General features: G+C 47.1%; 1 protein-coding gene and 1 long non-coding RNA gene across 2 annotated transcripts; one reads left to right on the forward strand and one right to left on the reverse strand.

Annotated features, from left to right (window-relative positions):
- The first annotated feature begins 3309 nt into the window (after window positions 1–3309).
- Window positions 3310–106701, forward strand: LOC149325452 (uncharacterized). Its single transcript, XM_089563121.1, has 8 exons — window positions 3310–3360; window positions 18614–18778; window positions 23102–23316; window positions 42209–42339; window positions 60699–60825; window positions 63246–63422; window positions 99148–99285; window positions 106552–106701. Exons 2-8 carry the CDS (start codon window positions 18640–18642, stop codon window positions 106699–106701), a joined length of 1077 nt encoding a protein of 358 aa, XP_089419247.1. The 5' UTR covers window positions 3310–3360; window positions 18614–18639.
- Window positions 106702–121198: 14497 nt separating this feature from the next.
- On the reverse strand, window positions 121199–123230 carry LOC149325453 (uncharacterized). The gene is made up of 2 exons (XR_016286212.1): window positions 123161–123230; window positions 121199–121381 (listed from the first exon to the last, which is right to left on the reverse strand). It is a non-coding gene; the product is annotated as an uncharacterized LOC149325453 (long non-coding RNA).
- Between the last annotated feature and the right edge of the window lie 14068 nt (window positions 123231–137298).

The raw sequence follows: 137298 nt of genomic DNA on the forward strand, positions 1-137298 counted from the left end.
ATTTTCAAGTAATTACATGAGCATGGGAAAAAAAAAACACAGATAACAGAAAATAAAACACATAACGAGAGAATATTTTTCACAGAAAAGGGTGCAATTTTATACATTGTAAGTAATATGTTCATAAAGATGCTGTTACATGCAGTGATACGAGTGGTCTGTTGTACTTGAATAATTATGATTTAATTATCTATTTAATTATCGCTCAACTGTTCTTCTACCAAAGTTACAAATTTCTGCAAAGATGTATTAGTAGTAATAGAGGGGTTCAAACTATTCCATTCTTTTATGGCAAGCGGGAAAAATGAATATCTGAAACAGTCGGTTCGGAATGCGTACTCTTTAAGGGTTAATGGGTGCTTATGCCGGGATGGTCTGGATTCATCTACAGATATATATAACGAAGTATCTATGTTTAATGTGTTATGAACTAATTGGAACAATAATTTTAGTCGTGCTAGTCTGGCGCGTTTCTGTAAAGTAAGAATACATGCTTGATTTAGTAGTTGGGATGGTGAATCACTGCTCCTGTATTTGTTAAAGATAAATCTAATTGCCTTTCTCTGCACTCCTTCTAGTTTGTTAATGAGTTGTTGTGTGTAGGGAAACCAAATCGTATTTCCATATTCGAGAACTGATCGTATAAATGTGTTATATGCTAACAGTTTGGTCTCCGGTGGCGCTTCTCGAAGCCGTCTTCTAAGGAAGAACAATCGTTTTAAAGCAGATGATACTATGCTGTTAATATGTGATTCCCACCTTAGATCATGTGAAATGATTAATCCAAGGTATTTGTGTTCGTGAACTCGGGTGAGCGGTATGTTATTGATGCTGTACACATATTCGGACCTTTGTTTTTTACGGGTTACAGATAAGAAGGCTGTTTTTTTAATGTTCAGTTCCATTTGCCATTTGTGACACCATATTACCACTTCTTGAAGGGCGCTGTTTAAATCATCGTGGTCATTTATAGAGTTAATTTCGTTGTAAAGGATGCAGTCATCGGCAAAAAGTTTAATTTTAACATGTATGTTAGAGGGCAGATCATTAATGAAGATGAGAAATAAAAGTGGAGCAAGGACGCACCCTTGGGGTACTCCCGACGTAACGAGCGCAATAGAAGAAATATCATTGTTAACTACAACATACTGAGATCGGTTAGTTAAGTAGTCCTCGATCCAGTTGATAATAGGGCCGTCACCTAAAGTTGATGTAAGTTTGCTAATTAGTTTTTTATGGCTTACTCTGTCAAATGCCTTAGAGAAATCAAGTGCAATCAAGTCAACTTGCTTTTGGTTATCAATGCTCTGGAATAAATCATGTGTTAGTTCGAGTAATTGGGTGATAGTTGAAAGTCCCCTTCGAAATCCATGTTGAACAGGCGATAAAATGTTTTGTTGCTCAACATAACTGGTGATATGCTTTAGTATAATGTGTTCGAATAATTTTCCTACCGTGCACGTTAGTGATATTGGTCTGTAATTTGAAACGTCATCTTTGCCTCCTGTTTTGTGTATAGGAATAACTTTCGCGATTTTCCATTCATTAGCTAGACTACAGGTTGATAAAGATTTATTGAACATTAAATGTAAATATTTCGCGTTGACTTCGGCATATCTTTGCAAAAAAGTGTTTGGAATATTATCAGGACCATTTGCTTTTTTTGTATCTATTGATAAAAGTAGGTTCAGAACGCCTGTCTCGGTTATTGTTGGCATGTCTAGCGGTGTTTGATTGCGGTGAATACTCTCCGGTGTGCGGCCATCGTCATCTGTGAACACAGATTGGAAGTATGTATTTAAGGAATTTGCGAAGTTTTGATTTTGTCCTTGGCAACTGAAGGTGTCTTTTTGTGTTTTGGGGCTGAGGTATTTCCAAAATTTTCCAGGGGAGTGTTTTAAAAAATTAGGAAGCGTAACTGAGAAGTAGTTTGTTTTCGCTGCCTTAATTTTTGCTTTCATTTCACGGATGGCGTTCGTGAGCTTATGTTTTACCTGAGAGTCATTTTTTGATTTTAGTGATTTCCTTAGTCGTTTTACTTTGCGTTTCCCATGAATGATATCACGTGTTATCCAGGGATTACGTGTATTTGTTCGTTTGGTCTTCAATGGTACAAAGTTTTTGATGCAGTGCGATACAATGGCCTTGAAGCTTTCCCACAGCGTATCTATATTTGTACCTTGATAATTAGCGAGTTCTTCAAATGATTCGTACTCCGAAATTAGGTAATTAAGTATGCTTGAATCATCAGCGTTTGTGAAGTCTGGGTAAGTAGTTTTCGAGATAGTACGAGCTGCTGTTGCTTGAATGGGTGTGGTGCACAATGTTAGCTTATGATCTGATATGCCATCAAGGACTGCTACGTTGGTTTGATCGATCGCGAAGTGATTGCTGAGGAAGATGAGGTCAAGAATGTTAGATGCACTACCTTGAACACGTGTGGGCTCGTTGATAACTTGGAACAGGTCAAAACTAAGCATAATATCAAAAAGGGTTTCAGAACACGGGGAGCGATACGACATGCTTTGCCAATCTATATCTGGTAGGTTGAAGTCCCCAAGAAGGATCAGTCTGGATTTTTGAACATGTTGATGCATATATTCATATAGTGAGACCAATGCAGGCTGATCTGCCGAAGGACTGTGGTAAACACAACCTACAGTGACAGTGTTCGTTCCAAATATCAACTTACAAAAGAGTGCCTCGGCACCCTCAACTTCTGGTAACATTGCGAAGGGAATTTTTTTGTTTATTAGTATAGCCACACCTCCTCCACGTGTTAACCTGTCTTTTCGGACGATAGCATAGTTTGGTGGGGCAATTTCTTTGTCATTGATATCGTTAGTAAGCCAAGTTTCTGTGATCGCTATGAAGTCAGGTTCGAGGCCGATAAGAAGAGATTCTAGAAGATGATTGGGTAAAACGTAAAAATATTAGAGTATAGTACTTTAGCAGGTTATGTTTCTCGAGAAAGAGCTGATCATCGTTCATTATAGATTTTGTGCACTACTTTTGTACTACTTTCGCCCATATTGTTTACCATTTCGTCTTTACTTAGTAGCGCACACAGCACGGAGCGGTTTGGCGCTCAGAAAAGCTTGTTTAAAGTTCCCCTTTTGATGGGTTTATTGTTTTCCATTCTGCTTCTTCCCAAAATATCAGAGCGGAACGAGACATCAAGCCCCACCATCATGACGGAAACAACCACGACCGCGACAGCCACCACCACCGTGAGCATAACAGAAAGCTCGACCACCACGACAAGCACAACCACCACGACAACCACGACAACCACAACCACTACTACGACAACTACAAGCACTACAACTACAACTTCTTCAACGACAACCACCACAACAAGTAAGCGTTCATTAGAGCACAATAGGGCTGTTGTTGAAGCAAATACTGATTGAACCCAGCAATAACGATTTTCACAATAGCTATCTTCGTTTTGATGCATGCGAAAAATTGCGCAGGGAATTGGCTAAACTCGCCTCCGAGAAACCAACTTGGAATTTTAAACATGCTGGGCTAACTGCCTAGTGACCGATATACCTCTTTTGTGGCCCTTTCCTCTACAGGGGTTTCGACTATCAGCAAGAAGTCTATATCAGACACGTGATACTTGACTAAAATGAGTTAAGTCGAGGAGTTCCGCACTGATATTCTTCATCGAGGCCTTCGCGTGTTTCACGAAAGCTTTCGCATGCTTTTAAAGAAGTGAAAAATCATGTACGGCCCAAAGAAGATAGTGAAATGCTTACGTTGTAGATTTTTCATCTACACAAGTAGCTAGCTTCGAGTGCCCTACCAGCTGGGCATTCAGCTTCTGACGCGCTAACCCAACACAACTTTTGAAAGTCCTCAATGTCCCGTGAGTTTCTTCCGTGTTTAACATTGTATACATGTCAGACAGGGTTATGGACCTTTCATTGCAATGGCATTTGATTGCATTGACCTTTCATTGCATTGCAAGGGTGTGACAAGCACACTTGAACCCTTTTAGCTAGTCAGAAAAAAGGCGGCCACTGTAACGATCCCAGTCTTACTATGGGTACGAGGAGCATAGTTTGCACCCTTTTGGGAGGATGCAAGGGTGTGAGTTAGACACAGAATTGCACCTTTAAGGGTGCAAATTTTTTTACAGTGTACCACTGGCCACAACTGTGTCCATAACGCGTTTTTCGGCTTCTTGGCGACGTCTTTTTGCGAGTAGTTCCTCGCGTTGTTCCGGCGTTTCAGATGCACATTTCGCCTTGGCTCGATCTTGCCTCCGTTGTTGGGCGGCAAGAAGAACTCGGTAGAAGGCGGTAGGAAGAACTAAATTTATCTGCTCTTCTGCGTCGTTTAGCAGCCGCCTCACTCTCCTTGGCTTCCATGTCGAACGCGCCCGCCAGTTCTCCTTCAAGAGCATTATATACACGCAGCGCACTCTCCTCGCGCATGCGCAGTAGCACGCGGCGCACCTGTCGTAAACACGCGGACCGGTTAAGGTCAGGCGGCGGTGGCGGCCGTGGCAAGGAAGCGACGCGCATGCGCAGTAACGCGCGGCGCATCTGTGGGTCAGGCGGCGGAGTCGGCGACGGCTGCGGTGAGGAGGCGACGCAGCTGCGCCTCTCACGACGTCACTTGGTTTTCGCACATGCGCAGAATTGGCGGCTCCCGCACACGCGAAACTCCGCTCTGACCCGCGTAGTGTAGCTTTTCGCTACCAAAACTAGAGAAACCGGCTGTGTCGAGACGTGTGGAACTGCATGCGAATGTCACAAATGGCAGGCTAATATCCCAGTCACGGTGATGGTCTCAGACGTACAAGGAAGTCATGTCAGTGAGGCTACGGTTGAGACGTTCGTCTGTGGGTGGCGAATTGATGACGGACTGAGCAGGAGCGGAGAAGTTGGGCGACCACTTTGGAAAGAAAGCAGCGACCGCGATCGGTAAACAGGTGATGGGGAGCACCGTGGTGGAGTATGACTTCGTCCAGGAGAAAGTCTTGCGACATCAGTGGCGCAGCAGGTTGGGATCACTCGTGTGATAGCGTAGCGCGTCGAGCACTCCGTCGTGACGGCGGTCCATTTCTTCCCCATGGCAGACACCGGATAAGGGCAGAGCAGGTCTAAGCCGACACTAGAAAACGGGTGTATCGGGATTGGAATCGGCTGAAGGTGTCCGGGAGGCAAAACTGAGGGCGTCTTCCGGCGTTGGCAGGGCTCTCAAGCGGGCACATAACGGCGAACACAGCAGTAGAGACCTGGCCAAAATAAGCGGCGGCGCACGCTGTCGTGCCTGAGGTGTACGCCAAAGTGACCTGCCGTGGGAACGTCATGGAGCTGCTCAAGGACGCTACAACGCAGGTGTTGAGGAACCACGAACAAGAGCTCAGTGTGGCCAGGCCGCATATTGCACCGGCAGAGGATATTCTCGTGGAGCACGAACGCGGCGAGGGAAGCATCACAGTTGGTTGGCGGAGAGGCGGTCGATGAAGGAGCGTAGAGAGGAATCCAAGCGCTGTTCTTCAGTAATGTTGCGGAACTCATACATGGACCAAACGCTGGCGCCAGCCTCATATTTGCTGGAGGAAGGCGGATCGACCGGGTGACCGTAGAAGCAATCTGCGCTCTGGTGCAAGCGGCCGGACTTGTGGACGACAGACAATGTATATTCTTGAAGGCGAAGAGTCCGGCGGCCCAGCCGGCGAGTATGGTCTTTGAGCGAAGAAAGTCAGCTTAAGGCATGATGATTCGTTATAACAGATAAGGGGGGCCCAAACAAATAAGGGCGTAATTTTACAATGGCCAAAGCTAGGGCGAGGCATTCCCGCTCGGTGATAGTATAGTTGCCGTCTGAAACAGAAAGGAGACGGCTGGCGTACGCAATAACGCAAAGCTGATTGCGTTGCCGCTGAGAAAGTATAGGGCAACAATGCCATGGCTGCTCACGCCGGTCTAAAGTTCCGTAGAGGCTGAAGGATCAAAGAGAGCGAAGACAGTAGGAGTGGTGAGGGCACTAATAAGGGTTCTAAAGGCGGCAGCTTGGGCGGGCCCCCAAAAGAACCGGACGTCCTTCTTGAGGAGCGTGGTAAGAGAGTGGGCTATTTCCGTAAAGTTCTCGATGAATTGGCGTCGATTCAAGGCAGAGGGCAGACGTATTTTTTTTTGGTGATGGTACTCAGGTGGCGGTAATAGGCGCAGAATCGCCAGATTTCAATTCTTTTTTTAAGAAGCATGAGAGGGGGCGCCCAAACACTACTCGAAGGTTCGATAACGTTGCGAGGCAACATCTTGTTTACCTCCGCCTTGATGGCACGGTTCTCTGAGAGAGAGAGAGAGAGACCCCATAGGGCCGACTGTGTATAGGGTGGCCTCGCCAGTCTCAGTGCCTCAAGCGAAAACAGAGGTTTGACGCAATGGACGGTCCTCAAAGTCCTCAAGGACACAGATCCTCCGTGATCATCCTAGAAATAGGATCCACACGAAAAGGCTGAGATGGAGGGCCGTTGGAGAAGTCAGTCGGTGGGTCAGGAGCTAGGGCACTGTGCAATTGGTCAGTGGGAACAGGTCAGCAAGTGAAATGCCTGCGGAAAGTGCCTTAGGTGACAGGCTGATGTTGAGGACAGGGAGGTAGGTGCAGTTTATGGTGATATGGACAAATACGTAGAAAAATATGACGTTACAAAACAGAATGACAGCTGTGATAGGGCAAGTGATGGAGTCTTCATCCGGGACAGGAGGAGGAGGCGACATAGGGATGTAGACGGCAGCTTGTGGCGGGATACGAGCAAACTCAATAGTGCAAAGGCGAGGTGAGCTGGAGGAGTCGTCATAGCAGGAAGCAGATCCAATTGAAGACGTCCTGAGGAAGAGCAATTGAGAGCTCAATGGACGGTTAAAAAGCCAAGGCCAAGGATTACATATGGTGGTGCGAACTGTAGTCGTGGTGGCGGGTGTTCTGTAGTCGTGGTGGCCAGTATCAATGAGGGAAATTACCGGGACACCATCCACGAGAACATTCACGAGATTACGTTGGACAGCGGGCGTCAAGAGAGTATTTGCAGACGGCGTCAATGATGCAGCGTTACTTCAAGGGGCTGCATCAGCTAGTTTTCCGAGATGTGGGGAAGGAGAACAGTTGGGGCGAGTGGTGGGAGAACGGGAGCGGCGGCATTGTGGGGAAGCTGAGTGGCTGGACCCATGAGCTGGCTGGGCGGATTAGTCAGGGAGTGGATCAAGACGCCGGTAGTAGCGCCGCGGGAGGTAGTCGCTTCGGGGGTCGACGAAAAAGAATGGATGTGGTGGCGGGGTCCAACAGCTGCGGCAGTGACGGGAGATGTGTCCGAAGAGTCTGCAGGTAAAACACTTTGGCCGATCAAACGGAGTACGTTATTCGTCAGGGTTGCGGTACCGGAACCGAGGCGAGAAGCTGTGACTGGAAAAGGCCGGCGAGATAACTGGAGGGTCCGGGCTGTTATTAACGTTGTCCACGACGCAAGCAGAAGGTACGGCCATGTTGGCTACCTCCTGGAGAACAACAGCCTGGATGAGTGCTAGGATGTTGTTCGGCAGTTGCAAGGTGGAAATAGCGGGTATCATCGCCTCCAATTCGCAGCGCACGATGCGCGTTAAGTTAGCTAGGTCGGGAGGATGCCACAGTGTTGGCAGATCATCACATGAGGAGCTTTAATCACACTCGCACGCTGCCGGTCTGATAAAACATTATATTTGTGAACATCAGCGTCGCGTCCCATCTGTTATGCATGCTGACGAGTTCATAAAGCGAGAGCCAGTCGATGACATATATGTCGTCTGTCCTGCAGAATCTGCCTGGTTTGCGGTGGTGGGCCACGACGATGGCTGGCGTTGCTGGTAGAGATGTAGTGGATTCATTATACATGGTCTCGAGATGGCAGCCACTGCGGAGGTCCAGACAGATTGGGGTGCGGGATAGAATTTGCAACCTCCAGCAAATGTTACGTGCTGGCTATAAGCAGCAGAGATAGTCTGCTAGGCAGAGGATCGGCGGCTTGGGACAGTCGCACAGCACACAAGCGCGCAGCGCAGCGTCGTCTTCATTCCAAACACTTCGTCATCCTCCCAGTGTCCGTAGCAATCTGTTGTTCTTTTGTCTGTTCTACATGCATTGTCCCAGCGCTGCGGTTGCCATTGTTCAAGCAGCACAAGCAATTTTAGCATTCTGCAACAGCAAAGAAACGGTATGCAAGAAATTGCCGATTATTAATTCTTAATGAGTAATTCGAGCGCAAATCATCAGCGGTTCCAGCTTTTCGATAGACTGAGGCAAAGAATTCGAGCAAGACATGTATTTACAATTACAGACGTCATTTTTCACACATATTCCTTCTTCAAGAAACACTTCACTAACTGTTCTTGATTGTCATGAAGAAAGCTTTGGGGTCGGAGAAATAGGTGGATAGATGCTCGACTTGCTGCACAAATGCCTGGTTCTCAAACCCGAGGTCCATGCAAGTACTTCGCGAGGTTGTCACGGAGGAGTTCCGCAGGTGGCCTCAGTGATGGCTGATAAAGAACTGGCAGAGAATAAACTATTTCTAAAGGCGAGCGGTACGCAGTGGCGAACAGCTGCGGCTATGAGTTTCGGCTTGGGCGTGTGGGGGATGCGCCAGGAGCACGCGCAGCTATAGCAGCGCGCTGCCCCGACCGCGGAGCTGGTTACGAGGGACAACGGCGACGCCACGAAACGCATGAACGGGCGCCAAAGAGCTGCGCTCTAAAAAAAAAAAAGCAAAGCGCGGGATGCGGCCGCGCGCAGCGGGTGGACAACGATACATCAGCCCCCCTCCCCTAGCACGCCCAATCTTGGACGAGTCCCCGCGTGCAGCAGATGCCATGCGAACACCCCCCGCACCCACGTGTTTCGATCAACCATTGTCATGAAGATAACTCGTACTCCATGCGCTATAAATGTAACTGGTTTAGTTATTGGGGTTTAACGTCCCAAAGCGACTCGGGCTATGAGAGACGCCTATAAACGTAATTGAAGGAGGAATAGGCGTTATCACCTATAATTCGCGGCCAGCGCAATATAAAAGATTTAACACGCTCTGTGGTGTACAGCGCACGTTTTAAACACTGCATTTTCATCTATCGCTTATCAGCCACGCAAACAGTCCTCGGCAGATCACATGTCCATCGCCCTATATAAAGGCACTGTATAAATAAACGTTGTTCACTTCCAGCCTGGCGTCCGACATACACAACAGTTGGCAACGAGGCAGCGACGGCGATGGCCGTCGGCAGGATCTGCGAGTCACGAACGCGTCATGGGACGAATACGTCGAGCGCCTGGAAATGTTCTGCGAAGTGAACCAGATAACGAAAAAAGAGCAGAAAAGAGCAGTCCTGTTGAGCAGCTGCGGCGAATACGGGCTCATTGTAACTTTGGTGAAGCCAGAAAGACCGACAGCAGGAATCTACGAAGAAATCAAGACTGCTGTTCGCAAGCACCTGCATCCAAAGCCTTCGGAGCTGTATGCAAGGTTTTTGTTCTACAGGCGAAACCAGGCTGCCGAGGAATCGGTTGCGGACTACGTCACGGCGCTTCAGAAACTAGCCGAAGACTGCGGTTTTGGCAGCGCCCAGCTCCCGTTGGACGTCATGATGCGGAATTGTTTAGTATGCTGACTCCAGAACGAAGGGGTTCAACAGCGACTGCTCGCAGAACACAGCCTTACATTTAAGGTTGCGTATGACTTGGCCACAACTGCAGAAGCAACCGCTAAGCAACAGAGCTACATACTCCAGCACGGTCGATACGAGACGGACTGCCAGGACATGGTACAAGCAACCCGTGCGAAGCAAGATACCTCAGCGGAGGGGTCCAGCTGTTACCGGTGCAGCAGTAAGCACGCTCCACATTTGTGCCGTTTTCGAAAGGCGACATGCTTTAACTGCAAAAGGGTTGGACATACGCGTATTGCTAAGGCTTGTCGGTCGAAAGACGATAGTAGAACTGCTCGGGAGACAGCGTATGAGCAAAAGAAGAAAGAAGATAAGAGCAAGGGCGTGTAAGTTCATGGTTCAAGTGGTGATTGAAGAGGAGGAAGTTCCGATGGAGGTTGATTCTGGCGCATCGTGCTCAATTGTGAGTGAAGATGCGTTCAGGGTTATTGAAGCGAATCACGGTAAAATACCACTGCAAGATTCTGGAACAACTATCGTAACCTGGTCAAAGTAGGCGTTACCCGTGCTGGGTCAAGCAACTGTCTTGGTGGAATTCAAAGGCAGGATGGCAAAGCTTCCTTTGCTCGTAGTACAGAAGCAAGGCAACAGCCTAATTGGGCGAAACTGGTTTAACCCGTTAGGTATTGGCTTGCGGGAAATACAGCAGGTAAACGTGGAGGACGTGCCTTCGCGATTTCCCGAGGTGTTTCGCAGGGACCTTCCTGGTTTCAACGGACCGCCAGTTCACATCGAACTAAAAGATGACGCCCAACCGGTGTTCCTCAAAAGTCGACCAGTTCCACTGGCCCTCAAGGACGACGTGGCCAACGAAGTGGACCGCTTTGTGCAACAAGGGGTATGGGAGCCCGTCAGCTACTCCAACTGGGCAACACCACTGGTAGTGGTAAGAAAAAAAGACGGAACTTTACGTCTTTGCGGCGACTATCGCAGCACCGTAAACAAAGCTATTAAGAGCAGTGGATACCCTTTGCCCACTACAGCTGAAATGCTTCCAGCTCTAGGTTCAAGCAAGTTTTTTCTAAGTTGGATCTAGCCCAAGCGATAAAGGGTCTGTACAAGGTAAAGCGGCTGCCGTTTGGAATTTCGGTCCCACCTTGGGTGTTTCAACGAGTCATCGACACGGTGTTAGCGGGCATTCCCGGAATGAAAGCTTGTCTGGATGACATATGAATTTCTGGATGTGACGCCGAAGAGCATGCCGAGAGAGAGATTAGAAACTGTGCTATCGCGTCTGCAGAAGGCACAGTTACGAGTAAACAAGGAGAAGTGCGAATTTAACCAGACGAGCATCGAATTCTTGGGACACAGGATTGATGACGCAGGAGTACATCAGAGCCGAAGCAAGACGGATGCCATCCACCAAGCTCCTGCGCCCGCAAGCAAAAAAGAGCTGCAAGCTATTTTGGGATTGCTGAATTTTTACAGCAGTTTCCTCAAGGGCCGGACTGAAGCGGCAGAACCGCTTTATCGACTGCTAGACCGTGACCACGAATGGAAGTGGACAGGTGGGCATCAGCGGGCTTTTGAGAGACTGAAAAAATTACTCTGCTCAGACTCCGTACTTGTGCTCTACGATTGCAAGCATCCTTTAATTTTGTGCTGTGACGCATCGCCTGTGGGGGTGGGAGCAGTGCTAGCCCATCGTGCGGATGACGGGAAGCAGCAGCCCATAGCTTATGCTTCTCGCACTCTTGGCGTCAGTGAACGCAATATGCTCAGATTGATAGAGAGGGTTTGGCTGTTGTCTTTGGCGTAAAAAGGTTCCACCAGTACCTAGCTGGGCGAGAATTTACAGTGATAACAGACCACAAGCCGTTACTCTGCCTGTTAAACACGGACAAGCGAGTGACCGAAGTTGTGACGCCCAGAATGCTTCGTTGGATTTTACTGTTGTCTGCGTATAACTACCACCTTGAGTACATACGAGGCTAAGGCAACTCGAACGCCCATGCACTCAGTCGTCTACCAGCCCCGGGAGACGAGGACGAGCCAAGACAGCCTGAGGACGAGGTCTTGTTGAAAGCGGTCGACTGCGCACCGCTGCAAGCGGCGGACATTGCTGCGCTGATCAAAAAGGACTCAGTTCTCTCCCGGGTAAAGGAATGGCTACTCAGTGGCTGGCCGTCAACACAAGTGGACAGCAAGTTTGCGCCTTATGAGGTGAGACGGTCGGAGTTGTCATTGCATCGTGATTGCATACTGGGGGGGAATTGCGTCATAATTCCAACCGCAGCAAGAGAGAAGGTGCTTCAACTCCTGCATGCAAATCATCCAGGGATGAGTGCCATGAAACATCAGCTAGAGGCCTCATGTGGTGGCCGAAGATGGACCACGAAATTGAAGGGTTTGTTCGTCACTCTCATCCATGCCAGATTAACCGGCAAAGCGATCCCAGGCTCCTGTGCATTTTTGGATCAAGCCAGATCAGCCTTGGAGTAGGCTGCACATTGGTTTCGCTGGCCCAGGTAAAGAGTCGTGGTAGACGCGTACAGCAACTGGGCTGAAGTCGAAATCATGCCATCCATGAAAGCTACGGCTGTCCTCAACAGCTTAAGGAAGATGTTTGCGACACATGGTGTACCAGACATTATCGTTTCATATAACGACACAGCTTTCACTAGCACGGAGTTGCAAATGTTTTTGAAGTGTAATGGCGTGCGTGCTATTTTCACTGCACCTTATCATCCAGGCAGCAATGGTAGGGCGGAGAGGATGGTAAGATAAGTTAAAGAAGCATTGAAGAAGCAGCAGGAAGGTTCGACGCAGTGCAAGATTTCCCGGTTTCTGTTTAAGCTACACACGACACCACATTCGTTCACGGGCAAATCGCCAGCAGAGTTAATGTTCGGACGAAGACTGAGGTCAGCATTGGACAGACTCCATCCGGACCGGCAACACGCGCCTGAGCTACAACGACCGGAGACTAAGAGGTTTCGTGTCGATGACGGGGTCTGCGCTAAAAGCTTTTGTCCAGGTCCAAGGTGGAAGGCTGCCAGGGTTGTAGCAGTCAGAGGTCCGGTGTCGTACGTGGTACAGCTAAACAACGGCGAGCGTCATCACAGTCACCGCAACCAGTTGAGGAGCGCCTGGACGCGGCTCGAAGTTGACCCAGTCACAAGTGAGGACTACCACGTCAGGCTTCCTCCTACAGCTAGGCAGCCGCTGTCTGCTAGCCCAGAAGCAAACCCTGGGGTGAGTCCAGGCGAAGCCACCCAAGTACCGGTCGAGCCGTGAAGATCAACGCGTGTTCGACGACCTGTCGTGCGTTATGGCATTGATGTCTAGCTAGTCAGTTTTGGATTGTGCAAATAATCTTAGGAGAAAGGAGTGTGGTGTACTGATAGCGCATGCGCACGTTTTAAACCATGCATTTTCATGTATCGCTTACCAGCCACGCAAGCAGTCGTCGGCAGATCACATGTCCATCACCCTATAAAAAGGCACTGTATCAAACGTTGTTCAGTTCCAGCCTGGCGTCCAACTGATACACAACACGCTCATAGCGCGTTCTCACACTCTTTCTGTCACATTCGAATTTGATAGGATAGGAAACTTTCAATGTTCAGCAGAAAAAGAGTAGCTGGAGGGCTACCCGTCTAGGCGACGGCCGAGAGGTCTTAGCTCTCGGCGGTGGCTTCGGTTTGGTTTGGTTTGGTTTGGTTTGGTTTATTGGGGTTTAACGTCCCAAAGCGACTCAGGCTATGAGGGACGCCGTAGTGAAGGGCTCCGCAAATTTCGACCACCTGGGGTTCTTTAACGTGCACTGACATCGCACAGCACACGGGCCTCTAGAATTTCGCCTTCAAGAAATTCAGCCGCCGTGACCGGGATCGAACCCGCGTCTTTCGGGTCAGCAGCCGAGCGCCGTAACCACTGAGTCACCGCTGCTGGGCGGTGGCTTCGGCCAGTCGGACAAGTTGTAACTGAGTCTCCGGGTCGGAGCTCAGTAGTAAGGCTTCCCATTGGTCTCTCGACTTCGTGTCTTCTCTCCACGCGGGCATGAGGACATTCGCATAATATATGGTCCAAGGTGGCCCTAAGCTTGTAGTTTGTGCGTTTTTCAGAAACTTTTCCTGTGTACATAACACTCCAGAGGGCCAGGTTTAAAAGTGCGTAAGGTTGTAACCGGCGCCAGCTGATGGCTTAGCATCCGCTTAAGAATTTATCCATGCTGTGTAAATTCTCTGTATCCCGCCATGCGATCTTTGTCTGTGGAGACCAACTCGCTCGGGTCCGCCCGGGAGAGCTCCTGGGCTTTCTCATTACCAGACATGGATGTATCTGCTGGCGTACACACTAGCATAAGTTTTTGGTCATTACATGACGGCTTCGAATTGTATTCCTCAGGGGGAAGAGGCTAAAACGAAGGCTTTCGAATGGAGTACAATAAATAAAACAGCACCCCGCAACACGCCGCTTATGGCAGCATCATGATAATAGAACACTAGGTTTTTTACGACATCATCTCCGCCATTCCCCCCACCATTTAAAATTGCTAGCATACAAAACACTTGTCAGATCAAAATTAGAATATGCCTCACCTATATGGAGCCCGCATCATGCTTGCCTCATGAACGCACTTGAAGCAGTACAAAACAGAGCAGCCAGATTCCTTCATTCTTCATATTCCTACAACATCAGTGTGTCAGCGTTGAAAGATAAATCAGGGTTATCACTCCTCTCAGTTCGTCGTGCGACCGCCAGCCTTTGCTTATTCTACAAACTTTACCACAGTTCACTTTCCTGCGCGGCCTATATCATCCCGCCAACCCGCATATCTCATCGCACTGTCATCCTTTCCAAGTTTCTCGACCACGTGTCGGCACGGTCACTTTTGCAGCCTTAATTTTCCCCCGTACCATTGTGGACGGGAACGACCTTCGCAGAGATATTGGAGCCATTATGTGCTCCGCCATCTTCGCTGATAATCTTCATGCTCATTTGTTATCGTGTTAACACTTTGCGCCTACGAATATTGTACCCACCCCTTATGCAATGCCCCTTACCAGGCCTTTAAGGAAAATAAATGAAATGAAAAGATCAAAGTAGGCCGTCATGGCGTGTGCTGATTGCCAAGGCCCCACGCGCCAGTTGCCAACCAGCTTCAAATGGCGCAAACCGCACTTCGAACCTATCGCAGCAAGCATCAAATAAATGCCTTGTGTTGCAACTTAAAAGCGACATACACCCGTTCGAATCGCCGAAACTGATCGCCGGACTTACGAGATATCGAAGGCTTGCGTTACAAACCACTGCGACATATCTTTCCACGCGGTCGCGCCTTCCATTTACTTCTCGCAGAACCTGTACAGTGATGAACAGTCTGCGCAGAAAAGTTGTAAACAACGGGTGGAAAAATTCTACGAGGGAGCTGGCCCTTCACGTTAACAAGCTCCGTCCGTATCTTACCCGCTGGGACATGCGTGATAGCGACGCCAACGCTTGCGGAAAATACGCGCAAGCACCTCGCTGATCCCTGCAACGTGCGATACAGAGGCTAGTTTCGTTTGGTCATCACTTCCCCTTTACGTGGAAGCCGGCTGCTTCGGTAGAGCTAATCTTCTTTCCGTATTCCGGATGATCGAAAAGGAATTGCTGCTTATTTGCAATTTGTTTCCGATTATTTCCATCTCGTGGTTTGGAACGACGACTTCCTCTGCCAGAACACAGCTGCTTAGTGTCTCGTAGGAGCGGCCAGCGAGGCCCACCGAGTACACCGCGCCACCGGTGATTACGAAACTTCGATTCTGCGCCGCCGCGGCGGCCGTGGTGCTGGCTATCGGTGAAGGGCGAAGGGATGCCGGGATAATGAAACATAGGGCATTATGGGTGTACATCAGATATGAAGTACTAAGAGGTATATGGAAAAGAATAATGGTGCCGGGCCTTACTCTCGGGAATGCGGTTCTGTGCTTAAGGGCAGATGTTCAGCCGAGATTCGAAGTAATTCAGAGAGCTGTTGAAAGATTAGCACTAGGTTCCCATGGCCAAACCACATACGACGCAGTACATGGGGATATGGGCTGGGCATCTTTCGAAGCACGGGAAGCTTAAGTGAAATACTGTATGAAGAACGCCTGAGGAAACTGGACGATAACAGGTGGGCAGCTAAGGTATTTAAATACCTATACAGATAGATCGTTGACTCAGAGTGGCGTGGAAAATAACTAGGAAACTAACCAGGTAAGTATGCCGTACACGAAGACGGAGAAAGAAGGTTAAAAACGACGGGTGAAAAACGCGAAAGTTAAAAACTGTATTAATTCAATGAAAGAAGAGCATACTGTAGAATTATACCTACTACTGGAAAAGGCAGATCAGGAAGGAATTGTTCTATGATAACTCAAGAAGCTGTGCCCTACTATTGGAGCTAGGTCAGGATGTCTTAGTATGCGCAGCTACAAAAAAAAATTAACGATGATGATGACCCATGTGCTGTGTGTGGTAGATCTGCAGAAACAGTTGAACACCTCATACTGAAATCTGATGGCATCCATCAGGATGTCGATGCAGGCACAGTCACTCTTCCTGAGGTCCTAGGGTTTAGAGATAACAAAGGTCAAGTAAAGAAATCTGCGGCGGATGTTAGCAAATAGCGATTCGAGGATTGGTGGCTGAAAAGCAGAGGTGGGTCATACAGTTAGAAGTGTAGGAAACCGTAGTGAAAGAAAGTGGCGAATTTTGTTGACAGTTTACGACACAATTAAACAAAAATAAAGACGAAAAAGCCAAGCATGATTGCAACTGCCACCACCCCGTTTCGAAGGGGGCGCCGGTATGTTCCATCCATCCATCGGAGCCGACGCGCTGGCTTGGCAGCAGCCCCATATGTCGCCGAATTATCGTCTTTATTTGTCCGTATGCACTGCGCTTCCTAACATTGTTTGTGCTAGCGTAGTAAACGTCTTCTGAAACCCTGAATCCTTGTGGTTAAGCTAGTTTATGAGATACGACGAAAGCACAGTTTTGTGTGTAACCCACTAGCTTGCGTCAGTCGTCTTGTGTCCTGCGATTTTGGAAATAAAAAAGCATTTGTCGTTTAAATGTCTTCTTGTTTATTGTAGTGCAGCAGCCGCTCTCGCTGACTGTGGTGAAATGTGGTGGTGAAAGACGATGGCGATCATTAGGCGTGAAGCTCGGTCACAGCCCGAACGCGTGGCCCGAACCTTTGCTGAACGTTACAAAGCGACCTAGGTTCTGTTGAGCCACAACCCCCTCCTACAGTATTAAATACCTGCAATGACTCAGAAAAGGGAACTTGCCAAGTAATTTCTGTAAGCGAAACAATAAAAATGTACATGAATTCGCACAAAGATATTATTCGCATGGGCAGTTAATTTTTACATCACATGAAGCTCTACTGAAGACGTAATTTAACGTGTTGTATTATCTACTGACGCTGCTTAGAGTATGCTCACTAATAGTCTTTGTCTATTTTTGCAGGGAGCTTACTTAATTGTTTTTGTGTGGGCAAAAGTACGTTATCAAATAATGGAGCTATAAATTTTTGAGTATTGCGGACGTCTCTAAAAGATGGCGAGTAGTAATTTAGCTTTCTGGAAGTAATTTCGGCCCAGTAAGCGCCTAATTTGGGAACCAATTGCCAAGCTCGTGTTGTTCATGAGCGCAGGAGTCTTCTTTTCCTTCTCTTTTGTCCTTATCTTCAGTCTTTTAGACGACATACCTCGATAACGAGACACTAATCCGCAGCATGGCTTTACGCTACATGCGGCAGCATGCTGGGATGTTCTCTTTCCCCGTTTCCACAGTAACAGCCGTATGTCTGCATTTCTTCTCAGCCTTCAATGTTTTCTGCATGTCTTTTTCTGATGCACCGCTCGCACGAGAGGACAGAGCGCCAGATCAGCCTTCTCTGGTTCTGGGAAAGCAGGGGTCATTTGTATGTCGAGTACAAATCAAAATTGTCAGAACATCTGTTGGCTTCAGCACCTTGTGCTTCATTCCTTTCCTGTAGTTTTCCGCTTTGAAACGCAGCGTGCACACAAGAGCACTTGAGCGTTACAAAGCCAATTTATACAAAGATACAAAGCCAATTTATGGCCTTGTATCTGCGCCTTGCCGCGAAATTTTGCGCGGCCCACATTCTGAACGTTTACGTTCGATCCCAGTTCATGGTAAGACACTTCGGGATTTCTTGGAGCATTAGATTTGCAGCATGTGCGGCACGCAATGGTGTGAGGGCATTCTCGAAAAGCCCGTGGAGCATATGGCAGAAATATAACTTACGTGACAACGGATGTATACTATAGAACTTATTGCATTGGAGTTTTTTCGTTTGATGGAAATCTAGAACAGCACAGCACAAGTCCGGCTCTTCGGAAGCGTGCTGCATGACAGCACGTAGCAGCAGCATGGAATACCACCACACGTGCGATAAAATTCTTTTTAAGTGCAGTTTAGCTGCGTTTTGTACGTGGACATTAAAGAGTAGATATAAAAAAGATAACAGAAATGTAACTATAGTCGGATAGAACACAAGAACGAAGCAACAGGTGTTCTTCCAAGGAGGCCGCGAAGCCATTGGCGTCAACAATTTTTATGAAATCGTAGTTAATCCGTTTGAGCCGTGGTTAATCCTCTTTCAACTGCCTCCGCCTGACGCAGAGTGAGATTGAATTGTTGACAAGCAGCGCGATGGGAAGCGGTGGTACATGGGTTTCGGTTTATGAATGGCACTTCCCATCTTGTTGGGTTCCTTAGTTGTTTTGTACATTTGTTCTTTGTTATGTGCATCCAAATAGGGGTCGCATCTCTACTAATAAACACTCGAAAGTTCGCGCACGTTACATGTCTCGTCTTTCTGTTGTTTGTTGGAAGGCCTCGTGGTTAATTACAACAAGCCAACAACTTAAAGCTGCTCTTGTTCTTTTCAGAAGCGCCGCCGCTGCTGTGCCATTTAATGAGCGGGGAGCATTTTTTTCTGACGCAACAGCGTGACAGAAGGCAAAGGTTACGAACCCAGCAGCTGCCGCCGACGGGTATTTGTGATATCTTTATCCTTTTTGCACCTCAGGAAGAAAGCAGTGGCGGCTTCCCAGGTAAGAGCTCTTGCTTGTCATTGTGCATGCGGCTTTCATATCGTCGCAAGTAAATGGTTACCATTTTGCGGCGACGCAGCCACGAAGCCGGGGCACAGCCGTTGTAGGAATTTATATTATGGGGCAGCCTGTACTGTTTGGGGTTTTATTTTATCAGCCCAAAAGAATCTGAAAGAGCTCTGTGACGCAGGAGTCGTGCTTATTTCGTAGGCAGGCAGTTCATGCAGTCTTTTCTGTTCGTGAGTAGTCCGTCATCCTGGCGGGACGACTTGCGGAGGCAGTACAGTCATAATTTTATTCACACGCTACGAATTACTCTTCTTCGGGCAACAATGAAAAAATTAGCGCGCTACGCGCTATACACAATAGCACGTAACGCCGCAGCTAGGCTCGGCCAGTGGCACTGCTGTGACGTCAGCCGGCGCAAAACAGACGAAGCCTGTAGCGCACAGTACGAATATCAAACACGCGATCCAACCATGATCATACTTTCCACAGATCGCAAATTGCGCAGCGCGACTTTGCTGGCAGGAGCGGCTGTAGCCCACGCTGGTGTAGCGACCGCGCTTAATTCCCTTTACTCGTAGAAACTTTCCAGCCGTTGTTTCAAAACTTTTCTGCGCCGACTGTTGATCACTGTACAGGTTCTGCGAGAAGTAAATGGAAGGCGCGACCGCGTGGAAAGATATGTCGCAGTGGTTTGTAACGCAGGCCTTCGCTATCTCGTAAGTCCGGCGATCAGTTTCGGCGATTCCAACGGGTGTTTGTCGCTTTTTGGTTGCAACACAAGGCATTTATTTGATGCTTGCTCCGATAGGTTCGTAGTGCGGTTTGCGCCATTTGAAGCTGGTTGGCAGCTGGCGCGTGGGGCCTTGGCAATCAGCACACGCCATGACGGCCTACTTTGATCTTTTCATTTCATTTATTTTCCTTAAAGGCCCGGTAAGAGGCATTGCATAAGGGGTGGGTATAATATGCGTAGGCGGAAAGTGTTAACACGATAACAACTGAGCATGAAGATTGTCAGCGAAGGTGGCGGAGCACATAATGGCTCCAATATCTCTGGGAAAGTCGTTCCCGTCCACAATGGTACGGGTGAAAATTAAGGCTGCAAAAGTGACCGTGTAGACACGTGGTCGAGAAACTTGGAAAAGATGACAGTGCGATGAGATATGCGGGTGGCGGGACGATATAGGGCACGCAGGAAAGTGAACTGTGGTAAAGTTTGTAGAATAAGCAAAGGCTGGCGATGCCGCGACGAACTGAGAGGAGTGCTGTAGGTGTTTGCAGCGCACACGAAACACGGACGGACAGTGCTGTGTTTCGTTCCCTTTTCTGTCCGTCCGTGTTTCGTGTGCGCTGCAAACACCTACAGCATGAAAAACCAACTAGCCCAAGAAAAGACGATTCTGAGAGGAGTGATAACCCTGATTTATCTTTCAACGCTGACACACTGATGTTGTAGCTTTCATTCTGCTTCTATCATCGCCCGGTTATCAGCGTCTGGTTGTGATGCGAACAGGAAAAACAAAGAACTGATCGGGTTGCGGTCGGTATCTAACGTGGCCATTTCCGAACCTCTCGATTCTGGCATTGAGCAGAACATTGTTCCTCTCCCACCAGCAGAAATATGCCGTTCCAGTGGCAAAGCGAGAAAAACGAACGTCAAAGGAAAGACAGGCAAAGCTGTCGCTAAGCGTGAGAGTACGCCTATCTCTGATGGCTACAGGCAGATGAAGTAAAATAGTTCTTGGGCCACGCGTCCCGCTGTTCCCATTTTATTTTACGCTGATATGCGTTCACCGTCTTGGGCTTGCTGTCACCAACAACTTTAGCTGTACCAATAATAGAAAAAGGGGAAAAGTTTGACGTAGGTAAACAATGTTCTGCGCAGTTGTTTGTGAAAGACGTCATGATAGAGCTGTAGCGGCGCCGCTCTCTTCCCGCATGCAAACAGGTTGCCGCATTTATACCTTGCTTCGTAAGCTAGGCTGGCTGCCGGGTATACAAGACTGAGGAATGGCACGAGAAACGACTTGAAATATAGGAACTATATCAGTTTCATACATAGCAGTCAAGGCTGCCAAAGCTAGCCCACCCGTTCGCGCAAACTACGTCACACCCGAAAGGTAGTTCGCCATTACATCAAAGTAGAACCAGGCATATTTTGTTGCCACAAATATCAAGCACCGTGATTATCAACTTTGTTCCGGCACCTTGTTGCATCGCTTGCCATATTTTCATGTTGCGACTGATCTAGATTTCGTGAAGAAAACGGCCATCTGGTGGTGTGATACCAGGCTGGTAGGGCGAATCGCTCGGGCTCCATCCATATCTGAAAAGTAGTACACACTCAGTGAAAACTATGGCCAGAAGGCCCGAACACTGAGCGCCTTACCGATTCGAACGTTATTCCCAACGCTAGCTATTTGTTTACCGCTCCTTGTTTTCGTCCAAGCACTCACCATTGCTTCGAGAGGAACGAATCATACGTGGGGGAGCAATATGATTTTGCGGGCGCACTATTTCCGCAGCGATCGCTGCGTTGCCTGCCACGAAGAAACGGTTCATACAAGCACTCATGACGCGTCTCTTTTTAAGCTAAAGGAATGAACTGCTTCCAGTTGTGCACATGGTAGTAATGTTTTACCGTTCTATTTTCTACTGCAAAATATATTTCTCTGGTAAGTGCTGTGGCACCACGTTCTAGGAGTGTTTTCAACTAAACGTTGAAACTGATGTCGCATTTGGTGCCTTGTAGGCGACCATGAAGAACATATATGGACTTTGGAATCATTGCTACTCTTGGGCACGCTCATTTTGAAGCCGGCAAAATGCTTTCAGGGAAAGGCACGGCAATCACCCACTGCAATATCAGAAGCAGCTGCGCAGTGCTGAATTTCCAGATAAATCTGGTTCGATCTCGCGTCACAAAGCGATGAAGCCGTTTGCCGGCGGTTCTCAGCGCAGGCAAATAAACATTACAAAGCTTCCATTTATATATATTATGGCATCATCGCTTCGCCATCTATTTCAAGAAAAGTTGCTGTGCTGGAAACAGTATGCGGCTGGTGTTCTTGTTCGGCTTTGAAGCACTCTTGTAGTGGTCGGGCGTTATAGAAGGTGACGTGGCGCGGTTGGCTAGTCGGTTTTGAGCAATTCTGAGTAGAGACTAGTTGACGTTCCTGATGATGCGACTGAACTGATGAACGCGGAGGGCACTGCGACGAAGACAGCGCCTTGATTCAGAGAAAAGCCGCTCTCCCGAAGACGGTATAACCGCGGACAGGTAGTCTCGTTGCATCCGGTGCATCCGGCGCAAGGTAAGAGGAAAACCATTACTACCTGACTGGCTTGAAGGTGTTGGTCATGGCTGGTTTAGATAAATGGATGTAAATATATTTTTATTCCAATAATTTTAATCTCCAATCTAATCTCGTTACGCCGGCTCTTACCTTTTGGTCCGAATATGGCTACGACAGCCTAGAATTAAGGTGTACTGGTGTTCAGCGGCATGATTTGACAGGCACTCAGTTACTGCTCCACTTTGCACGTGCGGAAACCTTTTTTATTTTAGAAGGAGGAGGAAAACCTTTTATTAGAAAACTATACTGGGCTCGTCTCTTTGAGCGGAGCCCTCAGTTCAGGGCTCTACGTGCCGCCGCGATCCTGAAGGCCCAAAAGAGCAGCTGTCTCTGGCCTTGTGGATTCGTGCCTGTCAGATCAGTCTCATGAAGGGCTCTCAGTCAAGGGCTCACAGTCCATGACTCCGCTTTCCACCGCTATTTTGTCGGCACGCTCGATGAGCCGGCGGTGGTCACTCGCCTCCGTGCTTGTCAGGACACCTTCCCAAGAGGAAGGGGTGGGGAGGTTTATAGGCGGGACGCCACTGGGAGGTATTGTGCAGGCCCAAACGGAATGATACAGTGTAGGTCAGCATCCTTGGCAAATCGGGCAGAGGGTGAGGAAGAACAAGTGTTTTGGAAATTTTGAAATCTTACATGAGGGCATTGTTACATGAGGGCCTTACATCTTACATGAGGGCCTTACATGAGGGCATTGTTAATCTGACATATGAACTGCTACAATCCACGAAGCAACCTACGTTTGTCGCCATCCAAAATCCGTAGCGTAAATTAAGTGCCACCATCTGTATGATGGACGGAGGGGAGACGTTTTGTTTAGCCACATAATTTCAGTACTACTATAGCGTATACTACTATACGAAAGGCGACACAATCTACTTTCTTCATAATGCTGACACTTTGCTTAATTTTTTCATTCCTTCTACCCCCCCCCCCCCCCCCCCCCCCCCGCCCCCAGAATCAGGCTACCAATATTTTACAGGCCTTGGAAAAACTACACCATTTCTTTTCTACTTGGACTACGGCCCTTCCACGGCGGGCAAGTTAAGATGGCCCGCCTTCATCAATGATGCCAAGACTCTCTACAGTACGATGACATGTCGAGGATTCGGCATACTCCTTCGATCCTACGCAACCGACGTCTATGCTGACAAGCTCAGAGAGCTTTTTACGGTGAGAACATCGCCTTGGCGACGTGTTTGTCGAAGTTACTGCTTTAATGAACACATTGCCAGTGAGGCTTATTCTTCAAAGCATTTTGCAACATGTTTCGTGTTCATCGCTTTTTCTGCGGAGAGAAGTCTTTCTCATATTTTCATCATTCACGCAACTGCTTTGCATCTTATGCAGTGAAACGTTTTCTCCGCTACTTTACGCATTTGAGTCTACAGCATGATTGCAGAAAACTATGTGAGATTAACCATCAAATAAGAATATGAAGTCGAGCAAAAGAAAAGAAAATGCCTTCCAATGCCCAGTTGATGGGAAAACACTGCACCTTTCTTCTGCTCTGGTGAGTCTGGAGGGAGAAGGGAATGCGACAGCTATTTCTTCTTGAATTAATGGAAAAATCTGCCACGAAATATTAACCTAGCAGAGACCCCACGCAGCAAGTCAAGAAGGCGATGCAAATTATGATCAAAATTACAACGCAGTTTCCTACAATACGTGTAAGCCACCGTAAGCGACAAATATCGAGTCAGAAAACTGCATGTGAAAACTGTGAAATTGATGTGAAAACTAGATAATAGTTTTTTTATTCGGATGCAATTTCTCCTAATACAGGCGTGAATGCATGACCTCAAATGCAATTAAAATATGCACAGCAGCCCTGGATTTATAAAGAAGCTGAAAGCACACCCGATAGAGTCTGCTTTCAAAGGAAATAACCAAGTGAAAAAACTGCCTTAGCATGCGGGTAATACTTTTCCTAGATATGAAGCTTGCCTACCTGTGTTACTCTAGAGGAATAGCTTAGCCTTGGTGAAGGCGGCAGACCTGCGTGTCGCGGTTTTTCCTAGGAGGAGCTTATCATTTGCTGATCTTTAACAGTGGACTCAGAGCTGTAATTTTTAAGGCAAGAACATACTCCATTCGTAATATACCATATCAACACTTTTTGTCATCAAACGTAGCAGCAAAGTGCAGAAAAGGGAAGGAAAAACCGTCACTTACAGCATAAATAGGTTTAATTACGCCAGCAGGCATATGTCTGAATCCATGTGCGCAAGAATAATCAGATACGAATAGTGGAAGCGAGAAGCAAGAAAATAAACAGCACGGAAAATAACTATAGGCAAAAAAAAATCTGAAAACCGTACAACATTGCTTAAATACTTATCTTAGTCAGGCAGAAACTGCCTTTTCTTAACTTTTATGACCCCTGACTGAAAGCCACTGCTCAGCATCAGCGGAAGTCTGACAGAGAGAGCGAAAAAGCTTTATTGTATGAAAGGAATTCGGGGCACTCAACTGGGTTCCTACAAAACCGCACTACTCTCATGGGTTCATGTTTCTAAGGTCCATGAAACTGGCATAAAGAATGCATGAAGGTAACGTGCAAGTGAATTTAAAGCTTATCGAGATGTCCAGTGCCTTTTAAATATGTGAATAGAAAGTTCATTGCAAGTCTCTGTTGCCTAAGGCAGGCTAAGGGACCTAAAACTTTGTCCATTGTTAGGGGCACTGGGCAGAGCTTCTCCACGCAATGTTCATAGTACGCACGCTCGTTAGCATACGCAGGGAACTCATCCAAGATATGCTCCACAGTTTCTATCGAGGCACAGTTGTCACAGTGCGGACTGTGAACTTCGTCAGCCCATTTGACGGACTATGCACTCCATCATTCCATAGGTGACATCAATACTCGCCATTGCATCCTTAGTACCCATTTCATGGCCGCATTTTGTCTTCGTTTTTTTTTACCTGTTCCACACTGCTCTCCTTCTGGTTTTATCTCCCAAATTCGCCTCCCTACGCAGAGTAGCATGCCAGAGATTTTTAAACGCCGGCTAAATTCTATGCTCTTCATTAAAGAGTCTCTCTCTCTCATGAAACTGGCAGCCCGGTCGGTGGCGATTGTTTGCACGGCCGCGTCCTCCGAGCGCAGCCGGTTCTTCCAGTTCTCCCAGGTCTTGAGGTTCTCTAGGTCCCGAAGTGCAGGGTCCGCAGGGAAGAGGGAGAGTTTGTGGAGGAAAGAGGCGAAGGACTCTGGGCATAGGACGCAAGCAATAGGGGGTAAGGAGGAATGAGAGTGAGCCAGGGTAAGGGGTGAGCAGAGAGCGTGTGTCGGTAGTCTGCGCCAGAGTGTTGCGCGTTTGTTATCTAGGGAGGTGTGGGGTTTAGCTGGCGCGAGCCTCTGTAGGCATATGTCATCTAGCTGAATGCGTGCGTGCGCTGCGTGATTGATTCCCCGATCAGATGCCTCCTGAGCCCGGTTTAAAGAACCTCGGGCTAAAAGGTTGGCGGCCTGGTTTCCGGGATTCCAGGACAGCGCAGGCACCCATATCAGCTACACTTGGCGTGGGGGGGGGGAAGGGGGGAGGGGGCGGAAGGAGTGCATTGGGCCAGCCCAGTATGCCAACAGCAGGAACATGGACTGTGCCTCGAGCAAAATTTAGAATCGCAGGTTTGGAGTAACATAAACTGTACCGGGCTTCCGTGCGTGTGATGACAATTGCAGTAACGGCTTGCTCTGCAGCCTCTAGGAAGAAGTAGTGTGAGGAGGGTGGATCTGAACGTCAGTATTGTCAGTTCTCTTCCTCCCTGCGCACCACAGCTGCTGTCGCTGTGGTGCGCAGGGAAGTAGGAAACTGACAATATCGACGTGCAGATGGCTGAAGCGGGCGTCCAAGGACGGGACTGTGTCAAGAGGAGATCTCAGTGTGTCCAAGCACCTTGCTCTACTGACAGCTGGGACACGGGCGCGACCAGCAGGGAATGTCGACGCAGATGCAAGGCCGCTCGTAACGAGATGTGACAAGGCGCTGGGTGACGTAAATGCGAGGATGGGCGAAATAATGGAGGGTTATCGATATGCAGCGGGTTTTACTGTGTTTGTCTGGCTACACTGGCTGGAGCAACGGGATATAACTGGAAGCGCAACGCAATATCTGTTCTTGGTGGAGGGGGTTGGGGCCCAGGGTATCTGTTACAGCCGGCGTCATTGCTTCGGGCGGACGCGGTTGTTGTGATGCAAGTCTGTTCTTTCAATCTTTCCTCACATTTTTCATCTTCCTTGGTCTGCACGTGTCAGTGACTGTGGCTCAGCTCGAACCAGTGCGCAGGCCTGTGTACTTTCCTTTTCATCTTTCCTTCATTCGCAACAACAAAATAAATTAAAGGTGGGGAGACAACGGGGGGATAGCCATCTGCTTTTAAAACCGGCGTCGTCGCTAAGGCGGACGCGCTTGTGTTACGTGCTTCTCCGGATCTTTCCTCTCACGCCTCTTTCAATTCCCCCCTGTCTGCATATGGCAGTGATTAAGGCCTTGCAAGAGCCAGTGGGCAAGCCCGTGCATTATTCCTTCAGGTGCTGCAACAGCACATAAAGGTTTTAAAGCGAAAGCCTTTAATGCCTCATCGTTGTCGACAGAAGGTTGTCAGCAGAAGGTAGTCAGACCAGAAAAAAATCTTTGTACACGATGGGAATCGAGCCACCATCCTTCCGTTCCGCAGCTGAGCGTGCAATAATGGCTACGCTACTTCCTGCCAACGCATATGTAGTTCTCCTTGTCTAGGACGCTGGAGAGTGTTTGAAAACCGTCGAATGAGACGGATGTCTCCCAAACGCCCTCCAGCGTCTCGTGCATTTAAGATTCAGAAACAATTGTGTACTTAACATCTTAACCACACATCAGGACACAAGCAGCAACACCGCGCTAAAGGGTTTCGCCTCACCGCACTTTAGGTCAGCAAAGTGCCCCCTGAATTTTTTTCCATTTTCAGTCGCAGCGTCAGAGTCTTGTTATTTGAAACATGGCGTGAGAAATGGGGTGCAGCCTGAGGTAGACGCAGTGACCCAATCATGCCGCAACTTGTGAATGGTGCGTCATAGCCGCAACGCTGGAACAACGCACGATCGACACCATTCTGCATCCTGGTCCGCTCATCCTATCGGACAACGCAGCGGATCATTGGAAGAAATTCAAGCTGCGCAACGGCCTACATTTCAAGGCAACAGGCAAAGAATGCATGGGTGCGGGAAAGGCTGCCTTATTTCTGCACACAGCCGGTCAAGGGGCCATCGGCGTATTCAGCACTTTCACCTCACGTCAACGCAGCACGAGGATTACGCAGTGATCGTTAATCGTTCAGAAATTCTAAGACTACTGCACACCGCAGCGGACCAGGCCTTTGAGAGGTACAGTTTTCGCTCCCGAATTCAGTAAGAGGGTGAACCGTTTGAACAATTTTCCTGCGAGATCCACAGATAAAAGCGGAAAAGCGGCAGTTTTGGAAGCCTAAGAGATTCGCTGATACGAGACCAGCTAGTGTGTGGAACAAAGAATGAGAAGGTGGACTTCTCGGAGAAAAAAATTCTGCCTTTTACAGGCAATAGACTTTCCAAAGCAGCCGAGCTGGAAACTAGTTAGACGCTCGTCTGGAAAAGAAGAGCAAGCAGTAAAAGTGTGCGGTGTCTAGAAACGCGTTCGAGGCGCGGGAGTGGCGTGCGGTAAAGGCACGTTCGAGCAATGCGTTAAAGAACGCCCTGCTCGTCGTTGCACTGTGGGAACAAAATTCGCGCACCAAGTTGTCCGGCGTGTACAAACTGCCGAAAGTAGATTCATTTTGCGTGTGTTTCAAGGTGAAATACACAGGCGGAGTTGACCGTTTTAGTGAAGCGTACAAGGAAGAAGCGCGCTCGAGAAGTTAGTCGAGAATCAATGACGTTGAATGAGATACGGCACATGACTGGTTAACCGACGCTACGGTGGTAGGACGAAAAGTTACATTCAAGAATGACACTGGAGGTCAAGCAAATTTACTGCGACATTCTCTACTAGAGAAAATACGCTGTCCGGCGAATATAAGCCCACGCAAGATGCTCTCGACCAGCTACGAAGGAAATGACATTCAACACTTCGGCACTGTTTCTTTACCAATCTCATTTGGCGACATACTTTACAGGCAAACTTTTTTGTTGTGAGAAAGGGCAAGCAGACACTACTGAGACTCTCGACGTGTGCGTCTCGGTCTTGTCTCTCGCAATGACGTGATTCGAAGGGAGGTAAGTCTCAAGAATCAGATCGCCGCAGAATTTCCGGACTTAAATGTTTTAGGAACTTGGATGTGTCAAGCGTCTGTACTTCATCAAGATCAAGGAAACCGCGAAGCCTGTAGCTGCGCCTTCTAGACGTGTGCCACACTCAAGACAAGCTGTCCTGCGTGAGAAACAGCAAGACTTAGAAACAGTGCGCATCATTGTGAAAATTGCGGAGCCCGGGGACTTGGCAATACCACTTGTTATTCTTGAAAAGTAAAGCGATGGCATTCGGTTCTTCGTGGACCCGCTATGTATCAACGAAAACATCAGCCGCGACAGGTATGAACTTCCTAGAAGAGAGGATTCCAAGTAGAGTTGGCTCATGCAACTTATTTCAGCAAACTTGACGAAAATCTCGGTTTGGTTTGGTTTATTGGCGTTTAACGTCCCAAAGTGACTGAGGCAATGAGGTTTGGTTTGGTTTATGGGGTTTAACGTCCCAAAGCGACTAAAGCTATGAGAGACGCCGTAGTGGAGGGCTCCGAAAATTTTGACCACCTGGGGTTCTTTAACGTGCACTGATATCGCACAGTACACTGGCCTCTAGAATTTCTCCTCCAAAGAAATTCAACCGCCGCAGCCAGGATCGAACCCACGTCTTTAGGGTCAGAAGCCATGAAGCCATGTCGTCATGAAGCCGCGCCCTTCATGACGACAAGATCGCAGAGTCAGTCATCACCACTGACGCAGTCGCTTTTTGGATGTTGCTACCTCCCTAGCCGGCACGACACCGTCATGAGCTGTGAAACCCAGCGCCTGTGCGAGGGTGGTGCCCTATGGGTGTGTAGGCGACAGGTGGCAGCGGCGCGGCGCCATCTGTAGGAGCGCAGCTGAAGTGGTTGCTAGGTGACGGCGACTCAAGGTCGTTTTGTAGCCGCACCACCACGAGCATACCCAACGGGCTGAGCGGGGTTCTAGTAGTGTTGCTTTCGAAACAAAAACGAAAAGGTGGGCTGTATTGAATCCTGCAAGACAAGTGCTTCGAGTGAAAAAAGGCTCATGTAAAAGAGTGGAAGAGCCTGCGTCCCTTGATGACGCCTGTTCTACGCGGTATTTCACCGCGAAAGCCAATCAAGATTAGCACCAATGCATCGAGGAGAGCTTTGACAGCCGCACTATCACAAAAACATGATAAGGACTGGTGACCGGTGGCATATGCTTCACGTGCGCTCACTGAGGCCGAAACAAGATACACCCAGATAGAAATAGAGGCACTTGGATGTGGAATAGAGGCACCTTTGGATGTGAATGATTTTCACAGTTTATACTAAGATAATTGCAAAACTGATCTACCATTGTTGGCGATTCGAATAAAGAAACATCGCCGAAATACCGCCTCGTTCGTAGCAATTTTTTTGCGACTGATGTGATTTCAATATTACTTCCAGCTCATGCCTGAAAAACAGCTGCTACTAGACGATGCTTTATACTGTATACCTGCCCCCCCCCCCCCCCCTCAGTGTTTCTCCTAACGAAGGGGAAGAACGTATTAGACATGTGACAAAAATACTGGCAAGCATCGAAGCAAAGCAAAGATTGCAGAAAATAACGCAGAACGATACAGAAGTGAAGGAAGTAATAAGCGGTTTACACCTAGGTTAACTCGCCCGTACACCATTCTCTGATCAGAATTATCCCACATTTATGGACTATTGATAATAGGCATCAAGGTGTTAATCCCAAGACCCATGCGCAGGCAGATGCGGGAACGCCTTCATGAAGGGCATCGCCGCATAAATAACAAAAACAAGGTCAAGGCTGGCCCGGATACAGAAAAAGAGAGGACATGACTTCGAAATGTCATGACTTCGAGGACATGACTTCGAGAGAGGGCACGGCATCTGGCCTGCGGACAGCATGGCTCACCCGCTGCTGCTGCTTGTGCAGGTTCTGCCGTGGATTTTGCATGCGACGCCCACCCCGGTATCAACGACCAACATCACCGTGATACAACCCCTGATGCTTTGCGCGTGCCACGTCACAAGCAACAACACAATCAAGGGATATCGACCACGAGATGTGACGTCACCAGCAGCCGATCTACTTAAGGAACGACGCGACACCGACCAGATCAGAGGGCACGGCATCTGGCCTGCGGACAGCATGGCTCACCCGCTGCTGCTGTTTGTGCAGGTTCTGCCGTGGATTTTGCATGCGACGCCCACCCCGGTATCAACGACCAACATCACCGTGATACAACCCCTGATGCTTTGCGCGTGCCACGTCACAAGCAACAACACAATCAAGGGATATCGACCACGAGATGTGACTTCACCAGCAGCCGATCTACTTAAGGAACGACGCGACACCGACCAGATCAGAGGGCACGGCATCTGGCCTGCGGACAGCATGGCGCACCCGCTGCTGCTGTTTGTGCAGGTTGGTTCCCCATCCACAGACTGCTGTTACCGTAGTGACAATAGATTTTAGTCGTCCTGCCGTGCCGTGGTAGGCTTCATTGCATGGTTATTGACTGTTGGTCCGTGCTGTTGCTGCTGATGTCGGGAGACATAGAAGAAAACCCCGGACCTAAGACAGCTGAGCTGTTACAGACGATTATAGATAATCAAGCCGCGTCTGACTGCCGGTTGACTAATATCAGCAAGGATATTGGTCAGCTGAATGAAAAGACTGATAGACTGACTGATTCTCTGGCAGTGATACAAGAATTGAACAAAAGAATTGAATATCTTGAGGTAACAGTTCAGCAACAGGCCAGAAAACTGATTGAGTATGAAAACTATAGTCGTCGTAACAATCTGCTGGTTCTTGGTGTTTCTGAAAAAATCGGCGATTCAGAGAAGGAGTTAAAGGCAGCTGTCATAGATACAATTTTTCATGATACGCTGGGAGTTGAAGTAAAAACCGTCGAAAAAATCCATCGCATAGGGAAAAAGAACAAAGAACGGCCTAGGCCAATTATTATGAAATTTTATGACAGCAGAGAAAAGCAACAAGTGCTGAACTGTAGCAAACTGAAAGGACAATCGGTTAGTGTGAGCAATGACTATGCAAAGGAAACGGTAGCGGTGCGAAGGAAGTTGTGGGAAAGTGCCTCTGCTGAAAGGGCGCAGGGCGAGAAGGTCTTTTTGATCGACGACAAGCTCAAAATAAATGACAAGTTATACACATGGGACAACGAGAAGGACGCACGCTCGCTCCTGAACTCCCGAGATAAGTTCAAGCAACGCACTCGAAAAGCAGGCAACTCGCATGATGGCTCTTACACCTCGGATAATTCCGCCGATTCAACACCTGAACTCACCCCGTCATAGCTACGAATCTTATCATTGAATGCTCGTAGCCTTTTTAACAAAGTAACCGAGTTAGAATATGTATTAATGACAGAAAGTCCACACGTGCTCGTCGTAACCGAAACATGGCTAAACAACGGTGTGCCTAGTCACTGTATAGTGCCCCCAAACTACCAGATGTTCAGATGGGACAGGGATACTCGTGGTGGGGGTGTTGCAATCATTGTCAAAAGATCTATAGATGCAGTAATGGTCGAGTGCACTTTGCCTGAAACAGTTTGGTGCAAAATTACTTATGCGAGTGTTGCTTACCTTGTTGGCGCAGTGTATAGGCCGCCTGCCACTTCACCAGAGTTTTTGGATGACCTTAATATGTTCTTATGCACTCACTTGAACCGTACCACCAGACTAATAATGACCGGAGATTTTAATTTGCCTAGCATTAACTGGGACAGACTCCTACCTGGGAACGCTGAAATTTCTAGTTCCGAAGCACTGCTGCAAATAATGCTTTCGCACAATCTTAAACAAATCGTGGAAGAAGACACGAGGGTAACACTCGAATCCCGGTCACTTTTGGACTTGGTGTTTCTTTCGGGCAGAGTGGGTGAATGTACTGTGTCTGTTAAAGACGGGATATCTGACCATAGAATGGTTTCTGTGCACATTCCGATCAGAACAAACACTCGTGGCCAACCCTTTGTATCTGTACAATTTAAGGCTTATAGGCAGGCAGACGACACATCCATTCAAGATTTTTTAGAAATGTCATATAATGAATTCGAACATGCCTGCGATTGTGAACCAGTTGAAGACCTATGGCTACGTTTCAAGAATATCATAAAAAATTGCGTTGACAGATTCATTCCAACTCGAGAAAAGAAAATAAAACCCCGTAACCCTTGGATTAATCGACCTATTATACACATTAAGCGCAAGATAAAGAGGCTGCGCAGGAGAAAAGACAGCTCAGCTGAGGTATCGAAATTGCGAAGGAGTTTAAAAACGGCTCTGGTGGAATCAAAAGAGCATTTTTTTAATAAAAAATTAAGTAGCTTCGTTAAAACGGCACCTCGGAAGTTTTGGCTTTACCTTAGTGGCAATAAAGAAGAAATCAATAGAATTCAAATTGGTGAGAACATAGTAACAGAAAAAATAAAAATAGCAGATCATTTCAATAACTTTTTCCAGTCTGTATTTTCTAAACCAAGCAATGATGACTGTGACGCGTACCCGCCTTCCTCCCTTTCATGTTCGATGGAAGACCTGGTCGTGACTCAGGCCGGCGTGTTTAATCAATTGTTACTTTTGGATTCTAAAAAGGCTAGCGGGCCGGATGGGATTCCAACCCAGTTTTTAAAGCGATACGCTGAGTGGATATCATTTTTCTTGACAATAATCTTTACAAAGTCCCTACACACTAACTCCTTGCCACAAGATTGGCGGTGCGCAGTCGTAACACCTGTTTTTAAAAACGGCGACCGACTACTTGCAAATAATTATCGCCCAATTTCCCTGACAAGTATCAGCTGTAAACTATTGGAACACATCATAAGTAAACATACTAACTTTCCTCGAGGATAACGCGTTCTTTTATCAGCATCAGCACGGGTTCCGAAGAGGGCTATCTACCATAACACAGCTTATAGAAACGATACATGATTTTAGTTCAGCCATAGATGCCCAAGAGCAAATAGATGTCATTTGCGTAGATTTTGCAAAAGCATTTGACAAGGTTCCACACAGTAAATTACTTTTCAAGTTACACAAAGCAGGAATTAGCGAAACCATTCTTAAGTGGATTAAAGCCTATTTGAACAATCGCAGGCAGGTTGTGCATGTGGATGATTGTTTTTCTTCTACATTAGAAGTATTTTCTGGCGTTCCTCAAGGGTCGGTTTTAGCTCCATTACTGTTTCTAATTTATATTAATGATATTAACGAGGTTACCGAGTCTCCCGTAGAATTGAAGCTTTTTGCAGACGACTGTTTAATTTATTCTCGAATAACACAAGCTGCCAACCAAATTAGAATAAACCGTGTCCTTAATTCCTTGCATCTTTGGTGCGAAAAATGGGGCATGGAAATTAATTACACAAAATCAACTTTTATGCATATAACTAATAAGAAGACTGTGCAGTTATTTTCTTATAATGTTGGAAAAAATAATCTAAAAAATGTTGATACCTTCAAGTATTTAGGCGTCACAATTGCACATAATCTGCAGTGGCATAAACATATTAATAACGTGTGCTCGACAGCTTCCCAAAAACTTTACTTTCTGAGGAAGAAATTGGAACATGCAACAAAAGATGTCAAACTGATAGCTTACAAAACATTCATCCGCCCATCCTTGGAGTACGCTTGTGTCGTCTGGAGCCCGCACCAAAAAGTTCTAAAAGATAAACTGGAACGAATTCAAAGAATGGCTGCTCGGTTTATTTCGTCAAGATACAGAAGAAGGGACTCAGTGACGGAAATGCTGAACTCATGTGGGCTCGAGTCACTTCAAAATCGGAGAAAAAAATCAAGACTAAAGCTTTTCTTTCAGATAATTCAAGGACACTTCAAGATAAAATCAGATAGGTATGTTGAGCCTCCGGGAAGACGCAGCGCGAGAACAAGCCACAATCGATCAATCAAGCCTTACGACTCACGTGTTGATGTTTTTAGGTACTCTTTTTTTCCTGATGTCATCGAAATGTGGAATGCTTTGCCAGTTGAAGTTGTTGAGCAATCGGATGTGCACAAGTTCGAACGTTCTATCGATATTTTGTGTCGGGGCCACCCAACTTGATGTTATGAGACATGAATTTTTTCTGTTGTACATTGCATTTGTATTCCCTCCCTGTAACGACCCTCAAGCGAGGGTCAACAGTATCAATAAAAAAAAATGCAGAACATGCCTCCGTTTTGCCTACCGTGAACCAAGAGAGCCTGTCATCAGAAGCCCTGAAGCGCTTTTCCCAAGGGAAATAATTGGAATCGATCTCTGTTACCATGCAGGAGCTTCGTACTTATTCGTCTATGATGCGTATTCAGTTTACCCCGAGGAGGAACGTCTAGTGCAGAACTCTAGAGAAAGCGTAGTAAAGAAGCTCGAAATGATTTTTCTCGATACGACATTCCGCAAGATGTGCGTAGTGATGGCGGCCCGCAGTTAACTTGACTGCCTTTCGCGACTTTGCCCGGTTACTAGATTTCAAGCACATTGTCTCCAGCACAAAATTTCCCCAAGCTCTTGCCTAGAAAGGAGCTCAGATCGTCAAGCTTCTGCTTAAGAAGACTAAAGATGCTCGAGGACTGTTTTGAATAAGCGTTCTGAACTATTGTTTGTTTACCGCCTTTGTAAGATGGTCGAAGCCCAGCTGATCTATTTATTTGAGGACGACTGCGGCGCCGCCTCCCTGATATTGGGTCCAGCCAGCAGTGGAGGTCAAAAAACACACACCAAACCTAGGCCAGCCACTTCACTTCTAGTCCTCTCAAGAGGAGACGCGGAACGAATTCTGGACCACTGTGGATGGACAAAAAAGGCAACGGTTCAAGATAAGCAGCTGCGCGATCCTATCTGCTTAGGACAGAAGACGGAAACACCGTACGAAATAACCGGCAAGACATCCGGAAAACAAGAGAAGAATATCTGCCAAGAGACGCGAGTGTAGAGTATGAAGACCGGAATCAAGTGCGAGGTATTACTCGCACACTACACCCAAGTTCGACAGAGCAATGACGTAGTGGTGAAGACGACAAAACTGCTTCAGCACGGCGCCCATCTTCAGCGCACAACTCACCAAATGGCAGCATTTCACATTAGCCGATGACACCGCCCAAATCAGACGAGTATGATGACGAGAACCATTCATGTCAACATGCACTCGATACTGCTGATGGTTTCGGTAATCTTCGCCGGTGTGTTTATGTGTGTGTTTGTCTGTACTCTCCCCTGTCGTTTGTTTTTCTTGCAGAAGGCAAGATGTATCGGTATGTGGCGGGTTACGCTGTAGTCTTCTGGCCACACTGTCCAGACCCACGGCGTATGAGGAAGCGCAACGCAATAAATGTGGTTCTTCTCAGTCACAGTGCAGTGTCTTGTTATTCGAAGCAGATGGCATTAAAGCCGGTTCGGCGGTATGGCCGAGGCACGTACAGGCGAGGGCGAACGCTCGACATCACGAATGAGGGGAGAGGCGCAGTCAGGGAGCAAGATTTTGTCCAGCACCAGACAGATGTCGCGCGTGCCAAGCCACTGTACCTCGTCTTCGGCTCCCTGACCAGCGGCCATAGCCGTGAATTCTATGACTGGACGGCCTTGGTCTGTTGCATTGCCTTCAGCACGAGAAAGAGCGTAGGCAAATGCGTTCGACTTGCAGCGGACGTGACGAATGTGGCTGGTAAATTCGGAAATGTAGACGAGCTGTCTGATTTCCCCAGGATTACAGGAGGTACTGCTGGGATCAAGCGAGGACGTCAATCCTTTGTGGTCAGTAAGGATTTGGAAATGTGCGTCCCTCGTGGAAACGGCGGAAGTGGTTCACGGTCAAATGTATTGATCATTCTGTAACGGCGTTCAGAGGCCGCAAGTTTCTTGGGAAAGCACCCGATTGGCTGCCATGTTCCAGCGACGAAATGCTGCAAGGCTGCGCCGACAGGAGTGTCCTATGCAGCAACCATGACGGGCGAAGGTGCGTCACAGTTGAGATGTACCAAGACCTCCGCGCTGGCAGTGCTGTCTTCAATGCTGCTGAACGCGTGATCAGTTATATCGGCCCATGCGATCAGAGCGGTTGCTTTGGCGTGGCCCGAGAGGAGGTTCTTAGGGAGGCTGCAATATGGCGGCGCGGTTAATAATTGGCGAGGCCAAGAAATTCGTACAGTTGCCAGGTGGCGGTGGGCCGAGCAAACTGAATGATGGCGCAGACACGGGCCGTTACCAGACAAATTCCATGAAGCTGACGCGATGGCCGAGGAAATCTAATTCTGCTACGCCGAACTCGCTTTTAGAATCGTTGACGACCAGACCAAAGCGGCTGAGCCTTGCGAGCACTTGACGCAGGTCAAGTGCTTTGGGCCTCTACCGTGGGGCTCAAAACGAGGTGTAAAGATAAGCGATGAAACCCGTCATACCTTGCCCAACAAAGCGCTTAAATGTGCCCCGCATTGCGAACACCGTAAGTAATCCTCAGACATTCAAACAAGCCAAAAGGCGTTATAATGGCGGTATTCGCAGTTTCCGAGAGATCCACAAAATTTGGTGATACACTTTCACAAGATCGACCTTGCTGGTGCAGCTATGAAGGGCCGGTATCAAATCTTGTATGTGGAGCATCAGGTAGCGGTCAGGGACTCTAGCTTTTTTAAGAGAATGGTCATTAGCGCACGGGCACCAGTTGCCAATATTTTTGGGCACCATATGGAGGGGACGATGCCCAAGCACTGGAGGAGTGATGGATGATGGCAAAGTCCCGAATACGCTCAAATTCTTGTTTGGTGATAGTGAGGCGATCCGGTGTGAGGCGACGAGCGCGAGTAAACACGAGAAGCCCAGTGGTCAGTGTGATTGGTCACGCTGTTAGCGACCGGCACTTGAAAGGACGGTGCTCAGAAGACATCCGGAAAGTCTGCAAGTACTTCGGAGTAAGGGTCGGGATCGGTGCTGTGCGCCTGGAGGAGACATAGGGGTAGAGCGCGGCAGGAAACACCTTGGTCTGCCAACGTCGTTTTAGAATCCAGGATGCGGTTTTGACACATGTCAGCTACGAGCCTGTAGTGCCATAGGAAGTCGGCGCCAATGATTGGGAGCACACGTCTGCGATGACAAATACCCAGCTAAAGGTACGTCGGAGCTAGGTGTCAAAAGTCACTGACTTCTGACCATATGTGCACCGGATCGACCATTTGTTCATACGGACGACCCGTTGATTGGGTCAGAGGAGGGTAGTCTGAGGTACAGCGTTCCTCGGCCACCGCCGGGGCAAGGACAGATCTCGGCGCAAGCGCCTATGATGTAGTGGACCTTAGTAACACGGTCGGTGACGTGGAAGAGGCGACTGTATTTGGGCCGAGAACATCAGTCGCATTGAGTATGCGGCCGGACCGCTTTCCGCATAGACGCACAGCTGGCGACACTGCCGTGCGCGAGAGCTGAAACGACGGTGTTACCAGAAAAGGGTCCCGGAGGGCAGAGAACGGGTGGCTGGAGGACTTGGACTTGGTCGGCGGGGTGGAGACGCGGAACGCGGCCGGTGCGTCCAAAGGGCAGCAAGGTCACCTGTAAGCTGCGCTACTTTCCCGGTGAGTTCCTCGTTAGCAGCGGTGAGAGACGCACAAAAATCGTCAGCAGCTGCGCTGGGCATTTGAGGGGTAGGAGGGCGGTGAATTGCGGCAACGGAGGGGAGACGACGTCCATAATCTTACCGGCCATATGAGCCGGAGATTCCAGGGTCTGTGACGAAGGCGCACTAGGGATCATGCGCACCTGCGGAGGCAGGCGCCGCAGGAAGAGTTCCCACAGGAGAGCGCTGTCATGGGAAATATCCAGATCTCCAGCAAAGGAGGTCATGCGACACAACAGCTTCTAAAGCTTGCGGTCTCCGAGCTCCACCAAGGTGAGAAGCTTCTGCAGACGACATGACTCTTTTTCAGAACTGCGCTGGATGAGGGTCGCCAAAGATTTTCATGAAGGGATCGGCAGGTGGAGAGCTTAGGACGTCGCGAACAACCGCGGCAGCAGTAGGTGTGAGCGCACCCACGACGTGGTCGAACATGGTCACCAGACAAGTAAAGCGGTGCCGCCGCTACAAGGCCTCGATTCTGAGGAACCAAAGTTTTAAGTACGATGGCCAGATGTCGGGAAGCTTGATGGCGAAAACGTACAACTCTCGAGGTGGTGGCGTAAGAGAAGACGGGGACAGTACCTGGGGGAAGGATCTACGGAGAAGGCTGACACGATGGACAGGCAGACGGAGGTAGCCGCTACTGGTAGCTCTTGGGGGAAGTACGCCCTGCGAAGCAGCTGAAGTAAGAACTGGTCAGGAGCAGAGGGGGAAGACGCGATGTCCAGAGTTAACAATTTGTGGAGAACAACCACTGACACAGGTCGTTTTCGGGTCTCAGCAAATATACTTAGCCCTAAGGAGGTGAGGGTGAATGAGTACGCATAGTGAATGCTAGCCCTCTACAGATAGGCAATGGTTGTTTTCAGCACCTGAAGGAGAATATAAATAAATCTGTAGATTTAGTAGCAAACCACACGAGAGCGCGTGGAGGCTCCACTAATCTCACGAGTCAAGAACGGGAATTGGGTTGCTTAGAATGGTTGGGTAATTTGGCTCGGAACGGTTACAGGAATGTTTCGAAGATTCATCCTGAGGGAGTCGGATGCGTTTACAGGTTTGCATTTAGGGTGTGCATTCGCTATTCCTAAACTTGCGGCCCTAGTACTTCCCTGCACTATCTACAATGAGCGTTCGGCCGACTCTCTGGTCAAGACACGGTACCACAACAGGAGTCACGGGCTGGCGTTCCTTTCTTGAAGCCAGGTTCGGGGCTCTAACACCATGAAAGGGTTTCAATGGCGGCACCAGAAGCTTGGAGTAAGCGCTGTTGCGGCCTCAGGGTCATCACGGTAGTCCGGCTGAGCTTTATAGCACAATGTACGGCTTCCGAGCAGGACCAGGGCCAGCCAGAAACACAACGGCTAGGTGAACGAGAACAGATCGACATACACTAGTTACATTTGCATAGTAGAAAGGTTCGGCATGAGGGCTAGCACCATAATAGCTTCTGGAGACAGTGCTGGCTCACAAACAATCGGTTAATACCTTCTTTGCTGCGTGCCTTCCGGTCGCCCTCTTTTGCTCTCCGCTTTTATACCCGCTGTGGGGTCTAGCAGCGAATCTAGCACCCTGCAACTTGCTTAATACTTTGGGCACAACGTAGCACAAACGATTCACGTAATGATTACTTAGGAGCTATTTCTTTATGTCGTTCCTTTTGGTGTTCGATGCTTTCGTTTGATTATGCAAGGCTTATAATACTACTATCAGTAGATTTGAAAAACTAATTATAAGCTTTGACGATCCAATACCCAGAGAAGGAGAACACAGTGCATTGCGCTCACAAACTATAAGAATGGCAGTAACCCACTCTCTTACTGTCTTAGCTGTATCTTACCGGTAGTCACCTATGGGTCACTAACATGGAGGCTAACAAAAAAGGTTCAGCTTAAGTTAAGGACAACGCAGCGAGCTATGGAAAGAAAAAATGATAGGGGTGACGTTAAGATATCGGAAGCGGGCGGAGTGGGTGAGAGAACAAACGCGCGTTAATGATATCCTAGTTGAAATCAAGAGGAGGAAGTGGGCTCCGGCAGGGCATGTAATGCGAAGGAAAGATAGCCGCTGGTCCTTAACGGTAACGGAGTGGATTCCAAGAGAAGGCAAGCGTAGCAGGGGGCGGAAAAAAGTTCGGTGGGCGGATAAAATTAAGAAATTTACGGGAATACAGTGGCCGCAACTGGCGAAGGACAGGGTTAATTGGAGAGACATGGGAGAGGCCTTCGCCCTGCCGTGGGCGTAATGAGGCTGATGATGATGAACGCACTCTCGCAACATGCCGTAATGTTCTTTTCTGCCTTAAGTGTGATTTGAGCAGGTTAGCCCCTTTGTCCTCCATACAAACCCTTAGCAAAAAACAGGATGTGCTAAAAATGCATTTCAAACACATTGTATTAATTTCATATTTATTTCGCATTTTTGGTCCCTATGCTTAAACGGTAATACGAATGCTTTCTAAGTATACTAGGAATAATAATGTTGCAGCGCTAATACCCTTTCTGTCTCAACATTATAAGCATTATAAGGTCACATGACGGAATAGGAACGACAAAGACACAAAAACAGCAAATCATGACGAAAGTGCCGCAGCAAACAAGTACTCCGACAGGTGCCGTACTTGGCTTGCCATGTGAATACCCTCCGAGAGCGACGCACTTTCTTGCCCGGTCAGGCGCTTTTTGCGCAAAGACTGTGCGCCACTAAAATATTGCAGTAGTGCTCTACTGGTCGCATTCAAATCAGGGAGCGATCTAAACCGAATTGCTAGTTGAAACTTGCGTCAGGCATAGGTCAGGAGTCTAACTGTAAACCAACAGATATGCGTCTAAGGGAGCCGGTCGCCCTTGACAGTCGGGGTCCTTTTCGCTGGCATATTTGGACCCGGAAGTACCCAAAGCGCCTTTGCCGGTAAAATGCTAACAGTTTCACCGCACTTAGAGTAAATAAGTGGTGACTATATCCCTGCTAGAAGATACCATAAACGAAAGGACGACAGGGAAGGGAGAATTTTCACTGTTCCCTGAAACGTCATTTCGAGCCTTAGATTGTTCCACGGTAGCCTGAAGTGTAATGCAAATATCTTTACGTGGACTGCCCATTTGTTAGAATTTAAGCATACTTTGGACTGATTAATTGCGTATTTACAAAAGTATTCAAAAACATTGCCGACACCAAAATGTGATTTCGCGAAACTCGATTTCGAGCATTAGATTGTTCAACAGCAGCTTGAAGTGCGCTGCAAATATGCTAATGCGGACTGCCAATTTGCTAGAATTTATGTATTCTTTGGACGAATTAGTTGCGTATTTACGGAAGTACACTTCAAATACATTGACAGCAAACAACTGCCATTTCCCGAAACGTGATTTCGAGCACTGGACGGTTCAACGGCAGCTTGAAGTGTACTGAAAATACGATGAAAAGGACTGCCCGTTTGTTAGAATTAAAGTATACTTTGAATGAAATAATTTATGAAAGTACACTTTTAATACATTGACAAGATGCCAAAACTACATACATATTTTTTCACGTATTTAAAAATTGCTCCAAGTAAGCTTTAAGTGAGGTATTTCTGGCATATTTTAAGAAGATATTTCGAATACCGAGCATGAAATTTCAGGAACGTATTTCCTCCATATTTTTAGTGCGTTCGTGGGTACAAAATATGTTTAAAATAAAATTTAAATAGCCCACCGTATATTCCAAACGTATTAGTTTTCGTTAAGGGAAGCTGCAGTACTACAAAAGCTGTTCTGTACTTTAATAGAATAACACGGTTCATGAACGGGGTGAGTCTGCCTGGTGTCGCCGTTGGTTGTCATGCCGAGAATTTCACTGTCATCTATTGTTAGGAAACGCGGTATGGTCATAAATCGCCACCAGCTCATGATAAATGGTGGCAAGCTGTTTGAGCGTAATGACTGGTTGCTTCCCGAACTCGTCGATTGTGGCAGTACCCTGTAAGTTATCTGACTCTTGCTCTTGCACTGTAGCTACTGGTTCTCTGAAAATAAATAAATAAACTTTCGCGCTCGCTTACCCGCATTCAGTCATTTCATGAAGTGCGCTGATACCGGTAGCAGCACCGCTAGTATGCTTTTTATTTCCGAAATAAACTCCACTGTATACTTTAAATTCGCATACCACATTATTCCCTATTGCCTTAACCAGAATGAATTTCCTTTTATTTCTTTCCCACATTTGTGCAGACTCTTCCCCAAGTTCTCGAGAACGATGCGAATTATCCGAAAAATGAGATAATAACATTCTTTCAAAGCCGCCCAAGTAACTGGAAATACTTTGGACAAGACTCGTACGACATCTACCAAGAGCTCAGCAAGTAAGGAAGAGATATTTCGGAATACTACTGGATATTTTTGGTCGCTGTCTGATATTGTCTCATATTTTAAAATATGGCGATTGAAGCCTTACTCTGCAATTCCTGCAACGTGAAGTTTGACACAATGCTCAGTGAACAACCGCGCAGTTGCAAACACCGTTCCTAAGTATAGCTCGAATGGCAGAATGAAAATTCCACCGGACACACTACTCCAATCCCGCAGAGGTAGCGGAAATGTGGACACCAAGTAAAGTTTAAATGAAATGCATAAATGCAAAGGCGGTGACGCTAAAAGAGCACAAGGAGAAAAACCAAGCCCATGGGAGGAAGTAGGAAGCATAAAAATTGTATTAACTTTGTTTCGCCAAGAAAGAGCAAGTATATTAAAATTAGGTCCATTCCTTTTTATTTACCCAGGCACTCAAATGAAGATATCTCAAAATAGAATTTTTCTTTTTTGAAATAATTCTCTCGAAAAATTTATTTCCCCACAGTCGCTGCGAAAGAGCTGTTAAGAGTGGATAAAGACAGGCTCTCTCAAGAAAGCCTTGGTAGGGTAAAGTAAGACCCGTTCGGGAGTGTTTTGTGCCGTTGTTCTGAAATATGTAATTATACAATACTTGTTCATTTCTTATAGTTTCATTTTTACAGGCAGAGAATTAAGACGATGAAATCTGAACACACAGCAAAATGAAAGACGGGTAAAGGGGAATCTCCGCTCGTCCTTCACTCAGCCTGATCCTCAGACACCGCATGAAATGGTCAGAAAATGCCAAACAGAGTTCTTCGACAGCCTGTATGTCCAGTGGGGAATTAAATGTGAATTTGAACAGCCCCGAATTTTGATAATTGCCCATAGGCCGCTTATAATTACGTTTATAGCATTGGAGACAACATAGTGCTTCGATTACTTTTGACCGCATTAAGACTTTTTGGGAAACATTTGTCCTTGCGGCTGCAGACGCCCGTGGAGCCGTTAAACTTTTCTTGTTTGTCGCTTCCGTTCAAAACGAATTCGTTTCGCTCCGTCACATATTTGTGGGCCATGTGTATTTGCCCTTGCATGAGTAAGCTGGCTCCGTTTATAACACGAAGTGTCCCTCGTAATCTCATTTGTAAAACCGGGAATAACACCTCGGACCTGATCCTACCTTGATGCCAATAGTTAGATTTCGTATAATTGCTATATGATCACTCCTGTTGGTCTTTTACGTTCTGAAGGTCCCGGCAGCTTAAAAGCGCTACCCAAGCATCACAAAAAGGTTGCGCCGACAGTGGCAAAATAGTGGCGGAAATTGGTTGGTTTGGTTTATTGGGGTGTAACGTCCCAAAGCGACTCAGGCTATGAGGGTCGCCGTAGTGAAGGGCTCCGGAAGTTTCGACAACCTGGGGTTCTTTAACGTGCACTGACATCGCACAGTACACGGGCCTCTAGGATTTCGCCTTCATCGAAATTCAGCAGCCGCCGCCGGGATCGAACCCGCGTCTTTCGGGTCAGCAGCCAAGTGCCGTGACCACTGAGCTACCGCTGCGGGGCAGTGGCGAAAATTGGCACGAATATGCGTCGTACATCGGCATTTGGGGAATCCGAGACTTTTTCCAACAATGGCCCCTCATTCATGCCAAGACAGGGCCTATGCTCAGCCAGTCTAACTATCGGCGTTGGCCCATCGTCTACGCCCGAGCAGGGCCTATGTGCAGCCAGTCTGTTAACAGCGGCCCGACGTTCGAGTGCGGACTATGCCCATGATCAGCCAGCCTCATAATAATGGCCCATCATTCTCACTGACCCTATGTCCATATTCAGCTCGTCTATAAATACTGGCCTGAAGTTTGTGGCAGGAATATGCCCATGCTCTACCAGTCTGTGAATAATGCCGCTGCCTTCGTGCCAGCACTAGGCCCATGTCCAGTTTTTCCTCCCTGGTTCAAGATTCATCCCTAATTTCTTTATTCTTTATTCAGAGGTTACCCCACAGCGCCCATAGGCGTTACAGCAGGGGGGTCACCGCATTGAAAAAAATACATCCTCGTGAGTACAGCACACCTGCATTTCACTGAGTCGATTCCATTCGCCTATTGTTTTAACAAAAAAGAGTTTGCGTAAGTGCCAGTCTTTGAGTGATACTCACGAATTTCTAGACTATGGTCTGTGCGCCTGGAAACATAGTGAAGCTCTTTCAGATAGGTTTCTCTATTAATGCCGGTTTTATTATGAAGTGTTGTGTATAAGAGTTTGGGTCTTAGTTTTCTTCGGCGAGAGGCAAGTAGTTCCCAGTGCTCAGTGAGTTCAGTGAGCGTCTTGTTCGAAGGGTCCCAAACCTCACAGCCATACTCCAAAATAGGTCTGACGCAACTCAGATAAGCAGTGTTTTTTAAATTGACATGCAGACATCGCACATTGCGTTGAATAAAATTCAGTGCTCTACTTGCCCTGCGCACCAAGTCATCAATGTGCGCATTCCAGGAACAATCAGATGCCAGCGTTATGCCTAAATCCTTATTTGCTGCCTCTTTACGTATTAGTTCGTTGTTAATCATGTGTCGAGAATCAGTTCGTTTTTTCTTTCTAGTAAAGCAAAGATGAATGCACTTTTTGACATTTAAATTCATTTTCCAATTGGAACACCATGATTCAATTCTTGTTAGGTCTGTTTATAAGCATTAAATATCGTTGTCTGTAACAATTTTTCTGTACGCCACGCAGTCATCGGGAAATAACCGCACAGAAGATGAAATTCCATCAGAAGTGTCGTTTACATAAACCAAGAACAAGAGTGGTCCCAAAACCGAGCATTGCGGAACGCCCGATGTAACATTTACGTAGCCTGAACGCTTCCCATTAAAAACAACACATTGTCGCCGCTGAAACAAATAATGTTGAATCCATTTAAGTACAGAAGAGTGAATATTTAATAAATGAAGCTTGTTAACAAAGAGTGAGTGTGACACTATCAAAAGCCTTGTGAAAATCTAAAAAAGCAAACCCAAATTATCCTGTCAACGCCTGATGCTAAGTCGTGATAAAACTCAACCAACTGGGTCGTGCAAGACAAGCCCTTGCGAAACCCATGCTGTTCTTCAATTAACAATTTGTTTTGAGCTATGTGTATTATTACCTCTGTATATAGGATATGTTCAAGAATCTTACATGCTATTGCTGTTAGTGATATGGGTCTATAATTACCAAGTTCTTTTTTTGGACCACCCTTGTGAACAGGAACCACGTGAGAGATTTTCCAGTCATCCGGTAAATTGCCTGTTGCCAAAGATTTGTTGTAAATCAAATAGAGATAACGTGAAATCGATACCGACCACCTTTTAAGAATACGTGGCGAAATATCATCAGGACCAATAGCTTTACCTTCGTCAACATTTGCTAACAGCCTCTGAATACCACCTACACTAATTTCTACTGACTGCATTGGAGGGACATTGCTCACAGGCGGTACACTGTTTAAGTCGTGTGTCGGTAAATATCAGATTTAAAGTAGTCACTAAGACACGTTGCCTTCTCTTCACCGTCGGAGAGGACCTGACCATTATAAACTAATTCAGTGATGTACTGCGAATATCATTTAGAGGTGGGCTATCAATTGGAAGGCGAATTGGAAAGTGCATATGATGGCGGGTCCCGACCCCTTGCTATGTATTCTGTAATTTGTTTTTCTCCACAAGAGCCAAGCTTTCATCCACGACTGCAAGCAACCTTTTGATACATGTAGATTGGCCAACAACAATGCAGACTTAAGTAACACTTGTTGCTGGGCTAGTTGGTGCATTATTCTTCGTACAAAAGTTAGCGCAAAACACGACACTCACAAGAAAGGTGGACAGGACAACGCGCTACTGACAACTGATCCTTTATTGGAAAGAAACACGTAATATATAGGCACACCGTCACACCACCTATCAGCTGCAGCAAACGTCAGAATGATGTAAAGGGTCAAAAAAGCGATAAAAGACACAGACTGAAAACACGACATAGCTAAAAACTATAAAAAGCGGCGAAAGAACATTAAAAGCATGACACGTGGTGTATAAGGCCAAAGAAACATGACTGAATGGAATCCAACAGGGTGATAACAAAACGATATTGTATAAAAAACGTAACAAACGCGTAAAAGAAAACACGTGAAACAAGAAAAACCTGATAAAAAAGCCTGTGCGCTGAACACCTGTGCGCTGAAGCCTGTGCACTTAGTAAGAGCATGTGTACAGGTGTTTTTTTCCCCCCAATGTAATATCAAGTGTTCAGCGCACAGGCTTTTTTATCAGGTTTTTCTTGTTTCACGTGTTTTCTTTTACTGCATTTGTTACGTTTTTTATACGATATCGTTTTGTTATCACCCTGTTGGATTCCATTCAGTCATGTTTCTTTGGCCTTATACACCACGTGTCATGCTTTTAATGTTCTTTCGCCGCTTTTTATCGTTTTTAGCTATGTCGTGTTTTCAGTATTTGTGTCTTTTATCGCTTTTTTGACCCTTTACATCATTCTGACGTTTGCTGCAGCTGATAGGTGGTGTGACGGTGTGCCTATATATTACGTGTTTCTTTCCAATAAAGGATCAGTTGTCAGTAGCGCGTTGTCCTGTCCACCTTTCTTGTGAGTGTCGTGTTTTGCGCTGACTTTTGTACGAAGAATAATGCAGACTTATTGTGCTTGTTTTCTACCAGCTAGAGCTTGTATATGTAACATTTTATAAATAAGCAGCCAGCGGACATGCATAAAAGAATTGAAGGAAGAAGGGAAGAAAGGAAGAAAGAAAGACAGAAAGAAGGAAAGAAGCAAAGAAGGAAAGAAAGGATGAAAGGAATAAAAAAAAGAAAGGAAGAAAGAAAGGAAGAAAGGATTCAAGGAATAAAATTTATTCCATCTACGGTGCCACTACATCGTGAGATGCACTCTGGCCGGAGCCGCTGAACCGATGAGTCTTACCGGCACTAATCGTTGCATTCCTCTTGTAAGATAACTTTTGCACTGTCCGGAACGAAATTCTTCGCCGAGCTCTTGCGCGATGACCTCACTGTACATCGAAGCTGCAAAGAGATGCATGATGCGATCATCAGTGCAAGCGCAACCATCGCACAAAAAAGACAAGAACTAAAATAACACATTCAATTTTATGGCGCACAGTGTGCGAGATGGTGCTAGCAACAGATTTTTAAAGAATAATTTCTAAATGAGGCTTAATATAAATACCCACATTGCAAAATGTGGAATCGAATTTACCAAATTCCTCTTCCACTGTACGGCTAATTTATAACCCTAATTTGCTGTGTCGCACCCTGAAATACAACCATATTAGAAGCTAAAAACAAGGTTAATATAGTGTTTAATACAAAAGAATATATTTTTATATTTACTATCAAAATTACGTGTCTATATTGCGAGCTGGTTGTTTGCCTTTTTTTTCCAGCAAAGTATGGCACAGGTGGGAGCATCTCCCCATTGAACAGCTTTGAGCAATTTTTTTTTCTGCATGGAATAAAATATGCCTTCCAAAGATGGCTTGCACAGTTTTGCTAAATGCGGTGATGAAAACAGGAGACTGAGTACACTTTTTTTTTTTAAGCAAGCAGATTATTGATGTCGCTTCGCATGCATGCAACATGGGAGACGGAACTCTTATTGAAAACCACACGAAAGCACTGTTCTGATAGTCTATGGGTGATTAATTCACAGACGTGGAGTAAAATTCGCTGGGACCAGGAATTCCGCATTTTCTTGCATGCCTGCAAGTGACCAAGACAAAGGGACACGGCACGGAAATATTACATGTGTCCTGAGAGGCCCGCTGCTGTGGAAGAATAAGCGCTTCTAATACTAATCTTGCACAAGCAATAGACGACCGATGTCGTAGTGAACGCAATATGAATCGGACAACACAACATTCCACCACGCTGATTGAAGAGGTAGTCAACGTTTGGCAAATCTATTTCGTCGAAGCTGAAAAATGAAGTTGTCACCATTCTGTACACTCCTCTGCGCTAGACATTTCGCTGTGAGAGTTGGCATTCAGAAGTCGTCCCAGTGCTTTGTCGCTTTTCCTGCGGGAGAAAAAAAAGGTCGGCGAGAGTCAAAGCCGCAAGAACCATATTAGTTTCCGAACACATTTCAAGGTGAAAGTATGCTGTTGTGAGCCGAAACAGGTTTTGGTAGGGCGCCGAGATGTGTGCGCCCCCCCCCCCCCCTTCCCCTGCGCATCCAGGCGCCCTGGCTTTCCCGGCATGCCTCCTTCTCCCTAGGCGCCTACACAGTACCCCCTCAGACGGATAACAAAGCATGCAGAACATGCTCAAGAAGTGAGCGGCTGCGTTCCCGCAGCGTGCCCTGGACAAGAGGCCACTATTCTCGCTTGACTTGATGTGGTGCACGCAAGCATGGCGTGTCCCCTCCGCGTGATACACTAGGAAATACGATGTGCTACTGTGGTATTCATGCCGGGGGGAAATCAGACTGTGCAACCTGCCCGTGCCCCCCCCCCCCCCCCCCCCCCCCCGCCACCAAATACGGACCGGTGCGGTTTCGGCTGTTAGGTTTTGTTTTCGTGCAACGCACAGCGGTGAGTGGAGCCGCCGGAACCCACTCTTGGGGTTGCGAATCCCCAGGAAAGGTTCAGCAGACTTTCCGCGACATTGTGAGCGTGTCGCGCCCACGATGCCCGTTGCCTAAGTGGGAGGGCAGGTCCGAGAAGGGAGACGGACTGGGCACGTGGAATCCGGCTCAAAAGCAGAACTGGTGACCAGAACGACTTGTTTGCTTTTGGCGTGGCCGCCTCGGTACACGCGGTCGGGACTTAGTCGTTTTGCCGTTGGTGTTCGCGCCTCGGTAGACGCGGTTCTGACTTAGTCGTTTTGCCGAGCGACGAGATCGCCCGGGTAGACGAGGTCGTTCCAAAATTCTCAAAATCGAAAGTCACACGGTTCCCTCTCGGTACGAGGGCGTACCACCGAGCCGCGGACGCGTTGGTTTCCGATCACGAAGAGCTCGGTGCCTCGCGGGGGCATGCGGCTGGGCGAACCAAGCTTTGTTTATTTATTATTTATTTATTTAGGACATACTGCAGGCCCAGTGAAGGGCCCTGGCAGGAGGGGCACAATAAACACAATACAAAAAAGCACAAAAAAAGTACAAGGGAAGCCGCCTTTGGCCCGAAAACATGAAAGTGATGGAGTAAGTAACACGCCCGGGAAGCCAGTAAGCTCCGAAACGCGGGAAAGCCCGGCGGTTGTCTGAGTAACGGTTAGTAGACCTGGCGAAATCGCAGAGAGACAACATGCTACCTTGGGGTAGCATGTGATGATAACTGCGGACATCAATTGAGACTTCAACCATGGAAGCGTGGGAGAATGGATTGGAGTTTCACATACTATGCCAGGGGCGATCGTCTGTGGGCACGAACGCCGCGAAAACCGTGAAAGGATAACTGTTGCGTGTGCGAGTACCAGTGGAGTAAGAGCCGAAGCACCGAACGAGTGGTGTGAAAAATCCGTCATCTTAGTACTGTGGGACGGTCGGGGTGGCGGAACCTGGCTTGGGGGAGGGGATCCTAGTCGAGCCCCTGTAGGTTTTCCCTGTCTCAGACGGTCGGAGATTGCCCACAAAACGTTCTCTGTGGTGTGGGCGTACGCTCGACGCCGTGGGCCCACTATTGGTGGACTGAGTGCTCGCCCTTGAAGGAGGCCTGAAAAGGAACTCAGGATCAAAGCAAACCAAATCTGGTTTAAATCCCTGCTGTACCCAATCGCAGCCAATTCCGACAACCCAAACCAATTTCCAATTTCCCATCCATTTGCCCATACCTTCCGCTACTTCCCAGGGAAGATCAGCGAAGTCTCCCCGGGCCCGCTCCCCCGGTTGTTGGTCGCTACAGTAGCATTTTTCCCTTTTATTTTATTTTTCCACCCACGGGTAGCGGAAGTACAATTTGCCTACGGGCCTATTCTTTTATTTTCCAATTGGGTTAAGCCTGTTGTACGTACGTGGTGCAGGCAGGGGCTTATTATTTTTATTTCTTTTTGGTTGCCCCAACCCATGAATGTGGTATTCATGTAAACAAAGAGCCCGTGTTAACGTGTCTTCGTCGTCGCCCACCTAATTCTCTTATAGCTACAGCAGTGCTAATGTTCTTAATCTACTTATTTCGGGAAACCTTGAAAAACAGCTTCGCTTCTTGAGAACGGGGATAAATAATTTTTATTTTTGTTTATGTAACACATTCTTTTTCCACTCCTAGACTGCTCTCAGTGCAGTAGGCAGCGTCACTCGCCCTTGCACGCAACAAATGCACATCAAGTAAGGAAATTGGTTGTCTCCGCTTGTTTGTGGTAAAACTATATACCCACTTCGATCACACCGTGTCATTTATAGTTATAGGGAAGCGCTGAGCTTGCATGAAGAAGAAAAAAGAACGAAACACAGTGATGCGCAGCTTCCAGGCACACGCAAAAGATCGTTTCGGTGTTTTTTCCTCAGCCATGTGGGATGAAGATTGATAGCAACAAAGTTTCTTTACCCTCTACACCACATACCATAATGACAAAAGACGCCGCTTTTCCAAAATTGTTGCCTTGGGGAATGAATATTAACTAAGAGCATAAGTAGCGCCATCATTTTAGGTGTAAAGAGGCGGCACTGCCAATATGGGGATAAGAGCAGACAAGTAGGGCCATCGTTGAAGGTCTAGTGAAGTTGCATTGCTATTATTGGGGCTACAGTTGACAAGTACGGCCATCAATAAAGGTGTAATGAAGCGGCATTGCCAATATAGAGACAGCCGCGCGCATTTAGGGCCAATGTTTGAGATCATGTAACAGAGCATAGCCAATATGGGGAAAAGAGCGGATGAGTAGGGCCATTGTTGGATATGATACTGAATGGTTATGCCAATATGGCGTCAAAGAAGTCAGTACTGGTCCTATATGTAAGGCGAGAATAGTCAGCTCTCTCCCAATATTGGGCCGACAGTTTGTGCTGCCTGATGGCTTGTTGTTCTTAGTTTATTTATTGCTTTGATAGTGTATTAGAGAACGCCAAGGCTAAGAAATAAAAACCCTGAGGTTGCCTAACGTTCTCGGACTGCAGTACTACAAATATCAAGAAGAATAGATTGGCAACAAACATGAAATGCGAAAATTGTGTCTTTCTGTACAGAGCTGACGTACGCAGGCGATGCAAAGACGTAATCGCTCAGCAAAATGAAACAGCAGTTAGCACTTTGCAGGCCAGTGTGCAAAGAGCACAGGGAAGAATCATCAAGAAGTGCGCCATCAATATGCATAACCGTAAATTTAAACCAATACACCTGCAGTGCAAAACCCATGCTAGACAAAGCCGCAGTTATACAGTGGCAAGCGCAAGCTATGCCGGCCATGCAAAAACCTTGTAAACAATCAGTTTTAGTGGTAAAACATTTGATACTACAATTCTTAAATATATAAGTAACACAGCATTCACCAAAAGTTTCTTCATTCGCAAGATCTGTTTCATGGTTTAGTAGGCAGATAAATTAAAACTTGGCAGAAATAATTTGGTAACCGCCTCATCAGATTGCGGCTTAGCTATGTGCTAAAGTATTTTTGCATAAGTTTGGTTTATTGGAGTTTAACGTCCCAAAGCAACTCAGGCTATAAGGGACGCCGTAGTGAAGGGCTCCGGAGATATCGACCACCTGTGGTTCTTTAACGTGCACTGACATCGTACAGTACATGGGCCTCTAGAATTTTGCCTCCATCGAAATTCGGTTGCCGCGGCCGGGACCCCCGTCTTTCAGGTCAGCAGCCGAGTGCCGTAACCACTGAGCCACCGCGGCGGGGCTTTTTGCTTAAGTACACGCAGTCTGCTTTCTTAGATCTACTGCAGCAGTTTGTACCGAAAAACCTGGTTCGCGTTTAGCATATCTCATTTTGTGCATTTAGGCTTCGTAGGTTACGTGTATCACCTTTGTAGTTGTCAAATATGCACAGTGCTTCTTTATTTATGCATAAATTTTTATTATTGTCTTCCCAAAGTTATGGTTTGGTGCATATACTTTGGTAGTATAATTTTACATTGTAGCCTGTAGTAAATAACATAATTTTAAAGGAACTGCTTTAATCAGTCAGCAATGGAATTCCGGAAATTACAAATGGTATAGTCAGCTTTCACTTTACCAACATGCTTGGTGCATGAAAGTTCTTCACAGAGTGACGTGTAAATAATTTTCCCGTTTTACCTGTTCTATCAAAATCTGGTCGCAACCTTTGTTGTGGCGCAATCTCCTGTGACTATTGGGTTGAACACTATTTTTGTACAGCTTGTATTTTAGCTCAGTTAGTTACCGAATAGCCTCTACAGCAGTTTGAGCAGTTGCGCGTCAGCAATTGATTCTAAGTATTGCCACGTATCATTGTAGTGTTTGTTCGACGAAAGCATTTGTTGGGCGAGTTGGGGTTTTCGATGATCCATAACTACAGCGCAAACTACAGGACAGAGATGAAGAAGGGACACCATACAGCGGTGACTCACAACTAAAGTTTTATTGGATGCCAGCAGCTATATATACCTCCCTGGCGGCCAGAAAGAATGCAGTCCACATTTACATGCGTGACTGACATACTAGTATACCAGTCACGTGCCACCAAGCAAATCACATGCACGAGAATAAAATATAATCAGTGAGCAAGCACTTGTCAGTATTCGCAATCAAGGTATCGTCTTTCTTTTTCTGACAACGCGACACATGAAGCACTGATGCATTCTTCCGAGAGCCTAGCTATTAAGTGAGCTTCAATGATCTCCCTTGCTAACGAGTCACGGTTCTTTTCTAACACTGCACTTTCCTGATAGTTTGGAGCTCAGAGTAGGTATCATCATCTTCATTACCTGCAATGTTTCGCCACGTGGCCAGAGATAGCGACACGGGAGACATTATACTCATGCTCTTTGAGTCTTTCGTTTAAACATCGGCCGGTTTGGTCGATGTATCGCTTACCACAAGACAGTGGCAGCGAATATAGCACCCCTTCCTGGCAAGGCACAGGAGGGGTGGTATATGTAAAAACAGTTTGTGCCTTGCCAGGAAGGGGTGGTATATTCGCTGCCACTGTCTTGTGGTAAGCGATACATCGGCCAAACCGGCCGATGTTTAAATGAAAGACTCAAAGAGGATGAGTATAATGTCTCCCGTGTCGCTATCTCTGGCCACGTGGCGAAACATTGCAGGCACTGCAAAGGCAATGAAGATGACGATGATACCTATGTCTGTGCGCCAAACTATCAGGAAAGTGCAGTGTTAGAAAAGAACCGTGACTCGTTAGCAAGGGAGATCATTGAAGCTCACTTAATAGCTAGGCTCTCGGAAGAATGCATCAGTGCTTCATCTGTCGCGTTGTCAGAAAAAGAAAGACGATACCTTGATTGCGAATATTGACAAGTGCTTGCTCACTGATTATATTGTATTCTCGCGCATGTGATTTGCTTCGTAGCACGTGACTGGTATACTAGTATGTCAGTCACGCATGTAAATGTGGACTGCATTCTTTCTGGCTGCCAGGGAGGTATTTATACCTGCTGGCATCCAATAAATCTCTAGTTGTGAGTCAGGGCTGTGTGGTGTCCCTTCTTCATCTCTGTCCTGTCGTTTGCGCTGTAGTTACGGATCATAGTGTTTGTTCGTTCACGCTCAAGGCTGCAGTAAAGGGCTGTTATCATTTTTGTTCGTGACGCGCGAAGCGACCAGTCTAATCTCGATTGATCGCAGCCATGAAAGGCTGCATCTAGGTTTTTCCAGATTACTGTAGATGATCTTGTCCTGATATCTGGAAGTTTCCTTGCCGGCTTTAAACTGAGCGATGCCGCGAGCGGCGGACATTCGTAGTTCGACGACTGACGAGCACGTTTGTTGCTCACGTCTTACTGCCTTACTGACGTGCTCAGTGTTGCGTCACAGCCCATGTGCTTGGCTGATCAGAGCAATGAGTTCAGCAGTTTTGCTTTGCATTTTTGTTGACATTAGAAAAAAATAAACTTCTTTTTCTACGCCGCCGCCAAGCTATTCCGTTCTTTTGCGGGCGCAAGTCAGCCCAAATAAAGAGCTTCGTTTTCAAGTCTTGTTGGTGTTTTCGTGACCGCTGGACTACCGTCACTACAACGTGACATCTGGGGGAGGTGCTGGGTAGCCTCCCATGTTCCGGACACCCCGTACAAGTCGTGACGCCAGCCCTCTGAGTTATTTACTGCAGGACCTGAGTCCAGTCCACCGCCCAAGCCGACGTCTGCAAGGCGACGCACCTGAGTTCGTGATTCTGCCGGACCCTACCCGGAAGCGAAAGCCAGTAGCAACGTCCACCATGAGCTTGCCCCAGACGACGACTCCAATCGTTCTTCAGCAGCCCCGGGTGCCACCAACCTTTCACGCTTCGCCTGGCGCTGACCCCGAAGAATGGCTGGAACAGTTCGACCGTGTGGCTCTCTTTAACAACTGGGACGACGCCATGAAAATTAGATACGTTTTCTTCGCCTTGGAGGGACCAGCAAGAGTCTGGTTTGAGAATGAGGAAGCCAGCCTCGCGAATTGGGAAACCTTCAAGGAGCAGCTTCTCAAGACTTTCGCGAACGTCGTGAGAAAGGAGAAAGCCCAGCAGCTGCTACAGTCTCGCATACAACGCCCAAACGAGACCGTTGCAGTGTACACTGAGGAGATGAAGCGTCTCTTCCGGCGTGCCGACTCGAGCATGAAGGAAGAAGAAAAGGTCAAGCTGCTTATCCGAGAAGTTAAAGAGCAACTCTTTGCGGGCCTCGTACGGAACCCACCGAAAACCGTTGCGGAATTCGTCAAAGAGGCATCCACCATGGAAAACACACTTGATGCCAGAGCCCGCCATATGACCGCCAGCAGCGCGTTTTCTCATCAAGATGCCTGGACACCGTTAACAACGATAACCTGCGGGAGGTTATCCGTCAGGTTGTGCGAGAAGAGCTCCGACGATTGCTGCCAACGGGAACGCAGCCGCAGCTTTCATTGCTCACTGACGTCGTCCGGGACGAGGTTCAACAGGCCTTGGCTGTGACGCTGACACTCACTCAGCCTCTGCAGCCCCCAGCCATGACTTACGCCGCAGCTGTGCGCCGTCGTGCACCTCGACGACGGGACCCAAGCAATAATAGCCCTCAGCCAGCTGCGTTGAACCACCGCCCTCTCGCCCCAACCCGCCCGTCCTACAAGCGTCGCACACAGCCAAGGAAATGCGACGAGTGGAGAACTCTCGACCAGCGCCGCCCACTATGCTTCCACTGCGGCGAAGCCGGTCACGTCCTCCGGCACTGCCCATACAGAAGACTGGGCATCCGAGGGTTCTCTTACGACGCTCCACGACCCCGACCCGGCCAGCGACCATCCGAAATCGAAGAGTTTTTGCGTCGGGAAGAATGCCCATCGCCGAGCCGCCTATCACGTTCCCCGTCGCCATCGTCACCACGCTTTGTATCTCCTAACCGAGGTTACGCCGTGCGTGGACGCTCGCCCATCCCCCAAAGGTTATAATGAATAAAGCAGCCTCTGGAGGTGAGGTTGCTTCTAAGCGCAAGGACAAAGATCCTCCACCGACGACAACTCCGACGACACCTACGACGACAACTTCGACGTCAACACGAACGGCGACGACGACGCGGCCAGACTTGACGCCTTTACCGCTTCCCATAGAAGTAACGTCGGAGTAAGCCCACAGCAACCTCAATACCCGACGAAGCCGAGATCGGACACCATAGACAACGTGCAATAAAAAACGCGAACAAGTGACCTTGAAGTTACGGTCGACGGTCACGCGGTTACTTCCTTGATCGACACGGGAGGTGACTACTCCGTCATGAGCGGGCCATTCGCTGTTCGACTGAAGAAAGTGACAAAAACTTGGTATGGTCCGCTGATCCGCACCGCAGGTGGCTGCACCGCGAGCGTTACTGTAAATGGGAGAACCTATGCTACAACCTTCCTGGTCCTACAGCAATGCCCGCGAGACGTGATTTTGTGAATGGACTTCCTGAATGAACATCGGACGATCATCGACCTTCGATCTAAGTCGATCAAGCTTTCCACGGAGAACGCCATACCTGCTGCGACGAGCGCAACTCATCACGTTGCCTTAAACGTCCTCGACGAAGCATTGAGCGTGCCGCCCCGATCGAGTGTCCTCGCCTGCATAGGTACTGGAGACATCGAAACTGCAGAAGGTGTCATCGAGGGGAACACCCAGCTACTCCTGGATCGAGGACTGGCCGTCGCAAGGGGAGTCGCCCAAATCCGAAATGGCCAAGCCCAGGAGTTGCTAACCAACTTCACCGAAGAATACCGGCATCTAAACAAAGGTAGAACGATGGCTTTCCTCGACGAGCTGGCAGACATCAGAGACATATTTTCCCTGCCCGACCAACCTGTAGAACCATCTGACCAACGCCATCAACCAACGTTGGATATCAACCCAGCATTACCACGGAGCAGACAAGACCAAATACGCAGTCTTCTTCAAAAGTACAGCGATTGCTTCTCATCAGCATCGAATGTGCGACGAACCCGGCTTGCCAAGTACCGCATTGTCACAGACGAACACGCCCGACCACTGTGACAGAGCCCCTACCGCGTATCGCCGCTAGAACGCCAAGCTATCCGCAAGCAAGTTGAGGAAATGCTTCGCGACGACGTCATCCAGCCGTCGAGGAGCCCCTGGGCAGCACCAGTCGTCCTAGGGAAAAAGAAAGACGGCACCCTTCCCTTTTGCGTCGATTACCGCCGCCTGAACAGCATTACGAAGAAGAATGTGTACCCCCTCCCCCGCATGGACGATACATTGAACCGGCTGTGCGAAGCAAAGTACTTCTCATCGATGGACCTAAGGAGCGGCTACTGGCAAATTGAAGTCGACGAAAGAGATCGCGAAAAGACTGCGTTCATCACACCAGACGGACTCTCCGAGTTCAAGGTGATGCCATTCGGCCTCTGCTCTGCCCCAGCGACGCTCCAGCGAGTAATGGATACGGTGCTCTCAGGCTTGAAGTAGCAAGTTTGTCTAGTCTACTTAGATGACGTTGTTGTCTTCTCCACAAGCTTTGAAGACCACCTCACAAGGCTTCGGACAGTGCTGGAAACAATCAAGTCTTCAGGCCTAACACTGAAACCAGAGAAGTGCCACTTCGCCTACGAGGAGCTGCTTTTCCTTGGTCACCTCGTAAGCAAGGATGGAGTTCGCCCAGACCCTCAGAAGACGGCTGCGATCGCAGAGTTTCCACAGCCTAATGAGAAGAAAGCTATACGGAGATTTCTTGGATTGTGCGCTTATTACCGGCGATTCGTCAAGAACTTTTCGCGCATCGCTGAGCCTTTGATCCAACTTACCAAGGCGGACGTGCCTTTTAAATGGGAAATGCCGCAAGAGGAAGCTTTCAAAGATCTAAAGCGCCGCTTACAGTCCCCTCCTGTGCCCGGGCACTTTGATGAAAACGCCGAAACCGAAATCCATACCGATGCAAACAGTGTGGGCTTAGGAGCGGTGCTCGTTCAGAAAAATGGTGGAGAGGAAAAAGTTATCTCGTACGCTAGCCGTTCACTGTCGAAAGCCGAAGCTAACTATTCGACGACCGAGAAAGAACGTCTCGCCATTATTTGGGCCACGTCGAAATTTCGCCCCTACCTGTACGGACGACCATTCAAGGTTGTGAGCGATCACCATGCTCTGTGCTGGCTAGCCAATTTGAAAGATCCCTCCGCCTGCGTCTTCAAGAATTCGACATAACTGTACTCTGTAGTCTACAAATCTGGCCGAAAGCATTCCGACGCTGACTGCTTGTCGCGAGCCCCCGTCGACGCAGCAAACGAAGAAGACGACGATGCTTTCTTAGGACCGGTAAGCGCCAGCAGTTTCGCGCAGCATTAGCGCTCCGATCCTGAGTTGCAAAGCATAGTTGATTACCTGAAAGGCAAGACTGCATCGCCTCCTCGAGGATTCAAGCGCCAACTGTTGTCCTTCGTCATTCACAATAATGTCCTCCTGAAGAACTTCGCGTCCAACTGGACAGTACATGTTGTCGTGCCCAAGAATCTTAGGCAAGACATTATGCAGGCATGTCATGATGAGCCGACTGCGGGGCATCTCGGGATTGCTCGCACGTTGCACCGCATCCAGGAGAAGTACTATTGACCGCGGCTAGCTGCCGACGTTTCCCATTATGTGAAAACGTGCCGTGAGTGTCTGCGACGCAAAACGCCTCCGATTAGACCAGCCGGACTCCTGAACCCCATACCACCTCCAACTAAGCCCTTTCAGCAAATGGGGATGGACTTCCTCGGCCCTTTTCCGACTTCATCATCAGGCAACAAGTGGATCATCGTGGCCACCGACTACATGACCCTATACGCCGAAGCAAAAGATTTGCCTAATGGTACCGCAACAGAGGCAAAATTTTTTGTCGAACAAATTCTCCTGCGACACAGCACCCCGGAAGTGCCCATCACAGACAGGGGGACGGCATTTACAGCGGAGCTGACGCAAACCATTTTAAAGTACAGCCAGACAAGCCATCGCAGGACAACTGCCTATCATCCGCAAACCAACGGACTCACAGAGCGTCTGAACAAGACCATCGCAGACATGCTCTCCATGTACATCGACGCCGAACAAAAGACGTGGGACTCTATTCTGCCCTACGTGATCTTCGCCTATACTACTGCTGCCCAGGAGACAACCAGGTTTACTCCATTCCAGCTGGTATACGGCAGGAAGCTCACGACCAGACTCGACGCAATGCTCCCGCACGTTTCCGAAGAAGACAACCTCGACGTGGCCGCCTACTTTCATCGCGCCGAGGAAGCCCGAAGACTTGCGCGGCTTAGCATTCAAGACCAGCAGCACAGCGACGCCCGACGCTACAATCTGCGCCGACGAGAAACGCATACAAGCCAGGTGATCGGGTTTGGATATGGACGCCAGTTCGCCGCCGTGGATTGAGCGAAAAGTTCTGCGACGCTACTTTGGCCCGTACAGGGTTCTCCGTCGCATCGGTGACCTCAACTATGAAGTCATCCCCGATGACACGACAGCATCTCAGCGACGCCGCCCACGCCCGGAAGTCGTACATGTCGTACGCCTGAAGCCATATTATGAACGCTAAAGGACTCGAAGTTTTCATTTTCCGTGTTTATTTTCATTTTAAAGCATCGAGACGATGCCTCTTTGTAAGGGGGGTAATGCCGCGTATCATTGTATTGTGTGTTCGTTCACGCTCAAGGCTGCAGGAAAGGGCTGTTATTTTTGTTCGTGACGTGAAAAGCGACCAGTCTAATCTCGATTGATCGCAGCCATGAAAGGCTGCATCTAGGTTTTTCCAGATTACTGTAGATGATCTTGTCCTGCTATCTGGAAGTTTCCTTGCCGACTTTAAATTGATCGATGCCGCGAGCGGCGGACATTAGCAGTTCGACGACTGACGAGCACGTTTGTTGCTTACGCCGCCGCCAAGTGATTCAGTTCTTTAGCGGGCGCAAGTCAGCCCAAATAAAGAGCTTCGTTTCCAAGTCTTGTTGGTGTTTTCGTGACCGCTGGACTGCCATCACTACAACGTGACAGTATTTATCCCTTAAGCCATTAAAAGTGATATTGTTGTCAGCATATAATACTCTTTATGCGTTACTAGGTACTAAAGTATTATCATTAATGCAGACTAGAAGTAAGTATGGCCCTAAATTAGAGCCGTGTGAGACGGCGTATAAGATTTTTGACTAGATGATATGCCGCTAGCTTTAACACAGTGATACCAATCACTGAAAATTTTTACTTAAAATCAATGCTATTCCACGTGCGCCGTTTATGTCCAGCTATTTTCGCAAGATATGTTGAAGAGCGTTAAATGCTTTCTATCATGCCAAAAATGGCAGTTTAAAGCTTGCTCTGTTTTGTACTCTTTTCTTTATTTCTCCTCCAAAGAAATTCAACCGCCGCAGCCGGGTTCGATCCCGGCTGCGGCGGTTGAATTTCTTTGGAGGAGAAATTCTAGAGGCCCGTGTACTGTACGATGTCAGTGCACGTTAAAGAACCCCAGGTGGTCGAAATTTCCGGAGCCCTCCACTACGGCGTCTCTCATAGCTTTAGTCGCTTTGGGACGTTAAACACCATAAACCAAACCAAACCAAACCAAACCAATCTTTTCTTTATTAGGTATCAGTGTCATTTCTATAGATTTTTTCCTTTGGGAGACCTAATGCGTGGTTATAATCTGATTGTGTGACAAAAGTAAACCAGTCTGGTATTTGTAACTATGAAATTCCTCAGAAAAATGGAAGTGTGTAATTTGCCTGATAGCCATCAATGTTGAATGTTCTTCACAGGATGGTGACATTTATGATTTTGACCACTTCTATAGCCGAGCGGGGCAGATATGCCGGAGATTGTCATGTGGAACCCATCAGCTCCTGGGATGATTCGTGCTTCATTGACAGCTACCAAACCAGCGTGGTGAGCGACGGCATACTGCTATAGAACGACTCTGGAGATAGAGAGATAGTAGATTTTAATTTACCTCCTGTTTTAAGGCTCACGAAAAAGATCTTCAAGCACAAACCACGCCATGATATCGGAAACTTCTGACTAGGTCGATATTAAAGTCCACAAGGCAGTCTTACGCACGCAATGAGCACCATCCGAAAACTCTTGAGATATATCTGTAGGCACTGGCGAAAATGGCGGCCCTAACAAGCGTTCAGTACACTGGTCGTAAATGACGTGTGAACCTCTGGTCATTGCTTACGACGACATTATGCAACTATGGCCATTGCTATACTGGGATGCAGGTGTCCTAAACGTTTCACCTATCCGACTAATGAAAGCTTGGTCAAGGGATACCTACATCAAATTGAGAAGTGCAGTAATTCTCCCGCATAAATGGCAGTTGATGGGTGCTGTACTGCGGTATCCCGAAGCATCCTCTGTCCTCTGTTCTACGCTTTATGTGCTTTCACTACCTTGTCATAGGCATACGGCCTACAGTAATTTTATGGTTATTGTCTATTGCTCCTCTACCATTACGTTTTGGTCTTACCTCTGTTTTTTATCCTCAAGTTGTGCGAATACAGGTGTTATTATCGATGGACACATAACTGAGCTGGTTGGTGATAAGGTAAGTTTAGGCAGCACACAAATAGACAAGAGCATCAAAACTCTAACCGAACAGTAGAAGTTACGTTAATCACTCTCAGATTTAGCGGCTTCCCAGCATTATTCGTCTTGGTTTTGAGCTTTGTCACCACCTGATGCACAGTCCTCCTAGCTGCCGCCGGAGCTGTAGTTGTCCACTCGAAGTGATGTTGGTGCTGTGATAATGCGGTCCCTCATTGTCATCTACACTATTTTGACGTTTTATTAAAGTAAAGTGTATGCTTAATGCCCTAATTTCTTGTTATTTTCTGGCTCAGGAGGCCACAAAGTGTCCCGCTATGGACAGGCATGCGTTTTCTTTTAAAGCCTTTGAGCTCACTTTGGCTGGGGGCTGTAGGCGTGAACGCCTGAGTGGGCCAGCTTGTCTCATCTTTACTGCAGGAATGCTCAAAGAGAGGCTATAGAGAGAAGAGCGCAAGCGCTCCGTTCCTGTGCGCGGCATTTGGCTGAGCACTACACGGCGCGATCACAAGCAGTGAAAGTCGGACCTCCCCATTGGTTAGCGTCATGTCCGCCTGTGTGCTACTTCCACACACCATCCTGGCGATATGCTATGGCAGGACGTCCCTGATTAATCGGTGGCTACGCCAATGTTTCGACTGAAAGCCCTAAAATAAGTAGCATGATTGACCTGCCCTATTCGTGCGCTGAAAGCTGTACAGTTTACCGCGTATTGTAACATATTGCGACATTTTTGGCGACTGCTCAGTTTTAAATTTCTTCTCGGTATTACATAGCACACCCTTCTCAGTAAAGATGAGGTTGCAGCATTTCTTGAAGGTTTTGGCGACAGGTTTCCCTCACTGCATAAAACGTCCACGTCAAGGCAAGGCCTTGTAGTTAAATTTAAGGGAAGGCAGTGAGTTGGTCATGTTATGAAATGTACAGAAAGGAGCACTTGTTGTTTGTGCAAACAAGGCGGCGAATGTGAGTCAGAGAAGTATACCGAATTAGTGTTTACAGCTGTTAGCGAAGGCGGTAAAAATTTTAAATCATTGGCGGTTTCAGGCGCGCGCTGTAGATAGGACAGGGTAAGTGAACAATGAGAGCCACTCCATACAGCAGTGAAATTGACGTGACTGCTGCTATTGGTCAGTATGATGACAACAATGGTAATGTCGGTAATTAACAGCTGACACACTCGGGGAAATGCAAAGTTGCAATGATCATTACACAGGTAAAGGGGCGCTGACTCTTTATACCTCAGCAAATACCTAAACAGCTTCTTGACTGAAGGCAGGAAAACGTCACTGCAGTCGCAGGCTTCTTGCGCGGCTCATGCTGGGTGTGAGCTGTGCCGGCTGCGCGCTTGCACTGGACGCTAAATTCTCAGCTTCCAATCACTGGCCACACAGCGCATAATACACAGAGCATTCTGACCCGGAAGAAGATCGTCAGCCAGGCCGTATATGTAGTGGACCACACGAACGTTTAAACTGTGACTGGTGTCGTGCGGAAAACCTGGGGCTTGCGGCCCTCTAATTTCCTTGCCAAATAAAATTTTGCTACCACCATTCTGGACTGAACGTGATAGAACTTTCTTTGCCCGAAAGTCTGTTGAAACGTGAAGCTATTGCATAAAATCTGCTGAATGGTGTACAGACGTGTTTGGTTTTCGCTTTTTTCTCCTTGGTATTTACTGTTTCGCTGGTTCTTATTGCAGTTCTAAAACAATGTACAAGATGTTTCTGCTTATGCTGTCATCTCTTCTCTCTTGACAGATGAGAATGCTGAAGTTTATAACAAATATGACCAGTCCGACTGCAAAATATTTCCTTACGGTAGATCTGAATGTTCGGTACTTCACGAACGTTGCCACATCTCCTCTGCTTGAAGTGCACGTGCAATCTCCAGCGAAGAAAACGTGCAGGGATTACGACAGATTTATATATCCCACTGTAAGTTGAAAAAAAAATCTTGATTGACACAAAATGTTTTATAATTCGTTATTCATCACCGGTTTAGAACTTCTAGTTGGCAGAACCGCTGCCCGAATAGCTGTAGCCTCTGGTTACTAAGGCTAGAATTTGCTCTGCGCCTTCCTCGATCGAGCAGAAGGACGTACACAATGTGAAAACAAACAGAATAATAAGAATACAATGAATTATAAACATTATTTATTGAATATGTGACGGAGCAACGATGTGTATCGGTCTTATTGCGTTGAATGGCTTAATTTCTGGATACGCTTAGTCGTTTAGGTGTATCGCTAGAAAGATCTATAACAGGTAAGTAACACATGATTATAAACTAACATTCTTACAAAGGGCCTTGAGAAAAAATGATTTCATCATAGTCAGGACACAGAGCAATAACGTTGATAGGGTACTTTTAATGACAAAGGCGAAAAAAATTCAGGGGGGCACTTTGGTGACCTAAAGTGCGGTGAGGCGAAAGCCTTAAGCGCAGTGTTGCTGCTTGTGTCAGCGATGCGTTGTTAAGATGTTAGGCTTCGCCTCTAAAAGTGAAACACGTCAGCGTCTTGCAACGCTGCCAGGGAGTCCATAGAACGCCATCGCCCGTTCGGTTCCACGCCTTGCTCGTCGGTAAATTGGTTTTTGAGGAAACGAAATGTATCTGTCTCTCATATCTCTGTGGAAACCTAAACCTCGCCGTAACGGAAAGGGAGGAAGATGGAAGTGAACGCAAAGACCGTATTCAGTAGACGCGCCTTTGTTCATTCCAAACCGTCGAGCTGGCATGGCGGAGTGGTAGCATGCTCATCTCGTACTCCGGAGACCGGGGTTCGATTCCCAAACCCGACCAATTTCCTACTCGGTTTTATTTATATATCTGGTCTGACTAGAAACGTTAACTAGGATAAGCGGACAATAAAGCAATTAAGTAAACTCAGTCCCACTTACTTAGAGCACGACTATACGATCCCTTTAATTGCTTCCATGGTTGCTGGCCAAAGTACAATTGGCCCCGTTAGAAATTCGCGCCCTCAAACGTCACGACCGTTTATTTATTTATTTATTTATTTATTTATTTATTATTCCTCAAAGGTCCCTTTCGGGACATTACATGAGGGGTGGGGATAACACGGCAAAACAAAAATATTATACATTAATAAGAAATGGACAAATATTACATTGATGAATGGGCTTCCTCGATGGTGGTCTTGAAAAGTCGGTGAATCATGATGGTGGCCACTTCAGCAGGGAGGTTATTCCAGTCACGGGCCGTCTTTAAGAAAAATGATTGCTGGAATGTGGTGGTATGGGCACGTTCAGGGTAAACAGCATTCGGGTGGTTATGGCGGGAAATGCGATGGACACGTGGAATTAATTGGTTGGCTTCTGTAAAGTTGTGGAAGAATTTATGAAATAAGCAGAGACGTGCTGTGTTCCGACGGGTGACTAGTGTAGGCAATTGCAATCGTGATTTCAGACCTGAGATGCTGGTATGATAGGAGTAGTCAGATGAGATGAACCTCGCGGCACGATTCTGAACAGACTCAATGGTGTTAATTAGGTTAGTCTGATGGGGATTCCAGACAGAGTTAGCATATTCAAGTTTAGGTCTGACGAAAGTCTTGTAAGCGAGCGATTTGAGAGAACTTGGTGCTAGAGCAAAGTTGCGCCGAAGATACCCAAGGACACTGTTTGCGGAGTTAGTTATGTTGGTTGTATGGAGAGTCCAAGTTAGATCACGAGAGATATGGACGCCTAAGTATTTGTAATGACTGACGGAAGAAATTGGGCAGTTATTAATAGTGTACACTGGCGCGATGAAGTTGGGGCGACGGTGAAAAGAAATCAGCGAGGTCTTTGAAATATTAAGAGACATGAGCCACGTGTTACACCAATGTTGCACTTTTGAAAGGTCTTCTTGAAGAGTGACGATATCTGAAGAATTTGTTATGGGGCGATATATGACACAATCATCAGCAAACAGTCGGACGTTGGAAGAAAGACTAAGTGGAAGATCATTAATATATATTAGGAAAAGAAGGGGACCTAGTACACTTCCCTGTGGGACGCCAGACTTCACAGGTGAAAGAGATGATGAGTGACTATTAGCATATACGAACTGATGACGGTCAGTTAAAAAGGCACGAATCCAATTAACGATGAAGGGGTGCAGATTCAGACGGGAGAGTTTGTGTATTAAGCGACCATGAGAAACTTTATCGAACGCCTTTTCTAAATCAAGGAACTCAGCGTCACAATGAATATTACGGTCTAAGTACGAGTGTAAATTGTGTAGGAAAAGGGCAAGCTGTGTCTCACATGAGCGACCTTTAAGGAATCCATGTTGATTAGGATGGAAGAAATTTACAGAAGTTAAAAAGGCAGCAACATGCGAGTACAAAATATGCTCCATGATTTTGCAGCAAACGCAGGTGAGTGAAATCGGGCGATAATTTAACGGGGATAAACGGTTACCTTTTTTGAACACTGGAATGATTTTGCCGATACGCCAGTCACGTGGTAAAGATCCTGATGATAGCGATTGCTGAAAAATGAGCGACAAGATCACACTGCTAATATCTTTAGTATTCTTCAGAACTTTTGAATTTATGGCGTCGATACCTGAGGACGAAGTATTGGTTAGGGAGTCAATAATTTTTGCAATGCCTTGAGGTTCAAATGATATGCTTTCCATGACTGGATGATCCAAAAATGGGATATCGGGAAGGTTATCGGCAGGTTCATTGGTGAACACAGAAGAAAACGCAGAGTTAAGGACACTCGCCACATCAGAATCATTAATCGGAAATCCGGAATTATCACAGAGCGTAATGACAGAAGGTTCATGAGGCATAATGGTTTTCCAAAATCTCTTGGGGTTATTTTGTAGCATTGATGGTAAAGTGTTGGAGAAGAAGGTACGTTTTGCTTGCGCTGTTTGAGTGTTGTAGTGTTTTTCGGCGCTGTAATACTTCGTCCATGCTAGGGGAGAGTTAGTGAGCTTAGCCTTTCGAAATAAGCGTTTTTTCTTGTTATTTAGTCGTTTTAGCGATACGTTAAACCATGGGGAACCAGCCCGCTCGGTTATTTCTATGGTTGGTATATATAGCTTTAAGAGACGCTGAAATTCCGATTTGAAAAGTATCCAGTTTGATTCGACGGAGCGAGAAGGAAACCCAGGTGTAAACTTATCTAAGAAGGCTGTTAAGTCGCGATTTATGCTTACGTAATTGCCTTTATCATAAAGTGTAATTGTCTTTTTAATTCTTTTGTGATTATTCATGCTGCAAGAGAAGGTAGTGTGAACTGCCAAATGATCACTCAGGCCATGCATACAAGTTATGGAGGAAAAATTCTCTGGATGAGTCGTTAGAACAAGGTCCAAAATGTTGGCGGAGTGATCTGTTACACGCGTAGGAGTGGTAACTAACTGTGTTAAACCGAACGTAAGGCACGTGTTTAGGAATTCGCTTGGTAGTGTACATTTGGTTAGCATGGACGCTGTATCAGACCAGTTTATTGACGGAAAGTTGAAATCGCCAAAGAGCATGATAGGAGTGTTTTGGTGTGTGGTGGTGATGGTGCTCAGCGCGTCATGGAAGAGAGGTACAAAGGAATTATCATAACTGGGCGGGCGGTAGCAGACACCAAAGATGACGTTTGGAAAAATTTCAGTGCAAATGAGCCAAATCATTTCAAGCGGGGATGAGATAGCTAAGCGGGAACAACGCAGTTCCGATTTCGTGGCTATAAGGACACCACCACCGCGCATGCTGTCATCTCTGTCTTTGCGAAAAACGTCAAAACCTGATAGTGAAGGCAGAATCTCAGAGTCACGAATGTTTGAACTAAGCCACGTTTCTGTTAGTAAAACGATATTGGAAGAAGACGAAGAAATTAGGCTGCATAAGCGATCTCGTTTAGGGATGACACTTCGAATATTGGCTAACAAAATTGATAAAGGATATGGGTCATGATGGCTGGTTTTGCGCTTTGTTGTGACTGGTTGCTATTTTGTTAGTTCAATAACTTTGTCGGAATCATGGTCAAACACGTAAATCTTGTTTCCCACGAGCAGCCCGTCGTATCGCAGTTTAAATTTTGTGCTGAGATTTAGACTAAGGCCGAATTCGACGAGGCGTTTACGAGCAAGTCGTGTTCGGGGCGAGAAATCCTCAGCAATACTGAAGCCACTGTTTTTCAGCTTGCCACTTGCAGAGATTATGCGCTGCTTATCCTTGAAATGAGCAAACTTAACAATTATTGGCCTAGTCTTGCCGTTTTGAAAAGCCTATTGAAAAGCGTGACATTTCTGCCGACAACTCCTGCTTACAACGATGACGTATTAAAGGCTTCGGCCTTAATATTGGTAATTGTCGGCTTTTTCCTGCTTTGGATAGGGGTCGTAGTTGAGCTTTCAATCGTGGGATTCATACTGGTTATTCATACCTTCCGAATGTCACACAGTCCTTTCAATTGCAGAAATACGCGTCTAGTGACTTTTAACAAACCTGCTTCTCACTTGCCCCGTATGTACGAATTTTCGATGCGGATCCCACTGGATGTCGCGTGGCCGGGGTGTAGAAAGCTTATATTGGGCATTCACTTACTCGGACATGTGTAACCATTGTTAGTTGACGACATCAGAAAGCAGAAAGTTTGACAGCGGTCCCCGTAGCTCAGCGGTAGAGCACCGGACGCGTAATTTGGAGGTCGTGGGTTCGGATCCCACCGGCGGCATGAGGTTGTTTTTCTTCTCCTTTTCTAGTCAATTAGCTTTAAGCGGTAACATATTCAGTAATATAAATTCATCAACACCAAAAAATAAATAAATTAATTAAAAATCTTCTGTGCCCCTTGGTTTCTGTGGCTGTTGGCTTCTCTCATATTTATAACGAGCCCCTCATTCCCCTTTCCTTGTCTGCTTAATTGCTTAACGAGGGCCTCGGTTCTCGCAGCCTTGATGGCTTAGGAAGCATAAGAGGGTTCTCACACAGCTTCCACCCTTGCCGTTCGATGACGCTCTACATCACATCAGCGGTAACTCAGGACGTGCTACGTCCGCCGCTTAAGAACGTGGGTGGCGCTGGTGAACACTCCCAAGGTTAGGTAATTTGTAAACATAAATACCCCAGAAAGCAGGAAGTTTGACAGCCGTCGCCGTAGCTCAGCGGTAGAGCACCGGACGCGTAATTCAGAGGTATGGGTTCGGATCTCACCGGCTGCATGTGGTTGTTTTTTCTTCTGCTTTTCTAATCAATTAGCTTTAAGCGGTAACATAGTCAGCAATATAAATTGATCAACACCACAACATAAATAAACCAATTAAAAATCCCCTGTGCCCCTTGGTTTCTGTGGCTGTTGGCTTCTCATATTTATAACGAGCCCCTGATTACCCTTTCCTTGTCTGCTATATATATATATATATATATATATATGTATATATATGAGAGAAGCCAACAACCAGAGAAACCAAGGGGCACAGGGGATTTCTTTGTGGTTGTGGCATGTGGTTCTTTTTTCTTCTGCTTTTACAATCAATTATCTTTAAGCAAAAACGTATTCAATAATATTTTAAATTGATCAAAACAGCAAAATAAATAAATTTAAAAATCCCATATATATATATATATATATATATATATATATATATATATATATATATATATATATATATATATATATATATATATATATATATATATATATATTACGATGAAAAAACTTGCTCGACTGCTGATAAGATAAGGAAAGAGTTGAAGTACACTTCTTAGAGAAACATTTATTTACCGACGGTTTCGGACGGTGGACCGTCCTTCATCAGGGTAAGGTTGTTTGTGAACAAAAACGATCCACTTGCTCACGGCACCGCACACAGATGGAGAGGGAAAGACGCTCTCCTTTGAGGAAACAAAACAAAACACGAAAAGCAAGACAGTGGCGGACAAGGGTGTTCCTGCCGATTAAGGGGAAAATGAGGGCTGCAAAGCGAGCAGACAAAAAAGAAAAGAACGAATTCAAGAAAGGGGAAAAGATGGGGTGGGGGAAAGGGATGGAGGCAAAAGGTTGTAGCGGAAGTGGAGAGGGGTGAGCTGTCTGCGAGGAAAACCGTTGAGAAGAAATATTGTGGGTGGAGGCTTCCTTCGGCGGGAGCGGGACGTTCGAACACGCGGGAAGAAAACATTATCGCGCCCGTTGCATCACAGTGCCAACCGCCCGACAGGAATGTGGTTACTGAGTGTTTGAATGTGAGTTACGGCGGCGGCGCGATCACATAGACGGAGAGTTAACCGGCCAGACGCCGGACGGAAACCTGATCCCGTGGCTGGGCCCCACGGAGACCCAGCGCCAGCCCCCGGCCACCACTCGTCAGCCGCGCGCCCCCTCGCAAATTCACTGCGTCGCCGACGAGGTGCCCTTTCCAAGGAGCGAAGTGGGGCGCAGAGCAACGAAAAAAACGAGAGAAAGAGGGGGCGTACGCAAAGCAGGAAAAAAAAGAAGAAAAAAAGAAGAAAACAAAAGAAGACAAAAGAAAAAAAAGGAAAGAAAAGGACGCATGAGAACTTGCAAAAAAGTGAAAAAGGGGGGGGGGGGAAGGGTGGCTTGCTAAGTACCTCCCTCATCTACTTCACCTTTTTGAAAAACACGAGGTAGCCCAAATTCACTTACGGGCCCTTGTTAGCGCCCTGCGCGCTCGTAAGGCAGGCAAGTAGAAAATTGGGCTATCTAGCTGGACGACCGACGAACGGGATTCACAGTGATCCACAACCATATTAGTGTATAGCAACACTCCTAATCCTCGTTCGCAAACCAATGTAATGTATTGAGTATCATTCTTTTCGTTCTATTTGAAATGGCATTTAAAAAAGGGCGGGGGAGGGGGGGTGGAAGGCCCCCTTATGGTTTACTGCAGAAGTCGTTTCAGCAGCAATGTTTGGACATAAGGAAGAAAAGGAAGGTTGGGGTAGGAGACAGGAGGCATGTAGACGCAAACACTCAAAATGGTATGACCTCAGGCGATTCAGTCGAGGAGGCGGTGAATCTCACTGGGCCTCTGATTTCTGAAGTGCGGAGAGAGCTCCGGGGTTCTCATTTATACCGGCCTGCACCGTATTAAATTTGAAAATAAAGTATGACTCCCGTTGTTCCCGCTCACGGGTATTTTTGAAACCGCTCTGTAGCAGAGTGACTTTAATTTTGTCGAAATCATGATTTTCTTGACGGACGTGTTTCGACAGGGGGAGGAGAGGAAGTGATTTGGCATGCGCACGGTGATTATTGAATCGAATTCGGAAGGGATTCTCGGTCTGGCTAATGTATTGCATTTGACAGTTGCCGCACTCGAGCATGTACAGTACGTTACTACTGTCACAATTCAAGTTCTCTCGAATGGAGTGTTTGAAATTAGAGTGTGTGCTCTGAGCCAACGTCGTTTTCTGCATGTGCTTGCAAACTTGACACCGGTTCTTCCCGCAAGGCACGCAACCTACAGGCTCTTGTTTACTTATAGTAGAGTGAACTACATAATTTTGCAAATTTTTTGGTCGTCGGTAGGTGACCCGTGGAGCCGTTGGGAAAATCTTTGAGAGTCGGTCGCTTTGTTCGATGATGTTAAAATGTTTTCTTAGAATTTTGTTTACATTCGGAAGGTTGTTCGCAAAGGTTAAGACTAGATTAGAGCGGTGTTCATTGGGAGCTGCTGACGCGGGGTCCCCAAACAGTTCGTTACGATTTCTCTCTTCCGCTTTCCTAATTGCATCGTCGACAATAGAGAGCGGATAGCGCTGATGATTCAAAACCTCCCGCATACGATTAGAATTATCCTTAAAATGTTCTGAGCGTGAGCACACACGTTTGAATCTGATGGCCTGAGAGTATGGAATAGAGGTTTTGCAGTGGCGTGGGTGGCAGCTCTTGTAATGGAGGTACTGTTGTCTATCAGTGGGCTTCCTGTAGACACTGGTGATTAAGATGCCCTGTTCTGTTCGAATCAAGACGTCCAAAAAGTTAATTTGATTGGTCGAATAGGTGTGCGTAAAAGAGAGGTTTGGATGTATGTTGTTAAATGATGAGATAAACTGGAAGAGTTGGTCCTCAGTGCCGGTCCATACCATGAATATATCGTCTAGGAAGCGTCTGTAGAAAGCCGGTTTTGTTGGATATGGCCGAAGAAAGTCCGATTCAATGCTGTTCATGAATATGTTGGCATAGTTTGGCGCCATCTTTGTGCCCATAGCGGTGCCACTCGTTTGCAGGTAGAAAGAGGTGTTGAATTCGAAGGAGTTGAGTTTGAGAACCAGATTAGTCAGTTCTGCGAGGGTACCTTTGCTGGGAGAATCCAGGCTTTTGTATTTCTCATACGGTGTGATCAGAGCGCGGATGCCGTCATCATGCGGTATATTAGTGTACAGGGATACCACGTCCAGGGTTACCAGAAAAGCTCCTTCTGGAGCAGTAAATTGACTTAATTCTTTTAGAAAATGAGTAGTGTCACGAATGTGAGATGTGTGTTTAGGAGGGATATGCCTGATCAGAGAATCAATGTAGCTGGAGATCGGTTCCGTGAGTGTGCCAATGCCGGAAACGATCGGTCGACCCGGATGATTTTCTTTATGTATTTTTGGGAGCATGTAAAAGCGCCCTGGAGACGCATTTAATGGTGTCAGCGCCTTACTTACTCGTGGCGGTAATTCACCTTCATCGGTGAGTTTTTTCAAGGTTTTTTCTATAATTTTGCTGTGCTCTGTGGTGGGGTCTGATGAAAGCAAGCGATAGAAATTGGAGTTATTTAGTTGGCGGTATCCCTCCTGGATATACTTTTCTTTATCTAAACTTACTATGCCACCTCCTTTGTCAGCGGGTTTAATAACAATGTCCGTTCGCTTGCCGAGTGATTCCAAGGCGTCACGCTCTTCCCTGGAAAGATTCGGTGGTCCCGGTTTGTGTGCCTCGAAGGCCTGAATGATGTCTCGTAGAATCGCTTTTAGATACATGTCCAGATGTTTATCCCTACCCGATCTCGGTGTCCACTGTTCCTGAGAGGGAGGGAATGAGTTACAATTTTGGTTCGGCTTATCAGAAAAGTACTCCTGGAGTCTCAGATTTCGAGAAAAATTGTCGAGATCCTTTAGTAATTTGTATTCGTCATATCGGCCAGTATTTGGACAGAATTTCAGTCCACGTGACAATACCGATTTTTCCTCTTTGCTAAGGGGTGCGTTTGAGAGATTAATAATGTTCTCCTCTACATCCGAACCCTCCAATGTTTGATTAAATGGGGTTGCATGATCGCTTGCAGGCATGCGGGTGTATATAGGTTCTAATTTGTCCTCTCTTTGTTGCGATGCCACGGCGCTCTCTCTTCCTTCCTCAAGCTGGATGTTATCTCGCGAGTATTTTTTGCATTTGTTATTCCAGATTTGCTTAGTCTTGCTCGACTGAAAGAACTCAAGCTCTTGAGTCTCCATATCCGAAAGGGCCACGTCGTGACGAGCTCGCCTCTGACAACCCGCTGACAAAGGAGGCGGCATAATAATTTTAGATAAAGAAAAGTATATCCAGGAGGGATACGGCCAACTCAATAACTCCAATTTCTATCGCTTGCTTTCATCAGACCCCACCACTGAGCACAGCAAAATTATAGAAGAAACCTTGAAAAAACTCACCGATGAAGGTGAATTACCGCCACGAGTAAGTAAGGCGCTGACACCATCAAATGCGTCTCCAGGGCACTTTTACATGCTCCCAAAAATACATAAAGAAAATCATCCGGGTCGACCGATCGTTTCCGGCATTGGCACACTCACGGAACCGATCTCCAGCTACATTGATTCTCTGATCAGGCATATCCCTCCTAAACACACATCTTACATTCGTGACACTACTCATTTTCTATAAGAATTAAGTCAATTTACTGCTCCAGAAGGAGCTTTTCTGGTAACCCTGGACGTGGTATCCCTGTACACTAATATACCGCATGATGACGGCATCCGCGCTCTGATCACATCGTATGAGAAATACAAAAGCCTGGATTCTCCCAGCAAAGGTACCCTCGCAGAACTGACTAATCTGGTTCTCAAACTCAACTCCTTCGAATTCAACACCTCTTTCTACCTGCAAACGAGTGGCACCGCTATGGGCACAAAGATGGCGCCAAACTATGCCAACATATTCATGAACAGCATTGAATCGGACTTTCTTCGGTCATATCCACCAAAACCGGCTTTCTACAGACGCTTCCTAGACGATATATTCATGGTATGGACCGGCACTGAGGACCAACTCATCCAGTTTATCTCATCATTTAACAACATACATCCAAACCACTCTTTTACGCACACCTATTCGACCAATCAAATTAACTTTTTGGACGTCTTGATTCGAATAGAACAGGGCATCTTAATCACCAGTGTCTACAGGAAGCCCACTGATAGACAACAGTACCTCCATTACAAGAGCTGCTACCCACGCCACTGCAAAACCTCTATTCCATACTCTCAGGCCATCAGATTCAAACGTGTGTGCTCACGCTCAGAACATTTTAAGGATAATTCTAATCGTATGCGGGAGGTTTTGAATCATCAGCGCTATCCGCTCTCTATTGTCGACGATGCAATTAGGAAAGCGGAAGAGAGAAATCGTAACGAACTGTTTGGGGATCCCGCGTCAGCAGCTCCCAATGACACCGCTCTAATCTAGTCTTAACCTTTGCGAACAACCTTCCGAATGTAAACGAAATTCTAAGAAAACATCTTAACATCATCGAACAAAGCGACCGACTCAAAGATTTTCCCAACGGCTCCACGGGTCACCTACCGACGACCAAAAAATTTGCAAAATTATGTGGTTCACTCTACTATAAGTAAACAAGAGCCTGTAGGTTGCGGGCCTTGCGGGAAGAATCGGTGTCAAGTTTGCAAGCACATGCAGAAAACGACGTTGGCTCAGAGCACACACTCTAATTTCAAACACTCCATTCGAGAGAACTTGAATTGTGACAGTAGTAACGTACTGTACATGCTCGAGTGCGGCAACTGTCAAATGCAATACATTGGCCAGACCGAGAATCCCTTCCGAATTCGATTCAATAATCACCGTGCGCATGCCAAATCACTTCCTCTCCTCCCCCTGTCGAAACACGTCCGTCAAGAAAATCATGATTTCGACAAAATTAAAGTCACTCTGCTACAGAGCGGTTTCAAAAATACCCGTGAGCGGGAACAACGGAAGTCATACTTTATTTTCAAATTTAATACGGTGCAGGCCGGTATAAATGAGAACCCCGGAGCTCTCTCCGCACTTCAGAAATCAGAGGCCCAGTGAGATTCACCGCCTCCTCGACTGAATCGCCTGAGGTCATACCATTTTGAGTGTTTGCGTCTACATGCCGCCTGTCTCCTACCCCAACCTTCCTTTTCTCCCTTATGTCCAAACATTGCTGCTGAAACGACTTCTGCAGTAAACCATAAGGGGGCCTTCCACACCCCCCCCCCCCCCGCCCTTTTTTAAATGCCATTTCAAATAGAACGAAAAGAATGATACTCAATACATTACATTGGTTTGCGAACGAGGATTAGGAGTGTTGCTATACACTAACATGGTTGTGGATCACTGTGAATCCCGTTCGTCAGTCGTCCAGCTAGATAGCCCAATTTTCTACTTGCCTGCCTTACGAGGGCGCAGGGCGCTAACAAGGGCCCGTAAGTGAATTTGGGCTACCTCGTGTTTTTCAAAAAGGTGAGGTAGATGAGGGAGGTACTTAGAAAGCCACCCTTCCCCCCCCCCCCCCCCGTTTTTCACTTTTTTGCAAGTTCTCATGCCTCCTTTTCTTTCCTTTTTTTTCTTTTGTCTTCTTTCGTTTTCTTCTTTTTTCTTCTTTTTTTTCCTGCTTTGCGTACGCCCCCTCTTTCGTTTTTTTCGTTGCTCTGCGCCCCACTTCGCTCCTTGGAAAGGGCACCTCGTCGGCGACGCAGTGTCTTTGCGAGGGGGCGCGCGGCTGACGAGTGGTGGCCGGGGGCTGGCGCTGGGTCTCCGCGGGGCCCAGCCACGGGATCAGGTTTCCGTCCGGCATCTGGCCGGTTAACTCTCCGTCTATGTGATCGCGCCGCCGCCGTAACTCACATTCAAACACTCAGTAACCACACTCCTGTCGGGCGGTTGGCACTGTGATGCAACGGGCGCGATAATGTTTTCTTCCCGCGTGTTCGAACGTCCCGCTCCCGCCGAAGGAAACCTCCACCCACAATATTTCTTCTCAACGGTTTTCCTCGCAGACAGCTCACCCCTCTCCACTTCCGCTACAACCTTTTGCCTCCATCTCTTCCCCCCACCCCATCTTTTCCCCTTTCTTGAATTCGTTCTTTTCTTTTTTGTCTGCTCGCTTTGCAGCCCTCATTTTCCCCTTAATCGGCAGGAACACCCTTGTCCGCCACTGTCTTGCTTTTCGTGTTTTGTTTTGTTTCCTCAAAGGAGAGCGTCTTTCCCTCTCCATCTGTGTGCGGTGCCGTGAGCAAGTGGATCGTTTTTGTTCACAAACAACCTTACCCTGATGAAGGACGGTCCACCGTCCGAAACCGTCGGTAAATAAATGTTTCTCTAAGAAGTGTACTTCAACTCTTTCCTTATATATATATATATATATATATATATATATATATATATATATATATATATAATTAAGCAAACAAGAGAAGGGGAATGAGGGGCTCGTTATATATATGAGGGAAGCCAACAGCCACAGAAACCAAGGGACGCAGGGTATTTTTAATTTACTTATTTATTTTGTGCTGTTGTTCGATTTTGAGTATTACTGAATATGTTATCGTTTAAAGCTAATTGATTAGAAAAGCAGAAGAAAAAACAACGACATGCCGCCGGTGGGATCCGCACCCACGACCCCCGAATTACGCGTCCGGTGCTCTACCGCTGAACTACGGCGACGGCTGTCAAATCTTCTGCTTTCGAGGGTATTTATGTTTACAAATAACCTAACCGTGAGAGTGTTCATCTGCGCCACTTACGTTCTTAAGCGGCGGACGTAGCACGTCCTGTGTTACCTCTGATGTGACGTAGAACGTCATCGAACGGCGAGGGTGGAGGCTGTGTGAGAACGCTCTTATGCTTCCTATGGCGTCAAGGCCGCCAGAACCGAGGCCCTCGCTAAGCAATTAAGCAAACAAGGGAAGGGGATGAGGGGCTCGTTATAAATATGAGGGAAGCCAACAGCCGCAGAAACCAAGGAACGCAGGGGTTTTTTAATTTACTTATTTATTTTGAGCTGTTGTTCGATTTTGAATATTACTGAATATGTTATCGTTTAAAGCTAACACCACATGCCGCCGGTGGGATCCGAACCCACGACCTCCGAATTACGTTCAAGCCCTACCGAACTTACCGCTATCAAGGCATGTCCAACTCACCGGCCACTCATTTGATCAGATTTCTGCTACCATTCTGGAATCAGGCTTTAAAACTAATCATGACCGGGAAATTAGGGAGTCTTACCTTATCTATAAGTTCAGTACAGTGTCTTCCGGTTTAAATGAAAGCACAGGAAAACTGAGTTCCATACCCTCTTAATGCCCAAATATTTCTCTTTTAGGTCAGTGCATTCTGTTTCGTCATCAGTTTCTTTTCTAGATTTAGTAATAGGTATTCTTTGTACTGATTATGCTGTTCATTGCCTCCATGTGTTTCATTGATCATGTGTAACTTCTTCCTTCTTCAATCTCGCTGTTCAAGATGGTCACTTCTCATCTTAGGACTGATTATAAGCAAAGTACATTGCCATGTTTATTATATATAGCTAACACAGCAGATAGACTAATTTTCTCAGAGTAACTGTTGTGTATTGTGGTTCATTTATCGTCTTGTGATTGACATTGTGATTCATTTATCGTTCTGTAGACATGCGCCTGATGCTTTTTATCGAATTTTTTGGCTCTGTTATCCTGTGCGTTGTTCTTCCCTACATACATTGTGCCATCCCTCTCGATCCAGACATTCTGACGAAGGCCGTTCCACGGTCAAAACGTCTATAAATTGTTTCAAGCGTTTCGAACGTTGGTCTACGTTCTTACTACTACATACCGTGCCAAGATTTTCCCCCTTTTTTTTTGGCTGCGTTATTGCATACCAATGGATCACGGGAAGACAACGTTTAAACGCATCTTTTGGAAGTTCCCAAAGAACGAAGCCTCAACAACCATTCTAGGTGATTCACAGACGAAACATCTTTTCCACCACTTTGACCCACACGTCAGTGGAACCCCAGCCTTCGTTACGCAATGCGGGGCTGTCATCGACGATGTAAGTGCACTCTTGGGCTTTGTACCCCGGACGTCAACGACATTGATCCTTCATGTCGGCACAAACGACATCACTTCAAGTTCCGGAAAAGCATCTTTTGCAAAATACAGTTCCCTGCTGGATTACATTTCTAAAGAACACCCGGATATCACCAGAATATATGCAAGTCTCATCTTGCCAAGGACGCCAAACCGCCGTCGAAGGGACAACAATGGTGCGTTCGTGCACCGCTTTAACCAAGAGGCCAGCCACTTCAACCATATTCTGCAGCACTACTGCCGACATTCAAAGCAAGTCCGCTTTCTACAACATGGTTTCGATTGGCTACCAACAGCCCGTTTCCTCGCGGCTGATGGCCTGCATCCCAGTTTTGAGGGCGTCCAGGAATGATTGCGCACCTTCCAGTGAGCCCCAACTTTCCACTGAGATTACCAGTACTGATACCCAACTTCATCCTATCGCTCCACGATCCTGCGAAGATGAATGGCCTTCATTAACGTCCAGGACGTCCGCGACTTTCTCCCGTGCTCAACCGCCTTGTGAAAATAACGGTTCTTCTGCCACTACGAATGCTTCCGTGGCTGTTTGTGACAGAAATAGCGACACAGCGAGCCACCCCAGCACCCAACCGTCGTCAAGAAATGAGCAACCACCTCTGCCACCCGTTCAAGTCGGAACAGCTCCTACAGCAAAAGGCCACCGCTCTTCAGCGAACTTCACGCCCAACGCATCGTTGTCAAGGAATGCGCCTTCTCCTCAACATCTGGGTGAAAAGACAAGGCCTGCTTCAGCGTCGTCAGGGGCTGTGCCTTCGCCTCATCAACTGTGCGGGAAAACAAGACCTGCATCAGTCCCGGGTAGTTCATCTAGTGCCTCCAAGTCTCAACCACGCAGACAAAATGGTCGCCCTACGAAAAATGACAAATCTGTCGTAGCCTCTGAGCGTGACGAATACAAGCTCCGCAGCACCAACTCCAAAGCCTCCCGGTCCGAGCGACAGCGATGACTAGCCACGTCATTTTCCGGTAACAGTGCTCCTACACACTACTCTGTCGGATTTCTAAAGCTCAGAAAAATAGCCGATAAGTGCATTCGCCATGAGTTGCATTTTGCCGCCCTAAGGACCTACTTAGCCTCGTCCATAGCCCCGAAAGGCCTTCGCATAACCGGACAACCAGCTATATCTGAAATGTAAGAAAAGAATATATCACGATGGAATACGATGCTATCAACCGCTTCGCTTGAACTTACCCGTGTTGTTTTAGAACACTATGTATCTTCCGGGAATACAATACGTAATACCGCAAACCAACTGTGCTCTCGCTATAAACTAATCTCTTCTGAAACGTTCGCGTTGGAAGAGTACAAAACCAAAAAGCGAGACGAGCTTTGCGCCATTAAAACAAAAAAGCTGTTACGAGACAACGTAGGCTATTCTTCCAACGTAGTTAGCAATGACCGTGAATTCATGCATAATTCAACTGACAAAGAATGCCCGTCTTCTTTCACGGCGGCACTAGCGGTTAAAAAAGAACGCTGTCCTCCCGATTTTTCGAATATAATTAATATCTCAGATCATGAATTAAGCTTCGAAGAAAATAAAGTGCTGTCCCGGGGCCTCATCTTTTGTCCTGCCACAGGCGGTTTTGGCGTGTTTCAGTTGATGAGAGATCTGGATAATTTTGCTCTGAATCTTCGCCTTCGAGAATTTTTCATAATAACCCTAATTCAAATGCATCGCGCAATACATTGCCGTCTTACAAACACTGGGTTCCTCCAACACAGCGTGACAAGTGTCTAGAATTGTACATTAGTGCTGTACAAAAAGATGTGCTACAACTGTATAAGAAACAGATCCCTTTTAATCGGAACCTTTCAGTTCGCGAGACAACAGCGATGGCGACTATAAAAGGGATGGCTACTATAATCCATCGATTCCCGGCGGTCGTGAAGGGGAGCGGCCCATATAGGTCGATCCCCACACGATCGAAAGGGCGAGCCGGGCACGATAAGGGCTGTAACGGGGCAGTCGAGGGTCGAGGAGGCGACTTCCGCTGCTGACAGGCTGTGCAGGAGCGAACGTAGCGACGAACGAAATTGTACATGCACGCCAGTAGTTCCTCTGGCGTAGTCGCTCGTAGGTTTTTAGCGATCCAGCGTGAGCGCTTTGAGGGTCGCCATGGTAGTGCGCACAGATCTCAGATCGAAGATGTCGGGGAACCACGAGGAGACACTTTCGGCCGTCCGGACGATTGTTGCGGCGGTAGAGGAGATCGTCGCGGATGGCGAAATGGGAAGCTTGGCGACGAAGTGCCCGAGGGAAGGAGGACGTAGAGTGTGCACGAAGGGCATCGAGCAAGGAAGAAATCCATGGATCCTGGCGTTGTTGATTGGGCATGTCCATAGTAGTGAGCGCTGCGAGTAGGGAATCAGATACGAGGGAAGAGGGCGCAGGAGAGGGCAGTGGCGAGCGTGACAAGGCGTCGGCGTCGGAATCCTTGCGGCCCGACTGGTAGACTACGGTAATATCGAATTCTTGAAGACGGAGTGCCCAGCGGCCAAGGCGTCCTGGGCGATCTTTGAGGGAGGCCAACCAACACAAGGCGTGGTGATCAGTAACGACGGTGAACGGGCGGCCATATAAGTATGGGCGGAATTTCGTGAGAGCCCACACTACGGCCAGACACTCCTTTTCAGTCACGGTGTAGTTCGGCTCTGCTTTGGTGAGAGCACGGCTGGCGTACGCAACAACGTATTCAGAAAATTCGGGCTTGCGCTGTGCCAGGACAGCACCGAGATCGATTCCGCTTGCATCGGTGTGCATCTCAGTAGGAGCACTGGGGTCATAGTGCCGAAGAATAGGGGGTGAAGTAAGAAGACGACGGAGGCAGCAAAAGCTTCATCGCAGGCAGAGTCCCACGTAGACAGGTTGGCGGGACCATTGAGGAGTTTCGTAAGGGGCGCGACGATAGAGGCGAAATTAGGGACAAAGCGCCGAAAATAGGAGCAGAGGCCCACAAATCGGCGCACCTGTCTCGTAGAAGTCGGTTTAGGGAAGTCAGCCACAGCACGGAGTTTGTCAGGATCGGGTAGGACGCCATCTTTGGATACCAGGTGGCCGAGGATTGTCAGTTGCCGGGCGCCAAAGTGACATTTTTTGAGGTTAAGTTGAAGGCCAGCACGGGTGAGGCAGCTCAATATCTGGCGCAAGCGCTGGAGATGCGTCGGAAAATCGGGCGAAAACACAACAACATCATCCAAGTAGCAGAGACAAATGTTCCACTTGAGGCCGCGCAAGATGTCCATCATTCGTTCGAACGTGGCGGGAGCGTTACAAAGACCGAACGGCATTACGGTGAATTCATACAGACCGTCAGGGGTAACGAATGCCGTTTTAGGACGGTCGGAGTCAGACATCGGGACTTGCCAATAGCCGGAACGGAGATCCAGAGAGGAGAAGAATTCGGCGCCTTGCAAGCAGTCAAGGGCGTCGTCAATACGGGGTAGCGAGTAGACGTCTTTGCGCGTAATTTTGTTGAGCCGGCGATAGTCCACGCAAAATCGTATCGAGCCATCCTTCTTCTTCACCAGGACAACGGGGGATGACCAAGGACTGGCAGATGGCTGAATAATGCCGCGTTGTAGCACATCGTCCACTTGCTGAGCGATGAGGCGGCACTCGAGAAGTGACACACGGTATGGGCGCTGGCGGAGAGGAGTATGGGTACCGGTTTTAATGTGGTGCTGGACAGTGGTCGCACAGCCCAAAGAAGAGGACTGGTGGTCAAACAATGAGCGAAACTGGTGGAGCAGGGCAAGAAGCTGCGCGTCGTGAGCCGTGTCGATGGCGGGGTCAATAGAGCGGTCGAAAATGTCCGAAGGCAGTGGGTGATTGGGAGTAGCGCCACGTGGGGTGAGGGCAGCGATGTCGGGACTGGAGGAGGTAACATCGGTGTCCAAGGAAGTGATCAAGTGAGCGGTTTCAACATGGCCAAGGCACTCGCCACGGAGCAGGGAGAACGCAGAGAAGGAGGTGTTAGAAACGACGATGGCGGCAGCACCGTGTTGAATGTCGATGACGGCGAAGGGAACAGAGAGGCGTCGGCGAGAAGCAAGGATGGGGGAAGGCGTGAAGAGAACGGTGGCGTCAGAAACAAAGGCGGCGCAAACAGGGACAAGCAGAGCACTGTCAGGGGGAATGTGTCTTCGGCGACAACAAGCTTAGCATCACGGCGAATCGAAGGCTCGTCGAAGGGCGCATCACATAGCGTAGAAAAGACAACATGCGCATGGGCGCAGTCAATGACGGCGCTGCGGCGGGATAGAAAATCCCAGCCAAGGATGACGTCATGGGAGCTTGCACGGAGAACTAAAAATTCGACAACATATAAAACATCGGCGATGACTACGCGCGCTGTGCAAGCGGCAGAAGGATGAACGGGCTCGGCGCTAGCTGTACGGAGGGAGAGTCAAGAAGATGGGGTGGTAACTTTTCGAAGCGAACGGCAGAAGTTTTCGTTAATTACAGAAACGGTTGCCCCAGTGTCCACAAGCGCAAGTGTCTTGACGCCGTCTACAAACACATAAGAAGATTCGGCGGTGAAAGGCGAGGACTTAAGCAGGGCGATGATAGCGCAGTTCGTGCCCCAGGAACTGCGGCTGCTAGTTTTCCGAATCGGCGGGGACAGGGCGACGCCTCATGGGCGACAAGGAGCGGCGTCGAGGGGAAGGCGAGTGGTGGTAAACGTAGGGCTGGAGGCCAAGCGCGAGGTCAGGTGAGGTCCCCTGAAGGGGTGGTTCGAAAGGAGGGCGAAAGGTGCGGTCCGCATCGCGGTAGTCCGGCAGGGGGTGGCGAGGCGCCGGCAGAGTACGTCGACAGAGGCGAGCGACGTGGCCTGGAAAACCGCAGGCGTAGCAGATCGGTTTGTTGTCTGTAGTGCGCCAAGGATTGTAGGCAGCGGGCGCGAAACGCTGTCGGGAAACAACAAGCGCAGGCACCGCAGGAGGAACATATGCGTAGGCCTGCGGCCGCGGTGGTCTTCTGACAGCCACCGTGAGAGGCACGGGTGCGGGCGCAGGCGGCACGCTTACTTGAGGGTCGTAGCTTAAAGGGGAGGCAACTGGAGTGGGCTGGATCGGGAGAAGACCGGCCTCGGGAGCCAAGGGTGCCGGTTGACGAAGACTAGGAAGTGCATCGGCGACCTCCTGCGTGATGGCATTCCGGATCTCAGGGCTGAGGACGGGCGGTGACAGGTGTGAGTTAGATATGAGCGAGAGCTGCCGGGCGACCTCCTCCCGCACTAAGTCTTTGATGGGGGCGAGTACCCCGCGAGTACCCCGCACCTCCACCAAATGTAGAGTGGTTTATTGGCACGTTGAAGTGCTGGCGACGAAGACCCGGGCGCTAGTCGTCTAGGAACCAGCGTGGCGAGAGCCCGGCACACAAGCGGCAGTTCTCCAGCACGAGTTCTCCACCGGTGGCGCTAGCGCTTCGTCGTCGTTGGTGGCGGTGCTGAGTCATCTTCTGCATTCCAATATATATATATATATATATACATGGTCTGTTCTGAAAGTAGTAGGACTCATTTTTTTAAACAAAATTTATTCAAGAGAATAGTACAAACAATTACAATTTTTCAAGGAGCACCCTTCCACACCTACACGCTGCTGCCAATGAGTTTTACAGTTTTCGTACGCCTCAAGGAACGCCTGGACTGGAATGCTGTTTAGCTCCCTCGTCACGGCCTGCTGAACCATCTCTACCGATTCGTGATATTTCCCCTCGAGCGTCGATTTTATTCTCGGAAATAGAAAAAAGTCTGGCGGGGCCAAGTCGAGGCTGTAGGGGTGCTGAGACAGCGCTGCCGCCTTGTGCTGGGCAAAAAATCGGTGTCCTCATTCGCATGATGAAGAAGATTCTATCGGTTGGACTTTTCCTCCTCTGACAACACTGCCGGCACCAACTTCGCGCACGCTTTCCTCATGGATAAGTTTTCTCTGACGATCTCAAAAACTTGGGTTTGAGGAATGCTCAAGTCATCAGCAATCATTCTGATACTCATTCTACGATCACTGTTAAGTAAATGTTTCACTCACTACACATTTTCGTTGGTCTTGCTGGTCGAAGGGCGTCTGGAGCGGTCGTCTTCCTCCACTCTTTCCTTACCTTCTCGGAAAAGCTTGTGCCACTCAAAAAACACCTGATCTACCCATGGAAGCGTCACCGTAGGCCTCCTTAATCATGTTGTGAGTCTCTTTGCCCGTTTTACCAAGATTTACTCAAAATTTGATCGCGTATCGCTGATCCAGTAAATGCTCGACGATTCTGCGTGACGAGACGTTTCGACAGGGGTTCGCAGTACAAGCGACCTCCTCTCTTCAACGGCTGAGAGCCTTCTGCCGATTTTCCCCAGCATTCCCAATATCCCCCTTCAACGATCCTGCACGCGCAGACAGCCTCTCGTCCGCCCGTTCGCCCAGGAAAAAACCAGTCCTACTACTTTCAGAACAGACCCCGTATATATATCGACACGAGGATCGGAAGTAGAAGAAGAGATCGCAGCCGGTACAAGTAGACGACGCTGAAGTATAGGTCCGTTTTCTCTGGTGCCCTCGTTCAGCCGCTGCATTTCCTTTTCAGTGTAACAACTGTTACACATCTGGTGGAGGTGCTGGGTACGCTTCTTGACCTGCGTAGGCCTACGAGATAAAGACGGAACTCACACCGGTACATTAGCGCCCAAGCCGCCGCCTCCGTGGTGAGTCACCTCAATTCGGGCCTCTTGCCAACCCGACGAGGATGACGCAGCCTAGACCGACGGTCCCACCGGAAATGGCCACAGATAGTAGGTCCCCGGCGCCCATCCTCTACCACACACCGGGAATACCGCCATCCTTTCACGGCGACGTGTACGAAGATCCGGAAGACTGGCTAGACACCTTCGAGCGGATCGCCCGCTACAACGGCTGGAGCGACGACCGTAAGCTCCATAACGTGTATTTTGCGCTCGAGGACTTCGCTACGACATGGTACGTGAACTACGAGAGCAACCTGTCCACCTGGGAGACATTTCACCAAAATTTCCTAGCTACATTCCCCAACGCAGACCGCCGGGAGAAAGCTGAAGCTGCGCTTCGCTCCCGTAACCAGCGGACTAACGAAAGCGTCAGCATGTTTGTGGAGGACATGACGCGCCTCTTCAAGCGTGCTGACCCATCCATGGCGGAGGAGACGAAGCTTCGCGATCTCATGCGCGGGGTCAAGCAGGAGCTTTTCGCCAGTCTTGTGCGCAGTCCACCGCGTACTGTTGCCGAATTCCTCACGGAAGCGACTACCATGGAGACGACGCTCCTGCAACGAGCCCGGCAATACAATCAAGATGTAAGCACGCTTGGGCCCGCTGTTTCTTCGATGCCGCTAGGGAGTGATGCGACCGTTTTACGTGACCTAATTAGTTCGATCGTTAGGGAGGAATTACAAGCCCTCCAGCTGCCTCCCAGCGCGCCGCCTGTTACATCGTTGTCTGAAGTCGTCCGGGACGAGGTGTGCCTAGCAGCGCAGCAGCAACAACTCTCTGAGATCCCAAGACAGACTGAGGTCAGACCTACCTATGCATCTGTCCTCTGCCGGGCCCCGACGTCAGACTACGACGTGAATACCGCGACTCAAGCAGCGCAGCAGTCTGGTCATTCCCGTGTGCCTGTTCGACCAGCTTATCAGCGGGCACGGAAGTGGGATATGTGTGACGTGCATCGGACCGGCGGCCCCTTTGCTACCGCTGTGGGGAGGCGGGACAACTTTATAGGGCCTGCCCGTACCGCCGAGTGGGTCTGCATGGTTTCGCGTTCGACGACCCTTGCCCCCGGAATGGGGAACAACCAGTCGAAATTGAAGCTCATCTGTCGGCCTGTCAGAGGCCTGGGACATGCGGTCGCTATAATTCTAGGTCGTCATCTCCGCTGCGTTACCGTTCCCCAAGCCCTCGCCGAGACGTCGGCTATCCTGAGCGGCGTTCTCCCAGTCCACGTCCGGAAAACTAATTCCAGCGGTCTCCGGAGGCAAGGCCGCTGCTGTCGGAAAAACTGAAGACCCTCCGCCGCCGACATACCGATACGCTGATTCCTCACAGGAGCTGGGTAGCGACAGCGTCCGACGTGGTACTTCTGATTTGTGTGTGACAATTGACAGAACTGACACCATCGCTTTACTTGATACTGGTGCAGACTATTCAGTGATGAGCCACGCCCTCGCCCAGGAATTGAGCAAAGTTTTGGCACCATAGTTGGGCCCTAGCATTCGAACGGCTGGAGGTCACTTCATTAGCCCGGCCGGAAGGTGCACAGATCGAGTCGGCATCCGCGGTTACGTCTACGTAGGTGAATTCGTCGTCTTTCACGAGTGTTCGATACATTTTATCCTGGACCTCGTCTTTCTACATGAAAACGGTGCTGTGATGGACCTACACGAGGCGCGACGCCACTGACGCGAGCAATGTCGGACTCGGAGCGATCCTCGTACAGTGGCAGGACGGCGCAGAGCGAGTAATCGCCTACGCGAGCCGCACACTTTCTCGATCGGAACGGAACTATTCGACGTCAGAAAAAGAGTGCCTTGCCGTCATCTGGGCTCTGAGTAAGTTCAGACCATACATCTACGGCCGACCGTTTCGTGTTGTCAGCGATCATCACTCGCTATGCTGGCTAGCCAGCATTCAAGACCCTTCTGGCCGGTTCGCCAGATGGAGCCTCCGTTTGCAGGAGTACGATGTTACAGTCGTCTATAAATCGGGTCAGCAGCACTAAAACGTGGACTGTTTATCACGAGCGCCCGTGGAACCGGCTACGCAAGACTTCACCGAAGATTGCCCTATTCTTTGGGCCATTAGCATCTCCCGTATGGCGGAGCTTCAACGAGCAGATTCTGAGTTGGCGCCACTCATTAAGTATCTGGAGGGTTTTAATGCTCGTGTACCTCGTGTGTTTTGCCGTGGACTACAGTCCTTCATTCTGTGGCGTGGAGCCCTCTACAAGCGCAACTTTGACAGCAGCAAGGAGACGTTTCTGCTTGTTGTTCCATCCCAGTTACGCTCCGAAATCTTAAGCGCTTGTCATGATGAACCATCCGCCGGCCACTTGGGGGTCAGTCGCACACTAGCAAAGATTCGGCTTAAGTATTACTGGCCCAGTTTACTACCATCAGTGCGTAAATACGTAACAACATGCCGGGATTGCCAACGGCGCAAATCTCCTCTGAAGCCAGCCGGCTTTCTTCAGCCCGTAGCACCCCCAAAGACCCCTTTTCAGCAAATTGGCATAGACCTCATCGGCCCTTTTCCGAATTCGTCCAGAGGAAAACGGTGGATTGCGGTCGCGACAGATTTTTTGACCCAATACGCTGAGACGACGTCACTTGCAAACGGTACTGCTGCTGAAGTCGGCTACTTCTTCGTCCACAACATCGTCCTACGTCATGGCCCTCCTGCAGCTATCATTACTGACCGTGGACCTGCATTTACGGTCCGCTTCACTCAATCTGTGCTCAAGCTCACGCACACCAGCCATAGATGTACAACGGCCTACCACCCGCAGACAAATGCCTTGGTGGAACGCCTCAACAGGACCTTGACCGACATGCTTTCGATGTGTGTTGATATCGAGCACAAAATATGGGACCAAATTCTTCCATACGCAACATTCGCGTATAATACCGCGCAGCAAGAGACGAAGCAGTTCACTCCGTTCGAATAAGTCTTCGGTCGACAGGTTACCATCCCCCTGGATGCTATGCTAGCCGTGGACCCCCCTGACAGTGAGAGTGAACTTGATGTCGACGTCGGCACTTATATTCAGCGCGCGGAAGAAGCGCGGCAACTGGCCAGACACCGCATTCACCGTCACCAGCAGGTCGATGCTGACCGCTACAACCTTGGACGCCACTACGTTACCTACAATCCAGACGACTATGTGTGGGTCTGGACGCCCGTTCGTCGCCGCGGGCTGTCCGAAAAGTTACTGCGCCGCTACTTCGGCCCTTACCTTGGTGTCCGCCGCCACAGCGATGTAACGTACGAAGTTGCACCAGCCTCGCCAGCTCGTTCATCGCACAACGACAAGAGCAGCGATGTTGTGCATGTGGTGAGAATGAAGCACTACGAGCGACCCCCCTTTCCTGCATTTCCTTTCATAGGGGTGGGCACAGAGGAGGTAAGTGAGAAACACAAAGCACATAGCAGAGAAATACACATAAAAAATATAGAGGGAGTGCGACCCACATGAAAAAAAAAAAGTGCGATGAACAGGTACTCAGTAAGAAAATACAGCGTCCAGATGCGGCCTCTGCTTTGTTAAGCACCACAGGCTTGCTTATTGGCAGGCGTGTCCAGCTCCGAAAGGCTCGACAGGGTGCGTGGCCGCGCAGCAACTTTCGTGGAAAAATGCGGGAACTTGTCCATTCACCTGGCCGCGAGGGCAGGAAAAAAAACAGAAGAAAAAAAAATCTTACTCCCAACAGAGAGCAGGGAAGAGAAAACGAAAAGAGCAGGGAAAGGACCTAGGGAAAAAAAAAACCTTTAAAGCAGTGCTTTTTGTTCGCACTCCGCAAAAATGCACCCACCGCTGGTTGAGTGGAAGTATCGGAAGGAATGCCAAAAATGTAAGCTTACAAAGTGAAATTAAAAAGGAAAAAAGAAAAAAGAAAAATTATGTGGCATTCGCGGGACCACAAGGTCAGCACATCCGCGGGGGAATGCAACTGCACAGGTGTGGCATGCAGAAGACAGGTGAGGGTGCCGCAGGTTTCATTAATGCCATTTTGCACTGTGTTAAATTTAAAAGTAAAATATGATTCTCGTTGCTCGCGCTCACGAGTGTTTTTGAAGCCACTCTGTAGTGTTGTTACTTTAAGTTTTTCAAACTCGTGGCCTTTCTCGCGGAGGCGCTTCGAAAAGGGAAGGTTGGGGAGGGATTGAGTATGTGAACGGTGGTTATTGAACCTGAATCGGAAAGAATTGTCTGTTTGACCTATGTATTGCATTCCACAGTTGCCACACTCGAGTATGTAAAACACGTTGCTGGAATCGCAATTTAGGTTTTCCCGGATAGAATGCTTGAAATTTGAATCGGTGCTTTTAGCCAGTGCCGTGGTTTCCATGTGTTTGCAGACTTGGCATCGGCTTTTCCCGCGTGGTGTGCAACCTATAGCTCTCGGTTTATTGACTGTCGAATGGACAACATGGGTTTGTAGATTTTTTGCTCTTCTATATGTTACCTGCGGGACCGTTGTGAAAATTTCTGAAAGCCGGTAACTCTTTTCTATGATATTAAATCGTTTTTTTAGTTTTTTGTTAATGTTCGGGAGGTTACTAGTGAAGGTTAGTATGAGATTCCTTAATGACGTGATTAATATTAATTACTTCCGCCTTTTTAATGGCATCGTTGATTATAGAGGACGGGGAAGGTTGTTTGTTTAGAGTGTCCCGCATGCGATTAGCATTTTCGAGAAAATCTTCCGATCGTGAACAAATTCGTGTGAATCTGGTGGCCTGTGAGTATGGAATTGAAGTTTTGCAGTGGCGTGGGTGGCAGCTGTTGAAATGGAGATACTAATGTCTGTCCGTGGGTTTCTTATAGACACTAGTGATTAATGTACTTCCTTCTACTCGAACCAGAACATCCAGGAAGTTAATTTCATTGGTTGAGTAGGTGTGTGTGAAAGAGATATTGGGATGGATTTTGTTGAATGAGGAGATAAACTGGATGAGTTCGTCCTAGGCTTCTGTCCAAACTATGAATATGTCATCCAGAAAGCGTTTGTAAACAGCTGGTTTTGTTGGATATCAAGAGAGAAAGTCTGATTCAATTTTGTTCATAAATATGTTGGCGTAATTTGGAGCCATTTTCGTGCCCATAGCTGTACCGCTAGTTTGAAGATAATATGAGTTGTTGAATTCAAAGGTGTTAAGTTTAAGGACCAAATTTACAAGTGTCTCGACGGCACTTGGACTAGGGGTGTCTAGAATTTTGTATTCTTAATATGATCCGACCATTTCCTGAATTCCGCCGTCATGTGGGATGTTAGTGTAAAGCGATACCACGTCCAGGGTAACTAGGAAAGCGCCTTGAGGGAAGGTGACATTGGATAATTCTTTCAGGAAGTGATTAGTGTCGCGTGTGTAAGATGGATGTATCGGAGGTATATGTTTGATCACAGAATCGATATACTCTGAGATCAGTTCTGTTATTGTGCCAATACCAGAAAAAATCGGTCTCCCTGGATGATTCTGTTTGTGTGTTTTCGGGAGCATGTAGAAGCGCCCCACGGAGGCATTTCTTGGCGTAAGCGCCTTACCTACTCGCGGTGGTAATTCACCTCCATCTGTTAGTTTTTTGATAGTTTTCGTTACGATGTTCTTTTGCTCAGTGGTAGGGTCTGATGGGAGTTTAGTATAGAATTTTGGGTTGTTGAGCTGGCGGTTGCCCTCCTGAATATTGTTATCTGTGTATAAAATAACTATGCCTCCACCTTTGTCGGCGGGCTTAATGATGATGTCAGTTCCTTTGCTAAGTGAGCCTAAAGCGTTACGCTCTTTTTTTCTGAGGTTAGGTGGCCCGGATTTTCGTGTCCCAAGAGCTTGAAGAATCTCCTTTTGTACCTCTTTTATATATAGGTCTAGATGTCTATCCCTACCAGTTTTGGGTGTCCACTGTTCCTGAGGTTGGGGGTACTGGCTATTATTTTTGTTGGGTTTGTCGAAGAAATATTCCCGTTATCTGAGAGTTCGGGAAAAGATATCTAGATTCTGGAGTAACTTGTACTCGTTATACTTGCCATGGCTTGGGCAGAATTTGCAGCATGGCTTGAGCAAAAGAACATCGTAACGAAAACTGTTAAAAAACTAACAAATGAAGGGGAATTACCACCGTGAGTACGTAAGGCGCTTACGCCAAGAAATACCTTCGCGCGACGCTTCTACATGCTCCTGAAAATACACAAACAGAATCATCCAGGGAGACCGTTTGTTTCTGGTAGTGGCACAATAACAAATCCGATCTCAGAGTATATCGATTCTCTCATCAAACATATACCTCCGAAACATCCATCTTACATACGTACACTAATCACTTCCTGAAAGAATTATCCAATGTCACCTTCCCTCAAGGCGCTTTCCTGGTTACCCTGGACGTGGTATCACTTTACACTAACATCCCAAACATCCCACATGACGACGGAATTCAGGCAATAATCGGATCATATAAAGAATACAAAATTCTAGACACCCCTAGTCCAAGTGGCGTCGAGATGCTTGCAAATTTGGTCATTAATTAACACCTTTTAATTCAACAACTCATATTATCTTCAAACTAGCGGTTCTGCTGTGGGCACAAAAAGGCTCCAAATTACTCCAACATATTTATGAACAAAATTGAATCAGACTTTCTCTCTTCATATCCAACAAAACCAGCTTTTTACAAACGCTTGCTGGGTGACATATTCATATTTTGGACAGAAACCGAGGACGAACTCATCCAGTTTATCTCCTCATTCAACAAAATCCATCCCAATATCTCTTTCACACACACCTACCCAACCAATGAAATTAACTCCCTGGATGTTCTGGTTCGAGTAGAGGGAGTACATTTATCAGTAGTGTCTATAAGAAACCCACGGACAGACGACAGTATCTTCATTTCAACAGCTGCCAACCCCGCCACTGCAAAACTTCAATAACATACTCACAGGCCACGAGATTCAAACGAATTTGCTCACGATTGGAGGATTTTCACGAAAATGCTAATCGCATGCGGGACACACTAAACAAACAACATTACCCGTCCTCTATATTCAACGATGCCATTAAAAAGGCGGAAGCAAGTAATATTAATCACGTCATTAAGGAATCTCAACCAACATCACAGCGCTTTAATCTTTAACCTTCACTATTAACCTCCCAAATATTAACAAAATCCTAAAAAAAACACTTTAATATCATAGAACAGAGTGACCGGCTTTCAAAAATTTTCCCAACGGTCCCCTAGACAACATATAGAAGACCAAAAAATCTACAGAACCATGTTGTCCATTCGACAGTCAATGAACCGAGAGCTGTAGGTTCCACACCATGCCGGAAAAGCCGATGCTAAGTCTGCAAACACACGGAAACCACGGCACTGGCTAAAAGCACCCGTTTCAAATTTCAAGCTTTCTATCCGGGAAGACCTAAATTGCGATTCCAGCAACGTGGTTTACATGCTCGAGTGTGGCGACTGTAGAATGCAATACATAGGTCAAAATGACAATTCCTTCCGATTCAGATTCAATAACCACCGTTCACATACTCAATCACTCCCACACCTCCCTCTTTCGAAACACCTCCGCGAGGAAGGCCACGAGTTTGACAAACTTAAAGTAACAATACTACAGAGTGGTTTCAAAAACACTAGAGACCGCGAGCAACGAGAATCATATTTTAGTTTTAAATTTAACACAGTGCAAAATGGCCTTAATGAAACCTACGGCACCCTCACCTGTCTTCCGTGGTCAGAGGCCTACGAAATTAAACAAAGCGCCACTGACTATGTCGTATGAGGTCATACCCCTTTCTGCATGCCACATCTGTACCGTTCCTTTCCCCCCCCAGGTGTGCTCACCTTGCGGTCCCGCGAATGCCACATAATTTTTCTTTTCTCTTTTTTCCTTTTTTAATTTTATGTAAGCTTACATTTTTGAAATTCCTTCCGATACTTCCGCTCAACCAGGGGTGGGTGCATTATTGCGGAGTGCGAAGAAAAAGCACCGCTTGAAAGGTTTTTTTTTCCCGACGTCCTTTCCCTGCGCTTTTCGTTTTCTCGTTTTCTTTTTTCTCTTCCATGCGCTCTCAGTTGGCAGCCAGATATATTTTTTTTTCCTACCCTCGCGGCCAGGTAAAGGGACAAGTTCCCGCATTTTTCCGCGAAAGTTGCTGCACGGCCACGCACCCTGTCGAGCCTCTCGGAGCTGGACACGCCTGTCAATAAGCAAGCCTGTGGTGCTTAAGGTATATATATATATATATATATATATATATATATATATATATATATATATATATATATATATATATATATATATATAGTGGTGCTGATCAATGAACAATATTACTGAATATGTTATCACTTCAAGATAATTGATTAGAAAAGCAGAAGAAAAAACAACCACATGCCGCTGGTGGGAATCGGACCAACCGGGCCTCGGTTCTGGGAGGCTTGATCCCATAGGAAGCATAAGAGGGTTCTCACACATCTTCCACTGTCGTCGTTCGATGACGTTCCACGTCACACCAGCGGTAACTCAGGACGTATTACGTCCGCCGTTTGTGAGCGTGGGTGCCGCTGATGAACACTGTGAAGTTTAGGTCACTTGTAAACATAAATACCTCCGAAGGCAGAACATCTGACAGCCGTCGCCGTAGCTCACTTGGTAGAGCACCGGACGCGTAATTCGGAGGTCGTGGGTTCGGTTCCCACCGGCGGCATGTGGTTGTTTTTTCTTCTGCTTTTCTAATCAGTTGTCTTTAAGCGATAACATATTGAGTGTAGCTGTGCGTTTATTGGGCGTCCTCAAGAGACCGCACCGCTGTGTAGGATCTGGCAGCCTAGACAGGGGTAGCCAGCACCAAGGGAGCGGCGCAACTTCATCTTCGTCAGGCTCAGCGTAGTGTCGGCACATGGCGGTAGCGGATCTCGTCACAGCTTCCACACAACAGTTTCCCCCGGGTGAAAAGGAGCTAACCTGGCGTCTTAAGGGGAAGGAAGGACAAAGAGGTCGTAGTACGGCTTCTGTCGGTGGTCGTGGACGGTTTCGCGGCCACGGTGACGCAAGTCCTCAGAGGGTGCAACGGGCTCAAAATGTAATTGACCGGAGAGGTTTGCTTGAGAACCCGCTAGGAACCATGATACCGAGCCAGCAGTTTCCGCGAAAGGCCGGGAGTTGTGGGAGCCACCCAGAGCCACACAAGGGAGTCGACAGGATAGAAGGTAGAGCCCTCGCAAGTGTCGCGGTCATGCTTTTGCTGCCACTGGGTCTGTGTGGTAAACGAGCGAGCAGGCTGACAACATTCTTCGGCGTACCTGGCAGTGTCGGAGAGTGGCTTGAACTCGGAAAATTCGGGCTGGTAGCGAAGAAGAGTGTCCATCGTGCAGGGGGCCTTGCGGCCGTACAGAAGAACGAAAGGAGAGAATCCAGTGGTGGTTTTCGTCGCAGTGTTATATGCGTAGGTGACGAAGGGAAGAACCTGGTCCCAGTTGGAGAGGTTGGCGTCGACGTACATGGCCAGCATGCCCCTGAGGGTTCGGTTGAAGCGCTTAGTCAGGCCGTTGGTCTGAGGGTGGTAAGACGAAGCGGCTCGATGGATAATGCGGCATTCCTTGAGGAGGGCCTCAAAAGAGACAGGCAGGAATGCGCATCCACGGTCGCAAAGCAGTTCTTGAAGAGAGGAGCCCCGTGGCGAAGAATCAGGCAATACACTACATGAGTGATATTCTTTATTGATTAACACCACTAAATATATAAATATATAGATACGAGGTCTGTTAGAAAAGTATCCGACCTTTGGCCGAAGAAAAAAAACTGGCATAACTGGAGCGTTAGAAACCAGATAACCTTCAAAGTAATCTCCTTGGGACTCCACACACTTCTCCCAGCGGTGCTGCCATTGTTGGAAGTATTCCGAAAAGGCCTCTTTCGGAATGGAGTTTAGCTCAGCTGTCGTTGCAGCCATAATGACCTCTATTGTCTGAAATCGCGCTCCTTTCAATGTTCTCTTGACTTTGAGAAACAGCCATAAGTCGCAGGGCGCCATATCAGAAGAGTAACTAGTCTGTTGAACTACAGGAGCCTGGTTTTTTGCCAAAAAAGTCTGAATCAAGTGCGAGGAATGTGCAGGAGCATTGTCGTGATGGATGCTCCAATTTCTTGTTGACCTTAATTCCGGTCTCTTGCGCCGCACAGTACCACGTAGGCGATGGAGGACATCCCTGTAGTACTGTTTAGTCATTCTTTGACCCTGTGGGGTGCGTACTCGTGGTGTGCCACACAGAGGGAGTCAAAAAAGCAGTCAGCATCACTTTGACATTGCTGCGCACTTGTCGGGCCTTCTTTGGTCTTGGTGACAAGAATGCGTCCTCTGTGACGACTGGGATTTGGTTTCCGGGTCGTACCCGTACACCCAAGACTCGTCACTAGTGATTACGGCGTCGGTGAAGTCAGGGTAACTGTTTGTGGAATCCAGCATCTCCTGTGAGACTTCAACACGAAGCTTCTTTTTCTCCACCGTCAGCAGCTTCGGCACGAATTTCGCCGCAACTCTCTCCATGGCCAAACCTTCGGTGATAATGGAATGTGCAGAAAAATTGCTGATGTCCACCTCTTCCACAATTTCTCGGATAGTCACACGACGGTCCCGCATCACCACAGCGTTCACTTCGGCAATGACCTAGTCATTTCGGCATGTTGATGGCCGACCGGAGCGTGGCTCGCTCTCCGCCGATGTGCGGCCATCTTTAAACCAATTCTACCACTGTTTAATTTGTGTGCTGCTAATAGCACCTTCACCGAAAGCCGCACTGTATATCCCGAACAGTTTCCACTTGGTTGTCATCCCGTTTCTGGCAAAATTTGATGCAGTAGCGATGCTCCTGTCGCTCCGCTATTTTCCTTGTTATAAAAAACCGACGAGATCACTGCGCACTGCCTCACTCAAACGCTGCGCCCCAGCGACTGACGCTATCGGCAGGCCGGAAAATATTCGTACATGCGCACGAAGGTTCAAGGTCGGCTGGTGCAAGCGCGCTTGTTTCATATCCATCAGGTGTTCGCAAAAAAAGATGAAGTCGGATACTTTTCTAACAGACCTCGTATATATTAAATCCACTGTTTCTTGGTTTCTGTGGCTGTTGGTTTCTTTAATATATATATAATCAGGCCGGAGAGTGTAAAATGCAGCTAACAAAAGAAAGCTTAAAAATACATTAGCAGAATATATGCTACAGTGATTACACACAATTGGTAGCATACCTCCGCTCAGCGCTGGCGTAAATGCTCCCTACGCACACTGGAAAACGCACTACTTTTTGCTCGTGCCGCTCTCCAGCTCTGGGCTACAAAAATCATCAATCGGTTTGTGTCAAAGCCGACACCCGCGGATTTAGAACATTTAAAAGCCAGAAATACTTGCACGAAAATGCTGCGCTCGAAAGGCCGTTATGCGATCGTTTTTCCGCTGTTCCGCACGGCATGAGAACGAAGGACCGCACTGGCCAAACAGTAGACGTACGTCGAAACGAAAAAGAAACTTCAAATTCTGTTCGGGCGTGGTGGGTCCGGACGACGACCGGAGCTGTTGGCTTCTCTTTTGTGTGATGTCTCAGTCCGCTTCTCGGTTTCACTAGGGCAGAGATTGCCGAGCGTGGATAGATCGAACTGGGGATCGAGGTCTAGATTTTTTCATCTACGCCGGGAAAACTTATTGTTTTAACCACGAGTTGCTATTACAAATGTTTAGAGTGAATGCGAAATTTTCCGCGGGCAGCAGCGGGTGATCGACGCTTCCTCCCAAGTTGAATTGTGGAATCATCTGCTTGGTTGGTTGGTTTATGGGGTTTAACGTCCCAAAGCAACTAAGGCTATGAGAGACGCCGTAGTGGAGGGCTCCGGAAATTTCGGCCACCTGGGGTCCTTTAACGTGCACTGACATCGCACAGTAGACGGGCCTCTAGAATTTCTCCTCCAAAGAAATTCAACCGCCGCGGCCGGGATCGAACCCACGTCTTTCAGACAAGCAGCCTAGCACCATAACTACTGAGCCACAGTGGCGGCTTGGTGATCATCTGCGCTGCTCGACTTGGGAGAGGAGTCATCAATCCGACGCAAGACCTATGCGGTGGCGGCATCAAGAAGAGCGCATTTGAAGTCGTTTTTCGTTTGTCGCAAGCGTTCCTAATTCCTGCGACAATCGTCATGGACAGCGGCAGTAACAGCTGCAGACGGTGAATTTACTGGTCGTGAATAAGCATCGCACAACAAGCTTCCGCGTAGAAAAAGTGATAAATATAGGCGCGAGTGTTATTTTGTCAAGCTAGTGAAATGTATATGCCAAAAGGCCACTACACACGCCGTCTTTTCCTAATGTTAAAATGAACTTGGTGTTGTGCGGCTGGTGGCACTCTTTACGATTGTTGCAGTTGTAGCCACACGAAGTTGTTTCGGCCACGCATCCATTATCGATTTCGTTCGGGGTTGGTATGTGTACTGTGCTTGAAAACTGTCTTGCGTGCAACACGATCTAGGCCGCACGGTCGTCTGGCTATTTTCTGCCGCACCAACCACACCGTCGCGACTCTTCAGTGCGTTGGTGCTCCATATTGTGCATTTTGTGATTGGTTCTCGGGTTACGACATTGTACTGAAGGCCCGTGTAACCTGTGAGAAGACACTCGATCGTCTGCAGTGCTGCTGCCACATCGAGAGCGTCATCTTTCTTTTTCCTGCCGGCTATGCGGACCTCGGTGATTAAACACGGTGACTAAACACAAGTTCCTGTTCGCGATGATGAGCTGAGCCAAAGGAGTAGATCTCGGTTTAGGATGTAACGTGTAATCACCCAATGATGAACTCTTTCTATGAACAATAGTCATTGCCGAAATTAAATCTCGACTGTGTCACAGTGTAGACATCGCTGATATGTAGTAACGCATGTGTCTCTTTTTCATGAGCATTTCACTTGATGGGATACCAAAGAAAGAGGTATGGAAGAAGATTAAGCCTCTCAAAGCGAGCGGCTCACGTACAATCGTGCCCCTTTGGCTGCCTAAAAAAACTGCCCAGAGCAAGTCATGCAAAACCAGTCGTAATGAAAAACTAATAAAAAGAAGAATTTCTGAAAACCTTTGTCATTTGCTTAGTACAGCGGTGTTAAGCCGATATTAGACAAATGCTTGGCAGTATGAAGGTTATCTTGAAGTGAAATTGGGCTCTTTGTTTCCAAAGCAATAAAAAATACATTTATCTTGAAGCGCCTATGACATATCACGTGGTTTCTAGTGGTCAAGCTTTTAGCCACGAAACCGCAATTTAGTTAGGGTGTGATCCCGTATGTGTTGTTCATGTTGACATTGCTGGCGGCCCCCTTGGCTAGAATTTCTTTGGAGGAGAAATTCTAGAGGCCCGTGTACTGTGCGATGTCAGCGCACGTTAAAGAACCCCAGGTGGTCGAAATTTCCGGAGCCCTCCACTACGGCGTCTCTCATAGCCTTAGTCGCTTTGGGACGTTAAACCCCATAAAACCAAAACCAAACCAAACCCTTGACTGGCGGCCTTGACTGACATTGCTGGCGGCCCCCCTTGAACAATTGTTCAAAATATCATTGTTGCAGAGTTGCTCACCAACGTTACTTTATCGGTGTTAAGCAGTTGTTTAGCACCACGTCTTGCGTCAATTTCATCAGTTTGATTCGTAAAGCATTCCAAAAGCCTAGAGAGCAGCGCTATTTTTCAACTGCCGCCCGTACCCACAAGCGCTTATCTTGGAACGAAGCACAACGCGAAGAGCTTTCTTGGGCAGCACGAAAGGTGCGAAACGAGTGATGTTTTTTACAAAGCATGGTTGAAAGCGCTGTAATCGCGGCGCATTTGTGCACACGGTGCGCGCTGTCACGTGGTATTTTTTAAAATCCGCAGGCTTTCTTTTTTGCCGCATAAAAACGGCCACGCTATGAGTCTATCTCGATGGAAGTGCGTGGGCCGGACAATATTTGTGGACCTACAAAACATTTTTATTGATGCCTGAACATTTCACGCTATATTTAAAAAGTTAGTTTATATATCTCGACTAATTATTCAAATAGGACAAGCGAAAAAAATGGTACAGTAACTTTATATAAATCCTAACAACATCCACGTGATTCAAGTTCAGAAGGTTCAGAAGAAGGTCAATTTGGTGGTGGTGCATTATTTGAGACAGAAAAGCGCATCTCCTGTGTCAGTCTTTCTTGTGTACGTCTTATTGCAGCGCTATTACCATTTATGTCTCAAGTTGAGAAGAACGTGTAGATTTTTTATAAATCTTGGTCGAAGGTAGCCGGGACACCCTGTATATGCGCCCCCCCCCCCCCCGAGCTGCAAAACGCGCCACATGAGAAGAGGGTTACCGCTGACATGACGCGCACAGAGCAACGCACGGGAAATCGGGGTAGTCGAATAGAAAATAGAAAATAGAAAAGAGCGCTCTAGGACATTACAGATAAGTTTCTATCATATTCTCTACCTCAACATATCGTAAACTATTGATATTTATAATTCGTCACTGAGGCAGGCGCCGCGCACTGATGCGGTCAATTTTTGCTTAACAAATAAATGTGCCTCCTTTCAGAACTGTACAGTTTTTTATCCGGCCGGAAACCCAAGTCTGCAACTATTCTACGATCACCAGTGTGCGGCAAACTTTTTCTACGACGCTACGCTTAATGTTGTGTATAGTTTTGAAACAGACCTATCAATTCAAGGCAAGGTAAGTTTCTCCAAACCTTTATTAGAGCTTCCAACTGCAAGAAGGTTGCTTTTGTTCGTCTTTTATGCGTTTGTGTGTCGCGAAACCTTTTACTTCTTACTGCTAGTTGTGCTTTATTTTTATGTCAAAATTTGAAATGTTTTACAGCTAATTTTTCCTCAGAATGGCGGAAAAGTGTTATTAGAAATCGCATTTTAGTGGCACTGCTTCTCAAACTATACCTGAGCAAATTATCAGCTGCTGATCAATGTGTTATAAAGTTGTAAACGGTGGTCTCATATGTCACGTTTCCATGCCATCAATATATTACTACTGCGTGGCGGTCAAGCGTCCAGCAATTGGGAATTTCTGAAATTTCAATACTCTCAAAAATTGAGAAAATCTTCATGCACAAAATAATTGACTGACTTTATTCCCATGCACGCATCAAAATGTTCTCGAGCACAGAACATTAAAGCACTTTGTGAAATGCATCGGAGAGAATTGGCTGTTTAGCAATGGCGACCTGCAGCCACCGGCTGATAACAGAGCTCTATTCTTCGGCTGTCAATCGCGTGAGCTGGGCGCTCTTGTCCCCGATAGTACGTGCGTAAAAAGAAAGAAATGAAATAAATATCCACGACTGGGAGTCGCGGTGGCCGCTTCACGACTGCACTAAGGCTGTCTTTGCAACCGAGCACGCCTTGCGTTAAACTGCAATACACTCTCGCGCTGTGCATTGCATCTCGTCCTCTTTATCATCTAATATTACTGTCGATGTAATGTAAAACTGTAAAACACTACCACTTTAAATGCGAAAGCATTTCTTACCTCATGAGTGGTGCGTACAGGACATGTCAGCAGAGCGTTCGATCACAGCGTGTCCGCACGAAAATGATTATTGGAAAAAACAAATCCACAGGCATTGCGGTTCGAACCCAGGCCCTCTCTATGCCAGACGGGCACGAAACGCGTACGCCATGAAGCATGTTCTTTTTTTATTGCATGGAAATCAAACCCGCTGAGCTACCAAATGCTCTGTGTACACACGTACAATTTTGTAATGCAGGTACACAATCTCATGATTTCGTACACTGCATTCCACCAGCACCTCAAAATTGCGGGAGACGTACACATGCGTCAAGAATCGGCACCCATTCAGGTGGCCGCTCCTGCACAGCATGAACCTCCCGCACCAAGGCGCACTGTTCAGTGAACAGAGACTTAAATGAACGAGGTGGTTCTGTGTGTCGATCTATCATGCGCCTCTTCCACGGGCTGTAAAGTCCAATTAGCATTAACATATTGCATGGAACATCGGAGTCTCTCAGACAGGCAATAACCTTATACTGTAAGTGTAGATCTCAATGGCCTTTTTGTTTGTCCACTGTACTATGTGCCAGAAAAACACTGAATCACGCACTACACAAAGCATTGATAGATCGACTCATGGTTGGACGCACAGACGACAGTTCACCGCAGAAAAGATTAGTACCGCGAGAACGAGGAACACAGACGACAACACAGGCGCACACTTCCAAGTCTGCGCCTGTGTTTCAAGTCTGCACCGCCGCACAAAAGTACCCTTGGCGTGAAGGCAGGCTTTGACGTTTAGAGTAAGTGCTGTGTTTCAAAAATAAGAATTTTGCTGTGAAAATAGGTTTGCTGAACTCGCTTGAATACACTAGAATCCATTAAAGCAAGGTCAGGCGGCCGACACACGTACACAGGGAATAAAGATTCTGTTAGTAGTTTGGTCATCTGCATTCTGGATAGGTGGAATAAATATTTCAGCGAAGAGCACAGTCAGGTATTAGAGGCCTCCTTCACGAAATTCCACAAAGCATCCTCTCGGCCATGATCAGTCGAAGCAATTATATAAGGCAGACGCCCACTCAGTTGCCTTCGAAGCACAGCTAGCAGACACGAGTGGCTTGCAGCATTGAAGGAGAAAACCGGAAAACGAGGTGTTCAAAAACAAGTGAAGAAGGCCAACTCCTCCAGACTAGAGAGAAATATGCAAATTGTCTCGACGCATAGGCTCCCATTGAGAGCGTCAAACAAAAGTCGCAAATAATTTGTGCAGCCCTTCTACGTTCTTCCTCGCACGATGCACGACTTGCAGTGCATAGAGGAGCTTTGCAACTCAGATGATCTTGCAAACTTACGCCTTAGCAAATATTGAGAGCTCCCTATCTATCCACGCCGCCGTTTGGCGCTTCACAGAGAGAATTTGGGATTCGCAATAAGATTCATTGTTCCGGACCTGCCCCAAGGTTTCATACCCCAGTAACCCGACCAGAAGCTTTAGATTTTTCCAAATTTAGAGCTGCGCCATAGACGTTATAGGACTGCACTGTTACAGTCCCGTGACCCAGTTTCCTTTTATGCTTTATACTTCCCTAACAATAAACCTTATGATTTCAGGTATAGTCATTTTCAATTGCCTCTGATGAGAACGAATTATGGTATGCAGCATATTGATTACTTAATTCCTGATTTACTTAATAAACACCCACGTATTATGGAACTTCTGCAGCAGCCTCGTTCCCCCCGTAACTTTAAGAACAATGTTAAAATGTACCTTCTGTTTCTGTCTCCTCCATAAAGTGTGCAGTTTCTAGTTTTTTGTGTTTTTTTTTTTTACTCGCTGAGTGTATGTCCAGGTTCGCTATTTTTGGTTTTGTTGTCCTAAAGACGTAGGAGGCATGCGATGCGGTTTTCATTGTTTTTGGTTTGCGTGCTATTTATCCCCTTGCCTGTATGTTAATTCTGTGTATCTCATTGTTTGCTATTTTAATTTTTTTGTTTTGTCCTAGAGACATGCGTTGTTGTTTCCTTCATTTTTCATTGCATCTGTGTTACTTATGTGTAACTCATTGATCTTTACATATAATTCATGTAGTACGTATGCGATGTTGTTACTTTTCTTGTTTTTCCTTTCTGTACTTTACTCTGTAATTTGCCACCCCCCTGAGCAATGTAACGAGTGACGGGGCCACGTCAGGCAAAAAATGAATTGCCTTTTGTCCCGTCACCTCTGACAAATCGATGTCAAAATAAACTTCACTTCACTTCACTTCACTTCACATGCAGAGCTTCAAGCACACTCTCTTTTTATCTGAACAGAAAAGGGCAACTTCACCAGAATAGCTAAAATTTTAATTTCCGACTGATCAAGTGAAAATCCTCGATTAGATTGGGATCTGATGATACTAAGACACAAGATTTCAAGATATAAAACAAATAACAGAGGTGACAGTGGGCAACATTGCCGGAAAAACGAGATTTGTGGAATTTTCTAAAGTTCATGATGTAAGTTCATGATTTACGGTAAACCTTGTACAGAGCTGTTTGTAGCATAGTCTAATGCCCTTAAGCAATACGTCCCAAATATTTGCATGTTCCAAGACGGCAAACAAGAACTCATGACGCACCTTATCAATGCCTTTCGCAAGATAGATCTGAATTAGAGAAACCTTTCCGGCCTCATCTGTCACTGACACCCACAGCGAACTTGCAATATGTATATGAGCTTGGATACGGCGGCCTGGAATGCCACATGATGAATGTGAACCATTTTAATCAAGCGCCATAAGGTGCAGTCTGGAAAAACATATTTTTAAAAATAATTTCTAGTCTACATTACACAAAAAATTACACGGTACCCATCGATACTCCTCAAGAGGCTCTTATCTGTGCTTTTCGAAATAAGTCTTGTATGACCACAATGAAAAGTGGAGGGTAAAAAAGCCCTCTGATGGCTTCCAGTAACACATGCAAGTGCCAAGAATGGCGAAAACCTTTTGCAGAGGAGGAATAGCCGCGAACTTGAACGAGTCTGAAGAAGGAGAAGAGGACAGGACGAGCGGTAACATGTCCAACATGTCAGACCAACTGGCCCAAAGCTTCCTCTTGTTGAACTTTTTGTAGAATTCGCTACTCAAGCCGTCCGGGCTAGGAGATTTCTGCCCCTGCAGAGTGAAAATTGCCTATTCGACTTTGTCCAAGCTAAGAGGGCCCTCGATTATACCTCGCTGCTCCACACCAAGTCGAGAAAACTCATTATATAAGCTACTCAAGTCTGACCCACAAGTCTGACTTCAAGCACTCCAAACAAACGCCCTTAATATTCATAAAATTGGCGAGATTCCCCGGGGTGTGACTGTAAATATTTCCGTTGTATTGAATTGCTAATACCTCTTTTACAAGAGCAGCCTGCCTTTCATCACTTAATGTGCATTCAGACGGCTGGGCTTCAAGGAACATGCGCGTCCGAGATCTAACTAAGCCCCCCTAAATATTTTCTGCCTTAAACTGTTGCAACTGCGCTTTAATATTGTTTGTCATCAACGTAAGCCTCAGGATTAATTCTTTCTAGCTCATGAAGGTCGTTTAATGTACGTCCAAGCTCACGATGGTTATGACGCTTCAGAAATGTGATTCTTGCTGAGGCTTAGATTGCAAAATCTTATCCTCTTGTTTGAATAGATCCCACTTCTGAAAGACTGAAATATAACCACGGGCCCATGTGCCTTAAATTTCATCTTTCAGCAGAGTTACTGAGCTTCCAGAACACCCACCGAGGCTATAGAACACGACAGCAACACCTTCGAATCTTAGCAGACACCTTACAATGATCACTAAAGAAAACCTTTTGTACCGAGTAGCTATGCACATTATATAACAGTCTAGCAGAAACAGAGATACTGTGCAACCAATCGTTTGAGGGAGATTGGAAATGTGTGCATTGCCTACTATCCTATTTTTGTCGCCCTGTGTCAGCAAAGTTATGTTCACAGAACAAATGAGTTAAAATAGCTTAACTAGGGCCCTTACGCACAGGTAGCACTGATTGGTCCTCATTATTGCTAACACAATTCAAATCACCAAGGAATATTATTTGGCAATCCGTGCACAAAGCGTTGCCCAGCAGCATAGAGAAAAACCCTCTTTCTCGGTGCATACAAACAAATCAGCCTCCACTGTTCAGCACGCCGCGAAGGATCGTTGGTTCAAGAAGTGAAGGAATCGTGGTGTCTATGTTGGTAAAGTTCGTGGGGGGTGTGCACTGATGGTAGACAACGATGACTTGTAAAAAAAGTTGCTGACCTCATCCAAGGGTCAAGTTATAAGAGTCACGTGACAACAGTGACTCGCAAAAAAGTTGCCGACGTCAACCAAGGGTCAAGTCATAAGTGTCATGTGATAACAATGGCTTGCAAAAAAAGTTGCTGACCTTCAAACACAATTTTCGCTTTCTCTAATGCAACAGACTGCAGTTCTCAGCAATTTGTCATTATCAAATCATTATGAAATTTTTCATTATGAAAAGTCTAATCAAAAATCGCACCTCTGTAGGCGTGTCAGTTCGTAAAAACCAAGTCACTTATGCAGACCAAGAGCTCACGCACCGAACAATGGTACACACGTACAGCCATTTGTGACGTAAACAGAGACTTCTACCAGGTGTTCAAAAGACAGAAATTGCGTCCTTGTAGCGAAGGTTAAAATAGCTTTCCGCGTAAAATATGTTTACTTAGCCTTTCCCGCTGTGTGAAAGCCTTGTGAGAGCTCACTCTGATGAAGACTGCCAAGTGGGAGCCTAAAAGAAATATTATTACAATTTTGGACGCCGTCAATCCATTTTAGTTCATGCACCGCTTTTGTCAAAAGTAAAACGCCCACAGGGTTCACTTCTAAACTATGTGGTTGGGCTTTGTAGAAACAGTGCAAGTGTTAAATCTCGCAGGGGCGAGGACGACGGTATCTCGCATCCCTAGCAGATTCCAATGTTTGCAATATAAACCTACTGTTGGGCTCGTTACTTTTGACAAAGGTCATGCCATCCCGACAAGACGGACTGCCGTCATACTTAAGATTTGGAACACGTAAAATGTGTGCGAATTTTATGCATGGCCGCATGTGCAGCAATGGACTGCAAGCTCCAGACCGGTAGACGAGGGCCGTCCCTGGCTTGTATAGGGCGAAAATATTATTACAATTTTGGACGCCGTCAATCCATTTTAGTTCATGCACCGCTTTTGTCAAAAGTAAAACGCCCACAGGGTTCACTTCTAAACTATGTGGTTGGGCTTTGTAGAAACAGTGCAAGTGTTAAATCTCGCAGGGGCGAGGACGACGGTATCTCGCATCCCTAGCAGATTCCAATGTTTGCAATATAAACCTACTGTTGGGCTCGTTACTTTTGACAAAGGTCATGCCATCCCGACAAGACGGACTGCCGTCATACTTAAGATTTGGAACACGTAAAATGTGTGCGAATTTTATGCATGGCCGCATGTGCAGCAATGGACTGCAAGCTCCAGACCGGTAGACGAGGGCCGTCCCTGGCTTGTATAGGGCGGCTGTAAAGTTTCACTAGAACGCTTAAGGGTGAGGATCTAGTGTAACCTCCTACAGGGGCTTCTTTTGGCTGGCGCTGAATTACACGTTTTTGCCCCGACAGAAATTCATAGCATAAAAATCAGGCTACCGGCCGGGTTTCAGGATCCTTGAGCGAAATCACCCAAACGTCCAGAGTTACGAATTCTCAACTTAACACTTGCTCATGTTTTCCGGAGCTAAGAAATCTTTGGCAGAACAGCTCTAACTCTGCTCATCACCTTGTATGATGTACCATGACTACAGCGCAACGAACGGGACAAGAAGGAGGACACAGGCCTAGACACAACACAGCGCTGCCTGTATCTTTCTTCTTGTCCCGTTCGTTGCGCTGTAGTCATGGAATATCGGAACCAACTCGAGAGAGAGAGAGAGACTCTTTAATGAAGAGCAGAGAATTTAGCCGGCGTTTAAAAATCTCTGACATGCTACTCTGCGTAGGGAGGGGAATTTGGGAGATAAAGACAGAAGGACAGCAGAGTGGAAGAGGTAAAAAAAAAACGAAGATAAAATGCGGCCATGAAATGGGTACTAAGGATGCAATGGCGAGTATTGATGTAACCTATGGAATGATGGAGTGCATAGTCCGTCAAATGGAACCAACTCGCCCAGCAACTTACCTCAAGAAACAAATCATGACAGCCCAGCAACTTACCACGTATGTTGTAGCTGTCATGATTTGTTTCTTGGATTCTTTCAAAATCCTAGCACTAAACACTTATGGTTGGCGGAGGTCCACATCACTCCTGAACTAGCGAAACGTGTTGTGGAACCCGATAAACGACATAGTTTTGGGGATTCATTTGTTTTTAGTCAGGGGCTCTGCGCCTGCTTTCGGCGCTTGCTAACTAAAGCTTTCCTTCGCTTTGCAACGCGTTTCAGATGCAAAAGGTGAAAGATTACATGCAAAATCAACCCGGTTACATTGTCGGCTGGTTTGTGGACAGCATTTCTGAGAACGTCACCCCATCCGAATGCGGCGGCGAAATGAATCGCCTGAAGGCTGCCCGAGACTTCCTCGACCAAAAATAAGAGTTGCTCCGCCAGCCTGGAGGGTATCATCGGACCTCGACACTGTCCTTCCTTAGTTATTTTTTCCATGGCAGCGTTATTCATGCGAACGGCTTTCTTCTGTTCATCCAACCCCCTGCTAATTTTCGCCGTCACCTGAATGACCCAAAGGAGCAATGAACTTTGTTTGACATGCGCCCGCTGCTGCCTGATCGTCGCGTCAGCGGGAGGACAAGATACGTTTGGGGTGGCGCTGCATATGGTCCTTGACTGGTGTATATTTTCAACATCTTTTTGTGCGTGCGCAACGATTTTATACCAGGGACTCTTTCTCTATTAACACTGCCTATAGCATATCACTCTCTTCACGTTTCTGTTTGTGTAGCGCGAAAGTAAGGGTAACTTTAAGTCAGAGCACCACTACTGGAGAATTCATGTTTTCTTTATGTGTTTTGGCTCCCCAACGTGCGCTCATCGTCTTCTCATGCCTGTTCAAATAGTTGTATGAAGCATTATATCAGGACGCAAAATCTGTTCAGTGTGTATAGTAGCATGTAGTGTAGTATACTGTATTTAATTTTCTTTCCGGCCAACTACGCATCGTCTGGAATCATTTCTTAAACATTTTGGTCGGCCATTTAAAATTTCTGAAGTTCCTGCCCTAGACGCGACATCTGGATACGAATGACCTGCAGCCGCGCAAACAGTGCGCCGGCAACTATTTTGCTCTAATCCCCTGTTACAGAGCTGCGTTTTGTGCTCATTATTTTTGCCGCGTTGAACAGTGTTAGCCGCAGTAAGATATGGATCTGAGCTTGGTTGCATGCTCGAGCACAAAGACACGGACGGGTAAGGACAGACACGTTGTCTGTTGTTTTCACCCGACGCTGTTTTTCTGCGCGGTTATGTAAAACGCCTTAGTTGTTCTGACACAAATTATATTTGCTTTCATCCAAATGACCAAAATAATTTTCGTACAATGAGAGGGAATTCCTGGAATACTCATCTATTGTTCTCAGGCACTTCAAGAAAATAAAAACTTTCTATGTAAAACAAAGAATACGAGTGATATAGTATTACACAAGCGGAATAATGAGTATGTTCCAGCAAATTGATTTCAGTGATGGTTCATTAGATGCGAAAAAGTGCTTTCTGCGTTGTATTGGTTCAAAAACTCTGTACTGAGCTGGTCTGAATAAAAAATATTTAGCATTTCAGAGCTTGTAGAGGGCTTCAGCAGAGTCGGACAATCGCTCGGCCAATACGGCGATACTTTGGCGCCAAATGCTAGTGTTAAAATCCTTGCTAGGCGATATTTTGCCATTCAATCCTAGTTACCGTAATTTACGACGGTGGTAAAACTCTCTAGTGTTACGGGCCCCGCGCTCTGGGGTTTTGAGGGCATTATTGTACGCTACAAAAAATTTGAGGTTTAGCACCGCTGGGACGTACTTCTAAGTCATTGAATTAAACTCTTTCGTCTGTTAAAAACACACAAATACATAGCTCCAGCTTTCGATAAACTCCTTCCCAAACCTCGACCACAAGCACACCTTCCCCTCAAAATATCCCGCTCACTGCCCGCCACAGAAAACGCCCAGCACATTCTATACCAATCCACGTGGGAGTGACGAAACCCCGGCACCACTCTCTTCCTGGTGCGGTCAAAAATGGCTCATCGCTCGAGCCTGCAGAATACCAGAAGCTATTGGATTCCTGAACTGAATCCACGCTCACGTGGATTGATTCCCCAGTAGGCGTTCATAATAAAAATCCAAGGGGCACTTGACTCTCTAAAGTGCGTAGCAGCAAAAGGCTTTTCCGCACCACTTTGGCTGCCTCTGTTGCTGATTTCATGCTATTTGTGAATGAAAGACATCGCTTGTGGCACGGTACTGTGGCGCCATCTAGCGTCAGGCGCATGCGTAGTAGACAGAAGCGGCACTAACTCAGTGACATTACCAATGACACTTGTGACGTCACCACTGGATGACGTCACACTGAGAAATCACTAGTTACTGTTTAATGACCATTTGCTAACTTTCACTAGTTGGAATCACCGACTATGTACTATGAATTAATTATCAATGGCTAATTACTAATTGTTTACTAACGACAATGCAATGTACTCAATGACCAAGACTAGTATTCATGACTACGGCATACTACATCACCGATGACGTCATCAGTTTGATTGACAGCTATAGTGTGACAGCATTTTTCGCGATAGCCTGAGCCATTAAGTTTTTTACCAACACCACCGGCCACTTCATACTCCGAGGAAATATGTCGCGTATGTAAGCTTACCGCTTCGATAACTTTGCTTTTTCGTGAAAAGTTGCTTTGTTCCTGCGAATGAAAAATTTTAGGCAGGACAATTTTTAGTTCCTTTGTTCTTTGGCTGCGCAGCATATAAATCAAACACTTGATGCATGTAAGAAAACAAAGTAGTAGTAGTAGTAAAAGACTTTTAATCGACCATAATTTACAGGCCGAGCATTTCGACCGCCTGGGCGACCAGAAGCCGCTGTTCTTCTTCCCCTTCAGCGCCAAGCCAGTCGAGCCAGGTGGGGATGGATAGAGAGGGTGGGGGGAAGGAACCCGACTGCTGAGCAGCCGGGCAATAAAATAGGCAATGGGCCAGGTCCGCATAGATACAGGGGCAGTTGGGACAGGAAGGGTCCGAACGATAGCGATAGAGGAAGAGGCGGGACGGGGTGATAACTGAATTCATCTGAATGTGCCGAAGAAGGCGAGACTCCGGCACCGTGAGTGATGGATGAGGGGGAGGGTAAAGGCGTTTGTCGAGGCGGAGCTCAAGGTAGACCTCTTTTATGGTGCGGCGAAGGGTGAGTCTCCCACCGTCCTCCGAGGGCTTGGGCCAGGGGATCAACGGTGCCCGGAAAAGTGTGTCGCGGGCGAGCTGATGGGCCAGCTCATTGCCGTCAATCCCTGAATGCCCAGGGACCCAGTGGAGGAAAACGATGGAAGGCTGCAGTGCGGAGACCGCTCGTTCGACCTCCTGTTGGAGAGAAGGGGTCAGGGTGCGTTTCTGTATGTGGTGTATAGCGGCTTGTGAGTCCGAATAGACTGTGTACTCTTGGAGAGCGGGAAAGAGGGAAAATGACTGGAGGGCATGCGCAATGGCGAGGACCTCGAGGGACAACGCGTCTGGAGGGTGTAGATACGGCCCGCTGGTGTGGGTTTCAGGAGCAGGGAGGTGTGGATGGTACAGGGTGTAGCCGCAGGAACCTCGAGGAGCCACGAAGGAGGCATCCGTGTAAGCTACACCCTGGGTATCAAAGAGAGGGGAATGGTGCTGTGCGGCCGCATGACGACGTCCGGCGTGCAGGACGGGGGACATGTTGGTCGGGAGGGGAAGGATACGAAGATTGGGGGCGGGGGTGGGAATAGGAGAGTTAAACGGGGAGATTGGAATGGGCGAGATACCCGCTTGAGTCAATAACCACTGACCCTGACGGGTAAGGGAAAGCCGGGCAAGCTGCGAGTCACGATGGAGACTGAGAAGAGAACGAAAAGGATGGAAGAGGCCTGTGGCAAAGAGCTTAGTGGTAGAGGTAGTGATAGGGAGGTTGAGAGCTGCCTTGTAGAGGCCCACAAGGGCAGTCTCGAGAGCGTTAAGTTGAGTCTGAGTGAAGGAAGCGTAGGGTGCAAAGTACAAGACCTTGTTGAGGGCCAGCGCGTGGGCAACTCGGCACGCGTGAGCCTCGTGGAGACCTGAGCGTCGAGTGACCACGCGCCGCAGGAGGTGAGTTACAGAGTGGCAGGTGGTGACAGCGCGGTGAAGGGATTGCACATTCTTAGCCGCATGCAAATGGAAGCCAAGAACTTTGCACTGTGTGACGACAGGAATGGGAGAGCCAGAAAGGTGGAGAGTGACGAAGTGGTTGTGTGAGCGCTGGTAGGAGGAATGGTTGAGAAGGAGAAGCTCGGATTTCTCAGGAGCAGGAGAGAGGCCAGCGGTGGTGAGAAAGGAGTCGATGAGATCTAGGCCACGTTGCAGGGTGTCCTGTACGTGACCGGGAGAGCCAGATGAACACCAGAGAGTGATGTCATCGGCGTAAAATATATGATGCAGGTCGGGAATTTCAGCTAGCTGGGAGGCGAGAGGGGCCATAGCAAGATTGAAAAGGGTAGGAGAGAGAACAGCACCTTGAGGAGTGCCTCGGGTGAGGTTGTGGGGGTCGGACAGATAGGTGTCGACTCGAAAACGAGCGACACGTTTAGAGAGGAATGAGCGGATATAGCAGTACATGCGGGAGCCACAGTCTAGGGAGGCGAGTTGGGAAAGGATGTGGTCGTGGCAAACACTGTCGAAGGCCTTGCGAACATCGACGGTCACAAGTGCGTGAATTTGAGTGGGGGTAGGTGACAGAAACGTGTGCTGGAGAACCAGAAACATGTCCTGTGCACAGACGTGGCGTCGGAAGCCGATGAGAGAATGAGGGAAGAACTCCCTCGTCTCGAGAAAATTAGAGAGGCGAGTCAGGGCCATTCGCTCAAGGGTCTTACCAACACATGATGTCAGGGAGATTGGGCGGAGGTTAGAGAGAGAGGGAGGCTTGCCCGGCTTTGGAATCATAGAAATGAGGGAGGAGGTCCAGGAGCTGGGCAGGCAGCCGCTGTCCCATGCATCATTGTAGGTTTTAAGGAGGAATTCTTTGGCACAGTCAGGAAGGTTGCGAAGTGTGGTGTATGTAATGGCATCCTCACCGGGAGCCGAGCGTGTAGCATTAGCAGCCAGAGCCGATTCGAGCTCCCGGAGAGTGAAGGATTGGTCCAGATCGGGGTTAGGTCCACCGCAGTACACCGGGTAGGAGGGTGCCAGAGGGGGCGGGAGATAGAGAGAGGCGAGCTGATCAAAAACATCGGAGGGAGTTCCTTGAGTGAGGGCTTTAGCTAGAGTGGGAGCAAGGGCAGGCTTAGTGCCAAGGAGGGATTTGAAGAGAGACCATGTGGATCGCGAGTGCAATGCAGAGTCAAGACGGTCACAAAGAGCACTCCAACGAGAGTGCTCGAGGGAGGCGCAGTGGGCGACGATCTCGGCCCGCAAAGCAGTGATCCGGGAGGAAAGTTGGGCATTGTGTGGTTGGGAGCGAAAGGAGCGTTGAAGACGTTTACGGCGACACCATAAACGGAGAAGGTGAGGATCTGGGTCTTGGATTGGGTAACGAGAGCGAACGCGACGGCTACTGGACGTGAGCGCTGCAGAGATTCGCGACGTCCAGTCGTCGTAGGATTGAAAGGAGTCGGAGGCGAGATTAGTGCGAAAAGCATGCCAGTCAGTGTGAATAACCGGATGACAGCGAGGGATGTGGGAGAGAGAGGTGGTGATATGGATGAGAAAGTGGTCACTTAGAAGAGTTTCGGCTGTCACCTGCCAGTGAAAGGAAAGTGAACCCCGAGAGAAAGTGAGGTCGGGTGTCGTAGGGCGTTGTGAGGCAGTGCCCGCTCGAGTAGGAGAGCCAGGAGTATTAAGAAGGGTGAGGTGGCGTTCCTGGGCCAGACAATGGAGGAGGCGGCCGGGTTTGAGGGTTTGTGGGTAGCCCCAGAGTGTGTGAGGGGCATTAAAGTCACCACCAAAGAGGAGATGGGAGGTAGAAGAAAGAGTGTGAAGGAATTTGCCCAGAGCAGAGCATAAAGAGGAAGTGACAGGGGGGTTGTAAAAAGACAGAAGGACGAGTGAGATGCGGGAAGAAGGGTGGTAATAAACCACACCAACTAAATATTTAAGGAGGGTGGAGGGGATGTCAATTTGCTCTACGAGCACGTCACTGCGTACATAAAGAGACGCAAGTGGTGTGGCCGTAGTGGCATGGTAGGCGCGGTAGCCTGGGACATTGCGGGCCGTCCGGGTCTCCTGGAGAAGGAGAAAATGAGGTAGGGAGGGGCGGGTGAGTAGATACTGGTGGAGGGGGGTCTTATTGTGGCAAAGATTTCGGCAGTTCCACTGCACAATCTCGAGGTCCTCGCCAAACGTCATTATGATAGTGGAGAGGAACGCGATGGTACGCGTTACTTCTTTTTTGCCGGGGGCAGGGACTCATGGACGGATTGGAGCATAGATGCGAAGGATTCCAATTGCTTTGATTGTGCTTGGAGGGTGGTAAGGATCTGGAGAACCGAAGTTTCCAGCTGAACTAAGCGAGTGTGATGTGTCTGTGTGGTGGTTTCTACAAGGTCAGCCAAAGGGGCGACCTGGGCGCTAGAGGAAGGAGTGGTGAACGTGGCAAGGTGCTCATTTAGCTTGCTAAGCTGGGAGGTAAGAGAGGAGGTGATTGTCTGGAGGGTTTGAGTCAAGGCATGTATCTGCTGTTGTAGATCGTGGGAAATGCGCTGCTGCTCTCGCTGCTGGCGTTCCAGCATTGCGAGCCGGAGGTCGAAGGAGCGGCTCTCGTCAGTCAAGGATGGAGAGGGTGGTGTAGTGGAAGAGAGGGACGCTGGCACCGAGGATCCTTTAACTATGGCGGCGTAGAAGCCTGGTGGTGACGTGATCGGAGATGATGGAGATTCATGATTAGAGGAGGAGGAGGAGGAGGAGGAGGAGGAGGCGGGGGAGGGGGGAGGGTTGGTGGGTTGAGTGGCCCGGCGCAAAGCTAGGCGTCGGAGGTATGCAGCTTTAGCACACTCGCGTTGCTTAGCAAGGATGAAGGGGCAAGTGGGGTCGAGGGAGGGGTGGGTGTTCACCTGGCAATGAACGCTCCAGGGTTGGGCACACACATGAGCGGAAGGGTCAGCGGGTAGAGGAGCAGCACAGCGACGGCACTTGGCCGGAACGCTGTGCTGGGGGCATTGGTGGGCGCGACGGCCTAGAGTGAGACAACGGGTGCAGGTGGGAGGCATAGGATTATGAGGGCGACACCGGAAGGCAACGCGTTTGAAATAAACAAAGTGGGGGATGACGGTGCCAGCGAACGTTATGAGCACTGATTGAGTGGATCCCATCATGCGAGCAGCGAGAATATCTGTTTTGAAAGATTCCAGGTCATGCATGAGGTCATCAGGAGTGAAGTGGCCCCCGACGTTATGGATGACGCCGAGGCATGAGATGGGAGGATGGGGGGTGTAAGTTTTGATGGTGACAGGCTTACCATGAAGCTGAAGATGCGTGACAGAGAGTAGGAGGTGGGCGGTGAGAGGAGAATGAGTCTTTAGAAACACAAGGCTTTGTCTGGCCTGGCCTGAAGGGTGATGTCGGCACTGGTCTTCGAGGAAAGTTACGCAGCGGAGGCGACTGCGGCGAGTACGTCGTAGAGAGGTAGCTTGGGGGTGAGGGTTCCAGGGGGAAGCTGGATGGCAACTGTGATGAGCTCGGCGCGGGGTCGGGCTGCGGTGGCAGGCTTATGGTTGGCACCGATGGTGGTCCAGCCGATTTCCTGGGGAGGAGTGTCGTCTGCCGGGGACGTCGTAAGGTCCATGTCTGAGTCCTCAGCCGGAGTCTCAGTGTGCGACGCGGGTGCCGGGCTGGACGTCTTGGTGTCAGTGGGACCTTTGGCTGGAGTAGGTGCAGCGGCTCCAGCAGCGGCGACGAACGCAGCCGGCTGCGACGCGTCTATGGCCCCGAAGCTCTTGGCGTCCCTTAGAGCGTGGAGTTGGCTAGGTGTGGACGCTGCGCCGACGACGAACGCTGCCGGCTGCGCCGCGGCCGTCGATCCGGTGCTCCCAGCGTCGCTCAAGGCGTGCAGTGCGGCAGGAATGTGCTCGGTTGCGTGGGCGGCGTTGAACGTACCCGTTTGAGAGACGGCTGTCGACGTGGTTGGAACAGGCCCCGCGGTGGCGGCATCGGTGGGTCTGGGCTGCAGGGGCTTGGTCAGACGCTGCAATGCGGCGGTGGAGGCGCGGCGCGTTAGGTTTAGCGAGGCGCCGCGCCGCTTCACAGTTTTGGAGACGCTTGGAGGGCCAGTTCGGCAGCGGGCCGTGATGCCGATGGTTTCCACGTGCTTCGGGAGCTTTCCTGAAGCGATGGAGTGTAAATCCAGGGGCGGGCGAGGCCCTGGACCAGGCCAGGGGCAGGTTAAAGCAGAGCGCGGTAGGCAGCCAGCTAACCGGGGCGGCGCCACATAGCGGAATCCCAAAAAACAAATATATAGATCAGCACATGATGCAGGCAGCACAGAGAAAATGTCTAAATTTTTCGGCTTTACGACGGTCTTTGCCCCTTTAAAATTTGCATATGGAGTAATGAAGAGACCAGACTGTCAACAACACACATGGTTAGGCATGATTAAACAATTGTAAGAGGGAGCTGTAGCTATACTAACTGAAATGTAACGCTAGCAGTGTGAGACAAGTACAATAATTATTGTTACAAAAGCACGACAACGAAGGGAGAATCAAAAGCCAAGTAAGTTTAACAGGTATGGTAACGAATAGGACAATAGTTACTTTCCATAATTTGTGTGCGCACGTGGTACGAACCAGGTCCTGTCATGACGAGTGTTGTATATTTTTATGTGTTTGCACAACTGCATAGTTGTGCAAAAGTGGCTTCCTCACTTTTGTTCTCTAAACAGCGTTGCAAGTGCAATTCATTAAAAAATAAATTTACGGGGCAAACTTAAAAAGAGGTTCAGTATGTGCATCACGGGTTTAGTTGCTAATGGCTCCTGCAGCCTTTTTCTGTTATAGATAAAGTTTAGAAATGTTTGATCCTGTAGCGTTACCTAGACTAGGTAACAGTTTTTGTTGCAATATAAAAGAGGGGTTGTGCTCTAGTCACTTGCCAGAACGGGGCAGGAAGAAGCGAACTTTTGCAAGGGCGCCTAAATGCCTGCAAGTTTACCTCAAAGCATGTCGAAATGTTTAACCTAGGTTTAACCGGTGTCAGTAGTGACACCGAGGCATTAACTAAGAACCTGACATTCGCAACTGAGTTTCTAATAATTATACGGTCAGCCATAATGGCTCTAGATTTTTTAGTTTGAAATAGAACCTCTTTCATCTTGTTCGCTTTAATGTTACCATTTTACACGACACCATGTATTTAAGTTATTTAACGCTGAATTGGCGCGATTTAAAAGTTCACTACAGCTACCAGACGTAAATAGTAGGGGTGTGGCATCGGAATAGATATGTTGGCGTCGATATGGTATCGCAGTAGATATTGTTGTAAATATAAAATAGCGGTCCAAGAATGCTTCCCTGAGATAACTCACTTGTAATTGATTTAAGAAGCGCAACATGGTTTCTTATTACCACCGTTTGGTACTGATGCTCGGGAATGCTATCTATAAGACTTCAAAATCATGCTCTAAAACCAAGTTTCCAGCTTTCGAATTAGTGTTTTATAGTTAATACAATCGAAGGCTTTGGAATTTTCTATGAATACCCTTAATGTTAATAATTTCTATTCAAATGTTTTGAGGATCAATTTGTTTTGTGTGTTGAAAGTGCTATTTTTGTTGACGGACGTTATGTAAACCTAAACTGGTCGCGGGTAATGATGTGATACTTTTCGCAAAACGAATTCATTGTATCGTTAATTTCTCGATGCCTTTTCTAAAGACCGCATTATTGATATAGGCATGTAATTTGATAACAGGTTCTTGTCACCCCCTTTGAATTATTGCTACTTTCGCTTGTTGCACGCTTCTCGTAAGTGGGGTATTAAAAATGCGAGATTACATACATGTATGTGCTGTAGCACCGGAACAATTATATCTATGCAATGATTAATGGGGCGAATTTAAGTCGCCAACGCAAGTGCTTCTATTGTTTCGAAAAGTTATGAATGCATTCTATATTTACAGGGAATTAGGAGGTCTTCTAATGCACTCGCAGAATTTTTATATTTTAGATGCTGAAGACTTGCAGGAAGCTGGAGGCTGTTTACAAAATAATTAAAGTAATCATTAAAGAAATTTTATTGCATGCCCTGAAATTGATGTGCAATTTAAAATTATTTCTGGATGCTGCTTAGCACCCCGAACTATTCTCCGTACCACGACATTTAGCCTGTGCCAGGCAACGTGTATTACGTTTCATTATCTGCGCATTGTATAGGTTGTGCATATAATTCTTCTTAGCCCTTCTTAGAGTACGAATTAACTTGTTTCGGAAAGCTTTAGATTCCTGGTACTCGTGTGGCTACGTTATTTGAAAAAAGTTCCAGTACATTCTATTTTTTCTTCAATCTGTGATAATTACGTTCTGATTCAACGTTTCCGGCCTTTTCTGCTGCGCTCATTAGTCTTATACGAAAAATGTGTGGATTAAATGGATTACTATGGATATAAAAGTGAATTCTACGCAATTCAGTAGCGGTATTACCATATATTTCAGACCAGTTTACAGTCGGTACATCGCCGCGGAATCTTTCTAAGAATCTGGATTGTTGTCTTGAAATGAGACTTGCTCTCTCTATTCAACGAGTAGCGTGGTTTATGTAGTTCAGTGATAGATTGGGATCTGTTCACCGTTGTGTGGTACCAATTACGCACTAAAGTGTCACAGAGCCGGTCTGGCTTGTAATAAAGACGTCGAGTACCGCCTGAGTGTTCTTGTGGATACGAGTGGGCTCACTGATGTTGGTAATGCAATCATAGACTATAACAGCATGAGTAAATCACGCTGTATCGGTGATGCATTTCGTAAGTTAATATTCATATCGCCTCCTAGATTCAGTTTGGACATAGTTTTGTTTCGGCAGCTAATAAGATCATCCAGAAATATAAGGAAGGCCACAACATAACTATGTCACACCGTTAGGATTTCAAAATCATCTGCCATTTTGGTGTAGTCAGCAACAACGTTAACTTTTAACGAACTTTTCGCCATGAGTAACACGCCGCCTCCTTTTTAACTGCGCAGTTTAAGTAATGCGTGGGGCACCCAACAACATTATGGCTTATGGGGGTTTTACGTCCCAAAGCGACTCAGGCTATGAGAGGCGCCATAGTGAAGAGCTCCAGAAATTTTGACCACCTGGGGTTCTGTAACATGCACTGCCAACGCAGAGTACACGGGCCTCTAGAATTTCGCTTCCATCGCAATTCGACCACCGCGGCCGGGATCGAAACTACGTCTTTCTTGTCAGCAGCCGAACGCCATAACCACTCAGCCACCACTGCGGCCCGAGGCAACATTTAGTACTTCGTAATCATTATGGGACTACGTTTCAGAAAACATTACTATATCATATGTAAAGCTAAAGCGTGAAAATAAAGCATGCAGATCGTACTCCATGTTGCGCGCAGAATGCAGATTCATATGAAAGAAAGTTAAGCGTCTCATTATTGGTTCGTGTAGAGCGCATATGTCCTGCATCATCAGCATGAAATTGAAATCAGCTTGGCTGCTGATTTCAACGTGAACGCGCGAGAAAGCTGAAGGAAGGTGTTTATTGTATCTTGTCTAAGTCAATGACACAAGTGATGCGCAGTACACGCGATGTGTCAGGTTTACTCGCGAAGGTGTTTCCGTCTTTAATCCAGGCGTACTTCCATTTTGCCTCCTTTTTGTGCGCAGCACTTTGGCCCTGAAGCTCCTTGAGCGTCGGGTGTAGGGGCTCATTTAGAAATAGCATGCTGCTGCCCGGTAGCTGAATCTCGGATGTGTCAAGTCGATACTTGAGTGCTTTGTTGGGCACTGCGTCTGACTTTGTGCGATTCCTGAACTGAACAACAACATTTGGGCATTCGTCGTCTTTTAAGGGATACGCTGGCCGAGATCTATCAGATCCTGTTATCGACTCCTCAATCATGTCATCGATTTTGGTCAGCGTGCCTGTAAGGTTCTCGTTTTCTATGACTGGTACACTTTTCAGTTCGAGATGTCTATTCCGGGAGTACTATTGGATTTTAGTATTTTTTTTCATATTTGCACACGAGCTCTTTCAACGATTTGCATTTGGCATGTGGTGACGCATTATCTTTTTTTAGTGCAGATTTGTCAGCTTTAATTTCAAAGCAGTGTGTGACCATCGCCTTCAACTGCGTGTTGTAAAGAGATCCATCGATGGTATTCATTACTGCCGCGGTGGCTCAGTGGTTATGGTGCTCGACTGCTGACCCGAAAGACGCGGGTTCGATCCTGGCCGCGGCGGCTAGAATTTCTTTGGAGGAAAAATTATAGAGGCCCGTGTACTGTGCGATATCAGTGCGCGTTAAAGAACCCCAGGTGGTCGAATTTTCCGGAGCCCTTCACTACGGCGTCTCCCGTACGGAAATGTCATATCTGGTTTGATATGAAAAAATCCAGATATGAACAAATAGGGAATTGGGCATATAAGGTCTTATATGAATATACGGGCGTATATAGCCTGACATGCCAAATTCCCTATATACCATTATCTGAATGGAACTCATATAAGGAAATAAATGTATATATGGTCGTATATGTCCTGATATGTCCAATTCCCTATATATCCACATCATGACTGAACTCATATATGACAATATATGAATATATCTGGCATATATGGCCTGCTATGCCCAATTCCCTATATATTCATATCATGATTGAACTCATATAAGGATATATCTGGCATATATGGCCTGATATGCCCCATTCCCTATATATCCATATCATGATTGAACTCATATATGGATATATCTGGCATATATAGCCTGATATGCCCAAGTCCCTATATATTCATATATGGATTGAACTTATATATGGAAATATATGTATATATGGTCCTTATATAGCCAGATATGTCCTATCCTTATATGACCATATCTGATGGAGCCCATATATGGGATTTCTATATATGGTCCTTATATACCCAGATACGGCCAAATCCGTATATAGCCATATCTGCGAACAGTCATATATGGATGAATATACTTATATGGGCCATATATGGCCAAATATAGATAAATCTGTATATGTCCATATTTGGCTGGAGCTTATATATGGAGCTAGTTCTATATACGAACATATACTGAGAGATCTGCACATAACCTTATATACTTTTGGTTAAATGTTGAGGGGAAATTTCCCCTAAGGCGGAGCAGACTTCCATTAAGCTATTAATTACTTATTCGCATCCATCCAAGCACAGTCATACACCATGTCCCCAGACCAGGACGAATCTTTTTACGAAAGAGCAAAAGTTTCTGTGGAAGCTGTGTCGGGTCCCTTTGTAGCCGTGTGACTGCTTGGCGGAAGGAAAATGAGTGATTCCTCCCTTATTAAAACCTTATAAGCTTTCATATGGAAATATATAATAAATGGCAGCCTATGTATATGTGCCCTCATACGGCGAGATCCACCGAAGGAGACGGTACAAAAAAAATTGAAGAAATCCAACGATTTGCGTTGCGCTTCATCTGTAATCTCTGCAAGCACCTAGGCTCCCCTTCTCCAATGTTGCAGGCTGCTACTTTAGAACAAGACCAGCATCACAGCCAGTAAAACTATTCTCATTCGAGTTCTGTACTGCTCGCTCTCAGTGACTGCCTGCAACAGCGACGCGGCCTTCTATCACATTAGCCAATAAAGAGTGAGCCTGGGGCGTGGCGTCTCCAAACAGTGATGGAGGGCGGCCAAACAAAAGATGTAATGAAATTAGTTACAACCATTGCAGAATGCTGTCATACATATGCCGTTATCGCCACATGCAGACGTAAGCGACTGTGCAGTACGTCCTTACCGCTACTACTTCAGATATGTAATACAGTTTAAATTTTTGACGCAGATTTTTATTTTAAAACTTTGAGAGATACGTTGGTGCTATGTAGGGGGGTTATACAGGATGGCTAACATTATGTGAGCGATAAACCTGATTTAATAGACGATTAATTAACTAACATTAACTAATGAACATTTCATTTTGATTCTAAGGGGCAATATTATGTTGCGAAATTAAAGGCCGTCATCGTAAAAGGTGAGCCCAGTTTCTAACCTTTTTTTTAATTGGTATAGAGGTTTGAAATATCGAGCGCCAGATTTTGGGCATTTCAAAGCTCGCTGAGTTGGTTTACCCGCATTGAAAATGCATAAAACTGTCGGTCACTTTTTTTATGCATCAAATACGGACACCGTTTGTGTATTTTGTGATGTAGAAAAAGTTTCTTTGAATTCGGCGGCGATACGACGCGCAGCAACGCGTTTATGAATATCCGAAGCGGACAAGGCAATTCACTGAGCTTGCAAGTGTGTATGTTCAGTATTTCGAACCACATTAACGATTACGAAAATTTAAAAGCTAAGGTTATCTTTTTTTACTGACAGCCTTCATTTTCGCGATTACTGACTTACGCCCCAAAATCAAAATTATGAAAGCTGATTAGTTAAATATAATTAATCATTTTTCAGATTATTGAGCTCTATTACGTACATAATGCCCGTCTTGCTGTACGGTCCACCTTCACTGACCAAACCGACATATCTCTCGCACTTTGTAAAATAAAAATCTGTAAACGTTAAAAAATGTCATCCAATACATCTCTAAGTGCTGCTTTAAATTGAAAAACCACTCGGTTTTATGCTGCTCTAAATCTCCTGATAATCATATAGCATAGGTAACACAAGTAACACAATTACCACACAGAAATTGCGCAGGAAATTTTATTGGGGTATATTTAATGCTCTTGTGGTTCTATAGTTCTGTATGCTTCTTATCGTCGATGCTTTTCTTTCTCGCTCCTTATTTCGCTGAGTTTAGTGCCCACGGCCAGCAACAGCAGCTTTCCGGAGAGCTCCCGCCCCTTCTTGGTCGGCAGGGCCGTTGTGTAGGCTGCGTGGGAGATAATTTAGAGCGATCATGATATAAATCTGCGCTGAACTTGTGCACATGGCCACAGTAGCATAAGTTGAAGAATTATGCACTGAATCCGAGACATCCTACCGTAAAATCTATTGTGGGATATTAAAGGTGCCCTGCGACGTACATAAAGCATGGGTTCTTTAATCTTTGTATGCAGAGTAAGGGACATTGTGAGTCCTGAACGCGCAATGAGATCACCGAAATCATAATATTTGATATTTTAATCTTCGCTAGAAATGCTTGTTTCGAGCCGATGGTGTCGCAACGCGGCGGCCATTTGCGGCAGCGGAAATGAGGTGGCATCTAGATAGAGCGCTGCCTTTCTCATTGATTGGGCGTCCAGTTAGCAAATTGTTCCTTCATACTTGTGAAATGGATCCAAAATATTATGTCTCTGAGTACTGAAAGCTTTTTCGCATGCCACAAAAACTGGAAAGAAGCAGGGAAAGCGAACGAAAACTAACAAGAATACAGCTAGGGGCGACACTTTCCATTCCGCTTCAAACCTTCGTGGCGGCGAGCGCTGTTCAAAAAACGTTGGCTCAGACCAGAAAGCGCGCGCGTCGAGACCGGCCGTGACCATACCAAGACGGCAGCGAAAAAAAAGCCAGTCGATACACCTTGCCCAAAATGTGAAGAGAAAGGCCGGACAGGAGACGGGAGTAGAGTTTGGGGGGGAGGGGGGCTACCGCTGACAGCCTTACAGTCCGACTAAAAAAGAAACTTCGGGGAACTTCCTTTGTCGTTAGTCACCCCTGCCCTTACTACGGCGTCGCGTACACGGGGGGAAGACGCCGTCAAAATGCGCGGCTGTCTACAGCCCCGACAAAGCAACAACTGCATGCACGCTTCCGCTGCGTGGGCGCTAGGCGCGGTTCTGATTTGTAGCGCCCAATCTCGGTACTGGCTGAGTGAAATGGGAGAGGGAAATGCGTTTTCGTCTGAGCTTTTCATTTCGAATTTTCAGAGTGGAATAACTTTCGCTTGCATGCTCCGATTTCAATAATTATTTTTGCTCTGGTCTCTGGAACGCATGATGAATCTATTTAGTAATATTAACTGGTACAGAGCAAATCATCGCGATGCCCCTTTAAAAGCTTAGCCTCATGCTTTTTTTTTCGGGCTTCACCATTAAAGTTTCCTGGTACAACCGCGAACGGAAACAGGTTTACGCCAATTGTTTCTGAAACACGTTCGTTCGCACTAACCACCCGAAATAAAACGCGTACCAGCTCTTCATTCCACTGCTCCTGCTTAGCTGTAGAGCGCAAGCCTTGTGGCAGATGTAATGGGGCCATTGTAACCTAATTGGATACGCAGAACGCAGCAATGCTGATCCCGTGTTAAAATAGAATTAGCACTATTACTTACGACAATGCAAAGGGTTCAGTTCCTGATACGTGCATATGACAGAATCCATGACAGGTTGTTGTCTACGTCTCGTTACTTAGAAAATACATCCCTGACTAGCCCCGCAATGTGCTTAGCGAGGTTAGTCTATGTTTTTTGCGTTACACAATTCATATCATGCACTTGAACTACTGCTGGCAGGAACGCAACTCGGTGGCGGTAAAAATTTCGCTACTGAAAAATGAGAGATTACTCTCCGACTGCACATACAAATAAATCATGCATTATGATACCATTTATCTTAATTTATAGCCCTATCATCGAAAACTGCCGACAGCATTGACAAAGGTAACCAACAAAGCAATACGGGAAAAACAGTAAATGGTTGTTCACGCTTACCTGAAATATTGATGATTGCAGGTTCACAGAAACCTTGGTATTTCCCTCTCACTTGCACCCTGGATCCTTCCGATGGCTCATCATCCCATGCATGCTTGGCGCAGGTCATTTTAACGACGTCAAAAGTGTCTTCTTCCTCAAAACGCACAAGAGTGGCGCTGTACCATGATTTCAAAGAGAAAACAAGTGGATGCAACAACGGGTATAACCGGAAATTGCTCGCCCTGCACGAAAGTGCGTAGCACACTGCAGAGTCCGGCTTCTAGCTCTGTGCAACAGACGACAGTCAAGGGTGGCGCCACCAATGCCTTCCTTAGCAGATATCTGTGCATATCTGTGCATGTCAGATATCGCACCTGCGCACGGGCGCTCGCGCGCGCGTCAGAAGCGGGGTCCGGTTTACAACAATGGGAGGACCGCGGGGGCTGTCGGGGATTCTTTTTCTTCATGGCTTGAAGCTCTCCTCCCCTAAATTTTCTTGGAATCCTTGCAGCTCCCCAGCCATCTCTTGTTCACGGCTTGACATTTTTTTCAGTGGGCTCCCGAGGGAGAGCGAGCCAGCACCAGGAGCATGGAGGTTCATGCCACTTTTCGACGCCCGTCGCGGTGCGTGCTGGGCGCGCAGGCGCTTCGCGTGTATGCCTTGGAAGTGTCCATCGAGATGGGGCTTTATATTGCGTGTATCTTTATCAAAATAAATATAACTAACGATACCCCTGCTGCGTCGTGTTTTCGGATCACTCTGTAGGACGTATTATGTAAACTGAACCGAATAAATATTTCGTCCTATCTACATAAACCAAAGAGAGGCTTGATTGAGACCTGTTATATTCGAAGTGATTGTTAAAGCGAATTTCGAAAATCGCTAGCTCTCTGCTCCTTGTGCTGGACACTGCGCAATGAATTTGACCATACATCACGTCAGATACATCACAAAGGTCCCATAGCCTTTCCTAGAGATTGATACGATGCGCAGCTTGACGTTTGCATTCGCTCGCAGATTTAGCATCTGCTTGTTCCGCAGATTCGGCACCCCATGCGTGAGCGGTCTTCTCTTCTTGAATGCCTATACTAACTGCCCGTTGTGGCACATAATCACGTCATTTTACAGGTTTGTTGCTTTAGGACAGGGTAGATTACGGGAACGTTTCAGCTGGTTATCAAAGGTAACGGCGCGCCTTCTCTATCAAATATGTAGCTAGTCAAACGGCAATTTCCGTTTTGGACAAATAGGTTTCATGAGTTTTTTGCACAAATAAAGGATGTTGTGAAGGTGCGGTTTCACAATTTATATTAAGAAATGATTAGCGGTACACCACAGCGGTTTCTGTATGCAAGTTATTCGGCGAAGCGGCCGTATAGTGTGGTGGAATTATCACCGTTAATTTCCTAACAAACCTCTTAAAATTCTAATTACTTGTTGAGGCTTAAGTGCTTGTTTTTGTGAAAACACAGGCAGTCATTGTGTTAGGGCGTTATCTTTGCCTGAATTTTTTAAAAAACGATGGCGGTCTGAGGTATCTTCAATGTCCGGTTAAATCGACGTGATTACGACCTGACTAGAGTGACCAAGGGCGCCAAACTTTTCCCTGGTGTGATGACCAGGTGCATCTCGTGATGTTTCTTCGATTTCTCTTGCCTAGAATGAAACAAAACACTTTTCAGCTTCATCTAGTGCTTGTCGTCATGAACACACAGAAATCAGCAACAAATGCCTTCTACCAGGGAACAGCAGTTAGCATACTTCATTGGAAAATTAGATCGCTGGTATATACTGTTTTGCATGCGTAATTGCACGGATTGGGTCGGAATTTTTTTTTTTTTGAGAGGGGGGGGGGGGGATTTGTGTGCGCTGTACTCCATTGCAGCACACAACAACATGTTGTAGTTCTTTAAGGAGAAGCAGAAGGCTGCAACGGCTATAAGAACCGAATTGCCTGATCTGAGGGTCGCTTTTCACTCCAAAGTTGAAGACGGGGATCGTCATCATCGTCATCCGTGATCAATTTTACAAGACAAAGAACCCTCCCATCGACCACCGATTAGCTGTTGCTGAATTCAGTCGGGCAGGGTCAGACTACCCATGTTTTTTGTCACATCTGCTCATCAGACATTCCATAAGCTTTGACTGTGACTCGCTGCCCTTGGAGTCCATTCTGCCACTCTGAACGCCGACCTTTGTTCGGCTCGTTACTTGGCCACCCTAAGCTCATTTTTCCGCATTTTGTTAGTGCTAAGATATGGATGACACCAGTTTGTTCAGTAATACTCTAATCGCTCCCCTTGATGTTATCGCTAGTATTTTCCTTGCCATGCCCAATGCGTGCTACACGGCTGCTTGAAATCCCGTCTAACCGATCGCCACTCGAGTCGACAGAGCTTTGCGGAAAATGAGAAAAAGATATCTTAGCGGAAAGTTGAGCACTCAGAGGCTCTTCGGCGTCCGGCCGACATTCGACGGTTTCAAATGCTTACGAAATGCGAACAGAGACCGCGCCTGTCATTGGCGGTGGCCGTTATCTTGCCTCAGAGCCGCGTCCCGCAACTGCTTCGGCCCTCTTGATTTCGACATCTGCTGCTGACTTGTTTCTTCTCCTCTTTGTTTAGCACACTGCTTGCGTTGTCGCAATTTAGTGCTTCAAGTTAATGACTCGTCATTCAGCATTTACAGCGTGCGCGTGAAATTTCAGCGGGAATACACAAATGTCGACTGCACTGCAGTACCACCGTTGTCTGCATACCTGTTATCGTTTGTATATGGCATAAAACGCAAGCTATGTTGAATATTCTCTTTCTGATGCGCGGATTGTAACTATGCTTGTTTACACAGCATGATCACTGCAAGAAGACCGGATGATTGCGACGAAACACTTGATAGCCGGAGAACTGGCGCTTCCCGGTCGTGGTAGATCCGCTTTCTTCCATACCACAAATACTCGGTGCTGAACTGCTTTATCCAGAAGCATGTTCGACGATTGATCGCATCAATGAAAATGATCTGATTTGTTATCCACGAGCGGCGACAGTGGTCGACTGTCGGCAGCTCCCTAAAGCAATGCTCGGCATGCCGGGTGACACCGGCGCTTCCCGCTCGTTCTATTTGTCCTGCGATATCAGCAATCATCCGCTAAGGGTTGCAGTTTCCAAAACTTCACTTATGATCATTTGCATTCGCGAAAACTTGTGTATTAGCTCTCCACAAAAGCCGAGACCACATACGCGAGGAATGCGGACTAGCGCTTATTCGTCGAAAACAAGGGTCTCATCGAAGCAGCTCATGACGGCGCTGGAGAGCTCGGAAAGCGCCGTGATATGGTCTGGTTGCGTGCACAATGGACTTCTATTCAAGAGACAAAAGCTATCTATCTATGATTTAGTATTTTTTTGCGGAAATATGGGGAGTCATCATACTAACAAGCAAACAGAATGAGCGGGAGCGTCAGGTTCATTATAACTAGGATCGGCTATACAATCCAGCCGGAATGAAACGCGAACACGCATATCGCCTTCTTTTTCCACATTGCAGAGAAGTATTCACTTGGAGCCAGTTAAAAAATATGTACTTAGGTAGATCCTTCACCCAGACACAGGAATCAGCCTAGTTCTGCACAACAGCTGAAAGTATACAGGCAAAATATTTTGTTTTGTTCACATGGGCTGTTCGCTTGCCTTGCTGTAGACGGAACAAAATGGGCTGTTAACATCTGACCAGTAAATAATTTACATAGCATTTTTTTTCTCATATGGTGTTTCGAATCGGGTTTTAATAGCCGAACGATGGCTGTGGTGTCCAAGCTAAGTATAGGCTCCATGCGCTGAAGTTTGGCGAGCACGAGTGACGTCATCTGGGTAACAGGGAAGGGGGGGAGGTGGACGTCGCTCTCTCGCTCAGTTTGCAGTCAGCTAGGAGAGCTCCAAGATATTCCCTCCGAAAGCGAAAACAAACTTCGCTAATTATGGGTGGCTCGACCTACTGCTGTGTTTATATATCGAAGATAAAATTACATCTCTTTCCATGGAGATCATGCATGCTTGCGCATGCACATGAGGGTCCACTGGAACAGAGTGTATTTTGGAACGAAATTCATGAGTTCAAACTGGGAGCGGATTTACATAGTCTAGGGTGTTTTCAATGTGCCATCACTGGTAGGAGTCCTAGGAGTTGCTTTGTTTCTTTGTGTAAAGAGAAGTAATGCGCTGAGTAATAGGCAGTGGTTTTGGGGGGCGTTCTTGGAGCGCGCATCTGTAGTTTCAGACTATGGTTTTTTATACATCTGTGTGGTTCAGCGGGTTAGGGCGGTTTTTTTTACATGCATGCGTGCGCGTTGTGGGTACGATGTCGTTTTTCTGAGCGTACTTATGTAGTTTTTCACGATGTTTCGCTTACAAGTTTTTCTGTATGGATTTGTATCACGTTGCATAGAGCGGTTTAAAATTTTTATATTGATATTGGTGAATTCCCGCCATCTAAAACCTTTTTCTTGATCAATAGAAAGAAAACTAGAAAGGGCATTACATTTTGTAAAGTAATTTATTGCATTTCACATCGCTAAACCCTTCCTGAAGTTTATCATCACAATGCGATACATCACATCAAAATTCCTTTGCTGTCCCTAATTAAATGAATGCCCTGAGGAAATACCTAACACAAAAGTCCTGTAACATACTCAGCAAGAAATGCTTAGTTTTTTTGTTTACTTACACCAATGCTTCTCTGAGCGGAATACATGTACATAAAACAAAGCAGTGTTCATCCTGAAGACATCTAGTATATAGCACTACCATTCTCTTTGTGTAGTAACGATGCGTTTTTCGCAATTCCAGCCGACCATGTTATGTATGCGGATGTTAGGTATGCTGCTGATTTCATTATGTGAGTCAGTTAGACACCTGTTCTTCAAACTGTAAGGGCTCTTAAAGGAGTATGGACACCTAAGTTTTGGGTGCGTGTTTTCTTCTTTGTAATGATACGTGAGGCATTATTATACATGGAGTACCACGTGGTGTTCCTAGAACTGCTAAATAATTTATTATCGATTTTTTGTCTTGCTGTTTAAACTTCAATAACTTCACTATGAGTGGGACGTCAATGAGTGAGGCATGAAAAACTGCGATATAATAGCTGCGTCCTCGTTTTAATTCACTACAATGCTGGAGCCAGTCAGCCAGCTTCACTATCCGGACTTGTAACGAATGTAAAACAGCGATTATATTGCACTTTTTTCATGCCTGCTGGTCATTTCCGAAATTCTGTGCGGGCACGTCGCCGGCAAAGCGCATGTAGCCAGCAACGCCTCGACTGGTACCCGTGCTGCTCGCGCTGCTGACACTCTTTCTTTCATTGTGAGCACGTGCCGTCCTGCTCGTGGGTGCACAAAAGAGGGGTTGCCACTCGTTGTGAGTCATGACTGGAATGCCGCGACGTTGAGAGAGTGGAGAAACGTATTGTTGAGTCGTTTGCTGCCACAATAGTTCTCACAACATCAACGGCCAAGAGCAGCCCGTGGAACTCTATAGATTTCCTGGACATATGTCCCACATTCCTGGAAAAAAAAATCAATATTCCAAATTTGTAATCTACTGCTGAGGAAATTTTGGAGGTAACGGGGAATCTTTTCGATGTGTAGCAAAATCTTGCAGAACTTTTCCATCGCTCGCATCGAGCGATAACAAAAACATTAATAGCAAGACAGAAAAAAACAAAAACAGTGCAAGCATGTCGACGGGAGGTTGGTATAGTGAAATCTTGCAGTGTATAAAAAAAATGCGTTCATACACTTTTTCCCATTCAAAGATGGTTTTCCTCGGAATTGTTGTCTGTGAAATGATTGAGAACGAGAGACGGCAAGCCTGGATAACTTCTGTGCGCAAGCTGAAGTAGGCGGTTTTCTCTTGCTAAATTGGTTTGGTATGTTGCGCGTATGTATTATTTCTGACGAATTTTCATTGTAATTCACTAAGCATGCAGTGTTTAGTCGTACAGCTCGCGCTAAGGAAACAATTTTTTTTTTGCCAGTAAAGCCCTCCGCCGGTCAGGTAACTCAAACAAATATTTTGGAGGCTGACATCAACAGCTGCGTTAGGCAGACGCGTGTGAGGCAAGGTCAGTGATCGCCTCATTGTTCCTTTGTGTGACGCCCGGCTCAATTTCCAAGTTATTTTGCTAGATGTAAAAAATGTCGCAAAGTAAAAGTAGTAAAGATATTAGCTTGCACATGAGCGAGCGTTTGAATATAAGCGATGGCTCTGCAAATAAATTGTTTTGGGAATGCACGTGCGCTGCAATCGGCATTAAATTAAATGTACCAACCACTGCGCACTGACTGACCAAACTATAGCATTTTTTCTGTTAGCCGTAAGCGAGCAGCTGGTAAGCACATTTCGCGCGTATTTTCGTTGTTCTTTTCAGCCTCGCCTATCTTTATTTTACGTCCAAATAAACACATACTCGTTCTTATTCAGCGAAAAACGTAAAAAAATTCCAACTATTTGGCCAAAAAAGTTGCGTACATCGAACTGCTCAGCTACCCAACAAAATTAAGTATTTTGCGAAAATGTCCCTGCCATATAAAAAAGGTCTTAAGCTCGAATTCCACGTCTTAAATGAACTTGCCATTTACTTGCGACACACATTTCGGCGCAACGGTGACGGCGGTTTCGTCAACAATCTGCTCCACGAAGTGGACCTGATGCGCTGTCAGTTCTTTTTTTTTTTCAGGTTCGGCGCAGAAAAAAAATATCGTTGACCACTCTTTCTTGGAACCTGCACCTGAGAGGGTACTGTCGCGATAGAAAGAAATGCGAACAGCGCGGCGCCTAATTCCAACACAAGTACGCTACAGACATGAATTCCAATTTCGCAGTGCGTAGGCAACATGCTGTTCACATTATTTTCTATCGCCCTGGTACATTTTCCTAATCCTCTTAATCTCGTCAGCGTTCTAGCACGAAGGAAAAAGCAAGCGTCAGCGCAAACAGATTTCCAGACAGTCAACACGTTCAAAGCGGAACTAGTTTTTTTTCAGGAGGGAGGGCGTTACGCGCAACTTCTCAACGGTATGGGTGACAGGTCTGTCCGGTCAATGGACAACTTGCAAAATTGCGGGAAAGCTGACTTACAGGAAGATGTTTTCAAACCAAAAACCCTCGTTCACAGACACGTTTTCGTTTCCTGCAATGCTGCATGAAGGGTTTAGCGCGAGGGGAGATGAGTCAGCAGCCCTTCACTGTGTCCTTCTTCGAAAAGGTATGCGGGGCTGCCCCTAAATCTGCGTGAACCCGAAGCCCCGCCGGACATTGCCAGCTGTCGAGGTAGAGTGTAAAGGAAAGTTACAATGACGCATTCCTTTGACAAGTACCTGTCTCGACCCGCTCCTGTCGTTCGCGCCTCGGCACTATTGTGTCCTTTCAACAATTTCCCTCCCATACAGATAAAGGGACGTCTCTCCTCTCCCTTTTCGAAGAGGGATGCGAGATTGCCGTCTGCGTACGAGGGTTTTTGGTTGGAAAATTATAGAGGGCGCTCGTTATTCTGCAAGTTGGTGCTATAGTACTTTTCACTCGCCCTTGCAACGCCCCTCTGCAAAGCTCTGGTTCCCTCGGTACCCTCGGCGTGCCTTTCGCAGCGAAAGAAAGGGGGAAAGTGACATGGACCTGGACTACCCACCCTCCAGCTATCTGCTGAGCACCGCCGAAGGCGGCAATGTGTCGCTTTTCTGCTGTTCTGGGAGGGTCTCGAGGGTCCGCTTTTTCACCGCCTCAGCAACGCCATCTCTCGCTCAGTAGGATAAGGAACATTTTGCCGTGAGTGGTGGCTATATTCTAGGCACTATATGGTGGCTGACCGTGGACACAGCGGCGACTCATTTATTACGCAAATAAAGGATGTCTTGCTTCCCCGTGACGACCTGTCTCAGAACTGGCATCTGAATATCGGCCGGCAGGGGAGGTTGGATGATGAAGGGAAGGAAAAGTTAAGGAGAAAAGAAACAGATCAACGCGCATAGTATCAAGAACTATTTGCAGAAGATTTTTTACAAACTGTTCAGCTTGGCACAACAGTCGGAGTAGAATGGCGAGCTTGGTCAGCACACCACGGAGACTCGGCGGCGCGGAAAAGGCGATGGGTAAACGATTTGCGTGTAGCTGTGGAGTTTTTCTCGTCTGCATTGTAAACGTTTTGCTGGCAACTCTAGATAGATGAATTTCCAGATATTTGTATTTTTTCTCTGACAATTATACTAGAGCGTTTTATTCTTCATCCCTGTGCCGCAAGGAGCGATGTGTTATTTACGCTCCTGGACAAGAAATGGCCGTATGCTGCAGCGGTTTTGCAAACGTTTGTTGTCTGGCATTACCGCAAACAATGCAGCTTTCCCAGTCCTTCAGAACGACATAGTTTTGGGGAACAGCGCCCAAAGAAGGAACGTACACCGCACCACCGGCTTTGATGGTTTGAGTATTCATCACGTTTGCGAATGGGCTGAGTTCGATCCCCAAGCGCTTGTTGTACGTTCGGGACTCTATAATCTATCATGTTCCTTCGATCGCAACCAACTCGCTGGACTTGTAATCCACTTATTTAGACCCAGTCAGGAAGGTTCAGTTCGCAAGGAAGGTTCGAAGTCCACCCAAGATAGAAAGCGCGTATATGCATGTATTAGTACATTTAAATCATAGCAAAGTTGAAGGTAATTTATAGCACTGTATTTTAATTCTCCTTAGTCAAACACCGCTATGTAATAGCAGTCTAACTTGATTGAAGCCTCAATCATACAAAGCTTAGTACCTTGTTGTGCGGTGTGTTTCACCATCTTAATAAACCAATAATATCATGTTTGACAAAGAGTTAATTAAGTTCGGAAGTATATCGCACAAGCATCCCATATATGAGGTAGGATATGTTCCATATCTGCGAGATTGTTTCCATATAAGGATTTGAAGGTCCCCATATAAAGAAAGAGCATGTATATAAGGACGCAAATACGACTATATATAGCAGTATATGGCACTATATAAGGTACCTTATGGCCGTATCTGCCCGTATTTGTGGTCTTATACGCCCATATATAGCAGTATATGGCGGCATATCAGGTTTCCCATGGTCATATCTGGCCGTATATACGACCATATATGGACCTATTTAACTGTATATGATCCCATATATGATATACACAGCCATATATAAAATATATGTGGCCCATATCTGCCATTTTCGTAAGGGAGCTCTCATAGCCTTAGTCGCTTTGGGACGTTAAACCCCATAAACCAAACCAAACGATCAAATCTTTCCTTAGTTCCTTGTCCATTGCACCGCGCAAGTCGCGTATTTCTTCTATGAGCTCTTTTACAAGGTTTGAAATTCCGCTTGGAATTTTGTAAAATTCATGTACACTTCATGTTCAACAGCACCATCGTGAATAAAATAAGGGAGAAAGAAAAAAATGCTAGCGCTAACCTGTGTAGAGTATACTGCGTGAATGCGTGCGAGGGCGTCCGCTGCTGTTGCTAAAGCGAAGGCCAGGCGGAAACCACGTCGGCACATATAGTCGCTCCACCTCTCTGGAAACGTGTAACGTGGCGTGAGTAGTGACGTCACCTGAGGGAGTCACGACTTGATCGCAGGAGACGAAAGGCATCTAGCGACGAGATATGTCAGCCGTGAACCAAGGCAGTGCTGAAAATATCTACATCTGCCGGCTGCGATCAAATTAAGAGTAAGCTACTAAAAAATACCATTTCACTGTCTGGCCAGGTACTGCACCTAATTTTTACGCAATCCTTAGATACCGGGGTTGTCCCTGACGTCCAAATAAACACATACTCGTTCTTATTCAGCGAAAAACGTAAAAAAATTCCAACTATTTGGCCAAAAAAGTTGCGTACATCGAACTGCTCAGCTACCCAACAAAATTAAGTATTTTGCGAAAATGTCCCTGCCATATAAAAAAAGGTCTTAAGCTCGAATTCCACGTCTTAAATGAACTTGCCATTTACTTGCGACACACATTTCGGCGCAACGGTGACGGCGGTTTCGTCAACAATCTGCTCCACGAAGTGGACCTGATGCACTGTCAGTTCTTTTTTTTTCAGGTTCGGCGCAGAAAAAAAAATATCGTTGACCACTCTTTCTTGGAACCTGCACCTGAGAGGGTACTGTCGCGATAGAAAGAAATGCGAACAGCGCGGCGCCTAATTCCAACACAAGTACGCTACAGACATGAATTCCAATTTCGCAGTGCGTAGGCAACATGCTGTTCACATTATTTTCTATCGCCCTGGTACATTTTCCTAATCCTCTTAATCTCGTCAGCGTTCTAGCACGAAGGAAAAAGCAAGCGTCAGCGCAAACAGATTTCCAGACAGTCAACACGTGCAAAGCGGAACTAGTTTTTTTTCAGGAGGGAGGGCGTTACGCGCAACTTCTCAATGGTATGGGTGACAGGTCTGTCCGGTCAATGGACAACTTGCAAAATTGCGGGAAAGCTGACTTACAGGAAGATGTTTTCAAACCAAAAACCCTCGTTCACAGACACGTTTTCGTTTCCTGCAATGCTGCATGAAGGGTTTAGCGCGAGGGGAGATGAGTCAGCAGCCCTTCGCTGTGTCCTTCTTCGAAAAGGTATGCGGGGCTGCCCCTAAATCTGCGTGAACCCGAAGCCCCGCCGGACATTGCCAGCTGTCGAGGTAGAGTGTAAAGGAAAGTTACAATGACGCATTCCTTTGACAAGTACCTGTCTCGACCCGCTCCTGTCGTTCGCGCCTCGGCACTATTGTGTCCTTTCAACAATTTCCCTCGCATACAGATAAAGGGACGTCTCTCCTCTCCCTTTTCGAAGAAGGATGCGAGATTGCCGTCTGCGTACGAGGGTTTTTGGTTGGAAAATTATAGAGGGCGCTTGTTATTCCGCAAGTTGGTGCTATAGTACTTTTCACTCGCCCTTGCAACGCCCCTCTGCAAAGCTCTGGTTCCCTCGGTACCCTCGGCGTGCCTTTCGCAGCGAAAGAAAGGGGGAAAGTGACATGGACCTGGACTACCCACCCTCCAGCTATCTGCTGAGCACCGCCGAAGGCGGCAATGTGTCGCTTTTCTGCTGTTCTGGGAGGGTCTCGAGGGTCCGCTTTTTCACCGCCTCAGCAACGCCATCTCTCGCTCAGTAGGATAAGGAACATTTTGCCGTGAGTGGTGGCTATATTCTAGGCACTATATGGTGGCTGACCGTGGACACAGCGGCGACTCATTTATTACGCAAATAAAGGATGTCTTGCTTCCCCGTGACGACCTGTCTCAGAACTGGCATCTGAATATCGGCCGGCAGGGGAGGTTGGATGATGAAGGGAAGGAAAAGTTAAGGAGAAAAGAAACAGATCAACGCGCATAGTATCAAGAACTATTTGCAGAAGATTTTTTACAAACTGTTCAGCTTGGCACAACAGTCGGAGTAGAATGGCGAGCTTGGTCAGCACACCACGGAGACTCGGCGGCGCGGAAAAGGCGATGGGTAAACGATTTGCGTGTAGCTGTGGAGTTTTTCTCGTCTGCATTGTAAATGTTTTGCTGGCAACTCTAGATAGATGAATTTCCAGATATTTTGTATTTTTTCTCTGACAATTATACTAGAGCGTTTTAATCTTCATCCCTGTGCCGCAAGGAGCGATGTGTTATTTACGCTCCTGGACAAGAAATGGCCGTATGCTGCAGCGGTTTTGCAAACGTTTGTTGTCTGGCATTACCGCAAACAATGCAGCTTTCCCAGTCCTTCAGAACGACATAGTTTTGGGGAACAGCGCCCAAAGAAGGAACGTACACCGCACCACCGGCTTTGATGGTTTGAGTATTCATCACGTTTGCGAAGGGGCTGAGTTCGATCCCCAAGCGCTTGTTGTACGTTCGGGACTCTATAATCTATCATGTTCCTTCGATCGCAACCAACTCGCTGGACTTGTAATCCACTTATTTAGACCCAGTCAGGAGGGTTCAGTTCGCAAGGAAGGTTTGAAGTCCACCCAAGATAGAAAGCGCGTATATGCATGTATTAGTACATTTAAATCATAGCAAAGTTGAAGGTAATTTATAGCACTGTATTTTAATTCTCCTTAGTCAAACACCGCTATGTAATAGCAGTCTAACTTGATTGAAGCCTCAATCATACAAAGCTTAGTACCTTGTTGTGCGGTGTGTTTCACCATCTTAATAAACCAATAATATCATGTTTGACAAAGAGTTAATTATTTAAGTTCGGAAGTATATGGCACAAGCATCCCATATATGAGGTAGGATATGTTCCATATCTGCGAGATTGTTTCCATATAAGGATTTGAAGGTCCCCATATAAAGAAAGAGCATGTATATAAGGACGCAAATACGACTATATATAGCAGTATATGGCACTATATAAGGTACCTTATGGCCGTATCTGCCCGTATTTGTGGTCTTATACGCCCATATATAGCAGTATATGGCGGTATATCAGGTTTCCCATGGTCATATCTGGCCGTATATACGACCATATATGGACCTATTTAACTGTATATGATCCCATATATGATATACACAGCCATATATAAAATATATGTGGCCCATATCTGCCATTTTCGTAAGGGAGCTCTCATAGCCTTAGTCGCTTTGGGACGTTAAACCCCATAAACCAAACCAAACGATCAAATCTTTCCTTAGTTCCTTGTCCATTGCACCGCGCAAGTCGCGTATTTCTTCTATGAGCTCTTTTACAAGGTTTGAAATTCCGCTTGGAATTTTGTAAAATTCATGTACACTTCATGTTCAACAGCACCATCGTGAATAAAATAAGGGAGAAAGAAAAAAATGCTAGCGCTAACCTGTGTAGAGTATACTGCGTGAATGCGTGCGAGGGCGTCCGCTGCTGTTGCTAAAGCGAAGGCCAGGCGGAAACCACGTCGGCACATATAGTCGCTCCACCTCTCTGGAAACGTGTAACGTGGCGTGAGTAGTGACGTCACCTGAGGGAGTCACGACTTGATCGCAGGAGACGAAAGGCATCTAGCGACGAGATATGTCAGCCGTGAACCAAGGCAGTGCTGAAAATATCTACATCTGCCGGCTGCGATCAAATTAAGAGTAAGCTACTAAAAAATACCATTTCACTGTCTGGCCAGGTACTGCACCTAATTTTTACGCAATCCTTAGATACCGGGGTTGTCCCTGACGATTGGAAAAAAGCTCGAATTACACCCATATTTAAAGCGGATGACCCCACGTGCCCTAACAACCATCGTCTCATTTCCCTCACTAATATACCGTCTAAACTACTAGAGCACATTATTTTTTCTAATCTTATGACCCACCTAGAAGCAATTAACTTTTTCTCTCCGAATCAACACGGCTTCCGGAAGCAGCTGTCATGTGAGACCCAGCTCGCTGAATTCACCCACGACATTCTACAATACTTAGATAACCTTGTCCAGATCGGCGCTATCTCTCTCGACTTTTAAAAAGCATTTGATCGTGTTTCTCATAATCATCTTCTTTTTAAGTTGTCATTGCTCGGCATTCCACAAACTTTGCTCTCCTGGCTAGAACACTTCCTTTAAGGACGTAAGCAGTTCACCTGTGTTAATAACTGTCGCTCAGCTTTTACCGATGTAACATCCGGCGTACCTCAAGGTGCAGGCTTATCACCTCTTTTATTCTCATCTACATCAATGACCTACTGATCAACATAAAATCCACGCTACGTTTATTCGCAGATGACTGCGTAATTTACAACCCTATCCACGGCGCTAGCGCCATTGCCGCTCTTCAACAGGATCTAACCACTATATCAACGTGGTGTGACAAATGACACATGCCTCTTAATCTAAATAAATGCCAATCCGTATCATTCTCCCACAAAAACACAGTTATTGATAGCACTTACAACATAAAATCAGTCGCCGTTACCAGAACATCATCTTATAAATACCTAGGAGTACACATCACGTCTCACTGTCCTGGACAACACACATTCAGGCCATCTGTTCCAAAGCATCACGCACACTTGGTTTTCTCCGGCGCAATCTAAAATCTGCATCACCTGAAGTAAAAAAGTTGGCATACATAACATTCGTACGTCCTAAATTGGAGTACGCGTCATCTGTCTGGCATCCATCACAATCGTATC

The sequence above is a fragment of the Amblyomma mixtum genome, chromosome 10, assembly GCF_055824585.1.
Source record: "Amblyomma mixtum isolate Tamu chromosome 10, ASM5582458v1, whole genome shotgun sequence".
NCBI lineage: Eukaryota > Metazoa > Arthropoda > Arachnida > Ixodida > Ixodidae > Amblyomma > Amblyomma mixtum.

Coding starts and splice junctions, on each gene's coding strand:
- LOC149325452 (XM_089563121.1), top strand. CDS start 18,640: ATGAGCGGGGAGCATTTTTTTCTGACGCAACAGCGTGACAGAAGGCAA. Junction 42,340..60,698: donor ATCTACCAAGAGCTCAGCAA/GTAAGGAAGAGA, acceptor TGTTCTTCACAG/GATGGTGACATTTATGATTT. Junction 99,286..106,551: donor ACCTATCAATTCAAGGCAAG/GTAAGTTTCTCC, acceptor AACGCGTTTCAG/ATGCAAAAGGTGAAAGATTA.